Source organism: Solanum lycopersicum, chromosome 5, assembly GCF_036512215.1.
Source record: "Solanum lycopersicum chromosome 5, SLM_r2.1".
Classification (NCBI taxonomy): domain Eukaryota; kingdom Viridiplantae; phylum Streptophyta; class Magnoliopsida; order Solanales; family Solanaceae; genus Solanum; species Solanum lycopersicum.
In genome coordinates, this window is record NC_090804.1 from 3287811 (window position 1) to 3406047 (window position 118237).

General features: G+C 31.2%; 14 protein-coding genes and 1 pseudogene across 33 annotated transcripts; 7 read left to right on the forward strand and 8 right to left on the reverse strand.

The window, feature by feature from the left end:
* Window positions 1–5839: 5839 nt before the first annotated feature.
* On the forward strand, window positions 5840–16270 carry LOC101267524 (ceramide kinase). 3 transcript variants are annotated; one of them, XR_741344.4, is made up of 14 exons: window positions 5840–6402; window positions 7922–8062; window positions 8139–8306; window positions 8453–8545; window positions 9867–9959; window positions 10711–10915; window positions 11010–11036; window positions 11531–11618; window positions 12751–12900; window positions 13951–14052; window positions 14846–15223; window positions 15562–15628; window positions 15717–16001; window positions 16085–16270. XR_741344.4 is itself a non-coding variant. In XM_010322427.4 (13 exons), exons 1-13 carry the CDS (start codon window positions 6235–6237, stop codon window positions 15852–15854), a joined length of 1818 nt encoding a protein of 605 aa, XP_010320729.1. In that variant the 5' UTR covers window positions 5840–6234; the 3' UTR covers window positions 15855–16270. The 3 variants fall into 3 exon arrangements, 2 of the variants coding, with proteins under 2 accessions (XP_010320729.1, XP_010320730.1); XM_010322427.4 differs by having other exon boundaries at window positions 15717–16270; XM_010322428.4 differs by having other exon boundaries at window positions 5991–6402; window positions 10711–10873; window positions 15717–16270.
* A 2508-nt stretch (window positions 16271–18778) lies between these two features.
* LOC101267988 (lipid phosphate phosphatase 2) lies at window positions 18779–24051 on the reverse strand. Of its 2 annotated transcripts, none has more exons than XR_011221072.1 (8): window positions 23882–24031; window positions 22283–22506; window positions 22078–22165; window positions 21863–21972; window positions 21682–21775; window positions 20759–20947; window positions 19923–20655; window positions 18779–19192 (listed from the first exon to the last, which is right to left on the reverse strand). XR_011221072.1 is itself a non-coding variant. In XM_004238840.5 (8 exons), the coding sequence occupies exons 2-8, from the start codon at window positions 22496–22498 to the stop codon at window positions 18978–18980; spliced, it is 972 nt and encodes a 323-aa protein (XP_004238888.1). In that variant the 5' UTR covers window positions 22499–22506; window positions 23882–24051; the 3' UTR covers window positions 18779–18977. The 2 variants fall into 2 exon arrangements, 1 of the variants encoding a protein (XP_004238888.1); XM_004238840.5 differs by having other exon boundaries at window positions 20596–20655; window positions 23882–24051.
* Window positions 24052–25867: 1816 nt separating this feature from the next.
* Window positions 25868–30919, reverse strand: LOC101268277 (lipid phosphate phosphatase 2-like). 10 transcript variants are annotated; one of them, XM_069297772.1, is made up of 10 exons: window positions 30854–30919; window positions 30608–30660; window positions 29164–29237; window positions 27993–28217; window positions 27675–27762; window positions 27398–27507; window positions 27078–27168; window positions 26797–26985; window positions 26653–26712; window positions 25868–26258 (listed from the first exon to the last, which is right to left on the reverse strand). In XM_069297772.1, exons 3-10 carry the CDS (start codon window positions 29197–29199, stop codon window positions 26089–26091), a joined length of 969 nt encoding a protein of 322 aa, XP_069153873.1. In that variant the 5' UTR covers window positions 29200–29237; window positions 30608–30660; window positions 30854–30919; the 3' UTR covers window positions 25868–26088. The 10 variants fall into 10 exon arrangements, with proteins under 10 accessions (XP_069153873.1, XP_069153872.1, XP_010320736.1 ...); XM_069297771.1 differs by having other exon boundaries at window positions 30799–30919; XM_010322434.4 differs by lacking the exons at window positions 30608–30660; window positions 30854–30919 and adding an exon at window positions 30502–30584.
* A 3894-nt stretch (window positions 30920–34813) lies between these two features.
* Window positions 34814–38135, forward strand: LOC101268570 (putative lipid phosphate phosphatase 3, chloroplastic). 3 transcript variants are annotated; one of them, XM_010322435.4, is made up of 9 exons: window positions 34814–34948; window positions 35137–35214; window positions 36049–36276; window positions 36404–36491; window positions 36580–36689; window positions 36804–36894; window positions 36978–37166; window positions 37257–37316; window positions 37817–38135. In XM_010322435.4, the coding sequence occupies exons 2-9, from the start codon at window positions 35179–35181 to the stop codon at window positions 37984–37986; spliced, it is 972 nt and encodes a 323-aa protein (XP_010320737.1). In that variant the 5' UTR covers window positions 34814–34948; window positions 35137–35178; the 3' UTR covers window positions 37987–38135. The 3 variants fall into 3 exon arrangements, with proteins under 3 accessions (XP_010320737.1, XP_004238890.1, XP_069153877.1); XM_004238842.5 differs by having other exon boundaries at window positions 36052–36276; XM_069297776.1 differs by lacking the exon at window positions 34814–34948 and having other exon boundaries at window positions 34965–35214.
* A 1578-nt stretch (window positions 38136–39713) lies between these two features.
* LOC101268863 (protein PAL OF QUIRKY) lies at window positions 39714–43067 on the forward strand. The gene is made up of 2 exons (XM_004238843.3): window positions 39714–41256; window positions 41958–43067. The coding sequence occupies exons 1-2, from the start codon at window positions 40154–40156 to the stop codon at window positions 42784–42786; spliced, it is 1932 nt and encodes a 643-aa protein (XP_004238891.1). The 5' UTR covers window positions 39714–40153; the 3' UTR covers window positions 42787–43067.
* Window positions 43068–50696: 7629 nt separating this feature from the next.
* LOC101243888 (uncharacterized) lies at window positions 50697–53958 on the reverse strand. Its single transcript, XM_004238844.5, has 5 exons — window positions 53467–53958; window positions 51949–52050; window positions 51763–51861; window positions 51518–51673; window positions 50697–50936 (listed from the first exon to the last, which is right to left on the reverse strand). Exons 1-4 carry the CDS (start codon window positions 53839–53841, stop codon window positions 51587–51589), a joined length of 663 nt encoding a protein of 220 aa, XP_004238892.1. The 5' UTR covers window positions 53842–53958; the 3' UTR covers window positions 50697–50936; window positions 51518–51586.
* Window positions 53959–60995: 7037 nt separating this feature from the next.
* IAA32 (auxin-responsive protein IAA32) lies at window positions 60996–62833 on the forward strand. Its single transcript, NM_001247771.2, has 4 exons — window positions 60996–61149; window positions 61732–61968; window positions 62195–62303; window positions 62767–62833. The coding sequence occupies exons 1-4, from the start codon at window positions 60996–60998 to the stop codon at window positions 62831–62833; spliced, it is 567 nt and encodes a 188-aa protein (NP_001234700.2).
* Window positions 62834–68022: 5189 nt separating this feature from the next.
* LOC101244183 (receptor protein kinase-like protein ZAR1) lies at window positions 68023–70953 on the reverse strand. The gene is made up of 2 exons (XM_004238845.5): window positions 69150–70953; window positions 68023–69031 (listed from the first exon to the last, which is right to left on the reverse strand). Exons 1-2 carry the CDS (start codon window positions 70624–70626, stop codon window positions 68361–68363), a joined length of 2148 nt encoding a protein of 715 aa, XP_004238893.1. The 5' UTR covers window positions 70627–70953; the 3' UTR covers window positions 68023–68360.
* Window positions 70954–74614: 3661 nt separating this feature from the next.
* Window positions 74615–83162, forward strand: LOC101244484 (uncharacterized). 4 transcript variants are annotated; one of them, XM_069297762.1, is made up of 12 exons: window positions 74615–74940; window positions 75024–75122; window positions 75214–75298; window positions 76239–76308; window positions 77140–77214; window positions 77327–77380; window positions 78209–78365; window positions 78443–78533; window positions 78664–78773; window positions 82059–82165; window positions 82578–82688; window positions 82782–83162. In XM_069297762.1, exons 5-12 carry the CDS (start codon window positions 77146–77148, stop codon window positions 82899–82901), a joined length of 819 nt encoding a protein of 272 aa, XP_069153863.1. In that variant the 5' UTR covers window positions 74615–74940; window positions 75024–75122; window positions 75214–75298; window positions 76239–76308; window positions 77140–77145; the 3' UTR covers window positions 82902–83162. The 4 variants fall into 4 exon arrangements, with proteins under 4 accessions (XP_069153863.1, XP_004238894.1, XP_010320738.1 ...); XM_004238846.5 differs by having other exon boundaries at window positions 77154–77214; XM_010322436.4 differs by having other exon boundaries at window positions 74710–74940; window positions 75019–75122; window positions 77154–77214.
* On the forward strand, window positions 79169–81115 carry LOC104647280 (uncharacterized; annotated as a pseudogene).
* On the reverse strand, window positions 83150–83783 carry LOC104647281 (uncharacterized). The gene has a single exon (XM_010322437.4). It carries the CDS (start codon window positions 83666–83668, stop codon window positions 83447–83449), a length of 222 nt encoding a protein of 73 aa, XP_010320739.1. The 5' UTR covers window positions 83669–83783; the 3' UTR covers window positions 83150–83446.
* Window positions 83784–85368: 1585 nt separating this feature from the next.
* Window positions 85369–87400, reverse strand: LOC101244770 (reticulon-like protein B14). Its single transcript, XM_004238847.5, has 5 exons — window positions 87202–87400; window positions 86739–86919; window positions 86377–86506; window positions 86194–86263; window positions 85369–85744 (listed from the first exon to the last, which is right to left on the reverse strand). Exons 1-5 carry the CDS (start codon window positions 87314–87316, stop codon window positions 85575–85577), a joined length of 666 nt encoding a protein of 221 aa, XP_004238895.2. The 5' UTR covers window positions 87317–87400; the 3' UTR covers window positions 85369–85574.
* A 6103-nt stretch (window positions 87401–93503) lies between these two features.
* On the reverse strand, window positions 93504–98368 carry LOC101245056 (uncharacterized). The gene is made up of 3 exons (XM_004238848.5): window positions 97927–98368; window positions 96590–96795; window positions 93504–94158 (listed from the first exon to the last, which is right to left on the reverse strand). The coding sequence occupies exons 1-3, from the start codon at window positions 98017–98019 to the stop codon at window positions 93873–93875; spliced, it is 585 nt and encodes a 194-aa protein (XP_004238896.1). The 5' UTR covers window positions 98020–98368; the 3' UTR covers window positions 93504–93872.
* Window positions 98369–102702: 4334 nt separating this feature from the next.
* On the forward strand, window positions 102703–106256 carry LOC101245357 (putative glutamine amidotransferase GAT1_2.1). 2 transcript variants are annotated; one of them, XM_010322440.4, is made up of 4 exons: window positions 102703–102955; window positions 103318–104441; window positions 105228–105437; window positions 105844–106256. In XM_010322440.4, the coding sequence occupies exons 1-4, from the start codon at window positions 102868–102870 to the stop codon at window positions 106078–106080; spliced, it is 1659 nt and encodes a 552-aa protein (XP_010320742.1). In that variant the 5' UTR covers window positions 102703–102867; the 3' UTR covers window positions 106081–106256. The 2 variants fall into 2 exon arrangements, with proteins under 2 accessions (XP_010320742.1, XP_010320743.1); XM_010322441.4 differs by lacking the exon at window positions 105228–105437.
* A 595-nt stretch (window positions 106257–106851) lies between these two features.
* On the reverse strand, window positions 106852–113854 carry LOC101245647 (uncharacterized). Of its 2 annotated transcripts, none has more exons than XM_010322439.3 (6): window positions 113003–113854; window positions 112102–112313; window positions 109210–109507; window positions 108960–109045; window positions 108782–108873; window positions 106852–107671 (listed from the first exon to the last, which is right to left on the reverse strand). In XM_010322439.3, the coding sequence occupies exons 1-6, from the start codon at window positions 113309–113311 to the stop codon at window positions 107439–107441; spliced, it is 1230 nt and encodes a 409-aa protein (XP_010320741.1). In that variant the 5' UTR covers window positions 113312–113854; the 3' UTR covers window positions 106852–107438. The 2 variants fall into 2 exon arrangements, with proteins under 2 accessions (XP_010320741.1, XP_004238898.1); XM_004238850.4 differs by having other exon boundaries at window positions 109210–109504; window positions 113003–113842.
* Between the last annotated feature and the right edge of the window lie 4383 nt (window positions 113855–118237).

Here is a 118237-nt window from a genome sequence, read left to right on the forward strand (position 1 = left end):
GTATCAATATTATTATTATTATTATTATTATTATTATTATTATTATTATTATTATTATTATTATTATTATTATTATTATTATTATTACTGGAAAACATTACCGATCCACAATATTTTCTTTCTATATGCATAGAGTAAAAAAAGGAGGTGAAAAATTCCAAAACAATCATCTACATTTATTATATAAAAAAATATAACTTATATTTTATCTCCCCCTCACTTATACTTAATATTACGTATTTTTAATGTTGGGCCCCTTCTTGCCATTCTAGTAGTAATATATAATATAATGAGAAATTTCCATATATAGCCATTTAAAAATAATTAATTATTCTTTATAGCTATAGTTTGATAATTATATTTTGTAGTTACGTGTTATATGGAGGAAAGAGACGAGAGAGTGGGAGAAAAGTGAATTGTATATGTATATTGACTAGATAATTGTATTATTATATATATGTATTTGTATATATGGCAAGAGAGAATAGGAGAGGGAGGAGAGAGCCGAGCGATACTGGGAGAGGAAGGAAGAGGCGAACGAGACAGTGGGAGAGAGGTGAATGTTATATAATTGTATGTTATACATACATTTGTATATAGGGCAAGCGAGATTGGAAGAGAAAGGAGAGAGACGAGCGAGAGAGGGGAGAGAGTGAGACAGAGGTATATTGCATATGTATATATATAGGTTACATAAGTGTATATTATACATATGTATTTGTAAATTCTGGCGAATTATACATATACAAACATGACTAATTATATAAATCCGAAGCCATCCCACATAATTAACGTATAATGTTAGTATTGAGTGATAACTATAGCAAACTATAGCTATAATAAGTAATTAAATAGAATAAATTTGCTTTGTTAGGTAATTTTTCTCATAATATACTAGGTTGTACTGATGGATACATGTTGTGTGAATGAATACAAGTTGTGACAACGAATTCAATTTACTGTATATAAAGATACAAAAAAAAAATTGAAAACAAGAACTATACTCATTCGTTTTAATATCTCTTATATTTATTCTATATGCTATCAAATATCAATTGTGTTCATGCGCACATTTAACTTGTATCAATGAATACAATTTGAGTGTATATAAAGATATATAATGTACAAGAATTTAGAATATCTCGATAAATATAACTTACGCATTAATCACATATTAATACAATTTTTAAATATTTATGAACTACTCCCTTCGTTTTATTTTATATGGCACCATTTTCTTTTTGGTCAGTTTCAAAAAGAATGTCACGTTTCTTTATATGATAAGTATTTAAAGGTACAATTTCTTTTTTACCCTTGTTGGTCCCACTTAATTTTAAAAATAATACTTAAATGCATTTATGAGGAGAGAGAAAGTGAGTCTATTTTTGAAGGACAATTTGATAAACATTTCAAAATATTCATTTATTTGTGTCCGATCAAATATTGCTATATATATTTATATGTATGGGAATTTTTTTAGAACAACTTACATAAATGAAGGTATTTATAGGGTGATTGAAGTTCAATAGATATAAAGTATGTTATTTATTAAAAACTAGTGAAACTATTCGCGCTTCGCGCGATTATATGAAATATTTATAAGATAATAATATGAAATATATAATATTTACGTTAGTATCGAATATATAGATAATATTTATATTTCTTCTCGTCTGTGATATCATAAACTTTTGTAAAACATATAATATATATTTGTTTGTTTTGTATATGTATATATTAGAACAAAATATTTACCGTGATGAAGTAAATGAAATAAGGGATAATATGTTGAAATAACAATATATTGTATTAGGTTGAAAATATTTTAGATGTTTTAATTTTCTCTATCTTTTCTAGGAGTAGTGATGTTCTATCCAAACTCTGATTTCGTCAAAACAATATTGTTTTCTTTTATTTTATTATTACATTTGCTTATTATAATTTTTTAAACATTAATTAAATACTTATAAGATTTACGAAAAATAAAGCATACAAAGTCATGATTCATATTTAGTATTAAACTTTACAAGTAAGATGAAGAGACATGAGTTATAAATAATTTAAATGTATAATTTTATTAGCCAGTAAATGTACTACTAATTATGTATTGATTTTTTATTTGAAAAATAAAAAAATAAAAAAAAAGGTGTGAAAATACAAAAAATGAACAGAGAAAATATAATAATTGGTGATTACATAAAAATTATAAATGCATTTCAAAGCAAAAAGAACGACGACAGATTGTTACATACGCAAAAAATGACATCTTGAAAATAATAATATATTTTTCAATTACTTTTTATAATTTATAATAAAAGTGAAACTAATCATCAATAAATTTTGTTGTTGTTAAAATTGAATAATTATATTTATTTTTTTCATAACAAAGAGAAAATAGAATAGTAAAGGATCAAATGATTAGCATTGACAATATAATACATTTAGCTAAATTATTTACATAAATTAAAATTTCAAAAACTCTAGCGAAAGTAACTGAGTTGCTAATAAATTTCAAAGTGAAAAAATAATCTCTAATTATGCTTTTTTTTTTTCCTTGTACCATCTTCCTTTGCAAAGAGATCCGTCATCCTGTTTTTATTCATATGTCAAACTCTTCATATATGCAACCAACTGAATAAAAAAAAACATATACGAATTAAAAATAATTATGTCAAAAGAAAGAACGAAATATAAACCATATTTAATATATTTATATATTATCTTTTCAATAGTAATAACAATAGTAAATAATAATTATTTCTTGAAATCTAACAAATATTATAATCAAACTATATTATATATGGAAAACTAACTATTAGAAAGAGTAATTGCATACGGACAAAACATTGTTAAGAATTAAAGAGATTTTTTCAATTATACTTATTTGATAAATTATAATACAAACATAAAAATATATATTAAGAAAGCATGTCTAAGTACATAAAAATAAAAAGAAAACCTTCATATACTTTTTTTTTGTTACATGTTAGCTAATTCACAAACAAGTACTATGAAGAAGAGAAATTTTAACTTTGTATGTGAATCTTCATGAAAATAAATATGAATCTATATAGACAAAATAAAGGAAATGAAAAAATAAGGACTTAAGAATAATATATTTATTAACTTCATGTATTATTTTTTTTGTTACATGTTAATTTCCTTCACAAATCAAATACAAATTTATATAGACAAAAATAGAGAAGATAAAAAATAAAAATTTCAATGAAGTATTTCTTATCTTTATGTACTTTTTTTTGGTTACAAATCAAACTTATATGATGAAAAAAGAAAGAATAATTGTGATGTGAATCTTCATGAAACTAATATAAATTTACAGGCAAAATAAGGAATTCCATAAGACATATAAACTTATAAATTTAAATTGGAGGTTATGAATATAAATTATGAGATTCATGAATATTATTAAAAGTAAAAATTAAAGAGGGACAAGTCATGGGTAGTAACTCCTAGTGAATAAATTCAAAAATAAAAATAAAAATACTTAAAATGTAAAAAAAAATTAAAAAAATTATGATTTCATGATTAGAAGTGAGATAAACAAATAGAAAAGAAATATAGAGAGTTTTCTTTTATATTATAAATGTTCATACATTAATAAAGTATTTATTTGTATATTTGTATAAATGAAGTAATATATTTTTATAATAAAATAATCAATTTAAATTAGAAAAGTTAAAAATAAATAAATTATGTTTCTCTTTTAATTCTAAATGAGATAAATAAATAAAAAAATAGGAAGAATTTTTGTTATAAATGACCCACCATTAATAAAATATTTATTTGTAATAAATTTAAATAACTTTTTATGATATACAATAATTATTATTTTTTTTAAAAAAAGATGGAAAAAGCTAAATGCAAATGAAGGCCATATAGAGGTGCCACATCACCTCCTCAATGGTCCTCATTTATATATATATATTGATTACTACATTTTATATGAATATATCTAACTGTATTTGTGTATTCTTTTGATTTTTTTTTTAATTTTATAGTGATACAATTAGAATTATAGGGCATTAAATAAGGTAATTTATGATACTATAGTTAAATCCCTTTAATTATGTCCATAAATTCTCAAACTCCTCAGTACTACATTAAAACAACTAATGATTACATATTCAATGAATATACTAATGAATTTCAATTAGCTTTTAAAAAATTAGATACATCGTACATAAATTTATATAAATTATCATTATCGCTATTGTTTTTGTTCAAGCGTAAAGATATTTTACATAAATTTTTTTAGTTATGATTTATTGTAATTATAAATGAATCTTGTTTGTTTCGATTTCAAATACGCAAACTCCATGACAATTAGTATCCTCCTAAAAAAAAATCTATCTCCTATTTGAATAACAGGTCGTGTCGGCCCCATGGACTAAATTATTTTGACAACTCTATATCATCTCAAAAGTAAAATCTACAACCGATAGTACATATAGAGCTAACCCTACTTTAATATGGTAGAGACGTGATTTATAACAGACTAGCAACTCAAATTAAATGTAATATTTGAAGAAGGATTACATGAATAATACGACAACAAATTGAAAATCTATATAGTAAACGAAATAACAAGAAGTAATGCACAACAAAGAAATAAGAGATGATGTAATTACTGAATAGCACCTACCTTTACCTCTCCCACATAAAGTGTGACCATCCTCAACTACCTACTAGTCCTATCTCTATTAGGTTTTAGACCAATTGAGTTGATAACTTTGATGGTCACTCAACTATCAATTGTTTTCACAGAAAGTCACTCAACTTTCATTTTCAACTCGAAAGTCACTTAGTTATAACTTCTTTGCACAGAAAGTCACTCAACTTTCATTTTCAACTCAAAAGCCACTCAACTATGACTTCTTTGCACACAAATTCACTCAACCTATTTAATTATTATTTTATTAAAACTTAGTGACACTGAATTTTAATTATTAACCAAAATTTTAAGAATTGAATATCCATTTAATGATTCGCTCCATTTAACCCGACCCGCTAAAAATATAATATTAAATATTTTATTTTACCAGTAGTCCCCTAAATCATTCTCCATTAAACATTGAACATATTATTTACCATTAATTCGCTAAAAGAATGTGGGAGACAAGGGAGATTAAATGGGCGGGTCATTAAATTTTTTAGGGAACTAATGATAAAATAAAATGTGTAATATTATATTTTTAGCGGGTTGGATTAAATGAGCGGGTCATTAAATGGATATATTTGATTCTTAAAATTTTGGTTAATACCTAAAATTTCATGTCACTAAATTTTAATGAAAAAACAATTAAATAGGTTGAATGACTTTCTGTGCAACGGAATCATAGTTGAGTGACTTTTGAATTGAAAATGAAAGTTGGGTGACTTTTGTGCAAAGAAGTCATAGTTGAGTGACTTTTGAGTTGAAAATGAAAGTTGAGTGACTTTCTGTAAAAACAAATAGTTGAGTGACCATCAAAGTTATTAACTCTAGACTAATTGGGTCAACCTTCTAACTATAATGGAGTTTTTAAATATTTTTTTAATTATTGAATAACTTTCGCACTTTAATAATATAGACCTTCAACAATTTTGTAGCAAAACAAATACATGTAACCAAGTAAAATAAAATTATATTGTATCGATCTAACATTCTTTCTCAAAACACAACTCTAAGCATGCCAACAAATCATAAAAATTATAACAACTTATATGAAATTCATACAGAAAAATCATAAATTATGAACTTTCACCTGAATAAATTTTACAAGTTGAACCATAACCTATTTATTATAATATATTACTCATCCAATTTAACCATCTGATCTACCCAAAAGAATTCATTAGCCCACCACAAATGTAAATTTCTTTGAAAGACTTTTATAAGATAATAATAATAATAATAATAATAATAATAATAATAATAATAATAATAATAATAATAATAATAATAATTTAAAAAAAACTCTGAATTTTCAGTTGTACAAAAAACCCAAAAAGAAAGAGGAAAAAAAAACAGAATTCCGAAAATAAAAAAAAAGAAAAAAAATTGTTCAGCTTCTGGAAAGTTTTGATGATCAGATTGAAATACTTTTTGAATGTTTTGATGAAATGGGTATTTTTATTAGAGGTTGCATTTTTTTGGATTAACCAATAGGGGTTCTTCATTGAAGATTTTTTTTTTCTAAATCAAGAAAATTTTGGGTGATTTTTTTTTTTGGAATGATGGAGAGAAGAACCCAAAATGAAAATAATCCTCCAGAAAATATACCCTTTAATGTTGAAGATTCAATTTTTAGCTCAAATTTGTTCTTGGATGGTGATGGAGAAGTTATTTTTACTCAAACTTCTGATAGATTGTCTTGGAAATCTGTTGAATCTGTACTTAATGTAAGTTTTTGCTGTAAAATTCCCATTATTTTGATTGTGAGCTTGTTTAGCTTAATGGTGTTTTACCCATTTCCTCATATTTTGTGTGTTTTGCCTCTCTGTTCTAACTTGTGCTTTTCTATGATTAGCTTTTGAGATTTTTGTTGGATTTGTTAGTTATTGGGTGAATTGGGTTGTTAGTATAATGGACTTTTAGGTATTTATGTCATTTTATAGTTTGGTTGACATGAAAGAGTTTGGAGGTTGAAGCTTTGGGAGCTCAAAGTTGCCTTTTTTACAAAAAAAACACATAAAGTAATCGTACAAGTGAGGTATGGAGAGGGTAGGATGTGCCCAACAGACCTTACCCCTACCTTTGTGAGGCAGAGAGACTTTTTTTGACAGACCCTCGGCACAAAGTTTCCTTTTTTACGAAAACGAAAGCCTAAAGTAATTGCACAAGTGAGGTCTGGGGAGAGTAGGATGTACGTGACAGAACCTTACTCCTACCTTTGTGAGGCAGAGAGGCTGTTCTCGATAGATCCTCGGTACTAATTTTCTTTTTTTACAGCATCATACCTAATGTAATTCCACTGTGGAGTCTTGAGAGGGTAGGATGTATGCAAACCTTACCCTACCTTTGTGAGGTAGAAAGACAGTTCTCGATAGCCTCTCAGCTCAAAGATTTCCTTTTTATTGTTTAATTTCCCTTTTATTCCTTTATTTTCTTTTGATGTGCATTAAGCAATTAGCTAACTCACTTGAAGTGAGGCTTGATATATTTGTGACTGATTAAATTGAACTATGTTGTAGTTTAAAAGTACTCTGCATCTTGTTTTGGCCAGCGTTTTGCAAAGATCACCTAAAATACGTGTTTGAGATAATCGACACGGGAGAGTCCTATCTTATCATTTAACATTGAAATATAGTGCTATTAAAGAGGAAGTAGTGTGAGCTGGCATAAAAACTTCAACACTGCTTCAAGAAAAATGGTGGTATTAGATTAAGGTGCTAAAATTAGTGCATGGAAAGCTAACAGACTCAAAGAAAAGATAATTATCTATCATGTATGATATTTTAAAAAAGGATGCTTTGTGACGTTTTCCGCTTTAGTTTCCTTTAGTGTATAGAACGCTAACAGACTCAAATTCTCTTTTTTTTTCGCTTTCTTTAATCTTTACGTTTTGATTATTGCTACTACTTGTTGTTTCCTGTGTTTTGTTTATCACATTATTCTGCTCTATATGGTCTGTTACACTCTCTCTATTATTTTCCATGCCTTGTTCTACCTCTATATTGTCTTTTTCAAACTGCCTTGTTTTGTGTTACTTGAGCCGAGGGTCTTTCCGAAACAACCTTTCTATCTCCACGAGGTAGGAGGTAAGGATTGTGTAAACTATACCGTCCCCAGAACGCAACTGTGGGAATATAGTTTATGTTGTTTTGTTCCTTAAATCTTTACTTTCTTTTATATCTTGATGCTATAAATGTTTTGCCGACCTTGAGGAAATGGGTGCTGACCGTTCAATATGTATGGCAGGGGCAGGATCCGTCATCCTGTTTCGGCATAGAACTTGTTTCTAAAAGTGAAACCACATTGCGTTTTAGTGATATATACTCTGCAGAGTTCATTGATTGGGGGTTGGTACATCAAGCTGCCTTTTTGGGCCAGTCATTTGAGGTTATAATTATTTTACAATAGGATCTAAAGATGTCTACTTTGATCAAGAGGTAACAATATGTATATGTGGATACAGATGTACCGATTTACAATACGCGGAGTCCAGAAATCAAAGACACAACCTTCTGTTTTGGTTCCATCTTTTTATACTTTTGGACATAAGGATTCACAAACATGTCAGATGTGGGTTAATCAGATTAATGATCTTCTAAACAGGGACGCTGAGCGGCCAAAGAACCTTCTGGTAAGTTTAGTATGTTATCAATTACCAGTTAACATGTATGTTAGTTGCTAAATCTCTGGTAGTGCCTGTACTCTCTAAATGGTGACAGAAATTGACTTCAGATTGAAGTTTAAGTTTCTTCAGACTCTTTCCTTTGTGATTAGTAGGTTTTTGTTAACCCAAAGAGTGGGAAAGGACTCGGATGTAAAGTTTGGGAAACAGTGGCTCCGACATTTTCTCAAGCGAAAGTGAAAATGAAGGTAAAGTTTTCTGGTAGCTTGTGTTTCATTATTGAAGGATGTTCTGAGTTTGCATTTCATTCTAGATTGTCTATGAGAATGATGATATGTTGTTGTTAGCTTTTGGTCCGATATCTCTTACTATCCTATGTTTCTTGTACTTTGATTATCGTATTTTGGCTGTAGTTACTATTTAGTTGCTTTGTGATGGTTTCACTTCTGTTTATTCTCTGTGTGGACTGTTTTAGACTATTGAGGTTCTATCGGAAACGATCTCTCTACCTCTGAGGTAGGGGTAAGGTCTGCGTACACTACCCTCCCTAGACCCCACTTTGTGAGTATATATGTTGTTGTCTGATTTCCCTTTTCAACCCTCGACCAATTTAAGTGCAACAGAGGAATAAAAAACAAGATTGATTTTAGGATCTATCTTCATTTAAATTCTGTGTAAAATTTACTCGAGATAAGAGTTTCTGAAGATGCTATAAATAGAAAGACAATTATTTTTTAGCATTTCTTTCAAGTAAGAAATGCTAAATAAAATTGACCAAAATGGTAGCCTCTGTTGTTAAATTGCATTATCTATCTTCAAAAGGCTACTTAGTATATCAGCTTTATATACTCTTACATCTTAAAATATGTCTACTAATTCAAAACCCACAGCCTTTTATTCTTCTGACTAAACATCACCAAGAAAGTGCAGGGTATTTACAGTGGGTAAAAGCTCAGTTGCCCCTTATTTTTTTGATTAGCACTCAATTGCCCCTTATAAATTTCGGGAACTGAGGAGTTCTGGTGATGCATCCATGTCATATAAATCTTGTCTGTAATAGTACAAAGACAAAAAGTTCAAACATTTGTATTTGAAACTATATACATGTACTGTGCCATCAAACATCTTTTTCTCTCTGGGCAAATTTCTATCTGGCTATTGCACCAAAAGGTGATTGACATCTTCCACAGTAGCAGCACATAGAACATCTACTACTTAAAATGATGCATCATTTATGTAGGCTTATGTATCTCAGACACACTTCGCTTGCTGCAACATAGCAAAATCCCTTACCTTAAGAGAATCATAATATCTCTAGGTACTGAAAACCTGAAACTCATTCAAGTTTTCTTCTGTTATCTGCAAAATAGTCAATCGGGTCAATTGAAATTTGTTGTTTCATTGCGTCCGGGCTTAGTTCGAGTGCCAAAGGTTGAGGGATTTGTGATTTTTAGGTCACAGGTTCAATATCTGCAGACTAAACTTGGATAATTCAGCTTTGAAAGTGGATAATTATTGTTTATGTTCCAGTTTGTACTCTTTTTAAGTTCGCTGTATTCTTTTCATCAGGTTACTGTGACAGAAAGGGCAGGACAAGCTATTGACATGATGTCTTCCATTACAAGTAGAGAGCTCAGTTCATACGATGGCGTGGTAGCAGTTGTAAGTACTAAGTAGTGAACAGATATCTATGCGTTTTTTTTTGGGTGCGTGGGTGGGTAATTTTCGACCATGAGGTTTTCCTATTTGGTGCCAAAGTTGAGCACTCTTTTGAAGTGTATAAATATCACTAATTACTCGAGGATTGCAACTTTGGTCTCTAACTTGCTATATGAGATGCGCAGAGGAAATGTAAATCAGCCCATTGATTAAAAAAAAAACTTGTCTAATTCTTCAAATCTTTTTTCATAGACATTTGATGAGTTTAAGAGAGAATTAAATGTGTCAGGTTTTCTCCCTGTCAATGTTGATAAAACTTTGTTTTGATGCATTTGTACCAATATGGTGGAGTTGCAAGGGATTTCAGGGCTTTTGATTAGTTCTTGCTTTTATTTATGCGGAAATTGGAAATCTTGCATTGTTCCCTTCAAACAATAAAGCGGTGAAGGGGGAGAGGGGGGGGGGGGGGGCAAATATGCTGAGGGTATACTTATACACGGTAGTGATACTTCACTTCTCGCATGTCAGTAATGCATATCTATTGAAGAAGAATATGTACATCTTTAGAAAATAAGAGTGTCTTAAAAGATCCATATGATCCTTTTGTTTCCATCAAAACATGGGTAGACATGTATGCATCAACACAAGATGCATAAGATAGCCATTTTGGCAGCTTATATTGTAATTTTTCTAACAATTTTACCACCAAATTGCTTGAGCTTCTTAGGTCTTTTACTATCTGACATCTGTTCAGGGCGGTGATGGATTTTTCAACGAAATACTGAACGGTCTTCTCTTGTCGAGGCACAAATGTTCATATCCACCAAGTCCTACTGAACTTAACCATCCCGTTGAGAATAATGGTGATGGGCCTGTTCTTGATACCAATGTGGATATCAGGGACCCATCTGATAGTGGTGAGGATGAATCTCCTCTTTTAAAGCAGTCAACAGATCTCAGTATGTGAACACATAAATTCTCTCCTTAAATTGTTTTCTTCGCATAATCAATATTTGTGAAGTGTGCTTATGAACAGTGTATCCGGAATTACAGGAACCGGAGATGATTCTTGCCAAACAGGTTAGTTAATTTTATAATCATGATTAATAATCTTAAGAATTTGTATTTTGTGTGTTGCAAGCCTAAAATAGATCTGTAATGATGCCCATCCTCTAAGATGACGGTTCACACATTCAATATGATACTGTATTAGCTTTTGTAGAGGTTCTAGGTTCCAGACTCGTTACCACACACTTCAAAATATTTCCATGTGCTTGACCCAAGAAAATGAATCGGGCCTGAAAGTGAGGGGAGTGTTGTGATATATAAATAAAAGCGTCGCATTTCTGATCGTTTGAGCATTTTCCTGACTATATTTGGGTGTACATAACCACAATGATAGTAAGGAAAGGGGACAAATATGATTGATAACATTGTATTTGAAAACATTATCATTTCTTTCCTTTCCTTTTCCTCCCCTTTGACGCCAACCCAAGTGCATTAGTTTTTTCCTCTCACGAGTAACTTCTTTTAAATGTTAATAACATCTTTGATTTACCCTTTTGCCATCTCAGAAGAAGAAGATGATGAATTTTCTTTCCCAAATGAAAAGTTCAGATTTGGACTTATTCCAGCAGGATCAACAGATGCCATTGTAATTTGGTAAGGTCCTATATTGATGAGTTAGTGTAGTTGAATGGTAACTTTGTCTGTCCAATGTAGAGATGGTAAGGAAGAGATGATCTCCTTGCATTCATGTTTATATGAATGTGTCTTTCATATCTAGTATATTAAGGTATGGAGGTCGAGAATTATGGTAGAAGGTGTAGTCGCCCGTTAGGTGAGAGAGGCAGAAGGTTAGCCTCATATCCTCGTCTTTATTTAGTAGTAGTTTCTTTTCCTCCTATCTTTTTGCTATCTGTTGTTCCTTTATCTCTCTAGTTTAATATTTGCTCTCATTTCTTTTTCTTCCTTCAACCCTTTTCCGAGATACTTCACTTTTTGAGCCAAGGATCTATCGGAACAGCCTCTCCACCCCACAATGGTAGGGGCAAGGTCTGCATACATCTTATCCTCCCCAGACCCAACTTTTGGGATTACACTGGGCATGTTGTTGTATTTCATATCTACTCTCTTGGGTGTTGGACGTTCAGGATTATTAAGGTACAAACTGAATGACGAGTGATTGTCCTTGTGCATAATTGCTAATCACACTCCACACGATTAACTTAAGTATCTTTCACCTTCCAGATACACAGACTGCAAAACGTAAGATACTTTTTGCTACTAGAAACAATTTGTATGGTAAGAAAACCACTATAAAATGTTTTAAATTTAATCATCAAAATATCATCTGCGAAGATTCTAGTATGAACTGAAGCAGGATTGACTTAAGTTTCTTGATTGGTATATTTTACCAGCTATGAATGTTGTAGACCTCGTTGATGTTTTCTACTCCCGATACACTTCCCTTTTTTGTCTGTTCCAAAAAGAATGACACATTTTCTTATTTGACAAATGTTAAATGACACTATCAATATTTTGCCGATGTTGGGTCCACTTATTTGGCAAAAAAGTCCACTAAGGTGTACTCTTCTATTTATTAAACAAATTTGTTTTAAGTGTAGTTTTGGAACATTGCAACTCCGTAGCCAGTCAAACTACATCACATAAATTAGGATAGAGTGTGGATTTCGTTTTTAAAATCCTATGTTATGCTTAGCATTTAACAACTTTTTATACGTTGCTAGCTGCATTATCTTTTTGAAAAGCTAGTTGGCTTTCATTCTTGCAGTACTACAGGGGCTAGGGATGCCATGACTTCTGCATTGCAGATCATTCTTGGTAAAGCAGTGTGCCTTGATATAGCTCAAGTTGTAAGATGGAAAAAGACTAATACATCTAAGGATGAACCCTGTGTACGTTATGCAGCTTCTTTCGCTGGGTAATTTTCATCTATTATTGGTTTAACTCATATGCTGTTTCAAACTAGCAGCTCTCTAAATGTTGTTTTAGTGGATAGTCATTGTTAGTGTGTGGTGCACTTTTCTGCCTTTCTTTTTGCTTTATTTCAAATACACTATATCCAGTGGTTGTAGTATTACTCAGGAATTCTTGTTATTTTGTTATTGTTTAATGTTTCTTGCACTTTGATTATCATATTAATTTGTTGTATTGACTGTTCCTTATTAGTATGCTGTCATGCGTTCTTTAGCTTTTTGTCTTGGCTTATTCACTCCCGTTGTTTCGTTTTTCGAACTGCTTTGTATTGCTTTTACTTGAGACTCGTATCAGAAACAACCTCTCTACCTGGGGGGGGGGGGGCAATAATTCACTGAATTTCGAACCTTTCACTACTGGCCCTCAGGGATTTCACAGTTATAAATAAATAAATAAAATCTATGGCATTGCTTTATTTACTAGCTAATGTTTTCATTATGTGGGAGATTTGCTCTTTTACTTGTGAACTTGATATTTAAGTGGTTACAAGTGCACTGAACCATTTCCTCGGAGTAAATTATGGTCCCCTACTGAATGTGTGTTACAGTGTGCTCATGAGAGCTTGTTAAACTTTTGCATTGGTAAATGGCTTTCTTCTTATACTATGTTCAGGAGATTGTATTATTTCCGGCGCCTGGTTATTGTGTTAGCCGTCTGCCTATTTATGAGCAATCCATACAGGGATAATGCATGCTCTTTTTTTTATTTTGTTTGATAACTGTGGTGTCCGGGCCAGCTTCCGCGCACCTCGAGTAATTCCACGGAATACTTGTCACCTACCACCAGCAACAGGTACCAGGTTTTCTGTCCGCCAAGTTTAGGACGGATGGGACACCTAGTATTTTTTGTCTCTGCTGAGATTTCCACGTGAAACTTCATGGTTCTCACCCACTGCATTGACCACTAGGTCACACCCTTGGGTGCAATGCATGCTTCTTTGTGAACTTAAGATTAAATTCTACTCCTCCTTCGTAATCATTCGCTTACTTATCAGGTATGGGTTTTATGGAGATGTAATCACTGAGAGCGAAAAGTACAGGTGGATGGGCCCTAAGCGTTATGATTATGCAGGAACAAAGGTGTTTCTTCGTCACAGGTATGGCTTGTGGATCAAATTTGTTAGTGCGAAAATTCTCTCACAGTTGGTTCTATTTGCCATTTTGCCCACTGGTCATTGCCTTAATAAGCATTCCTACTGCTTTTTTTACGGATGTTGCTGTCACTAATGAGATTTTCAATTAGAAATGTTCAGAGACTAGAGTAGATGCGTGACTGTACCTGTGTGAAAACACGTGCTCGACCTTATATGGTTGAGCTGGTTGGATGGTGATCGTAGAGCCTTGATCGGCTGATGCCAAAATAGTCACTGCTCGTGATACTCTATTTTTTCCTCCGGCAGTGGTAAGGTCTATCAGTAACAACTTCTCTATATCGGTGCACTCTACCCTTCCATAGATCCCACTTGCGGTTACACTAGGTATGTTGTTGTTGCCCCTCCCAGGGCATGTCCAACCTACCCGATGGAGGATGGAACTCGACTTTATTGTAATCATTGGCGGATCCACTGTTGAAGTTACGGGTTCAGCAGAAACCTGTAGTTTTGGTCCAGACTCTAGACCTTGTATCTGTGTTAAAAGTTTCACTTAAAATGTATGAATACTAGCAAGAACAAGAACCCAGTAAGCAGAACTATAAAACGTAAAATTACGGATCCACCTCTCTAAGACCAACTTGTACTTGGATCCATGTCTTGTACTATGTCTTGGGCGTGGCAATGATCTCGCATTCTACTATACTTCCTCTAAGCTTAATTCCGTAGATCACTCAATTTCATATACTTTTTACTGATGTAGTTAGTAGTATATTTTACAACTTCATGTTTTTTGTAGATCTTATGAAGCAGAGGTTGCATACTTGGAAGTTGAATCAGAAAAGAAAAACATAGGTCCTGAGAAAGAGTCGACAGGCAGCTGGACAAAGGGATTGTGGTCCCTTCTCAAAAAGTCTGAAAGAGTAGCTTGTCGTGCAAACTGCAATATTTGCAAAACGAAAGCAGGCCACACATCGGCAAAATGTCCCAGCTTGCAGCCCTATTCAAAAGATTCAAGATGGTTAAAGTCCAGAGGGCGTTTTCTTAGTGTTGGAGCTGCTGTAATCTCTTGCAGAAATGAAAAAGCGCCCGATGGTCTGGTGGCTGATGCACACCTTTCAGATGGTTTTCTACATCTTATACTAATTAAGGAATGCCCGCACGCATGTTATTTGTGGTAATCTTCTCTCTCTCTCTCTCTCTCCTCACTGTTTTGAGTTTTAACCTAGAGGCTGAATTCATGACCGGAGCTAGCGTATAGGTGCAGGCTTGGACTAGTAACTTCTAGTTATACCCTGTATTTATATTATAAAATCCATTGCGAAGCTAGAAACTGAAATGAGCTATGAATTCAGTCGCAAGTTCAGAATCCATAAACTTCAAATATGTATGCTAAGTCGTTGGATAGCAATGACTTGAAAACGTAGAAATAAAGCAATGTGTCCGTATTCTTAGCACAGTATCACCTATCTTAGCCCTGCTGACGTCCACACGATGTTTGCCTATTTTATGCAGTCACCTTCTCCAGCTAGCAAAAAAGGATGGCAACCCACTAGATTTTGAATTCGTCGAGCACCACAAGGTAAGAATCCCCCCTATAACACTTCTCCTCCTGCTAATCTTTCTATGAAGCTATTCTTTCATAACATCTTCTGCATTCTGCTAATCAGACTCCAGCATTCACATTCACTTCTTTTGGCAAGGAGAGCATATGGAACGTCGATGGAGAGCTCTTTCAAGCTCATCAACTCTCAGCTCAAGTATTCCGCGGGCTGATTAACTTATTTGCTAGTGGTCCTGAAGCCTAAAGTAGCTGAATCTCTTCATATAGGTTATGTTGCTTTGACTCCCCGAAAATGGGGCCACACTCATGTTGGATCCTCCAAAAAGCTCTACTTTTGGACGATCCAGTACACACATGTCGATATTTTTGAAGAGTCCGAGCAACATAACATGTACGTGTTGTTTATTCTTGGAAAGCTATTGAATATCCCATCAATTGATTTATGACTAGTCATAAAAACTTTGTATTTGACAGCAGGGGGGAGGCCAGTGACTGTTCAGAGAACTGCTAAATTTTCTCATAAATTAGAGAGGAAATGTTGTATAGGTGAAAATAAGCGTGCCTTATAGCTATAATAAAAATATATTCTATGGTATTTCATGAGGTCTATTTAAGTGCGTGATCGTCTCATAAATTTATATTAGAGAGCATATTTATCTATTTGATTATGTTTTTTTGCATGTATCTTCATTGGCCACTCAGCTTCTTTCTCACGGGTCAAATAAATTATTTTTCTTTCTTGATAATGGGTAGCGGTGATGTGAAATTTAAAATCAAAGTCGTTGCATATTCTGCTATTATGTTGAAGTATGTGACTCTCATGTAAAAAAAACTCTTTGATTATTCTGCTATTATGTTGAAGTATGTGACTCTCATGTAAAAAAACTCTTTGATTATCTTATTCATTTAGTTTTGATTCTTTCTTTTCTATTACAAATTTCTTACTCATATTTTGAAAATGTTACAATATGTGTCGAAACTATCATAATATAAATTAGTGATTGCATGAAATATGTTTCGTGTTAATTAACGAGAAATGTTTTATGCATCAAACTGTCTTTCATAGTTTTTGACTATTAAACTCATCGGTTAAGAATGAAACAAAACTCATAATAATGAAATAGGTTTTGGATTGAATCAAAACAAAAATAAACTTGCAAGAAAGGAGTTTGAGATTTAATATACCAATTTTTTAAAGTCAAAATCTAAACAATTGAAAGATAACAAACCAAGTAGTGTACTAATTCTCTGAAAAATGACAGCTCGATACGGAAAGCATTCTGTATTTACACAGAATTCGAGGGACGATAGTTCAATACAGAAAGTATTCTGCATTTACATAGAATACACAGAATTTCGAAGAATAATAGCTCGATATACAAAGCATCGTGCATTTACACGGGATTCGAGGAACGATTGAATCCTAAGGGGTGTGTTAGTTCCCTAGAAGATATTATTATATTTTTATAAATTTCCAAAACCATCCTATAATCAACCACATCATTGGTTGAAGAATCCACAATTGGAATTGATTTTCCAATTGCAACTTTTTTAGCTTCACAAATAGTACCATTTTTCTTGTAACCTTCTAAACTTATCATTTTATTAACATAAACATTGTGAAACTTTTTCATTAGCTTCAATGGTGAAAATAGCTTCAAATGGAGCTTAATTCGAACTTGTTTAATCTTCGAAAAAATCATCTTTCTCTTGTTCCCAAGTCTAAGAACTCGTATCTTCCTCTTGTTGTTATCCCTTTTTACATCTCCTAATCTATTGTACTTTTGCGTCCCCACAAATTTCTTTAGGTGATCGAAATATGAAAAACCAAGATTTCTCATCGATGGGGTTTTGTTAAAAAAAAAAAAAGAATCAAACAAGAACTTGATGAACGAAATAATTTAAAAAGAAACTTCTTTGATGAGCTAATTAAGTAGAGTGTAAAGAATTTGTGTGGATTTTCTAGGTGTGAGAAGGGACACTTTATATAGAGCAAGAATGACATGTTAAAGTTAGAGTTAATTGGATAAAGACAATGATAAAGTTCATTTGATTATGTTTTTAGGTACAAACATTAACAAAATGACATAAAATTAAAAATGTACTTTATAGTTTAAAGTTTAAACACTAATATTTAACTTCACTACTTTAATAGATTAGACAAAGTTAAACTTGACTATTACTGTGGATCCTATTTGAAAGGATCAAATTAGATGATTGCTTATTCATATTTGACTATTTCAAACAAACTAACGAAATTTTGGTTGTATATCAAAGAAACAATTATGAATTTCTTTTTTGAAAAATCACAATGATTAATAGTTGTTTGGTGCTAGATATAATGTGTAATTATTCAAGATAAAATGCAAGATCATTTTACCCTGTATTTGGTTGAAGGTATTAGACAATCCTAAGATTATTTATCCACCATTTATGCCTTAATGATGAGATAAGTTATCCTCTATACATGATAGAATAACTTATCGTAAAATAACTAATCACGAAATAACTTGTTCCTAAGTACACGATTTCTGATTAAAAGGCTGTAGGTTCTTTAGCCAATTGAAAGGTCCAGTTATAATCACTATGACTTGCTGCCAAAGATTGCCGTCTCTTACACTATGTGTGCAAAAAGTGAGTATTACATTACAATTAAAACAAAACAAAAAATGATTGCAGGATTCAAGAAAGGGTCGCACCTTAAAGGAGTGTGTTGTAGATGGCTTATCGTGATACAAGCATCAATAGTTGATTCCATATGTTAAACATGTAACCTATAAATCACATCAAAACAACTTTATCGTTGCTTCAAAACTCCCCATTTGAATTAGAGGTCGGAGAATGGGGAGGGGATTACAAGTAGTCAACAGACTGAACTACTAAAATTCCTCATGCCAGCAAGTTCCAATCATAACTCGACATGAATTTTTCAAAGAAACTATAGACAAATGCACACACATTTGCATACATTGAAAAATTCCACACTTTCAGTAAACGGAAAACACATGAACTACTAACAAAAGGAACTCAGCGTTTATCCTTTAAACCAGTGCTCATAAAAACAGGCCATCATAACACTATTCACCCAAGTTCATCGCAATGTCATGTCTACGCATCACACTTTATCTCGTCTATTAATGAACAAAATCACGGAAATTACTTGAGGACTTTGTAGTAACCAGTTAGCACGTCGAGTTCTTGAAGTCAAATCTAACAAACAAATGTGAACTTACAAAGGTAGAAATTCACAGAAGTGGAAAAACAAGCAACCCCTGAAAAAATCTACCTGTTTGATGAGAGGACTAACAGAGTGCAGAATACCTATTCTGATCTATACAATTAATGTCCGAATGACAAAACAATGTAATCAATGCCTCCATCTGCCATTTTCAAGGTCGTCATCAAAGATTGGTCGGGTCTCATGGGCACTGTGTTCTGATACGGCAATGCTATGTTCAGATTGAACATACATACTGTCAGCTACAGGTTGTCTAATAGTAAGACGGCCCGGATTATTCGACGTAGATTGTGAACCAGTTCGCTGTTCTGCCAGCCTTTGTAAATGCACATGGGGCATCCTACCTGGATATGGAATAGACAGTGTATCAAAATTTCTGTAACAAATTCGATTAACTAAAAATACATGTCATGTCAACTTCTTCTTTTGAATCTTCAGATCAATAAACTAAGAACTTTCTAGTAACAGTGAAAATGTGAATCTTTTCACTCAGAAAAATAAACAGCAACAAGAGAAATTGCTAATATAAGCATGGAACTTGGAAGGACTATAAAGCTTGTAAACCTTCAACAAAATACACGGTGAAATCCCACAAGTGAAGTCAAGGTACATATACGCAAACCTTACCTCTACCTCGTGAAGGTAGAGAGGTTACAATTGTGAAGCAAAGTGCAACAAAGCAAAGTAGTTATGAAAAGGAAGAGGTAGAGAGGTTACGATTGTGAACCAAAGTGCAACAAAGCAAAGTAGTTACAAAAAGGAAAAACGATTGTGAAGAAAACATAGCAATTAATAAAGAAAGCAGTGCAGAGTACTCATAAAAGGAACAGTAACAACAACGAAATAGCCTTGTAAACCTTCGTGTTCTGCATAAATAAACCATGAAATATCAACAATAGATTAAGTTATATTGGGCCCTTAAACTTTTTCATTAACATATGTATTTCCTTCAGCTGTGTAAATGCTGCATCAAACAACATTTGGAAAGCCAAAAATAATTTATCACTCAGTGGGCCAGTTTACCTCTATTAGATGCTGGTGTGTAAGATAAAAGAACAGAAGAGAAAACAAGACCTTTATCAAAGGTGCTCCGCCATGTGTTCGCCATTGCACATTTCCAGATGTTCCCATCCCCCCAAACAATAGACGCAACAACAGAAAATGTGCAATGACTAAGCAATATTCGCCCATTAATATTTTCCTTTGTTTCTTTCTCCTTCTTCAGCTAGGCAAGGACTCGAAACTTGCGGCATTTGGAAACCATAAAGAGAACTTAGTATTCAAAGCAACAGAGAGGAAAAAACAAACAACCAAAGGTAGTGCTCCCTCACGTGTCATGCCATTGCCTGATTCCGGCCTACACACTCTGGAATAGCTGGCGAAAAGGGAAGCACCCATGCACCCCCATCCTTGAACATGGAGAGGCACTCTAATAGGAGAAAGTATGCTTAGAAATTCTGAAGTTATTTGATATCCTCCCAAAAGCTTCAATTACGTATGATGCACTTTTGCAAGAAAGTGAAATTTTAACTAAGGAACTCATTTACATAGCTTTCATATTATCTTTCAGCCATCAGTTACAAACTCACTACACATCTCGCAGTCGAATTGATTTACTATTTACTTCACAAGAATTACAATGCCCTACAGTTAAGGATTTTAACTAGGGAACAGGCTAATTCTTTGATTCTGGTGATTCGAAGTTGGATTACTGTGAAAAGAGATACTGAAGAAAGTGAGCAAGTACCATCTATATCATATGGTGGGGGAAAGAATTGTAAGTAACAAATTGAAGCCACAGTCAGTCCTGCATAAATGGCACAAAGAAAATGAACAATAAGTTCTCTGTACAAGGCAACAAAAAACAAGAAAACTACAAAAAAGTACATGGTCCTCCATAATATACAAACCTAGGAGACCTCCAGCAAATACATCTTGCCAATGGTGCCAGTAATCATCAACCCGGGAAACTGCGACTAACGCCGCCATCAGTAAGGGCAGGAAAACAAGGCAGAGCTTAGCAACATGGCCTCTTTGATCAAACACCTTGATTTTCCCTGACAGGTACCAAGCGAGGAAGCCAAGACCAGCAAAAGACCCTATTCACATGATACCAACAAATGCCGACAAGCTTCAGTTTTATGTAAGAACTCAATTTACTCAAAGCAAGCCAAGATCTTTAGATAAAACAGCCAAACACCCATGCAGACACAAAGAATCATGATATTTGATATTGTCATATCTGGGTGAAAATTGAAGCATAAGCCACAGTCACCTATGACTTACAGGATTCCAAGTTATGAGCCAGATGTCTACTTATGTAGATTATCCAAACATAAGTCAAACTCACCTATGAAACAGCAAACTAATATGGCTGAACTATTTGAGGTGAAAACTTTATTATTAAAAATTCATAGGTTAAACATATGGGAAAAGGAGTGATAGGGTAGTGATGAATACAAAAAACTCTTATTTGGCATTTTAACAAATCGTTGCACAAAATTGGCAGGTACTTGACTGAATTATACCGGAAAACACAGCATAGATGTTACATTTTTTCAGTATGTTATATATAATTATTAAAGATCAGTTGTACTTATTACAAGGAAAAGCAATCTAAAATCTTGCAGTGAAATCCTATGTTGAATGGGAGAAGAATAAGATATCAATACAGAGGAAAAGGAAACAGTTCACATCACTAAGAAAGATTCCTTGGAAGAAGGAATGGAAGTGAAGGGTAGCTCACTTTGTTTAAAGGGTCGAGTACCAAAAAGGAAATAATCACAAATTTCTGATGCCAACAATGCAACAGACATGGAATAGTGATACTCACAAGAACTATGTCCGCTTGGGAAACTCTTATGTCCTTCTTTGATAACACTTTTCAAGCCAGTACATTTGACATTGCTTGTGATCGGATCAAACACCTAAACACAAAATTATTATTGGAAGTCGCAAATGATGTCATATCAGTTTCTGATACAGAAAGGATATTCCAAGACGAATTAACATACCCCTTTTCCATCAGGGAAACACCGCCAAAAGAAGTCTGGACGGGGTCGACCAACGGCATCTTTTATTGCATCAGTAAGAACAGAGCTGATGAGTACAGAGTACAACAATCCTGAACAAAGCACACGAAGTTATCAATCTGATCCAGTTATCTATACCAGCCAATATAACTTGCTGCCAGGCAAAAGCTGATAGTCACATAAGGGGCAAAGAATACCTAATATAGCTTGATGCACATCGTAAACATCCTTCCTGATGAAGTAAAACACAAGTATGACTAGCAAAGGTAAGACTATAGCAATAATCTGTTTACAAGGAAAAGACATGGATTATAAAATGCCTACTTAGATGTACAAAAAACACGCATACTTCTTCGTAACTATGTAATATCTCAAACCCAATTTGTCCTAAAGTGCACTTACCGGAACAGCCCAAAAGGGAATGGTATTGTCTTTCAAAGGGTAACTTAAATCTGTCATCATGTCAGATCCAACAAAGCGGTGAAATGGTTCTATCACATTTAAAATTATATCTATCACCACAAGTACGAAGAGAATAAACCAGTCATGCATGTGAAATCTTGCTACTTCCACTCCCTGATTTCTGAACGTATGGGCACCCAACTGAATCTCTGGCATTTTACCAACTAATAGAACAAAAATAGGTGTTAGTAAAACTTGCATGACATTGATAATAAGTAACAAAAACAGAGACAGCCTTTTGTACCACATATACAGAAAAGCAAGATAAGATTCATAATGTTCACTTTATATCAATGAGACTCGATATATTCTATGTTGCACTTAAGACAGAGAACAAAGGGGCACTTATGAGAAAAGAAAATAATGATAACATGGCTACAAAGAAATTACTAGAAGACGAGATAATGTCTGCAGCGTTTTAAGATTTGAGGCAAGCACATACAAATACAAAAAAAAACAAAAAAAACTAAGCCTCGTGTGATTGAGCATGATGAAAGAACTCACCTTCAGTTGTTAACTTATTAGTTCCCCTACCTCGTTGTTTTTGGTTTTACTAAATAATTTAGTTTTCAACCAAGTGCGGCAAAAAACCTTTTTGTAGCATGAGTGCCAGAAGGTAATTATTAGATCAATTCTAAAAAATATACACATAGAATATCTAGTTTTGCAGAAACACCACAAGTTCACATACACCATAAACGCTAAATTCTCCCCAGCCAACAACATGCTTCAATTTAAACTCTATCTACTATACAAAAAAATCTACAAATAAATCCAGCTAATACAACGTCTTCTCAAATTACTCTATAATTTCATCACTTAGCACTTCATATCCTCATTTTCCTTACAATAATTTTTTTCATTTTTTTTTAAATTGTCCTCATCACCTTAATGCCTTCACTTGAGTTACAAGCTTACGTTACCAGGCTCAGCATTTTCCAAACAATACCACTTCCATAAACTCAAATTTTCACAAAATTCGACAATTCCTCATACTATTCTAACTAAACCGGTACAACAGCAAATTCAAAAGTTACTTTTTCCTCACACATACACCAGCAGCAACCGGTTAGCATCTCATCCACTAATATACCAACAACATGCTTCAATTCAAACTATATGCTCTATAAACCAGTACGAAATAACTATACAGAAAATAATAAATAGAATTAGGTTATGAAACTGTTTTTTATCCATAAATAGCTGCTACTACAATGTCTTCACAAATTACTCACTAATTTCATCAAACTTCAATTCCTCATTTTCCTAACACTTACATATACTTAAATTTCCACATAACTCGCACTATTCTAAACAAACCAAAACACATACACCAGCAAAATCACAGTTTACTCCTCCGCCGCCGCCGCCGCCGCTACGCCGCCTCAGTAACCAAACCGAACTGCTTAAGGAACTGTTATACTAATATTAAACAACACTAATCAACGGAAAAAGTAACAAAAACTTCGCCGTTGCGGAAACTGAAAAAAACTACAAAAAGTACATTGATAAAAATACCGAAAACTCAAAAAAAAATACCTGAAAACGATCTGGAGAAGAGAATGCGGAGGAGAAAATGCTTTCGTTTTGCTTCTGTAAATTCAAATAATTGGAGAGATAAAGGTGAAGAGGAAAAGCAAAAGCAAACGAAGCGTCAAAAATGCAGAGAGTGATAAAAAAAAGTGAAATGGAATTTGAATTGAGATTTTTGGTAATATAGGAAAGAGTTAAGTAAGATAGAGTCAAAAAGGGACAAATATTAAATCAATTTCACATTTATTATTATTCCCTATCCCAAGTTCATATTTAAACTTCGATAAAATTTGAATCGCACATTATTATGTCCATTTTAATTAAAAGATTATTATATGAGCATAATAATCGTGTACACAATGTACTTTTAATTTGCAAAGATAAAAGTTATTTTTATTGACAAGTTTTTGTCTCTAGTAAATTATATCTTTAGAGTAAAGAAATACGAGTTTGACTATGATTCATTATTTAGCTTAATAAAGTTCAAGTGATATTTGATCATTAACTCGATTATTTATTGGAGACTCAAATTCATTATCACACGTCTAAAATCAGCACCTATTTGAGATTCTTAGTATCTGGTTTACAAACACGACAACAATCCCCAAAAAAACGTAATATCATAAGTGGGTTTGTATGCACACGTTTATGGAATAAAAAGATTATATTGGCCTTCGACAATCCTCCTTCTTTATTCAGACTTAGAATTAGTAATATGAACAAACGCACAGAGACAAAATTAAACATGTTGATAAGAAAATAACAATCTCAACTAATCGAGTAATAATCTATCGTTACCTAACAAAATTAAATATGTTGATAAAAAAATAACAATCTCAATCAATCGAATAATAATTTATCGTTATTTAATTAAGTATTGTTGTTCGATCAAATATTTTCATATAATAAGAATTTAATGCGCAACAAATCATGTTCATGTTATTGTCAAGGACCACTTCTCGATTCTTTGCTTATTCTTGGTGTGTTTAGCCTTAACACTTTTCTTTAGCTACATACGCTTGTCCTTCTTTTTTTTTTTTATAAGAATCGTGATAAAATTAAAATTTAAAATTTATGAATTTAAAATATACGTAGTTTTTTTTTGAGTTATTTTGATTTTAAATTAATATTTTATGTATATTAAATAGATTTCTTAAAATAAATATAAAATTAAAATATACTTCATATATTCTAGTTCTGCCCTAGTTTGTCGAAAGAAAAAATTATCGTTCTATATAAGTATCGAGAATTTATCCATCAAAAATAAGGCAGATGAAAAAAATTAACATACTACTATATTTTCGCATTTTGCTTCTGTTGGTATTCTAAGTTAAATTTCATAATTGTCTTCAAGTTTTATTGATCACTAGGCTACACAGCCAGATGTATAAACACACGTCATATGTGTCGATTGTCGGATTTTTTATTTTATTTTTGTATTTTGAACCTAACTAGAATTTACATGTTATAACTTGTGTTGCTACGTCAATGAATGTGTGTCAAATTCTACAAACGTAATATATTTTGGGAGAATTTGATATGGATACGACATCAATAAAGAAGATTGACGTAAAAAAAAACTAATTATATTCAGTTGATTCCATCACTTGACTTTGTTCACGTTCAATAGCAACTTGTTGGTATCCTTTCAGGTCATATTCTACCATTGAGGCAGTCAGTAGCAACTTGTTTGTGTCCTTTCAAATCAGATTCTAACATAGAGGCCAACGATAGACCCACCCCCACCCCCAAACCAAACACAACTTATAACTTTCATCGTACTATACACTTTTATTTCGACTATTCCTCAGAGGAAGATGACTGATCAATTTCCAATCATGGTCCTTGCGAATCGGATTATCCATATAATATACAAAAAGAAACTCCAGATATTTGAGATTTTCTCGCAACTTGGGTTATAGCACCTTCATTTTTCCTTTTTAAGTACTAAAATCAATTCCATACTAACAAAATGATCTTTAGCTCAAGGAATGAAAGAAATAATGACAAAATTATCAACCAATAAACTAATTATGCAACAAATTACACACACACAAAAAAAAGAACTTGCCACTGATTAAAACAATTTCAGTAATCAAATAGTTCCCTATAGCTAAAATACTTAACAAAAACAAACATAAATATTCACAAGAAAATAACAAACTGTGCCAATTAAAATACTTTGAACAAAAATATAAGCAGTTTCCTATGTCTCACATTCTGCCATACTCCACATCCTCAAATGGATTGGGAGTTGTACCCGTTCGCTGATTCAGTTGTACCTCAGGATGTTCCGTCTCTAATCCTCCATTAGTAGGGTGGACGTGTGGTCTGCTACTACGAACCTCCTCCACAGCCCGGAAATATGCATATGGTCCCCATCCTGAGAACAGCGAGAAAAATGAACATATCGGGTTAATTTCAGAGTTATGTCCACTGTAACAGTAAAGTTGCGGAGAGGAGATTTGGTGCAATGCCTTCTCCTAGATCATTAGCAAATCCATAGGAAATTAGAAGAAAATGCGATTGGAATATATGATCAGATCAGGCTTAGATGATTGGATCTTCTTTGTTTCAAGAAATGAGTTGAGAAAGGGCAGATGTATAGATCCTTTCAACGAAAGGGTGTAATTAACTTGGTATTAGTCTGGATACGGAATATTTTGAAGTACTAAGGATATAACAAAATCGAAAAGATTGGAGAAAGGTTTGTTTAAGCGCGAGGAATTACTACACAAAATGTAATTAAAGCGGGAGGAGATTAGTGAAGAACGTACCTTCAGTATGGTATGGAGCAGGGAAGAACTGCAGGTAACAGAATGTAGCAACGAAAAGGCCTGAAATGTGAAACACATGGAGTTAGTATTCATCAAATGATACGCAGCCCTCGTTTAATGTTAATGTAGAATTTCAAGACGAACCTATCATTCCTCCAGTGAACACGTCTTGCCAATGATGCCAGTAGTCATCCACACGTGAGACCCCAACAAGAGATGCCATTAGGAGAGGAAGAAGAACTATGCATAGTTTTGCCACATGCCCTCGGCGATCAAATGCTTTAATCTTCCCTGCTAAATACAACGATAGAAACCCGAGACCAGCAAATGACCCTGCAAAAGAAGAACTCAAATTTTCTTGATATCTCGGAAATCCTGATTTAATGTACATGGATAGTGGAAACGGAGAAAGTTGAGCTACATACATGAGGTATGCCCGCTTGGGAAGCTCTTATGTCCTTCCTTAATATCACTTGCTTTACCATGGCATTTTACGTCTCCCCACTGATCATACTCCTGAAAAAAGAACCGCAAAATAAATCAATCGTCTTACAATGGAGTTGAGCACCACTCTAAGCAATACACTTTTAAGTGTATTACAGTTATGATCATCGTTCATCACGAAAAGCGCTTTCACTATCAGATAAACACAAGTCAAACAGAAATGCACTAAGAAGCTAACCCTTAATAGGGGAAAAAGGTAAAACTTCTCGAATCAGGCAGATTGGGAGAGTAAGATACATACATCTTTACCATCAGGAAAGCAACGCCAGAAAAAATCTGGTCGGGGACGGCCTACTCCATTCTTGATGGCATCCGTGATTACTGCCGTAATTAGAACGGCAAATAAGAGGCCTGCAATTTTTGAACAAGTTTAATGCAGTTAGTAAAGTTACTTGGCAAACCAAACAGGAAAACATTCCTTGTACAACAGCAATGAAAACAAAGTCAGAGACAAAATTCACTTCTACTCGATATTTCAATCTGTACTACGGGGAAAATAACGCTGAAACGGAAATTACCTAGAATGCTGTGGTGCAGATCATAGATGTCCCTCCTCCGAAGATAAACGAAAATAAAGATGATAATAGGTAATACAACTGCATATAGCTGTTCATAAAAGAAATCTGTTAATAACACTAGAAACCCCGGGACTTGATTACAAAAATTTGAACTTTTTGAAATTTGCAAGCACGGTGTAATCAGCACTCCTCCTGCACCTCTATTCTATCGTAGAATAGAAGCTTCAATGTACTATTAGAGCAATTAATTTTCCGTACATTACATACATTACATTGATACTCGACTGTATATGTTGAAAAAACAAAAGGAATACTCACGGGAACAGACCACACTGGGACCGTATTATCTTTCATGGGATATTTCAGATCAGTCATCATATCCTTTCCAACATACCGGTGAAATGGACCAATGACATAAAGGACTACCTCTATTACTACAAGCAGTAGTAATATAAGCCAGTCATGCATGTGAATTCTTGCAACTGATGATCCATGAGACTTAATAGTATGTCCACATCCAAGCTCAATCTCATTTGTATTACCCTGCTCCATTTGAAACAGTAATATCAATACGTACGGTTGCAAAAACAAATTAGTATACAAATTGATAGTTCATTGATAACACATTCTAACAAGCAAAAGTAATTTGAAGTTAGCAAATCCAGATGAATAAACACTTCGTTTTGAACCACACAACATAATCTTCAGAAATGGGAATACAGCAACAACAAACATCTATGCCTCAAAAACAAGCAAGTTGGGTTGGCTACAAATCCTCACTGTTCATATCAGTCCATTTACGCTAATCTTGGTCCAGTTTTGCGTAGGAGAAGAATTAAGAGTAAACATAACGTTTTTTTAATATATTTTCAACTGGCAAATCAACAGAAATGGGAATCAGTAACAAAAATTTGTTGATTAAATGTAATGTTCAAATGTTTTCAGGAGAAAACAAGACCTCTTTAACCACAACATGCTGAAATATCCCGCAGAAAGAAATAGTTGTAGATATACCAATAAAATAAACAGTATCATCACTAAAAGATCTTTCAATATCACTACAGATTTCGTTCATTATCTTACTGGAGCACTAAATTGCACTGATTGAATCTACATCAAGAACCCCACAGTTCAACCCCCCTAATTCTTCTCATCCCATACAAAATTTGGATTTTTCATCATTAACATTATTGCTGCTAAATAAGACAGTCAAAACAATTAAGTACCATACGCCAACGAGTAAAGGACAATTGCAACAACACATGCAGTGTAATCCCACGAGTGGGGTATGGGGAAGGAAGAGTCAACATGGACCTTACCCCTACCTTGGGAGGTAAACCGATCGTTTCCGCCAGACCCTCGACTAAACGATTAATTGCAAGAGAATGAAAATAGGAACAGCATTGATAAGCAGAACCAGAAATCAAACTAAAAAAATATGGATATCATGAAAACATGGGAAAAGAACACAGCAAAAATGCCAACAAACCTGAAACACAGTTCTAATCTTGTCTTTCCAACCCATTTAAGCACTGTTGATACTTCAGTCCAATCTCTTGGGATCTAAAATCCAAAAAACCACCAAAATTAACAAAAAAAGACAAGATTTTTAAATGAGTTCTCACAAGTTTATGCCTTAAAGCTTCAATCTTTCAGTCACAGAAGAAAATTTAGGGAAAAAAATACAGTGTGAAGTACTAAGCCTTTAAAAGAGAAGAAACCCAAAAAAAACTAACCGAGATTAAGAAAGGAAACATGATTTATCAGCAAAGAATCCTTCTACATTATATCAAGACTGACTACTACTATCATTAAGAACCATTTTTGACTTTTTGAAAGAAATTAATGGTAGTAAATTAAACATTAAGCACTGAAAGGTACCCTTTTGGCAGATATTTGCTAAGAAAACAAAAGAATAATTCAAATGGGTCCCCACAAGATAAAACTTCAAACTTTAACAATGGAAGAACACAAGGCAAGAAAAGAAGAAAATTGAGAGATAATACAGTATGAAATAAAAGACTTTAAGATAAAAATAACAACATACCCCGTGAAATCCTACAGGTGGGGTTGGGGGAAAGTAGAATATACACCAACCTTATTCCTATCTCGTGGAAGTAGAGAGGTTGTTTTCCGAAAGACTGTCGGCTCAGGTAACACATATCAAAGTAAAAACCCAAGACCCCACCATTTCTACAAGGGAAAAAAATCCTTCTAGATATATGACACCAAAACTGACTATCAGCCTCATCATAAGAACAATAATGAAATTTTTAAAAGAAATTAATGGTGTTAAATCAAACATTGAACAGTACCCTCTTTAGCAAATATTTTCTAAAGAAGCAAAATAATAATCAATTGGGTCCCCCCACAAGTTAAAGTTTCAATCTTTTAGCAATGGCAGTACATAAGGCAAGAAAGAATCACCGCACAATGTGGTGCAGTAGATAAGACTGCTCTTTTCGGCCCGATATATGGAAAGAACCCAAAAATGAGCCCTAAGCAATGCGAATTTGAATTAGTTAAACTCAAACCTAGGTACCGAACATCGAATGGAAAATTTTTAACAAAGAGGCAAGAAAGAATAAAATGGAGAATCCAAACTCACAGACCTTATCAGCAAAGAATCCTTCTAGAAATGACAAATACTATCATCATAACTCATAAGAACAATTTAGACTAATTATAAAGATTCAATTTTTTCATCAAGTTTCTGATTAAAGACTCAATTTTTCAACAAGAAAATAGAGAAAAAAGTACATCACACATCAAAAGAAACAGAAACAACAAAAACCCACCAAAACTAAGACAGAATACAAACCCTTACAGATATGATTTTCAAGACTGACAAATATACATCACAATAAGAATAAATTTGACTTTTTAAAAGGAAATTAATGGTGTCAAATCAAAGATTAAGCACTGAAAGGTACCTTTTTATAGCAGATATTTACTGGGGAAACAAAAGAATAGTTCAAATGGGTCCCTAAAAGAAGATAAAAGCTTCAATCTTTAGCAATGGCAGACCATAACTACACAAGACAAAGATGAAAAAAAAATAAAGTATGAAAAGAATTTTGAATAATTGATTTTTCTTCTTTAGGAGACAGTTTTTAAGACTTACAAAAAATAAAAATAAAAAAATTTCAACAAATATATGAAATATGGTGCCGAGTTACATGGAAAGTTCACAATCTTTTATTTTTGAAAATTGAATTTGTAAAAATATGGATAGAAGATTCCAAAGATCAAAGACTTTCTTTTTTTTTGATTTTTCGTTAAGAGTTTGATATTGATAATAAAATTTAATTAAATATAAATAAAATATTAATTAATTATTCTATCACAATTTATATCGATTATAAATGAAAGCAGTTGATTTTGTCAAATATGTTAAATTATTTGGTCAGATAATGAAGACTTGGTTGGTTATTTATGAGTTTCGAGGCTATAACTGTCGACGTGTAGGACCTACCCAAGTTGAATTGATATTTTTTGTTAAAAAAATAATTTAATTTGATATAAAAAAATTTTAAAATAAAAATAATTTAATGTGATAATCCTAAATTAACTTGTGCCTAAAGTATTAAAATAATTTTTTATTTTTGTAATCTTAAATATAGTAAAAAAAAATGAAAACTTGTTGTCAAAAAAATAAAAATAATCATTCTTATGACAAAAATAAAAATAATCATTCTTTTAGAAACAGGAGGGATATTATCTTTTATGAATTTATTGAGTAAATATTGTTTCATCTTATCTTAAATTATGTCGTGTTTTTCTTTTGCACTCTTCGAAAAATTAATGAAGAGAAGTTTAAGAGTCTTTTACCTTTATCTGTATTGTAAAATGTATTTTTTTATTAAATTCTACCTTTAATTATGTGACATATCGTTTCATTATTAGAATTCAATATTTTTTAATTAAAAAAATTCAGACAATCAATCGATTAAATTAGTATTGAAACAATGGGACTTTCCTTTAAATATAAATTTTGTGTCTAACATGTCATTGATTTTAACTTTTATAAAATCCAAAATAAATCATGTATATAATTGAATTTAAATAAGTCCAATTGCTTTAGTCAACAAAAATCTTATGGCCTTTTCTGTTTAATTTCTTTGACTAATCTACAAAAAAAAAAAAAAGATTAGGTAGAGAAATTTGAAACTTATTGGTTTTGTTGCTCGAGGTCATCACGTAGTTGATATTTAATTTTATATTTCAGTAAAAAATAATTATTTCCTTAATATATTTAATTACTTGTCTTTAAGTTACTGAAAATAATACTCATATATTATACAAAGTTTGTATTTAAATATCTACCAAAAGAATGCCAAAAAGTTGAAAGATTTTGTGTCAAATATTTGGACTTTCAAATAATATTTACAAATATTTTTCTCTATAATAGAACAAACTTATATATATATATATATCACATTATGGGTTATATGAATTGCAATTGTTTTCAATAAAAATAAATTTCAAAATATTTTATTATCGTATAGCATTATTATCATTTCGAGGGGTGGGGGCTCAACTCTATTAATTAAGCCATTGGATTAGGTCAAACAGAACACATGCTAAAAGTTTGGCACAATGTTGGTGGGATATTATTAATTAATTAATTTTTGCAGTAATTTTCTAAAAAGATATATATATTTAATATATTAATGCCAACAAAATTAAAATCGCGTTACGTTTATAAAATTTTATTGGAGAATCAAATACAGGTAGGTTATTTTATTTTATTGAATATAAAATATATAGACACTTTTAAATAGTTGAGCCATGTTTGCTGGAAATTAAAAAAAAAAACAAAAAAACTCTTTGTTATATATGAATGAAGTTTATATCTTTAGTATCATGACGTGTTTATAAAATGATATCAGAATTTTATCTTAATTTTATTTTTTAATTAAATTTCATTTGAATTTCACTCGTTTAAATTTTTTATTTTGCTACGAATTATGACATGACCGTAGTTGAAAATTTTAAGCATTTTGAATCAAATTTTTTTAATTTAATATTGAAAATGATTATGGGAAATAAATGAATAAATAAACAAAAAGCTTTGAAAGAAGCTTAATTCTTTAATTTTCTTCCTTGTTGTAATTTTTCAACTTCAATATTTGACAAGAAAAATATATGGAAGAATATAAATTAATGAAATTGGTTGACCAATAATAATCTAGCTTTCTCAGTAGTTTCACATAATATTTTACAAATAAAATAAAATTAAAAAAAATTGTATCTCTATTATATGTTTGTTTTTCTAAAAAGTTTCACTTATTAATTTATTTTTCTTGTGATAGTCATTTGGAATTAATATTTTACTGAATCGATTAATTTAAATTCGTATTGTAAAAAGGTAATTAAAGACAAAAATACTTTTGATTAAATTTTTTTTATTTCTAATGCTCGAACCTAATACATTTGATTAAACGTAAGGATCAGTTATAATTTACGAGTCCACCAAATATAAAAAAATTCAATAACTACATATAGACATTTAACTATAATCATATTTATTATTACAATATTAACCTAAAACTGTTATAAAAATTTATAAACTTTAAAATCTAAATCCGTGTTTAGAAAAATCTTATATACATCCCACCGTCATGATTAGTAACATAATCATAAACAATTTATTTTAGAATTTAATTTTTTTCTCCTTATTGTGACATTATTTATTTATTTTTAATTACAAATGACAAAAAGATGGAACATTAATATTGATAGAGCGGAGCTAAAAGTTTTGATACGCGCTTAATCAAATCAAATAACTTAACTTTTGCTCAAATGGTATATTTATCTTACATTCATTAAACATGTATAATTATTAAATTTAGAATCAATTTTTTACCGCATAAAATTATTATTAAAAATTTAAAATTTATAAAATTGAAATTACCCTATCCATCTCTTATTATTAAATTTATAATAAATTATCTATCTGTCTCCAATAAGTAAAACAGCTCAGATGCCACCAACTTTCTTATCCAATAATTTCTCAACTTTAAATACAATTTTCTCATGTTAATTGATAGATTTTCAAGTGGTTAATTATATAAATATCAAATAATATTTATTTATAGCTATACTAAATATAAGAATAAATTGAATAATTTTTAAGAAGTCAAATAGTTTCTTAATTTGTGATTGTGATTTTTATTTTTGATATTTAAAACTGATTAACAAGTATTTGCAATCACTATCTAATCGAATTCTATGAGGGGCCAAGGAGGAGTCAGTATATTGTTAGGGGTTCATACGATTTCATTTTGAGCGAAAATATTATTATTTTTACATGTTTAAATTCATTTTTTTTTATGTATATATAATGGCATTGAACTTCTTTCGATTAATTCATTTATTTACTTTTTCAAATTTTAATTCACTAATTGAAAATCCTGCTTCCATCACTATTTAAACTCAGAGGCAGAGCCAAGTGTCGTCTAGAAGGTTCATTCGAATTCCCTCGATAAAAAATTATATTATATATATAAGATATATTTTTTGAATTTATGTAGATATATATATTTTGAACCCCTCGATAACAAGTGAAAGAGATAGCCTAACAGTACAATTCAAGAGCCCGTAACTAAAATTGTATATTACTACTTTCTTAAAAAAAAAATTCTTGACTTATATATATACTTTTTTTATCCTTCAAACTCCCTGAACAAAAATTTTAGGTTTACTACTGTTCGAATCCCTCACTAAAATATTACTCCATTTATTTCATATTAATTGAATTTTTGGAATAATATACACTTATTAAGAAAAACATTCAAAAACATAATTTAGATCATATTTTCCCCTATTGTTATTTTGTGAAATTATAAATGTAACTTGGAAAAACAACTATAAAAAAAACAATTTGAACATCGTACTTGAATGTTATAACATTTGATTATTTTGAACAATGAAATTTTTTTCAAAAATTCAATTAATATAAAATAGAGAGAGTACAATACCTATATACATATATCAATATGGGTTGTGGTGAGACTGCTTCACCCTTAATCAAAGGTTTCATAATTGAGTCTTAGGTATGGAAAAATTTTTATTGAAAGCGCCATCCAAAATTGACATATTGCGCGATCTAAATTTATTCGAGATTTTAATATGGGGTCCGAACGTCTTACTGAAAATCGAAAAATAATAAAGTAATGTATATTATTTGGACAAGTGGTTCATGGAATTTAAAATTCCACTCAACATTTGACTACTGTTCTGCCATTGCTAAAGTTTGAAACTTCAAAAGGGTACTTAATTTTCATTGCTTAATGTTTAATTTAACACAATTAATTAATTAACTAATTTCTTGAGAAGTCAAATTTGTTCTTCTTATGATTCTATATTAGTCCTTCTTGAGATCATATCATATCATATATTTGCTAAATAAATATTGTTTCTTTTACTATTTTTGGTGTTTTTTTTTTTTGGATTTTAGGTTCTCAAGATTCTCTGTAATTGAAATATTAGCTCTGCTTAAATGAGCTGGAAAAATAAGATTAGAGCTGTATTTCAGGTTTGTTAGCCTTTTTTTGCTTTGTTTGATTTTTAGTTTTTGATTTCTTGTTTTGTTTATGAAATTGTTGTTTCTCTTGCACAACAACATACTCCGCGGGATTTGGGGAGGGTGGTGTGTATGCAACGTGTTACTCGTAATACTGTATTAGGTAGAGATGCTGTTTTTGATAGACACCTATCGAAATAGTAAGAAAAGGAAATACAGTAGTGAAGAAGTCATGTAGAAAATAATAGAGAAACGAACAATAGGAACAACAAATAATACGTTCATCTAATAATCCGCGGATTTTAGGATGAAAAAATCCTTTTCTTTGTAGGAAGAATTTGGGGCATTGAACTATGGTGTTAATGATCTTGATTCAATCGGTATAATTTAGTGCTCGAGGAAGATAATTCGAAAATATATGGATGAACTTTGTAGAAGGGAGAGGAGACTTAACGTAACTGGTAAAGTTGTTGTTATGTAACCAAGAGGTTACTCGTTCGAGCTGTGGAAATAGCCTCTTGCAGAAATGCAGGGTAAGACTTCCTACAGTAGACTCTAACCGGACTAAGATAAGCTTAAATCGACTGATATTGACAGTGAAAATTCATATAGCCGACCCTAACTTGCTTGTTTTTGAGGCATAGATGTTTGTTGCTGCTGTATTCCCAATATGCCTGATGATTAACACTTCGTGTAGTTCAACACGAAGTGCTTGTTCGTTCTGGTTTTGCAAACTTTGCTAAGAGTACTTTTGGTTGTTAGAATGTTTTCGTCGAATGAAGTATCAATTCGAATACTGATTTTGTTTTGCAACAACACGTATTTATATGTCTGTCTCGAATGAAGCAGGGTAATACACATGAGATTGAGCGCGGATGTGGACATACTATTAAGTCTCATGGTTTATCCGTTGCAAGAATTCACATCCACGACTGGCTTATATTGCTACTGCTTGTTGTTATAGCTATAGTTCTTAATGTCATCGGTCCATTTCATCGGTTTGTTGGGAAGGATATGATGACTGATCTGAAATATCCGATGAAAGATAATACAGTTCCAGCGTGGTCTATTCCTGTGAGTATTGTAACGTAAACATTGAAGTAGGCAGAGTGCTGATTACACTTGCAAATTTCAATTTTTTGTAATCAAATCGCGGAGTTTGTAGTGTTTTTCTTTTGTAACTGATTTCTCTAATGAACAGCTATATGCAGTGTTATTGCCTATTATAATCTTCGTTTTCATCTATCTTCGGAGGAAGGACGTTTATGATCTGCACCACAGCATTTTAGGTAATTTTCATTCTAGAGTTTGTAAGGGTTGAAACATCGAGTAGATGTGACTTTACTAATTACGCCTAGGCTTGTCCGAAAATTGCAGGTATTTTATTTGCCATACTAATTACAGCTGTAGTTACTGAAGCCATCAAGAATGGAGTAGGACGTCCTCGACCAGACTTTTTCTGGCGTTGCTTTCCTGATGGTAAAGATGTATGTATCCGTTACGTTTATCTGATATGATAGTGAAAGCCATGAAGAATGCATATTGCTTAACTTGGTGCTCGATTATGTAGTAATTTTCGATTGATTTATTTCGTTGTTTAGGAGTATGATCGGTGGGGAAACGTGAAATGTCATGGTAAAGAAAGTGATATTAAGGAAGGACATAAGAGTTTCCCAAGCGGACATACAAGTGGTCTGAATTCTCGTATAATCTTTCTTTCTTTAGTGGGACGACAAAAGAGTCTGATATAACGAAATATGGCTTCTTATTTGCAGCATCATTTGCTGGTCTCGGGTTTCTATCATTGTATTTGGCTGGGAAGATTAAAGCATTTGATCGACGAGGGCATATAGCTAAACTATGCATAGTTTTTCTTCCTCTTCTAATGGCATCTCTTGTCGGGGTCTCACGTGTGGATGACTACTGGCATCATTGGCAAGACGTATTTGCTGGAGGACTGATAGGTTCGTCTTGATCAAATTCAACATTTTGAAGTACACGATGGCTACGTTTCATTTCATAAATACTAAACTCCATGTCGTTTCACATTTCAGGTCTTTTCGTTGCAGCGTTCTGTTATCTGCAGTTCTTCCCAGCTCCATACCATACTGAAGGTACTTCGAATTATTTTGTCGTATCCAGACTAATACCATGTTAAGTTAAAGTCGTCAACCAACAAAACCACTCGTTACAAATAAGATCTTGTTAGTATTGACTAGTATCTAGCTTATGTTTGACATATATTCCATTTTGATAGCGTTGAAAAAAGCACTATCTCGTTGAAAGGTTCTATAGTACTGCATCTCCTCTTTCTCAACGCATTTCCCTTAAACAATGAAAAGCTCCGATCATCTTAACATGATCCTTTTGTCGACTGATGCTCTTATTACACTCGTAGTCAATTAGTATACCTTATGCTTATCATATTACTAAGCTTTTGTCTTGAACTACACATATAGTATCACTAGCATTCCCAAAGCACAATCGCGTTTCTCTTCTAATTTCCAACTATTTCCCCCCTTTTCATTGCTAATCTCCTTTACGTGATTTTACTGTTACAGTGGACAAAATTCTGAAATCAACGCGATATGTTCATTTTTTTCATTGTTCTCAGGATGGGGACCATATGCATATTTCCGGGCAGTGGAGGAGGTTCGTGTTAGCAGACAACACGCCACCCCTACCAACGGAGGAGTAGAGGTAGAACATTCCGAGGTACAACTGAATCAGCAATCTGGTACAACTACCATTGCTTTTGAGGATGTGGAGAATGGCAGAATATGAGACATGTATAAACACTGTATACTTATGCTTATATCTATAGCAAAGTTCTATTAGGTATTTGGAAATATGTAAAATGAACAAGCAAAGAAATTAAAATTTAGTAAGAATCGATCGAATCGAGTTATGATCTGCTTTTTAGCTCAAATAAACTTTTATGATTGACCGTCTCGTTTATTTACTTGACGTGTTTTTTATTAGATCAAATTCAATTTAACCCGTCCATTACGCCAAAAACATGTTAGTTGAGATCAAAATTAGGTAATGTTGGTTATTAGTATCCTTAGTGGGCCTGATCTATATGGGCCTCATACCAACCTCCAACATGAAATGTCTATATTAAATAAAAAAATGTGTATTGACAACTTTTTCAAAATAAAAAAATAAAAAATTATCGATCAATTTACGCTTAAAATGTATGAATTTCTTAATATTATCGACTCATTTAAATTAATTTTTTTATAGGTCTCGCTTAATGCTTTGTTTGGATCATTGTTACACATTGTTTTATAATGTACTGTATTGTATTGTACTCTATTATATTGTACTGTATGGTAGGTACAATTTTTTATTAGATTGTATTGTTTGTTCCTGTTTAATAACATTTTTATTGTTTGGTTTGATTGTAATTTATAGATATACTACAATATCCTTAGTTATTCTAGGGTAGGAGGTTTGACTATAATTAAATAATACAGGTTAAAGGGTAAAAAAGTATTATGAAATATAATGCGAGGATATAATTAGAATTTTTTCTGGTAACAATGGAAACGTACCAAATCGATTGTTTCATAAAATAGAAATTTTCATTATTACGTAACGATGTAACAATACAACACCATAATAATCAAAACAATTATTATAAATATGATAACGATACAATACAATAATTACCAGAGAACCAAACAGAGTGTAAGGAGTTGTTGGATATTTAGTTAAACAAATTTTTGGAGACACTAAAAATACAAGAAATTATAATTTTAATAGGAAGTTTATTCTTTTACTTTCTCTTCAGATTATAATACATTTTTTTAAATTTTAATTCTAAAATTGATTAGGATTCATATAGTTGATTTCACTTAGGTCAATATTAATCTAATATTGACTAACATAATTTTTAAATTGATTAGTCAAAGATGCTTTTTTTTTTAATTTTAAAAGAGAAAGTATTTATAACAAAAAACACTTTTCAAAATAATTATAAAAAATAATATAATTCAGATTCTTGTAATTTAAAACTTTCAACACTCTTCAAAGAGTTGTTTCATTGTCAAAGTTAACTTTAAATTTTTAAATTAAAAGTGAAGAAATTTTATTTATTTCTTTACGATTCTATAAGTAAATTAATTTTTTACACCATTAAATATTTTTATAACTTATTTAAACTTTTTATATTGGTATACTCCCTAGTCTAAACAAGCAAGTTGCAAGTTGTGTTTGTGCTAATTTAGAGACTAGAAAGTAGGACCCACATGGTAAGGGCCAAAGAGAAAAATATATATATATATGTGGGTCCCTCCAAAAACATACATTCATGTTTTTACTAGATTTTAGCATAATTTCGATTAATAGTTAATCGCTTGAAATATATCAATTTTCTTTAATTATATATATTAATCTCAAATATCTTATAAAATTTAAAATTAGTCCAACTTAGGCGAAAGCATATGACTAATGGAGATGACTTGTTTATTGTGGTTAAATTAGCTAACTAGCATATATTTGAGATTAGCTTTAAAATATTTCTAAAATTTGAACCGAAAGAATTTAATAAAAGAATTCGGTAACAGTTTAAAAGATTGTCCTATTCGGAAATTTTCAAATCTATGCTTATTTTTAAGTAATCGAAACATTTCATCGATTACTACGCCCTTCCTCGCTTCATAGTGCTTAGATATCATCGTAAGTCTTTTTCTCGTTTGAATTTTACCAGGGTTCAGATACTTAATTGATATAAACAATAATTCAAGTATCTTAATAAAACTAATTTCAAATTTAATTGGATTATTATTAGTTATATATGTATTCAGTCTCCTAAAATAATACAAAATATTTTTTTTGAAAAAATTGTTTAGCAAAACAGCTGTGAGGACTATAAAGCAAAAAACAGCTCTGGCAAAACTATCTTCTTTTTTTCTCTCTCTCCCTTTTATTCAAGTCTCTTTCCTATATGGACCCTCCACCGTTTTCCGGCGGACCAATCACGGCGGCGACGGCAGCTGTGCCACCGTCGGGAACCATCAATTATGCAGACTCGGCAGATTCTTCACCGGGATCCCGCCACACTGATTCCTGGGACGAGCAGCAGCAGCCGTCAAACACCGCCGCCACTACCACCGGCGGGAAACTGCGGTTAATGTGCAGCTATGGAGGACACATATTCCCTCGTCCTCACGACAAAACTCTTTGCTACGTCGGCGGTGACACCCGCATTTTCGTCGCCGATCGTAACAGCTCTTTGGCTGAGTTGTCTGCTCGGCTCTCTAAAACCCTTCTCGGAGGGAAACCCTTTTGCTTGAAGTATCAGCTTCAGAACGAGGACCTTGATTCACTTATCTCCGTTACCTCCGATGAGGATCTGGAAAACATGATCGATGAATACGATCGCATGAGTTCGTCTTCTAAAATTACTCGGCTTCGTTTGTTTCTGTTTCCGAGTAAAATTGATTCATGGAATCCTTCAATTGGTATGATTAGAGATAGTTCAGTGAGATCTGAAGATTGGTTTGTGAATATTTTAAATGGGGCAAATTCTACTGCTTCAACAAAGGTATTTTCTGAATCTTCTTCAGTGAATTGCCTTCTGGGTTTAGACGATGATTTAGGAAATGCGAATATTAAGGAAGTAGAAGCTCAATTAGAGGTAAAAAATGGTGGGAATAGTGTGAAAGGTACTATACATGATGTTCAATCGGTGCCGGATTCACCGATGGTTGAGACGACGTCGTCTTTTGGGTCGGGATCGTCTATGCCGTCGCTGGCGAATTTGCCGCCGATTAGGGTTCATGTTGAAGAGAGTCAAAAGGGAGGTGGAATTGAGGAGCAGTTTGCACAGATGACTGTTGGGGTTAAGCAGAAGAATGAGGAAGGGGGATTTTTGGGTTTAGCTTCACCGCCGGCGCCGGCTGTTGTAGTGACGGCGACTGTTGTTTCTGGTGTGCCGGTGGTTGAACAGATGATGCAACAACAGCAGCAACAGGTACAGCAGCCTCAGCAGTTGATGTCAAAGCCTGTTATTCCATCTGATTTGCCTTCCCCTGATTCAGTTTCAAGGTAAAATTCTCTAAAAAAATCTGATCTTTTTGCAAGAATCAAATTGTATCTGTTTGTTGAAACATATTAATTGTCTGAGACTGAGAAATGGTGCATTTACAAGATAACCAGTGTAGTCCTACAAAGCGAGGTCGGGAATGGTAGAGAGTATATGCAAACCTTAGGAGCCTTAGTGGTAGATAGTAGTAGTATTGTTCCTGCAGTTTCTTGTCTTCAGAGCTTAGAGTTGAAGGTTAGTATGAAGCAGGGCGTTGTCTTGTTGTCTGCTCATATTAGTAGTAGCAGTATGACTCTTCTAGTGTCTTTTCCTCGGAGCTTAGAGTAGATGAATAGTGGGAAGCAGGGCGTTGTCTATTTATATTGGTAGTAGTAGTCGTAGTTGCGCGGACTCTTCACTTTTGATGCCCACCTGTCTCGGATTCTTCAAAAATACACTACTTTTGGTGAATCCTTCACGTACCGTTGACATTTTGAAGAGTCCGAGCAACATAGGTAGTAGTATTGTACCTGTAGTTTCTTATCCTCTGATTTTTGTTACTATCTGTTGTCCCTTGTCCCTCGATTATCCGTGTTCTGTTGTAGTTTGTGTTTAGTTGCTATTAGATATTTTTGTTATTATTTGTTTTTGCCTGTACTTCTGTTATGTCTTTTTCCCTGACTGGTGTGGACTGTTTTTAAGATCTTGATTTAATTTGGTGCAGTGAGGGTAGTGGTAGGCAAAGACATTACTTTTATCAAGATCCAGGGGTTCATTTCCAGTCGGGGAGCGGTAGGATTACAGGTAATTCAGCTGATCTGAATATGAGTGATTCGATGGGAAGGGTTCAGGTGAAACAGCAAGTCCAGGATGGTGGTGGTGGATATGCATTGCCAGTACAATATGAGCAGCATCCACAAATGCTCCAACCCCAACAATATGTTCATGCTGGGCAGTATATTCAACATACACCTTCGGGGCATGTCCCTATGACGTCCTACTATCCTATGTACCCTTCACAGCACCAAACACATATGCAACACCCGAATCTTGAGCACCAGTATCCCGTTTATTTTATTCCTGCTAGACCAGGCCAAGGTTACAGTTTGCCATTGCAACAAACAAATTATACCGAGCCTGCTCAAACAGTCCCTCCTACTCGTCCCCAAACACCTCCTACTATGGCCAATCCGGCATCAGCTTATAATCCGGCTAGAAATCCTCCGTCATCTAATCCTGAAATGGTTGCTGGTACATACAGAACTTCAGCTTCAGCGGCTCCACAATTAGTTCAGATCACTCCAGGCCAGCATCAGCCACAATACGTGAACTACTCTCAGATTCATCATCCTTCTCAGTCAATTCCTCCTACTTCAGCCACCACCGCCAATTATGCTTATGATTTCGCTGATCCACATGCTAAGATGTACTATAGTCAGCCTCTTGCTCCCCAATTGTCTGCGCAATATCAAACCATGACATCCGCCCCTGCAGTAAGTTTCGCAGAAACTTCCTCTCAGCTCTCCGCGGAGAACTCAAAGCAGCAAAATTAGAACTTTGCAGGCATGAAACTGTGAGTTGATCGTAAAGAAGCAATTTTGAAACATTGGTTCAGTTTGTCTTGAATATTCTGTTGAAATGTTTGAATTCTTATTGTTATTGGTTTGTCGAATGTGTAAGTTATAGGTAATAAGAAAGTCGGGGTCTTTCTTTTCTTTTCTTCTGTAAGTAATGCTGTTTATTACCCATGAAAGCATAATGGTACAAGATCTTGCTGTATAATTCCAAACTGATATGTTACATCCTCAGTTCTATGTATGGTTTTCGGAACAAATATGAAGTCGTGATTTGAGGGATTTCCAGAGTATCACTGTGTTGCCCTGCATATATTTGTTAATTTCACTCCTCTGGATCTTGTTGTTTCTTTGTTCAATAGAGAGGACGATACAACTCGTTCTACAATATACAGTCAAGTTTCTCTATAATGATATTGTTTGTCTGGGTAATGTTTAGCTACTATAGTGAAATGTTCTTATATTGAGAACATTTATATTGAGAACATATATTTTAACGGCTCCAAAAAGAACTTGGCCGTTACAGTGAAATGTTGTTATAGATATATCTGGCTGTATTATTTCGAGATTTGTGATTTCTGCAGCTTCATTCCCAGTCTATTGTTGTTTACAAAGTTGGTATTTGAATCCAGGGGCTGTTAAAAGTTTGTATAACTGTATTCATTATTATGGCTTTGTTAATATTTTGTACAACCAAATTAGCATAATTACAGGTTCTAAGGTGTAATAACCGCGGTGTCATGGCCAAGTCAGTTTGCGTGCATCTTGACTAACCTTTTGTGGTACTTTGCTATCTCTGAGAGCATAGGTACCAAAGATCGCTATTCCCCAACCTAACGCTTAGTCAGATGAGAAGAAAAGACTTAGTATTTTCTTTGCCTCTATTGAGATTTTGTATTCGAGATTTTCTGGTTCTTAATTCACTTCATTGATCACAAAATCACATGTGTTTAATATTTCTAGTTGTAATATCAACAAATAATGTTGCACATCACATATCCGAGCTTTAGAAGGACGAGTTTATCATTCATCGAGTTTCAAACTAAATAATGTTGCATATCACATATCCGAGCTTTAAAAGGACGAGTTTATCATTCATCGAGTTTCAAACTAAATAATGTTGCACATCACATATCCGAGCTTTAGAAGGACGATCTTATCATTCATCGAGTTTCGAATTGTGCACCATAACTATTATAGTTCCTCATATGCTACCAAACAACCTACTCCAAATGAATCACATAAAAGTAATATTTGTTCACTGATTATCATGTCATTTTTCATTAGTTTTTTTTTAATCTTTCATTAACTTTTGTTAATGAAGATTATATTTATATACTTTAAAAGGTACGAGGTTTATGACAAAATTGTCTGTTTAATACCAATCAGTTTATGCAATATTTGGATTGTCATTCCCAATGTTTATGTCAAAAGCTGTCAAATTTTTATTTTATTTTAATTTCATTTGCTGACTCCTTGCCATGTCATAGCCAGCACATGTTTATGTCTCATTTTGAAACTGCAATTATAACAATTTTTGACCTTCTTGGGAATCTTTATTTATAGTCTTTTTAACCTTCGATGTTTATAACAAATCAATATATATTTATTACGTGTAAATATACACGTCTTTTTCATCATTTATGTAGTGTATTATATGATATGCAATCGAAGAGAGCGATTATTCTTTTTGAAAATTGCGATTTAAAATAAATTAGAGTATATTTTTATATGATCATAAATTATTTTATCAAAGATCAAATGAATAATTTTGAAATTAAATTATTATAAAATATAAAAATATATCGTTATTTTTTAGATTAACTAAAAGAAAATGAGTTACATAAACTTGAAGAGAGAGGGTATATGTTAACATCTCACTAAATTAGTTACCTATAGTAAGTTAGTGGTTTTGGTGTAAAAACATGTGATGTGGATATGTGTTTATTTTAAACTTAGAGTCGAAATTAAAATTTGTTTTTAAATTTACGTAATGATCTTAACAGAAGCGGAGCTAAGGTTAGAAGTTTAAGGGTTTTAAAACAATTTTGTTTGAAAGTTCACATGTTATTATATATGTTTATTTAAGTTTTTAATACAAATATAAAATCTACAAAAAAAAATTATAGTGTTCGTTCGATTGAACCTACGAATCCTCACCTATCTCCGCCCTCTAAATCTTTTAAGTTAACGATACAATAACAACTTAGTTTATAGTCAACTCTTTTATACATGTATGCACTTCCAGCACATCCACCTCTCAATCATAATTATAAATTATTTTTTTCGTTTCATTTTATGCGATTCTATTTACTTTATATTTGAAAATTTGTTAATACGCATTAATATACGTTTTATTTTATTAAAAAAAAATTACTTTTCAAGTCAAATAAGTTTTACAAATGGGAAGTACATGAAAATAACAAACTAAGGCATAATGAATTAGGATTATGACGTGATAGAATATCAGAAACTTATTCTCATATTCAAACTTTGAGTATTAGAAAAATTCTTGTACGAAGCGATATTTTATTTAATAGACCTATCTAATAATACGAATTTAAATCAATCGAAATTAAAAAATAATAATTTGAGCATGAGATAGTTAGGTGAAGTTCCAATTTTTGAGTTTGTTGAGCAGTCAGCTTGATCTTTTAGCTTCAACCAAAGGACATATTGCTAATTAATTAAGAACATTTAATCCTCAACCCATTGTTATTAATCAAAGGAATTAAAGTTACTAATATATGTCACAACTTTATTAATCCATGCTTCAAAGTTTTTTCTTTCCTTTTAAAAAATGTGTTTTATAATTAACTTAATTAATTGTGTTTTCATCTTAATCTATATGTCATTCTTTAAGATTTTTAAAGTAGTCCTGACATCATCATCATATAAATATATAATATATACTTTTAAGGTCCATTTTTTTTAAGAAATGTTTTTTGATTGCGATACTTTAATTTTTCATCTGATATATTTACGGTTACAAAATTAAATATTATTATTACATGTCATATTTTTAGTTTATAATTATTATTTAAAAAATAATTTTATTGTCTTAAAATTTCGTGTTAAATTAAAATTTTAAAAACAAATTAAAATAAAAAAATATTAATTTCACATTTTGAATTCGATTCGAAAATAAAAATAAAAGAAAGGGGATCTTAGATGGTGATAAAGGACAAGTAGGGTCCAAAAGAAAGTTCAATGTTCAAAGAATTGCTGCAAAGTGAGAATTGAGAATAGTATTATAAAATTTAAATATCATTAATCAAAAATTTTAAATTTGAATTTATAAAAATATCAAAATATTAATAGAAAATGCTTTCCTTATACATTTTTTTAATCTACTTTCCTTGTACTTAGGCTAGTTAATTTCGAGATATTAGGAGTAGTAAAAAAATTTTCAATATGAATCTGAATAGGGGGTGTGAATTGGTTGGTTTGGTTCGATTTTATATGTTATTGGTTTAATTTATCGGTTTTTGATTTGTAAATATGTTAAATCGATAACCAAATCAATAACATATTTCTTATCAGTTTTTGGTTAGTTGCTTTATGATACTTAATGGTTCAATTTTCGATTTAACCAATAAGAAAATACTCATATATATTAATATACACGATAAATTTTTTTCATATAAACCGTATATTTTTCAACATTTGACGTGAAAGTAATAATCATAAAAGTAACAATCATTTTTCTTGCAAGTATAGATACTAGACACATTCAAAGAAAAAAGTGTAAAGAATATGTTGTACTTATCGGGTTACCGATTTAACCATTAACAAAAATCATAAAATCAGAAATTGAACTGATAACCTAATATCAATGAATCAATAGTGTTTCTTTGGTTCGATTTATTAATTACATTAATTTTTGCATATCTTTAAATCTAAATTAATCAAGCCAATAAATTTAAAGATCGTATTAAAAAAAATATTCAAATATATACAAATTCCTAACAGGACAAAATGGACAAAACTTCGGTGTTCTTTTCATATATTTATAATCAAAGTTTTGCTGCCAATTTGAAATTCTCTTCTCTTTCTCTTAATTTATCGTTATCATAATTCATTAAGGGTTATTTGATTTGAAAAAAATAATTAATTTAAATATAATATTTTATATAAAATAATATAATATTTGATCGTAGAGGAAAGAAATAATTGATGTATCACTAACGCAATGATCGGACGTTAGAGGTATTTTACAAAAATTGTAAATTATATTTCGCGACCTAATCAACGATATTAAACTGGATTTTCTTAATTTCTTCGCATGTTATTTCTTTATATTATGAATTTATTTTATTAAAATCTTTGTAAACCAACGGCGACAACCCCCTCCCCCACCCTTCTAAAAAAATAAAAATAATTTTTTCACGCAACGATCTTTATTTGAGATGAGGGGCTAAAAAAACCCTTTTTGGAGAAAACAAATATTTTTATGTGATATTTTATAAATGGTCCAACAAGTCATGTCTATGTATTAAATGTTCATAACTGTGGCCACTGCAAATCAGCATATGGTAAATCTGACTAAGTAGCCCATAGAGTTCTCGTTTTATTTAATTAATATTTGTATTAAAATTTGATTGTATGGATAACGTATTATCGTAAATTTTATTTTTAAGGAGATGTTTTTTGTAGAATTTTTTCATTCTATAAGAATCTCAAATTTGAAATATTTTATTAGAATAAAAAGATTACAATCATTACATCGTAATGCATGATATCGCTCCATATATATGTACATTTAAAAAAAAAAGAATTTCATTCGATATTTATAATACAGTTGATTAAATTTGAATTTGTGCATTGCAACATTTTTGACAGCTCGACTAAGTTTGAATTTGTGTGTTGCAATATTTCTGAAGTCGATGACGCTCCCAACATATTTTTCTACAATTTTATGAGGTTCGAATTGATATCTCTGGTTGACCGTGAAAATCTAGATCACAATCATCTTACTATATATAGCTCATGTTGTCATCAACACATAGTGTTTCTATTTGTTTTTTTAATCGGGTGTTTGCATTGGAGTTCAACAGTATCAAAATTCATGCATTGTAAAACCCATTTCTAGAGAAAATGACGCTCATCACATGATTTTTTTATTTTTCGAGACTCAAACCCGAATTCTCTGTTAAGAATGAAAATCAAGATCACAATCAGCCCACTATAATTAATATATCATCCCAAAGAGTTCACTATAAAAAGAACTGTTAATTACATGGGATTTTCCTAGGAATTAGTATGAAAATGCGCAAGAATCTTATTTTTTTGCAAATTTTAATACTATTTCCTAGAAAAATCCTCATTGTAATTAATAATTTTCTTGTAGTGGCTATTTGTGTATTTCTCATTCAATATTTGCGTTAGAGTTTGATTAAATCCAAATTCATGCGTCACAAACTCACAATGTCAGTTTCTAGAGATAGTAACACTTCCAACATGATTTTTAAAAAAATATATTTTCAAATACTCAAAGTTAAAACCTCTTATTAAAAAGGAAAGAATCTCAATCAATCCATCACAAATTGTGTCGATATCAACCCATTGAGACTATAACAAAAACAATTTTTAGCAGCATTAATATTAACATTAATAAAGATACACATATTGAGTCAACATCAATTGTCCATTATAACATTTCTACATTTTTTTAAAATTCCCGAAAAAATAAAAAAAAGATTAACAAATAATCTACGATAAAATTTTTTAAAATATGAGATTGTAATTTTAAAAGTAAGATCTACTATCTTCTATAACACGTAAGTTTAACTTTATAATGATACAAAAAATATTTACACTGACAATATATATTATTTGAACGATCTTACCTAAAATCTTTCAAATTCATTTCTAAAAGTAAAACATAAAATATCAATTAAAAGATTCTCGAAACATTTGATATATTAATTCAATTGCACACCAACTTTAATTAATCTCTATTATAAAGATTTTCTTTTTTACCATAAAGTAAGTACAAGGTTTTTCTAACTTTTGTGCTTGGTATAAGTAGTATTCGATTGAGATAAAATTCAGAATTTGAAATCTATAATTTTTTATATTAATTTTAAGCTAATGTATAGTAATAGTTACATAATTCATGATTAAATTATCATAAAAATAAAATGTGATTTAAAATTTTAACTTTGATTCCATAATTTTAAAATTCTGAATTCGAATCTGATTTAATGTTTATGCTAACCCTAATCAACAAGTGTCCTTGTTGCTGACTCCTTGCCATTGCACAGCCAGCACCATTTTTTTGGTATTTTGCATCAACAATTTATTTTGAATTGCAATTATGATAAATATGACTTTCTTGGTATCTTCATTGCTTTAAAAAAATGTCACTCGATATTATTTTAAAGTTTAATTAATTTAAATTTATATTGAAAAAATTCACTTTAAAAGATTAAATATTCTTTATTAAAGAATTGATACATACTTATAATCACTTTAGGTATAGTTCATCTAAACATTCATCTATAACAAGAACAATAGATGCAGACATTCTGGAATCAGAAACTGGAAAAAAATACTTATAATCACTTTATTAAGATCTTTGATAATTTTTGTATATGTATTTAGAAATATCGTAATTATATGATAATATATATTCATTCTTAACTTGAAAATGAGTTCAGATTCTAAACATAATTATCTTTAGTAACTTAAAACTTTCTCGACTCGAATCTTAATCCAATATTTTATAGATATCAAATATCAAATAAAAAACCAAAAAAAAAAGGTATTGTACAACCATGTGATTTGGACTTCCAACCTACACCCTCCCTGACCCCACCATAAAAAAATATTTATATTATTATATTATTTTTATTTGTTATTTCGATAATTTAGTTATTTGATTATTAAATTTTTATTTTATTCGTAATGGTTCTATTTTTTATCTTATAATTTTCCTTCTCAATTTCTCCTTTTCCTACTCTATTTTATTTAACTTTAAAAAAATCGTGTTATATATATCGAATAAGTATGTTACTTTCAAAAATTATAAAATTTATATTTTAAAAAGACTTACTTAGAAATATCTTAGAATAATTTGATGGTGCATGTAAAAAATAATTTACCTTAGAATTTGGTTCGGGAAAAAAACTTATCGCACGTAATGTATGAATTAGACTTATATTTAAGCAGAGACGGATATATAAAGGGCGAGTTTGTTATTCACGAGGCTAAATTTTTAGAGAACGTTACAACATTTGACCACTTATCAAAAAAGAATTACTACCCCTAGACGATACAACAATTTAGAAATTTTAATACGTTTTTGTTTTTCCGAAATGGAGCATTACTCGCCTCACTTGTGGGATTATAACGGGTATGTTGTTGATGGGCCGTTACTCTTTACATTCAGTAGAAATTACCATTCTTATTTTTAAAAGCCCAAATAGGCCCAAAACTGAAAGGTGTAAGTAAGCCCAATTGTTTAGTGGACCATTAGCTTTTGATTGGATGATTTACATATATAACCACTTTTAGGACTACTATTTAGAATATTAACCAATTCTTGAAAAAAAAACGCCCTCTATAACGGTATTATGTGGTGCGAATATAAATTAATCAGGACTAATAAATGAGTATCGTACACCAGGTGAAAACAAATGTTACGTTGAGTGACGAGATTATGAAGTAGCGCTTATAACATATATATATATATATATAAGGTAGGTGTTTGGCTAAGAATTTTTTTTAGCTTATCTACGCGTTTGATAAATAATAAATAGAATTTACTATTTTATCCCTAATTTGAAATATTTTGAAATACTATCCCAAGGGGAATTTCGATAACAAACTAATCAATATAAAAATTTCCAAAACCAACATATATAATTGAAGTAGAAAACCAAAAATAGGAAAAATTAAAACCAAAATTTAATTTCTGCCTCTGAAATTAAATATTCTTGACTATATAATATAAAAATATAGAGAAAAGTGAAAGAAATTTTTGTCAATAATTAATTTTCATGGATTGCTGCAATTTTGCAAATAGGACATGAATTTTTATGCATAAGCCATTTCTTTATGCACTCAATGTGATGGTAGTGTCCACATTCTAGTTTTCCAATTTCATCATCAACTTTGTATCCTTCCTGCAAAAGATAATATTGTAAAATGAAAATGTTAGTATTAGTAATATTTTGTTATTGTGTGCTAAAAAATTTCAACGAAAGATAAAAGGCGATTCGGTGTACTAAAGTTCTTGCTTTTTGTGTGGGATCAGAGAAGGTTAGACTTTATTGGATCTGTTGTATATAATCTTATCTTGTATTTCTGGAAGATAGTTGCATTTTTAGAAAAAAAGCAGAATCGTACACTAAGCTCTAATTATACGCAGAGTCTAGAAAAGAAGGACTAACTAGGTCAACTATACTATTTCCATGGCTTTTACTAATGACCTTCAAGTCACACGACGAAAATAATTATCATTACGTAAAAGAAAAAAAAAAGGTACTCTAATATATTAAGCTCCTGCTATGTACGAGATTCCAAGAAAGGCCAGACTATATATGTCAGGACTAATTTATGCAACCTTACTTTGTATACGTGCAAGAGACTATTTCCTCAACTCGAACACACACATACCTTGACCTCCTAGTCACGTGACGTCAACTCTTTATCTCTCCAATAAAACATGAAAAATAAATAAATAGAAGTGTAGTAGTGAACTCACTTGGCAAATGGTACATTTCCAACTTTTTTCAGTAGATATTAGCATTGAATATGAGTCAATTGTTGAGAGCTAAAACTTTCTTATATATTCAACTATCTTCTCTTCTTCTAAACCTGTTCCCACATACCCAATCTTATCACTTAGTTCAACCAATTGCTGCAAAAAAAGATATTGTAAAGAGAAATCAACTTATATATCGTCAACGTAAATAATTTTTACACTATCAGTATATTTAAAAGACGAACCTCATATGACATATCATCTACATCTAGTCTCCAAGATCCATATTGATCATCCCCTTCTACATCTCTAGCATATTGCAAATTGTGTCTGAGGATCATAATCTACAACAATAACGAAAAATGCTCAAGATAGTAAATAACGACAGGACTGGAGCAAACATCAGGTGCGGATAAGTTTTTTTAACTTACATGAGGACGATGATGAGAACGAGGGCAATGATGTCTTGTATTAGACGTATGAGACCTAGAAATTGCTTCGCCATTCGTTGCTCTCCTCGCGATACGAGGGTGCTATTCGATTGCATTAATCCAAAACAATACACAATTTAGTAAGATTCTATTAGTGAATTGTGACATTGTAACATGGTCTTACTAGATGTAACGTTGTTCGGAGTCTTCAAAAATGTCATCAGATTATCTAAAAGTAATGTATTTTTAAAGGATCTGGATATAATGTATATGTTACAAGTTCATGATCATACCTTATATACGCGTTAAAAAATTCACCAAATAAATACAAATAGTCGATTTCGAATCCAATAAATCAAATGGGATCCGGTAGAATTTCGAATTCGAATTGATAAAGTTCAAATTTTGAACCATACTCTGGTTGTGACTTATGATATTTCTTTGACCAGAAATATCAGGGGAGACAAATGACAACAATCTCACTCTTTTTAATAGGGTTCTATTTGTCTAAACAAATCACAATTTACAATATGTAAAACAAATGAAGTTAAGTTCTATGTACTGACGATGTGAATAAAAATTCTTACACAATCAAGCCGTTTAAAAGGTAACTAGAAATAACTCTATTACTATTAAATAAGTGAACATTTTCCCACTATTGATCTCTCTCGCTCGATTTTAGCCTTAGACGGAATTCACTGCCTGATTGGGCTACATTCTCAAATTACTCGACTCATAGGCAACCGATAAGGTCTGGGCTTAACGGGGTCTCTCCCCTTTTTCAACGAATTTGAACCCCATCTCCTTCTGCCTCAAAATAAGTGTAAAGCAAAAAAAAAAAATTGTCCCAAAATAAGTGTTCTTTAATATTCGAGACAAAAATAATAATCGTTTTCTACTATACCCTTGTATTAAAAAACTTCCTAACACTGTTCAATTCTCAAGAAACATCTAATAAATAGTTGTAACTCACCCAACTATACCTTCTATTTGTTGTTTTTCTTAATGGTCTTGAAACGAACAAAAACGATACTTATTTTAAAACGAAAAAAGTACATTACACTAATAGTATATATAATTTAAATCCATCATAAAAGGCCATTACCTCTCTATTATTTGATCTTGTTTGTGGCTTAGGAGCAACAACAAAAGCAGAACAATTCTCAAAAAACCATCAAAAAACTAATACCTAATATTTATTGTTTTTCTAACTTAATAGTCCTGAAACGAACTAAAGCGACACTTATTTTGAAATGAAGAACATACGTTACACTAATTAGTATCTATAACTTAAATCCATCGCAAAAGACCATTACCTCTCTATTATTTGATCTTGATTTTTGCCTAGGAGCAACATCAAAAGCAAAACAATTCTCAAAAAACACCTACTAATAAATAGTTGTAACTTACTAAACTATACCTCATATTCATTGTTAGCGACACTTATTTTGAAACGAAAAAAGTAAAATCACACTGATCAGTATACATAACTTAAATCCAATATAAATTGCCATTTACCTCTCTATTATTTGATCTTGTTTTTGGCCTAGGAGCAACATCATAAGCAGAACCAATACCAGGAGGAGCACAACAAACAACATTAGTTGAATTCCTAGTACTTGTTGACAATGTTGTCATCTTTTTTCTTCTATTTTTCCTCATTTGCTTACTACTACTCTCCCATTGTGCTGCTGATCTAATAACTTCCGGTGTCGACGCGTCCGGTGAGTTTAATTTTCCCTTACATCCTAGCCCTCTAAAGCTCATAGACATAAATTTTTTCTTGTTTTTTGATACATTTGTGTTGGAAAATTGATGATTAGGGGTAGAATGAGTGTTGTTTTTTGGATTTTTGAATCTTGAATATTGATGTTCAATTGTTGATATTGGCATTGTGTTAAAAGAAATAATGAAATTTAGAGAGATCACAAAGTAGTAGTAGAAGAAGAAGAGAACAAATGAATTATTGTATCAAAGGATTTTTTGTTCATTTGTATATGGTTTTGAAATATTTGAAATTTGGTCCCTCCCTTTGTCCTATTAGGAAATTTTTGGTTGGTCAGCTGTTTAGTAAATGATCGTCGTTTTATTTTTTATTTTTTTTTGTAAGTTATGATGGTCTATATTAGATCGCAGTTTTATTACACGTTAGATGACAGTTTAATATTCTGTTCATTAAAATTTAAAAATATGGATAAAATCTAAATCGTAACCTAAATATCATTTGCATAAATGATCCGGGTGGTCGAAATCCTGATACTACGGATATAGTTGAGTAAAAACTAAGGGGTATTTTGAGGACAACATCAATCTGTGACTGAGATACCGACATTGATGAATCGTCCGATTAATGTGAAGACATTCATAGACGTTAGATGACAATCTATATGAAGATTACTATAAGTTAACATTTCGCTTTAACAACTAAAAACGTCATACTCAAATAAAAGAGGTTTATCTTTATAAATAATAAACATCGTCATATAAATTGAGACGGAGGAATAAGCATGCATGTAATTGTTGATTTTTATTGAAAGTTTTTTTTTTTCATATTTTGGATCTGTTGGAGGGTGGCAAAATTATTGATTTTTTCAAAATACAGTTGTTTTCTGTCTTTTTCTTTGTGATGTTTTTAAGTTGCAAACAAAATACTTGGTGTCTTATTATTAGTACTTTACTTTGTAAATATTCCTTTTGTACTTTTTACCTTCCCTTTTTACCTTTTCTAATAATTATAATTTTTTTGAGAAACATTTTGTCTAAGCCTTTAGGTAAATTTGAATTCTGGGGGAAATAAAAAGTGATTTACCTCTATACAATATTAATAACAATAAGAATAATAAATTAATAGTTTTCACTACTAAAAGATTACTCTTTTGGCTCTCGAAAATGTTTAATGACTATTTTCATAGATTTTTTGATTGAATCGGTGAGAATGAAAAAATAGTTATGTTTTCATAAAAAATAAGAGAAGATTTTCTTCATTATTTTCACTGTATTCTATGTATTTTTTTCAATGAGTTGATTAGGTAGAAAAGTCATGTTTCATAGTTTTAATTTCTTGCGTGGCGGATTCAGAATTTCCATTAAGGAATTTGGAGAAAAAAAAGTAATACTTACGATTTGAACTTATGACTTTTAGGTGTATTTCGAACTCCTCAATCATTAAGGCAACCTCTAATCTTACATTTGAAAAGTTCAAAATCAATACATAAACATAAAAATTCTTTAAAATACCTATAAATATATAATGTAATTTTTTACCGAGAAAGTTCAGATGAACCTCTTCAACTACCTCTAGATCCGTCCCTGAATGGTAGCTGATAATAAATATTTTATAAAATTTGTTGAGGTACGCAAAAATTAACTCGACCATCATCATTATAAAAGAAATGAACCTATTGTTATATTTTCTTTATCCTTTTGGCTTTGCTGTCAACAACTTTAATCAATTTAGTCAGTGTTCAGTACTATTTTGGAGTTGAATTCATAATTATAATAACTTTTAGGTCATTTCACTCCTTTCTATGAGCTAACATCATTTGAGCATGGTTAAAAATCCACTAATCATATAATCTGTTAAAAAAAATAAAAAATACACACATTTATATCGTGGCGGATCTAGAATTTTTGTTTAGAAATTTAAAAAATAAAAATAACATATCAATAAGTCTTTAGTAATGGAAATTTTAAATTTTTTGGGTTCAAATCTACTTTTAACACGTTTTTTAAAATAAAAAAGACTAAAAAATTAAAAAAGGAGGTGAAATTAAAAAAAAAACTTTAAAAAACTGAAAAAGAAAAAAATAAGATGATTTCAGTGCAAAACTCAATTTCAGGAGGACTTGTCACTGAACGTTCAGCTTATTCTTGTTATTGGAGGGGTTCAATAGATAGATAGATAGATAGATAGAGAGAAATACAAAAAGAATTACTATATATATACCCTGTAAATTTTTTCCGAGGGGGTTTGCGCGAACCCCCTGGAGATCACGTGGGTTCGCCCCTGCCTTTATATATTCAGTTAGTGAGGTTCGAAAAGAGTGATATATACGCGATTATATTTTTAAGAAAAAATAATAGTGAGAAGCTAATGAACTCCCTTCATTTTAGTTTGTTTGTCTTGTCTTCATTTCAATACACTTAAAAAATAACTTGTCTTTCCTTTCCTAATTATATTTTCATTTCAAATTTTCACATTACATGTTTAAGACCATAAATTTAAAGCACATTTTAATACAATTTGCATATATATTTTTAGTTTAAGACCACAAAATTTAAAAATATATATTTTATTTTCTAAAAACTTGCGTCAAGTTTAAATTAGACGACAAATAAAATGGAGGGAGTAAATCCTTTTTATTATATTATTGTGTTTACGATTTCAAAAAATGATAGTAAGAATTTCACAACTTTCTCCTCATTTCGCGCCTAGGGTATTCTTCGGGGTTGGGGGTGTTTTAAATTGGATATTCGTGGTTGTAAACATAATAAAATAAGAAAAAAGTTACTAACCTAGAACCACAAATGTCTACTTTGAAACCAACGAAAAAGAAAACTCTGAAACCCTAGCCGCGAAATGAGGGATAAGGGGTGAAATCGTTTCTGGAAAATAATAAAATGAGGAGAAAAAGAGTTAGAATAACTAACATTATAGAACTTTCAATAATTGATTACTCTTACTAAAGCTTCAAAATTCATTAATTTGGCCTAAAAGAAAGAGAAAGTGATACTTTCAATCTCATAAAGAATTCGTCATAGACACACTCATATACATAAAACCAATAAGATAAATATTCTCACCTTGGACATGTTTTTTCATAAATTATAAATAAATTTTGATTAAAATACATATAAGATCTTTAAAATTGTTTATAAAAATAATATTATGTATGTATATTAATAAAATATATGTATATAAATTGTTGGTTCGGTTGGTTATTTATTCAATTTTTTCCGAACAAAACCATAATCAATCCATATACTATCGATTTTTAAAAATCTAAAACCAAACCACACCTAACCCAAATAAAAATTGGTTAAGTTAGTTGTTTTGGTTCAGTTTTTCGGTTTGGATCAATTTTTATCCAAATCGTGAATACCCCTATTAGTAGATATTTCAAGTGTTGGTACCTTCTTTAAATTTTGAAAGATTTACGTTTAGGATCTTTATTAAACGTAATCAAAATTTACATATTTTTGTAAATTTAAATTATATTGATTTTGTCAATGTCAAACTCCAAATAATTTTGATGTATCTAAGTGATGATTCTACGCTATTTCTTTGAACAAATAACTCAACAATAAACTAATTGAATTAATAGATAATATTAGATCAATTCTTAAAAATTATGAATTCATATGCATCATGATTTTGAGAATAAATATACTCACCTGCATTTTAAAAAAATAATATACTTTATAAAATAAACAGATTTTTGAACATTTGACTAACCGGAGTGATGATATCTAGTTTTATGTTGGGCTTTGCATATAATTAAGGGGAATATTCACATATAGCAAATATAAAATTTATATTTGTATGTTATAGTAAAGTTTGCATAATTGCATTTCATAGCAAACATATAAATGTATAATTCGTTATATATATACAATTGAAACGAACTGTATAAAACTAAGTGTATAAAATGAATAAAAGAAAGAGACTTGAGCAGAGAATTGAATAAAACGAAAAGAGAAAGAGACTTGAGCAGAAAATTGTATAAAATGAAGTGTATAAAACAAATTGTATAATTATAAGTGTATAGAACGATTATATACAATTTGAATTTTTATAAAATGAGAAAGAGAGAAAGGCAAAAGAGACTTGGGCAGGGAATATACAATTGAATCGAATTGTATAAAACGAGAAAGAGAGAAATTATATACAATTTGAATTTGTATAAAACGAGAAATAGAGAAAAACACAAGAAACTGGGCAGGAGAGTATTTTTGTTGTATAATTATAAGTGTATAGGACGAAAATATATGTATTTTCTTGTGTATATACAATTTTCTCTCACTTTATATAAACAGAAACACAATTTATACACTTCGTTTCTGTTTGTTTAAGCAAGAGAAGTGAGAGTGGCAAGCGAGATCAGAGAGAGTGGCGAGCGTGATCAGAGAGAGGGGAACAAAAATATATGTATTTATACAATTTTCTTTCGCTTTATACAAATAGATTCAGATATACACTTGTGTTTGTATAAAAGTGAGAGAAAGCGAGTGATAGATAGAGCGAGAGAGGAGAGTGGCGAGCGAGAGTTTGAGGGAGAAGGGTGACTCGCAAACAGTTTGTTACGAAATACAATTAAATCAAAAAGTGATTAATTTTTCATTATATACGATTTTCTATATAATTAAAGTGGTGGACCTAGAATTAGGATTTACTAAATTTTATGGGCTTTGCATTGTGGAAACGACTTCAAGTGATAATAATTGATATTATAAAGTTAAGTTATACATATTATAATATATTTATATATATTTAATTAAAAGTTATTGAGTTCAACTCAATTTTATTTCAAACATGGTGCTTTGGTCTTGTACGTACATTCATGACGTGTCACTAAATAATTGGTCATACAATATGGGTTGAGATTCACAAGATAACAAGAAATAACAAGAATTAAAAAAGAAGAGTTTTTTAATTTTTTTTAATATATATATATGTATACCAAAATAAATAGTGAATGTGAAAAATATCCAAAGTCAGAAGATTTCTGGAATTAATTATTTTATTTATCCTTTTCTGAAAAATTGCATAATATCTGAGTCAATTCTGATGATGTTTGTAGGCCATGTTGATTTAGTTGTGTCAAATATGTCTTAAAAAATGGTAATTCAAATTTTCAATAATATTAGTGGCAAGTTATGATTTTTGCTAAGAGAATTCAGACTATAAAAAGTAAATATACGAGGAAGTTAAAGAATATTATTTAACAAATAATATAGAAAAAATTATATATAATAGCAAATTAATAACTTAAAATAAGTGGAGTAGTGCTTGATTTAATTGTGCCCCATAGCAAACATTTGTCAAAGTTTGCCAGTCGCCTCTCTCCCAAAACTTTCGCTCGCCACTCTCCCTCTGCTCGCCTCTCTCGCTTTATACAACAGAAGTGTATAAATTGTGTTTCTGTTTTGTATAAAGCGAGAGAAAATTGTATATGCACATGCAAAAACATATATCTTCGTGTTATACACTTTATAATACAATTTACAAACATTTTACTTCGATTCAATTGTATTCAAGTGTAAATTTTAAACAAATATTGCAGCGAAAAAGGTCACCGAATTATACAATTGTGAATTATACAATTACAGTGAAATACAATTTTCTCTCGCTTTGTACAACGGAAGTGTATAAATTGTGTTTTCATTTTTGTATAAAGCGAGAGAAAAACATATATTTTCTTCCTATACACTTATAATTATACAATATACAAACATTTTACTTCGATTCAATTGTATGCAAAACAAATTTTATACACATATTGCAGCGAATTATACAATTGCGCATTATACAATTGCAGTGAAATAGGCCAGCGAATTATACAGTTGTACATGTATAGCAAATTATACGGTTATATATTTGCTATGGAGCGCAATTATGAAAACTTTGCTATAACATACAAATATGAATTTTTTGTTTGCTATATGTGAAAGTTGCCCAATAATATATATACATTAAAAAAAATTGACCCATATGTATAAGTATAATTTTTCGATGAAAAATAAAAAAAATATTAGTTCCACCTGATAAGTAGATTCAACGTGCAACTTAAATAACTCAAATATAATTTAAATTTTAAATCCGGCTCGATAGAGCAAAATTTTTTAGTGTGAAATACAAGATTTAAAGGTATGAAGAAGAACATATTGCAAAGATCCTTGTAATGTTGGAAGTATACAACATATGAACCCTACTTTTGTTGGATTTTTTGTGCCCATATCTTGTTTTTTTTTCTGTTATCCATTGAGATTTTCCATGTTATAAATGTCAGTAAATTAAAAAATAATAATACAAAATTAACTAACACTACAATGATTGATTATGGGAAATAAATTCCTTTTATTTCTATGTCCACCATCCATGTTTGCATTTTTCTTAACCTAGATAGATTTATTTCTTTTCTTACAACAAGTGTGTTTTGTTTTGCATGGACATGAAAAATATTAGAATATACGTTCTGTGAGTTCAATTCAATCTATTTTTTTCTCTCACTTAAATTTTATACGTAAAAAAAGGATAGTTTAAAATACAAAACACGAGTCCGGGGAAGGGCCTCCCCTCAAGGAATATGAAATCGTGCACAATATACTTTGACGCTAGCAATAATTCTATTGTTGCTTTAAATATTTCTTTTTCGAACTATATATATATATATATATATATATATATATGAAAAGAATGGATATATATAAAAGGTATAAACTTATTTTGAATTTGATATATTTAAATTTTGAATTTATCACTGAATAGTACTATATTATATATTATACAGAACTTAATTATATGTCTCTTTTTTTCAAGCATATAGCTAGATTTCTTTCTATTCTTGCAAGAAGTGTGTTTTGTTTTGCATGGACATGAAAAGTACAAGGGAGAATGTGATGTGTTACGTGACTTCAACTGAATTCATTGCTTTAATTATTGTTTTTTTCCTTCATTTTGTACACAAATAAAAAGGGATATTTTGGTGCACGAAATATAATGTGTTCACATAGGGTTATCGAAAAGGCTAGTTGCATCACTCCAATAAAGTGTGATGTAGACCGTCTATGTATTCAGACTCAAACATCAATAATCGATTTACCGTTCAAACTCATAATTTATAGGTGATAAATTTATTACCATTTTTTCAAGACTCCCCTCACTTTTTTTCTTCAAACGTTTAAATTCTGAATTTGCCACTAAACAACTAGTACTACTATATAGAGCTTATATGTCTCTTTAATTTATTTCAATCATATACATATCTTGCTTCTATTTATCTCTACATTGACACAGCAAAAATATTTATTTTGTGAAAGAGTCAAATATGGATTCAAATTCTTCTGAATATCTTCTAAACCATGCAACAACTCTTCCTTCTGTTTATTATCAAACCAATAATAAAGAGAATGGTAATTTTATTGATTTGGGACTAAGTCTTAGAGCTTTGCAGCCTGAGGCCTATTATCCATCTACTCATGGTATGTTTATGTTCCCATCTTTTACTTCTCAAGACTATTCTTCAATCAACTCTTTGGTCCATTCGATATTTGGTATCTGTATTATGATTCGATTAATTCAGATTTGCATTATATAAGACCTATTTAAGAATTCTACCAGACTTCTTCATACCTCGAGTCTCTGGTTAAGGGTGAAATATCCCAAGTCTTTTTCTTAATCATTGTATACTGATGTTATAAGATTGATGAGCATATTTTTAATTTGGAAACAATTTAATATTTGATGTTATTTTTATGAATCATTCTTATTCTTATGTATGTATATATATATATAGTTATAGAAGTGACATGAAAAGTTTAAAGAGTGTTTTGACCAAGCTATTGGGAAGTTGAAAATGTTTTGTTAAAATTCATTGATATTAGTGAAACTAATATATAATGGATTTAATCTATATTGTTCGGACTATTTAAAAAAGTCATTGTGGATGTGCATCGAACCCTTCATAAAAAGCACATTATTTGATGATATGATATAGCTTCGATAACATTTTTAGAGAGTCCGAACAACTTAATTAGGACTTAATTGTTAAGTACTTTATGCAGGTGGCTATGATGAGTTGATAGATTGGCAACATTTGCATCCACAATTAAGCAAAAATTCAAGAAGTGAATATCCTACAAATTTTAATAATTATGATGATGAAAGTGAAGGGATTCAAAGCAAAGAGAGATGGGAATATGTGAAGGTTAATATGGATGGAGTTATTGTTGGAAGAAAAATTTGTCTTCTTGAACATTCAAGCTATTCTAGCATTGCAACACAACTTGAAGACATGTTTGGTATGTTCCAACCTATCAAAATTATCATTTATCATTACACTATCATTAGGTCATTTTTAATGTAGTTATAGGTAGGTCGCGATGTCAAATAAGCGAATTGCACTGAATTTGAACTGAACATGTCAAAACTGAATTAATAAATGAGCAGGTGAATTCTTCGTTTTTTTAATGATATATTTAATTACCTCATAATTTGTTTTTTTTTTCTTTTATAAATGGTGTAAAGGTAAACAAAATATGGATGGGCTAAGGCTATTCCAAGATGGTTCAGAGTTCTCATTATTTTACAAAGATAGGAATGACCAATGGAGGATTGTTGGTGATGTTCCATGGAAGTGAGTATTTTTTTTAATATCAAAAAGTATTTTTTGATATTATTAGGTAGGGACAATTAAATTAATCTATAAAAATATGATTTGTCGTAGTCGACGTTCAATCAAATTAATAATTGAACGATAAAATTAACTTATACAAATATATTTGTCTGAATAGTTTAAGTTCAATCGAACTAATGATTCATTCATTTGTCTATATTGACATGAGTCAGATTTTATTCAAACTAGGTCTAGATGACTAATCCAAAATGATCCGTGAGAAATATGGGGTAAAGGGATTAAATTAAACCCCTTAACTTGAGTTTACATGATTTGACTTGTGATAACATGTTTGTTATCATTTTATAAAATTTAAATTAATGTTATCACCGTATAGATTTATCATACTTTATAAATAACATTATCATTTAAATATTTTTAATATCGTTAATACATAAAACTTAAATTCTTATTATTCATACAGCGAATTTGCAGATCGAGTGAAGAGGCTAAGAATTATGAGGAAAGATGAAGCATTCTTCCCCAATTGATCATCTTTTACTAAGTTACGTTTTGATAAATTTCTGACATGTTTTAGTTGTATTAATATTTCTATTAATTGAGTGACCATATTAATTAGGTCCATGGTAATATATAGCTTATGTGGTATTGTATTAAAAGTTAATTGTTTCTACATCTTAATAGATCAATGCTTTTTTTTTTTTTTGGCTTCAAAATATTTGTCCATTAAACTTGATTATAAATATTAAGATTATTAGATAATAAATTTTTTTTAACTAATTTTATCGTAAATTAAAATGTCTATTAGATAATTATCTATGATTGAAAGATCGAACTTAATAGCGGGCTTGTAGCCCAAGGTGATTGGATCGATATTGGGCCAGCCCATAAGGTTGGGCTTCCCTAGCCTACCCTATCCAATAACAAACCTAGATCACAATATTTTTTTTTTATTAAAGTCGAGTTATTTGATACCTTTTATGATGAAATGTAACATATGAATGGTGAAATCGATTGGAATCCGATTTTATTTTCATTATACTTATTTCCATTTTATTTAGTCAGTAAAATCTTCTAACTTCTTGTACAGATCGTGTATTAATCTACTATAACTATAGGATACTTCCCTTTCGCGAATTACTGCGTTTATCCTAGTGATCCACAAACGACGAAAATCTCTCTTTTTCCTATCCCTATCTCGATGAGCCGAAACTAAAGCTCTTATTTTCTGTTGAGTAATAGTTCTAGTAAGCCTTGAATGAGCCCCTCAAAAGCTTGATGCAAATAAATAAATTTTTGTTCTACGTCTCCGAGCTATATATCCCCGTTTAATTGCGTGGAAAATGAGAAAAAAAATCTTAACAAACATGAACAAGTTTTAGTTAATAATTTCTTTTTTAAGTTTAAAATTAAAATTTTGACTTACAGATTCGATAGAATTTGATGACAGAGAATAAAACTCCTAAATTTACATTTGAAAATTCATCTAAACATGTATGACTAAATTATCAGAAGACCAATAAATTGTATTTTTTCTAAAATTTTAATATTTATAAACTTAAAATCCTAATTTTACTTTTTAATGCAATATTTTATAGGATCCTTTAATTAATGAAAAAGACCTTTCACCTTTATATTATTGCCTGTCCGTGGTCCAACCACAAATAAACTAAATGAATTTTAGACATTTAAAAGGAAAGAAAAGAGAAAAAAAAGAAGCCATGGGCTAAGATTTATTTATTAGTTTTAGATTCAATATTCAATATTTGTATTGAACTCCGACTAAATTCAGATTTACGCTTTGTAATGCTCATTTCTACGGGGCAGAAGTTTCAGATTTATCTCAAACTCGAAATCTTTAGTTAAAGATAAAAGTGATCTCAACCACTCGATTACAATTCACTCGTATTTTGAGGCCGACTAAATTCATATTCGCGCAGTGTAATGCTTATTTCTGGAGTCAGTGATCCCAATCAAAATCTTTTCATTTTTCAGAAGTTTAAGCTCAAGACCTTTAGTTAAAGATGAAGTCGTTATCATTTCTGTTGATATATTATTATCACTAGGATGCAAATTAAATAGCTATTTGTATCAAAAAGAAAAATGTACATTTACAATCATTAAGTCAACAATGATCAATGAATTGTGTATATAATTTTGCAAACTATGAAAGGTAGCTAGCTAGCTAATATTGTGTATTAAAGGTGTAACAAAAAAGGACAATGCCCATGAGAAGCAAGCTGTAATATATCCAATTCTTTGATTGAATCTTTATTTAAACCTTTAATTAATTGCCCTAATTTTCTAATTCAAGAAAAAAAAATAGCAATTGAAGTCATTTGAGGGTACATTTTCCCAATTTGAATATGGCCCATTATTTGTGGACTTTCCACTAGTAAGTATGTCTATATAAAGGAATCATTACCGCAAGACATAAAGATCGTAATTATTTATATAGTGAAATTAATTTTTAACAGAATGAAAAAGACATGGAATCATAACCATGTTTTGCTTCGTGCAAAGATAGTTAAACAAGGAAAAATATATTCAAAACATACGATTTTAAAATTGATAAATTTTTCTTTTACTATAAGTTTATTTATTGTCGATATTGGTATGTAGAACAGGTTATTATCAGACTATGGAATAGGTCGTAACTAACAAAAAAAATTAGAATTCTTTGATAATCCATTATTAAATAGAATACTAATATTTTCTATTTGGCGTCGAGAGTATCGATGATTATAATGTCCAATCTTTACGGAGGTTTTTCGATTTGAGTTATGAGTATGAAGATATCTAGATAAAATATTCATCTTTCATTTGGTGAATCGTATCTATCTTTACTAGGAATATTAAAATTCTAAAATTATTGAGAGAAAAAAAGTTGTTGATTGATCTAATTAATTATACTGAGATCAATTTTTTAATGCTTCATTTTATTGGTTAAAACTATATGTAAGAAAAATATTAATCGGTAAATTTCACTTTTATTCTTTTTGATATATGACTTAGTATATCTAACCTTCAATCAATTAAAATATATGATTTTGGTTCCTTCACGAATAAAATATGTTTTATTTGACTATTTATAAAATTATATTATAGTACGAACTTAACAGAGTAATCGATGAATAATTATGATAGACGAAAAATTTATTTTCAAGAAAGACAAAGTTAACGTTTTGACAATTTTCATTTTTTTCAATGATTTTAATGATTATTAGTTTTTATTTATTATTAATTAATAGGTACATAAATATTATTTATGTTATTTGAATTAATGTTTCAAGTAGGTATTACTAAAATTCTCCCATTATAGTTGGCATGAATGGCGCAATTATTATTACATTCCGACAATAAAGTTTTTATTTTTTTTTAAAAAAAAGTCAAATATTATGCAATTAAAGTAAAAAGAAATAAAGACCAAGAATATGTCAAGCTTTATACCCACAAAAAAATATATATTAATTTAATGGTGTACAGCCATAAAGTTTTAACTAATTAAAAAGACCAAACCATATCCAAATAAAAACCCTTTAGATTTTTTTTTTTTTTTTTGCATTTTCATACGTAGTTATTAAGGGTGTGTTTGGTAGTTGGAAAATATATTTCTAAAAAAAAATGTTTTTTTTTACTTATTTTTTAGTATTTGATAAGAATAAAAGATAGTCTCAGAATATTTCTACATTTATAATCTAGGCAAATATTATGAATTTTACAGTTGAGATCGAGTTAACGGGTATGAGTGAGAGGTTTATGTAATAGCGAAGCTAAATATTTTGCTAAAACTGTTCAAGATTTTAATGTATATATCAATAGGAAATATATTTGACCTATATACATAATATTAGTACTTTGTATATATATATATATAGAGAGAGAAAGATATAACTTTCCGACGAAGAATATTTTGACGATCCTTCGATCTGGGGGTTGAGAAGAGACGATAAATATAAAATGTTGTTTATTTATTGTATGGAATTTGTTTTTTCTACCTCTAACAAAAAGTCATTTTCTTATTTCTAAAATTATCATCTTATCCTAAAAAAAAAATATTTTCCTCCGTATCGGACAGGCAAACACACACTAAAAATACTATTACTTCTAAAAGTGCCATACTTTTATGTCTCTATGCATAGCTACCTACTAAAATGTCAATAAGTTTCAATGTACCTGTAACACATTATTGTCTTTTGGCCAAAGTTCATGTGCTCTATAGACTTTATAGTCATCAACAAGAAGTTGATCATTGTTTGGAATATGAAAAAGTTATATTTGAAAAATAATAAGAGGTCCTTTAAGAAATTGGTAGTATTGACAAAATCAAGAATCAATAACTTGTTTGATGTAACTAGAAAGGAATAATTAAAGATCAATTATTAGAAAAGATTTATTTTTATAAATAAATAAATGTACTAAAAGTTATATGAAAAAAGGTCCACAAGTTTTTATTTGCAATAGTTCATCACTTTTTTAAAAATATATATATATATTGTGCATTTTATTCTCATGATTAAATTTTTTTCTTCAATAATCATTTTTAGATGGCATCCTAGGTGCATGCATCAAAATAATAATTCCATTCAATTCATGTCTTTTTCTAGGTTATTGATTTAAAATTTTTATGGACAATTTTTTATAGTTATCTTTTAAGAGATTTGATAATACAAATATTTTTATAACGTTAATATGATGGATGCATTAAAGTGATAAGCTCAATCATGTGCTCTTTTTAAGTTACTTATCTCGTTTTAATGTTGTTATCTTTTAGGTAATTTGATAGCGTAAGTATTTGCATACTATCATCATAATAGAAATTAAAAATGGGAGTTACGTTGCGACGTTATATTTAAAGTTGACACAATGTGATTAGGATTTCATTTTTTCAAGTCGAGAAATAACCTCTTACAGAAATGTAAAATAAAATTGTGTACCTAAAATCAAATGTGGTTAAATCCTTCCTTACATTCCATGCATAACAAAGAGCTTACTTGTCCTCAACTTGCATCTAGATACCCTCCAATTTTAAATGTATGCAAATTTGTATGAAATTAAACAAGTGACGTTAAATATCCTCCGCTTTTGAACGCACACAAATTTATACTTTCTCTTTCTCATTTTATGTGACACTTTTCGTTTTTTAAGAGTCAAACAGTTTAACTTTGACCGTACATTTGCGTATGAAATTTTCAAAATTTTTAAAATGAAATTTATATATTCGTAAACTACGTAAAGAGTACTATAAATCACGATAATTAATAATTCAAAATGTAAAAAAGATCTATAAAAAAATTACGATCAAAGACACTTATTTGAATCTCGAAATGCGTAAAGTGTCACATAAAATGAGACGCAGGGATTAAAAAGTAAAAAAAATAACCTATGCATCATACATGACGTCCTACACAACAATTCACGTCTTGTGACGTAGCATCTTACGTATATTATATCATGTCTTATGTAGCATCTTACGTGTATTATGCCGGATAGTGTACACCATCTACTTGCAGTGTTCAAAGTTACCATAAGCAAAACAACCAATAACTGTAAAACTGAGATAAGGGTAGATGACAAAATCATGCAGCTGTCACAAAATGCATTTATTATTAGTAGTACAACAAGACATTAATATCTGTTTGTTAGAAGAATTTCATATACTGTCAAAGAACATTAACAAAAATAGTACCAAGACTTGCAGACAGACTCACAACAGACATACAGTTATTGCTTACACCATCTTATTTAATATTTTTGACAAATCATTTTTATTTACATATACTCATTTGTGACAAACAAAAGATGAATAGTAATGTAGTAATAAGGAGAGAAACAAATAATTTATGTTCTTAATCAAATAGACACAAGAAAAAGCTTGCTATCAGAGAGCAAAAAGGCCAATATTCAAACAGATATTCCTTCACAAACAAGTGGAGATTACTACTGTTAGTCAATATGTATCGCGCACCAAGCAGTGATCGTGCTTCATGGTTATCGGTTAGATGCTGTAATCCTTGCAGCAATGTGAAGCCAGCCTGAAGGTTCTGTTTCAATTGTTCATTCAGAGGAAGCTTGCAGTCTGTCTAATGCATCAGATATGTGTCTCATTGAAGGTCTTCTCTCCGGGCTGCTGTGAACACACGCCATTGCAATCTTCAAAACCGCGATCATTTCCTCTTCTTTATCAGCATCTTGTGCTAAACACGAGTCCAATACATCCGAAAGTGGCTTCTTCTCTTCAATGCACCAGTGAATCCAGTTTACGAGATCCATTTCAGTAGAACCTACTTGGATAATCGGGGTTCTTCCCGTGATCATTTCAAGCAAGATCACTCCGTACGAGTAAATGTCCCATTTTTGTGATGGTTTCACCACTTTTAACGCCTCGGGAGCTTGGTAGCAAGAACCAGATGTTGTAGTTGATGTAACTGTCCCGGACTCTGATGGCGCACTGCCTTGCTTACTTTGTTGTGGTTTCTCAGAGGTCATGTGGTTGGATTGCAACGTAGGGGATGTTCCAGCTATATTAGCAAGACGTCCAAGTCCAAAGTCCGAGATTTTGGGCTCCATGTCGTGCCCAAGTAATATATTAGAAGGCTTTAGATCGCCGTGAACATATTTCTTGGGACTGTACTCATGTAAATAAACCAAACCTTTTGCAGTTCCCTTCATTATTTTCAGTCGAATGGACCATGAAAGCGGTGTAAACGACACCATACCAGGTTTTCCTAAGAATTGATTACACAAGCGAATAGACACGTTAATAATCACGAAAGCATAAAACAGTTGTGGGAATCAAAGAAAAAACAATAAACGAGAAGGCAACAGCCTGAGATTGAAGCATACCGTGAATTGCAGTGGTAAGGTTTCCATTTGGAATGAAGTCATATATCAGTAGCTTCTCATCGACAGACCAATAATAGGCACGAAGAGTCACAATATTTTGATGTCTCAGTTTTCCAATTGCTTCGACCTCCGTCTGGAATTCCTTAAATCTTTGTGAACCACCCTCGCCTAATCTCCTTACAGCCAAGTTAAGCCCGTCTTCGAGCACAACTTTGTACACAATGCCGATACCACTTTTACCAAGGACAAATGCAGATGCCTTGAGAAGTTCATCAAGATCAAATGCCACTTGATTATCTAGTGCCACTAGATCATATTGTTCAACATTTTCCGATAACGTCTCTGACTCATCCTTCCTAAAACATAAACACTCTTTCCTTCCTTTCCCTCCCCCCTTCTGAAAACCAAATCCGGGTTCATCTTTTTTCCTCCCACAACCACAGATTCTCGAATAACAATACGAGAACAACAACCCAATAACACAAATCCCAACCACATCCCCCACAATTATCGCGATTACAGCACCTCTACTCAAACCTCTACCATTCACATCCCCTCCAGCACCATCTAATGGAGGTATGTTATTAGGCAAGAAAGGTTCCGAGGACGGTGAACTCGCGTCACTTTGCGCAGAACACGGGTTTTTCAATGGAGGTCCACAGAGCCCAAGATTTCCAATAAAAGCAGTAGGTCCTCTGTTAATCAAAGCACCATTTTGTGGAATTGGACCACTCAAATTGTTATAAGTCAAATCAATATACACCTTCTCAGGAAGATTACCAAGACTAGCCGGAATTGAACCACTAAACATATTATGAGACAAATCAACAGTTCCTTTCAAATTAGACAAATTTCCCAAATCAGTTGGAATTTTACCACCAAATTTGTTGAATCCAAGATTAAGTTCTTCCAATGCAGACAAATTACCCCCAAACCCTTCTGGTACAACACCAGTAAAGTTATTATGACTTAAATCAAGAACCTTCAATCTCTTACACTGAAGCAATGTTATAGGCACAGACCCATTCAAGAAATTTTGTGATAAATCCAAAGTTTGAAGATAATTTAGCTTCCCAACCTCAAAAGGTATAACCCCAGAAAAGGAATTCCCATAAAGAACCAAACTTTGCAAACCTTGAACCTCAAAAAGCTCAACAGGCAAACTACCAGAAAACAAATTACTTCTTAAATTAACATGTCTAAGCTCAGTAAGAGATCCAAGACTAGAAGAAAGAAACCCAGTGAGTTTCTTTCTAGGTATACTAACAGATACAACTTTTAGGTCTTTGCATGTAACACCATTCCAAGAACAAGGGGTTTCATCAGAAAAGTTCCAATTTTTAAGTGACCCTTCAGGGTCTTGTCCAATACCCTTTTTAAATGACCAAAGAGCTATCCCTTCATCATTCAAAGAAGTAACAAAAACACAACAACTACACAGAATCAAGAAAATGCTAAAACACAAAAAAGATTGCATTTTTTTTTTATCTACAAATATGATGAAATCAAGAACAGTGACACAGCTGAAAAAAATGAGAAATGAGCAAAAGGGTGTCTCAAAGACCTTACCTTTTGTACAACAGATAATCAAGAATGGAGCTTATGAGAGAAAAAAGAGTGTGAAAGGTGAGACTTTTGAGAGTGAGAAAAGGTAAAGGTGATTTCAGCTAAGCAAATAAAGAGACGTTGGGAAAATTGATTAATGTTTTTCTCAACTTTGGGGAAAAACAAACAGAAGAAAGAACTAAAAAGAAGCTTTAATGTAGTATATCAATGTTAGTGGGGTTGTAAGGATATATGGGACAATTTTAGGACCCATTAAGCCAATACTATTAAATGTAGAAAAAAAAAAACAGAGATTTTTGGAACAGTCGAAATAATAACGATTACAACATATTTAATGAAATTTAAAAAATGAGGTCTATAGAAGATGAAACGTGTAAATTTTATGACTATCTCATAAAGGTTGTTTACTTTTAAGGATTCTCAGCTCAAATATAACAAATCAAAATAGTAATTATTACAGAATTTGTGTTTAAAACAGTATTTATAAATTCCAATAAATTTTGCAGAAATACGAAGTTATTAAAGTTTGGTTCCAACAAACTAATGAACAAGTGAAAGAACAAAAAAAGACACAAATTAATTTACAAAATTAAAATCTGTAAAAACGTATCAGAATCTGGAAAAACAAAATGAAAAGAAGATCATACCCACTAAATCTAGAAAAACACAGAATGGGAAGAACATTAAGCGCAGTGAATGTAGAGTGTCCCCTTGAACCACTCAATGTTTCGATTAGTTAACGAACTAAATAATTGTTGAATGCACAATATCCCCTTGAGTCACTCAATGTTTCAGTTAAGTAACTAACTAAATAACTATTGAATGCACAGTGTTTCCTTGAGTCACTCCATGTTTTGTTTAATGCACAGTTTCCCCTTGAGCCACTCAATGTTTCAGTTAATTAACTAACTAAATAACTGTTGAATGCACAGTGTCCCGTTGAATGCACAATGTTCCCTTGAGCAACTCAATGTTTTAGTTAATTAACTAGCTAAATAATTGTCGTCCTCAACAATGGCACAGGGATCTCTCTTTCCAATCCTTTTAATATTTAATAAAAGTATTTTTCTTTCCATCGCTAACAAGGGAAAAATTTCTTTTCTTAAAGTATAATAAAATATTTTTTAATTTTTCTTTTCTATCTTTCCATTAACTCTTGCTATATCGAATACTTACAAAAAAAAAAAAAATAGTTAAAGGAAACATGTTAACTAAGTATTCATAAAAGGAATAGTATAACAATAAGAAATTAGTTTAAAAAGCAAAATATAAGAGACAACAAATTGTATTAGTCTATTAGATATCAAATATATATTAACAGTATATATACTCTAATCAAGACCTCCATACTCTTGGAAAATTAGTATGCCAATATTATTTTCATTTTTGCATAAACTTTCCATCACAATTGAATATTAATTCATGCTTAGATGGATATCTCCCAATTAAAATCTATATTATAAGAATTTTATCATGAATTAATAAAATTTGTGTTGATCTTTAGTTATCATGATTATTCTCTTTTATCGAATTTTGTTACATCTATAGTTAATTTTTTACGATGGTAATCAATCTATAATTTCACGACATTACCTAATCCGTTAAGCAAGAATTCTTTTATATTTAAGGGATCGTTAGTAGCTTCACTCTTAATCAGAGGTCTCGAATTTGAGCTCTGGATATGGAGAAAATTCTGTTGAGAGCACCACCTCCGAATGGACCCTGCAGTGTGCGATCCAGATTTAGTCGGAGCTCTAATGTGAAAGTCGGACATCAGATGAAAAATCAAAAATAAAAAAAGGATCGTTAATGACTTAAGTCAAAAATAAATTATTGTTTTTCTTTCTAGAAATTGGAAATATGTACCAAGTGATGGACCATACCTTATGAAAAGAGATGACAACTCAGAAAAAGTTAGGTTTGGGTTAACTCTATTATCTTATAAAGAAAAATGGTAAAAAGTACAAATTAGCTAATTTTGTAACAATAAAAAAATTAATTGAGGACCACATTTTTTTATTTTTGTTTTTTTTGAGGGGTTAGAATTACAAGAAGAGATGTAGGGCCAATATGATAGTAAAAAAAAGTGTCCACATATGACAGTGAGGATTGTCTTTATATTGTTGGACAATTGAGTTAAAAAATAATGTATTGTTAATTAGCAAAATTAAATAATAATTAGTAACAGATTTCTATAAAAGCATGCACTTTGACTGACTAATTAATCACTCTACATGCTTTAATTTGACCTAAAAATATGAAGTCTTCTCTAAATGTATTGAGATGATTTCGAAATTAAAATTGAAGATTTATTAATTTTATTCTTTATAAAGATAAAGTTTACGTATAATATGACTCCTTTAGATTGTGAAAATATTAGCTTGATATGTTATTACTACATGAAAGATTGTATTCTCAATATTAAACCTCTAAAAATAATTTTTATTTCTTATTTTTTTATGGTTAATTGATAAAAAAAAAAGTATAATATAGAGTACATGTGGATACAATAATTTTGTCTAAGAAATTCTTTTTATTTTTGTTTTGTTTTTCATTGATTTACTTTTAAAATTGACTCTATTTATATACAAGTTGGTCCCAATATTAGACAATAATAATTATAGCACAAATGAAATAGACACCACGTTCACTTTATATTATATAATATATTTATAATAAAAAAGAATCTCTAAGTAAATTTGGATAAAATCAATCAATCAACTATTATTTATTCTCAAAACAATGCCAAATTAGCTAATGCACATAGGAATTGATACGTGATGAGATAATATTTTTGAAATAGCAAAAGTTTAATATATCAAATAATTTATTAGAAGTTTTATATAATATGGCAGTATCGAAAATTTAGTATATCAAACAGTTCGTTAGAAGTTCTATAAAATAGAGGAGAGATTTGACACAATAACAAGATAATGTTGTTATTGTATAGTAGAAGATAGTAATAAATTCAAGATTTTCACTATAAAGGTTTAAAATATAATAAATTAAATACACGAAAAAATTAAAGAGAACTTCAAAACTAACGTATATGTAAGTATATAATATTATATAAATAATGTAATTTTTTATCGAAGAGAGTTAAGATGAACCACGTCCTCATTGTCTCTACCTAGCTCAGTGAGTTAAGATGAACCACATCTTGATCAATTCTACTTAGCTCAGCCACTAATAAGAGGTCAGTTAGTTAAAGCCAAAGAAAAAAAAAAGTTACAAGAAAATTAAGATTAACTTTATTAAATTTTACGTTATTTAATTCTTTCTTAAATTTTATGTCAAATAAATTCTACCATACACGCAAATAATAAAAAATTGTCTATTCAAATTTCATAATTTAGCGTGATTAAAGGAGCAGTCACGGAAAATAATCAAATAGACCTAAATTCTAAGTCATTTAATTAAAATATTTCTTTACTTACTGCTAAAATTTCAAGTCATTGGGATTGTTTTCAATTAATTGATTGATATTTCGTATACTGAACAAAATATCGTATAAAAATATCATTATAATTAATACAAATGTTATTAATGCACTATATTTTATATCATTCTTATACATTCTGTCAAAACGATATAATATGTTTGATGTGTTATATTATCAATCAAAACGACATTTAAAATATTAACATTATCACGTTAGATCACTCGCTCCATTTATTTATCATAATTTCTAAAATAATTATCTGAAATTGTTTGTCATTTTAAATCTAAGATGAAAGCATGGTTGATAAATCAATCATTAAAACTGTGCTTTAATCAAATGAACACATACGATACACACTTCAATTATAGTTGATAATATATAAATACAATAAATATTTAATGAAAAAAATTATAACTTTAAAATATAAATAAGAATAAGATATCAAAACACCTCTCTTAATTTGATTTTCTAGCAATTTATATTCTTGTATTTTTTATTTTTTATTTTGAAAAAATTAAAGACATAATTTAGTTTTGTGATGCAATTAATTAAGGAGCTTTGCTAATTACATTATGGTAATTTTCTAAATTTCTGGTAGTGCAATAAACGACGCCGTTTCGAACAATCAATTTGACAAAAAAAATCTAGCTAACTGATCGTATTCGTCCATCAACGGCGACGGCGACGGCGACGATGACCGATAGTTGCCGCCGAGCTCTAGTGGAAGCTATACATTCGTCTCCTACTCAAGCTGTTATTTATCTTTCCGGCGGAGCCTCTCAGGTCTCTAGATTTTTTTTTGATAAGTTTGTTGTTTTAGCTGAATCTAACTGTTAACATCACTTTATGTTATGAAATTAGTACAGGCGCTGGGGTGGTTGATGTCAGTTCCGGGAGCATCGAACACTGTGCTTGAATCTGTAGTTACATATTCCAGAATGTCTATGATTCAATTACTTGGCAAGGTAGTTTGATTTTCAAGTGTAATCTTTGATTTTGCAATTACAGCGATTTCACTGCTAAGAAATTGTGTTTCTCGTTTTTTTCCTGGAACAGGTTCCTGCTCAAGCTGCTAGTTCGCAAACGGCGGAGGAAATGGCATTGTTGGCTTACAATAGAGCATTAAAGCTTTCTAAACCAGGTAGTAATTTTGAATTTATTGGAATTTTGTGTTTGATTGTGGATTTTATGGTGTTATCTTGTACTTTATCTCTTAGCTAAATGAATTTGGCCATACATTTCTAGAAATTTTCTAGTTCAGTTGAGAGATTTGAGAAAACTGTGTCTGTGTGAGCTCAAAGAATAATCAGTTCCAAGAAAAAAGGAGGTAGGTAAATAGTTTAAATATGCTAGGGATGTGATCATACTAATAATAAGACAAAAGATCTCATCAGAACTAGGAAGTTAAGCATGCATAGGCGAGTGTAATACTAAGGTGAAACATCAGGGGAAGTCCTCATGTGCATCTTTTTCTGAACCTTACTAGTTTAGGGCCTATTTTACTTGATTGATAGTTAATCATGTAGAGAACGATTAGAAAGAAAAAACTTTCGTGTAAAATTGATGTGGTTGGAAGACAATGAGCAGACGGTTCATATCCTAGATGACTGCTTGATTAATCAGGAGTGATTTATTTGATATATGTGTATGTAATAATTTGTATGCCATGCATAAATCATGAAGGTTTTCGGTTTCCTATTATGACAAGCTGTAATGACATTCTAGTGTGTGAAATTTGTGCTTGTTAATGAAGATGTATAAAGGCAATAGGTACAACCGAGAAGCCAAGCCATCCTTTCAGTAACTAGGTGTATCAGCATAAGTTTATTATTAGTCAAATCTAATAAATATTCTCTCTCACAAAATGGAGGCACCCTAATTTTATTCTTCCTCATTTTCATATTGGATTATGTGCATGGTCGTAAAACAGTGAGGTCACTTTGATTCAAAGTCATCTGGCTATTTTACACCTAGATGTGTATTACAAAGTTTCACCATTTATTATTTAGTAGTAACATTTTGTTCCTGGATATGTGTTGTTTTATTTAAATGACATGATTTCATTTTGTTTGATTGTACAGGTTCACCAGTTCTAGGTGTGGGTTTTACTGGTGCCTTGGCTAGTGCACAACCAAAACGTGGAGATCATAGGTATTCTTGTAGCATCAGTCAGTCTTTACCGATATATCTTTTCAGATTCTTATTCCCTTAGGAGCAACTTGCATTCAGGAATCATCAGTTTTGTTTCCTAGATTCACTAGGAGTATAAACTGGTTTTCTTTTAATGATTCACGTGAGGTTTCTATTTGATAAGAAGAGGTGACCATCCTGATTACCATTTGCCTTTACGATAACATGAAATGGATCAGATGAAGGCAAACCATAATAAATGCTAAGATGTATTTGTTTATTCCTCTTTGAAAAATGGAGCTGGTTGACTAAAGGGTAGTCATCCAAGCACAAGTTAATATTAATGATGGCGGTTTCCTGCTTGATCTTGATGTCTAGAATGTCGTAAAAATAACTAATTTTCTCGGTTGTTGAAGACATGCCAAAAGATTCTGCAGTCAGGAATAGTATATGTGTCCGTGTTGACGAAACTTATGCTAATATTTTATGTACATCCTACGTTTTAAGTTGGTATCAACAAAGCACAAATTTTGTTGACATCTTATATGTATGGACATTAAGAACAAGGATTCTTCTTTCTGAAAATGTGGTTGAGTTGTGTTCATATTAGAATCATTTCATCTATCTGTTGTATCCCCTAAAGGGAAGAATAAAAGCACCGAACTTTGCCTTTTTAATTAAGTTTGAAAGATCTGTATCCCTTCAAAGACACATGTGGACCATGTTTGGATCGCTACAAAGATGCCTTTTGCCCCAATTAATTGGTATTCCAAGCATTGGTATTTCCATTTGAGAACTTATTCCTCATTGAGTTGTACTTCAAAATTTGGATCTCTTTCTGAGCATGAGTAGTGCTTTATGAGTAGGTTTCACGTGTCAACCAGAACATCTGACCGGTTTTGGACCTCGACAGTTACTTTGACTAAGGTATCATTCATGCATGTTTCTCTTTTAGTCATCTTTATCTTCTTTAAATTAGTATCTTCGGATTTCAATGACCGAAGTTCTGCTTTTGCTTAAACTGAATGGATGGATACAGGGTCTGCGAACTCGTGAGCAGGAAGATGGAGTTTCGAGTCAATACTTAATCAAGGTGTGTATAAAATTTTGATAGAATTTCTAAAAGAGGAAATAGAACATTTCATACACCCTTTTGGGTAATGAAACAAGTTCAACATACAACTGCACTGGTTAAATCAATTAAATATACATAACCTGAACGAAATGTATAGTGCATGGCCAATTTGGAAATTCACAGGTTCCAATTCTTTTTAGGTATTTATCTATTTTCATAGCCAATGCTAGATGCTACTTATTATAGTGTTCTGATGGGATTTGGTGCGTTATGCTGCTTATTATAGTGTTAGATGAATGTGTATATTGTATAACTGTGCTCCTTAACGTAAATAATCAAAACTTAAACATTTCCAGTTTTTCAGTCCAAGTTTTTAATTCTGCCTTTTAGGTATTTCCCCAATAGAATTCGCTAGTAGAAGCCAGACTTTATTGCATTATCTTGATATTAGGAGGGTTAAAGTTAAATGTGTTATGGAAGGTTACATTGAATGGGCTTGTTTCCTCTATCATTTATCCATGCTTGTTTGTCCGCTGAGATTATAATATTTTCTCTTGGTTTTGCAGCTATATATTTGTGTATTCTACAACTGAACAAGTCTATTAAGTGGATACACTTTTTGCTTGTTTGAGCACCATCGGGACTTTAAGACAATCACCGATAACCAGTAGAGTTTTAGTTCGAAGTGTGGGTTTGTAGATACCTAAAATGTAGCTGTCTGCAGTTGAAATTTTCTGTAGATCCTCTTTAACTCATTATTGAGTAGTACTTGCTAATCCATCTATGCTGGAACTTCCATCAAATCCACCCCGTAGATTCTTATATTAGCTCTGTCTTCTGTTTCAGGCAATTGCGAATGCTAGCAAGGTTCCAGGAACTTTTGTTCCAGACTTGACTGAATCAGAAGTTCCAGATGAATATGAAAAGAATTTTGATGAAGAGGAAGAGCTAAAGCAACTTCTCAGTGGGATTATATGCTTCAAAGTGTATCCTTTCTCAAGTGGTATGTGTTAATGCAATCAACATAGTCACATTCAGAGCCAACAATCCACTGCAGATGTTGATACAGGAATTTTGCAGACTCGTCTAATGTAGAGAGGAAAATAATCCTGTCTGGTTCCTTTAATCCATTGCATGATGGTCACCTTAAGCTCGTGGAAATTGCGACCAGGTACACCTCTCTAACATCAAACATGGTTTTCTACTATTGAAAAGATTGATTTTTTCTAAGCATCACGAAAGATCTGTTTATCCCTAAATGAATTACATCTTATAGCAGAATGCCAAATTTTTTCGTGCAGTATATGCGGTGGTGGATATCCATGTTTTGAGTTGTCAGCTGTCAATGCAGACAAACCTCCATTGGAAATACCTCAAATCAATGATCGTGTTAAACAATTTGAAAAAGTTGGTAAGATTCTAAAATATGATATTTTACACACACAGATACAGATAGTAAGAGTTGAAAAATGGCTACATGACCTGTTTTTTTTATTTCTTTTGTCAAGCTTCTCAAAGGCTTAGAATGCAAAACTGTACTTTGAGGTTGTTTCCTTCCAGAAACTATTCTAAAAATCGTCACTCAGTCTTTGATGCAAAACAAATAGGAAAACAAGAAAAGGAAGAGAAGTATATATATTCACTACCGTTTATCCATAGTGGTTTCATATCTAAGTATTATTACTAATAGAATAGGAATAGGTATACACAATCCTACTTAGAATAAGAATAGGAATGTAAATAGTATATAGTATCTAACTTGGAAAAGGATTATAATGTTGTGTCCTAGTAGGAAAAGGAGTCTAATTTAATGTCTATAAATAGGGTTTTAATGTAATAATACTCCTCTTATATATTTCTCAGAGCTTGTTCAGTTAAGTATAAACATATTGTGAGTTTTGACATATTGCGGATTATCACATATCTGCTGCAGATCCCAATATGGATCTCTTACAATCCTACCCCGACGATGAAATCACTGAATGGCTGCCACTAAACCTTAATTCTCAATTTTCTGACCAAAATCCTTCACCTGATTCTTCCCCAATTAGAATGCTCTCCTTCTAAATCCGCTGCCTCTAAAGTTGACGACACCATGCTAACCCTACAAGTCACTGGCAAAGCTGCCAGAGCTCAATCCAAACCCCATGACCCGACCCAACACCTCGTTGGATTCAACTCGATGTATGAACAACTATGGGCACCAATTTACGGCCCAGCTCACCCGTACGCGAAGGACGGGTTAGCTCAAGGAATCAGAAATCACAAGCTAGGGTTCGTTGAGGTCGCGTCCATTGAATCCTTAGTATTTGACGAGCAGAATAATACTTTTCAGAAGTATGGGTATGCTGTTGAACCCTCCCAAAATAGCTACAGTGGTGATTTGGAAAAAATGAAGGGATGTGATGCTATTTCTCTGTACATAACCACAGCATGAACAGAAGAAGAGGAAGTTAGAGAAAAAGAAGGAGAAAATGGAGGAGGGTGTTGAGCAGGACGTGGATATGACGGAAGTTGAAAATCCGTCCACAGACATGTGGCAGGAAGAGTCCATGGGCTGGAAAGAAAGAAGGGTTGCAAGTTGAATTATCTGGGGAGCAGAAAAAGTATGCTAAGAAGAAGGTTGAAGAAAGAGGTGGTGATGAAAATAAGGTGGAGCCTATGGTTGAAAAGAGCACATTTCATGGTAAAGAGAAAAGGATTATCAGGGTAGGTCTTGGATCGCTCCACCAAAGGATGGAAAGGCTGCTAATGATCATTGTTATATACCAAAGAGATTAGTTCATAATTGGAGTGGACACACGAAAGGGGTTTCAGCTATTAGGTTTTTCCCTAAGCATGGTCATTTGATTTTGTCAGCTGGGATGGATACAAAGGTGAAGATTTGGGATGTTTACAATTCCGGTAAATGTATGAGGACTTACATGGGGCATACAAAGGCAGTGAAGGATATTTGGTTTAGCAATGACGGGTCGAAGTTTTTGGCAGCTGGCTATGATAAGCACATTAAGTATTGGGATACAGAAACAGGACAAGTAATTCAAACATTCTCGACAAGTAATATACCCTATGTAGTGAGGCTTAATCCTGATGAGGATAAGCAGAATGAACTTTTGGCTGGAATGAGTGATAAGAAGATTGTGCAGTGGGATATAAACAGTGGACAGATTACACAAGAGTACGATCAACATCTGGGGGCAGTTAATACAATTACCTTTGTGGATAATAATAGGAGGATTGTGACTTATAGTGATGATAAATCACTACGTGTTTGGGAATATGGTATTCTGGTTGTTATTAAGTATATAAGTGAACCCCATATGCATTCCATGCCATCTATTTTGCCCCATCCAAATGGAAATTGGATTGCAGCACGAAGTCTGGATAACCAGATTCTTATTTGTAGTACGCGAGAGATTTCAGCTGAATAAAAAGAAAAGATTTGCTGGACACATTGTTGCTGGTTATGCCTGCCAGTTCAATTTCTCACCAGATGGATGGTTTGTCTTGTCAGGAGATGGTGAAGGCAGATGCTGGTTTTGGGATTGGAAATCGTGTAGGGTCTTCAGAACTCCCAAGTGTCATGAAGGGGTCTGTATTGGTGCAGAGTGGCATCCTCCGGAACAAAGTAAAGTTGCTACATGTGGTTGGGATGGTTTTATCAAGTAGTGGGACTAGTTTTGGGCAGCCATTTCTGTCTCTGCATTTATTGCGATGGCAACTTGTTCAATATCAGTTGGTTAGCAAGACTGTTCTATGCAATGGTTGGTCAACTCGTCTGGGACTGACAGTGGCGGAGCCAGAAATTTTATGAAGAGGGTCCAAAAATTAAACAACAAAAGCTCTTTTTAAAAAGGGGAAAAATTGTTGCAAGTGAGATCTGAATACATGAGCACTGACTCATTAAAGATGTTTAAACCCACGTTCAAGACGTCTTAACCCACTAGGCTATAACAACCTATTAAGTCAAGGGTATCCAAAATATGTTATTTAATCACTTCGTCTATCATTTTACTTGTATATGCTGTATTTTTTTCGGACGAAGGGTGTCCAGTTGGACACCCTGGCATACATTTGCCTACGCCACTTCTGGGACACGTCTAGCGGGACCAAGCTATGAATGAATTTGTTGGTCAATACTAGTCTTTACCTCTGTAAAACAGGTTTTCTTCTCAGATGCTTTTCTTTGTTGAGGTTGTACCAGTAGTTAATAACAGAGGACACACGCAACTTTCAGTCAAATTATGATATTCCATAAGACAAGTTAGTTGGAAAATCAGTTCCATTTTCCTCTGTCAATGTCATGCACGAATGAAGTTTATGTTGTATATTGTTTTTGTTATTTTCAATTTTCTTTTTTCGGCCTTCCAACATAGGATTGTGTATACCTATTCCTATTCTAATAATTACATTCTTACCCTGTTTTCATATTCAAAAATATGCTGATGTTTGAATGGTTTCTGTTGGTGATTTTATGAATGGGACAGCAAATAGAATTGAATGGATTGAAATGGCTTGCAATAATTTTACTGAGCATTGAGGACTTTAAATAGTCAACATAAAATACATAATCTGCATAGTTTGAAATTTAAAACAACCTAAAATATCTCAACAACTTAACTAAAATTCGAAATTCAACTTAACTACTGCAGTGACTTAAAGCATATTTCAACAGTTTCGGCCTTTGAAAATGCAGGAAAGACGGTCATAGTATCTAACCAGCCATATTTTTACAAGAAAGCAGAACTTTTTCCTGGAAGTGCTTTTGTCATTGGTGCAGACACAGTTGCAAGACTTGTGCATGTAAGGTTCTTTCACTTGCTTCTACAAAATTGAGATTACATGAGATCAAGAATTTAGTAAATTCAATAAGAAGTTTGGGAATACAATTATTGGGAGGAAGAGATTTTTTGTCAAATTTTGTGATAGAACATCCAGCTATACCGCTGGTTTCTAAGAGTATCTCGTAACTAGCACCTGATGCAAGTTATGTTCATGTATAGAAACACTAGCGCTTAAATACAAGATTATGAATATACGAAGGATATGAAACAAAAGTATGTACTCGGAAATACCAAAAGTGTTCCTTATTTGTGATTCAAGTTCTCAATTTTGCATAATCAATTTTGCTGATAAATGGGGTGATAACCCGCTATATAAATAGGAAGGTTCCCAAAAAGTGTATGTACTGATCTTTGCAATTTGCTCTTTCCAGCCAAAGTACTATGGTAATGACTATGGGAAGATGTTGGAGATACTTCTGGGATGTAAAAACACGGGATGTACTTTCCTAGTGGGTGGTCGGAATGTTAATGGAATTTTCAAGGTACAGTAACAAACTCTCTGCAACCGTCATGTATCATAACATTCACATCTTTTCGGAACTCTTATGAATTCTATATCATGTCTATTTCTCTAGGTTCTTGAGGATTTCGACATCCCAGCAGAGCTAAAAGACATGTTTGTGCCTATACCAGTCGAGAAATTCCGTATGGATATATCATCCACTGAAATTCGAAAGACTCAAGGACTCTTGTAAGCCCATTTGCATTATTTTCACTCAGGTATCTGCATTGGTTCCGTTTAAACAATTAGTTCTATCTATGTAACATGAAAATAAGCGCCAAAAAGGAAAAAAACCGAAAGCTTATCCATTTTCATCGTTTGCTCTTTCCAGTCTCAACAGAACTGAGAATGTGTGGAATTGTTGTTCTCTGATTTGAGTTTCCTTACTAACATATGTATATTAAACAGTTCTTGGTTTTAAACATAATCAGATTCTGTCAATTTTATGCCCAAATCGTTGACAACCTTTTTTTTCTTCATTATGACTTTTGCTGGGGTATTGCTTACAGTCTACTCAGAAAAAATAGCTGACTAAGAATTGTACAATTGAACATTGCCATCAAAGTATTACAATGACATGTAATCGAGCTATCGCTCGCCCCTCCCCCCCATTACAAGTAGAGCATATGCAGAAGGAAAGAAACTTCTAAGCAAGACTTATAGTCTAGTGGTATCAGTGGGAGTCATCTTCCACGCAATAGGCGTGGATTTGATTCTTACTATTTCCTTTTTCACTAGTCAGGCGCCACAGGCAGCGCCACAACCTGCACCACATCCGGCACCATAGTTATCTGTATGAGTTGTTGCTTCTTTCTCTTTAGAAACACCATCTGCACAAGAGAAAATGATTGTTGAAATGATACACAAGCAAACCAAAACCATCAACCAGAGACTCCAAATGCCAACATTTGTTATATCTTCAACACCCCTTATTCCTGTTGCTCTCAATTCCCTAACCATATTTTGTCTATTTTATCTAAGTGGTTTATATGGTGTGTTATGATAAGAGCAGTTTGACAAGACTTTTCTTATCACAAAAAAATGAGTTTCTCTTATCAAGTGATGGCTTTTTAAAGATGGTTGGAGACTTGATAATGAGTGGTTAAAATAAACTACCTTGTGTTTTAGGTAAAGTGTTCTGATTTTTTTTTTTTTGGGTAGTGCTTATCCAAATGGTAGATTACTTGGGCACATGGCTAAATGTAGTTGTGAACAGATTCTTGTTTGTGATTCACACAATGGCAAAAAGTTGTTGAGCTTGATAAGAAAGTTTGAGAGATTAGGGGGCGTTTGGCCATGAAAATTCCACCTTCAACTTCAACGTCAAATATTATTATTTTTCTTAAATCTCAACCACATCATGTCCAAACGCCCCTTAGGCATCACAATTGCCTATTTTATTGAGCTTGATAGGAAGTTTGAGAGATTAGGGGGCGTTTGACCATGAAAATTCCACCTTCAACTTCAATTATTATTTTTCTCAAATCTCAACCAAATCATGTCCAAACGCTCCCTAAGCATCGCGATTGCCTATTTTATAGTAATTGGTTAATGAGCATTCACATTTATGGGATTATCCACTGTTTAATTGACCCTTCATGAGACTTAGGGGTTCAACAACTTGATTTCTATATACTCTTGGGAATTATCTGTTAATAACTTTAGTTAGGTCATTTGCCTCGAAAAAGTTCATAGCATGTCATCTTTCTTTGAAAAAAAGCTACTCATGCACTACCATCACATAATAATAATAATAATAATATGTCTTGAATTTATTTATTTATTCACATTTGACTAAGTTATTTTATTGTCAACTTGTTTCCAAATAGGTAGCAACTTGGAGTGAGTTGTTGTACAATTTGATGTGAATTCTAATCATATAGTATAATTTATTTGTAGAAATCCACTTCCTTCATTTCTAAATACATATCATGTGGTTGAGCTTGTCGCATAGGGCTTCCCCAGTGCGGGCTACCTCTCTCGTGTAATTTATGAGCTATTAGATCGAAACGAGTATTTTATCTTGTGCGCACCCAAAGAATAGTGATTGTAGATTTTCCTTTTTATTAAAAAAATACATACCATTCTTACTAAAAATAGATGGACTTTAAGAGATCGTTTGGTATACGAAATAAGGTGAGATGAGTTTGTTCTGAAATTATAATCTCATGATAATTTAGTCCATGCACCAAACGAATGCACCAAACGACCCCTAATAGTCTAATTATTTGAGGGTTGGGAACAAAAATAACATATTCAATGTAGTTTCATAAACGGGGTATCAAGAGATATTCTTGCCTCTATTTTATGAAGATAAAGAAATTGTTTCCGAGACACGTTCAAAGAAAAAAAAAAGGTGGAAAGTATATACCCCTTCCATATGAGGGTTTTTGGTTTGAAAATTGAAACATTAATAAAGACCAGTGACATGTGGACACTTGGTTTAAATTATAACCACTAGCATACAAAAGTTCATCGAAACTTCTAGATTTTCACATTATTGTATGACACCTCCACACTAAAATTGCTCTTGCTCGAGCTCTCGAATTTGAGTCTTTAGAATAAAATTGTCTTCGATAGACAATATTATACTGGCAAAATGAACTTTTGATATGGATTTGAAGTAATCAAATTTTAAAGTAAACATTGAATCATGCAGATGTAATAATGACAATTTCCTATTACTTTCATATAATAATATACTGAAAATATAGGTAGTTACATCAACAAATACACAATTCTTTCACCATTAAACAATTTACATAAATTACAATTACATTTTTTCATAATTTAAATTTTAATTCATACATAATCCACAGCCAATTTTCTTGAACTTTTTTTTTTCTTTCCAATTTTGAGAAATGATTCAAAACTTTTTCTTTTGCTTGACAGGTCCTCTTGGAATCTTATTGAGCACTTCATTATCAAATTTATTATATAGTTTCTTCATATCTTGGTTACCTTGGCTTACTATATAATCCACCTCATTATGATACCTTTCATATAAAGCTGGTAATGTTGCTAGGCAAACAAATCCTAAAAACCAATTCAAAATAAATCGTGAAATTCAGATCTCTTAACCACTTACATAATTAATAATAATTTTAAAAAAAATCAAAATTCGAATCAGAATGTCACGAGTTTGTGGTAGAGGGTTGTTAAATTTGTGACTTTAAATATATCATGACGTTTCTGAGATTTTTAAATGTCGAAATCATGAGAAATTTTAGAAATATAAGAATGTGTCATTCTTTTTTTGAGATTATTTCCTTTCTTCTCAATTTCTCTTGAAAAGAGTGTTATTTTGTAATTTTAAAAAAAATTCTAACTTTACTCATTTTACCCGTTGATGATATGATTTTATCATCACGCAATTATCATGACATATTTAAAATCATGTCTGATCGAATATCTACGTATAAAATTAAAATGGAGGGAGTATATTATAAAAGAAAAATAAAAATGTCAAAATTCCAAAACCTTACCTAGGTATAATAAATTCAGAGAGCTGAAGTAACTTCCAATAACTGATAATACCCATAGGAAAGTGATTGCCTAAGTCCAAATAAACCAAAACAATAAATAAATTGGAGTTCAAACAAAAAAAAAATCATTAGAAAATAAAAATAAAAAATAATTAAATGAAATTGCATATGATAAAAATGTACCAAGAAAAAATTTCTGAAATCTTTTCCAGATGAAATTTCATAGAATTTCACCAACACAGAGTTGAACTTCCTACATAACCATCTAAATGTTGAATCAGATATCATAAACGCTCGTAAATCGGGAGGGCTCCTGAAAAATTACGATTTTTTCACACTATCAGATCCTTAAATAACCCTTCGTAAAAGTAGATGAATCACTATAGTCAAATGACATTTCCTACGTAATATCAATAATTCTGATAGAATGAATAAGACAAGTTATCTGTTACAACAGATAAAAATCAACCTGATAATGTAATAAATTTGTATATTATTAACGTATATAAGTTAAATTCGAAAATATATCGCTGAAAAATAGTTACCAATCAACAAATCCAGCTCCCATAGACCAAATGAAGAGAATTAACATGATGCTCATGGAAATATGACACAAAAGAGTCACAATATTATACTCCATAACTTCAAAAAGGGACCAAATTAGTGTGAATCCAATTAAAATTGATCCTGTTATTGTCTTGTCTCTCCATAACAATATATCAGCAACTGTAAAAGAAAAAAAAAAGGAAAAAAAATGACAAGTTATTATTAAAAAGGAACAAAAAAAATAAATAACATGTCATATAGGTTTACTGGTCTGCGAATAAAGTCTCATAATTCTAAAATAGAAAAAAAGAAGAAGCTATATGTTAAGTATAAGGATATATTTAAAAGACATATTTGTTTACATAGTTCAGATCGAAAATAATGAATTCAGTTGAACTTACCGAAACGCCGTAAATTTGTCTCTCTTTTTAGACTTTTGAAGAAAAATTAAATGAATATTACCTTTTCCACCTCCAAGAATTGCATGCATTGGCCTATTATTATGAGCCAAAAATCTTCTAGTGGGTGCTGAATGTGAAGGGTGTGGATCATCAGAATCAGAAGAATAAATTGGCATATTGTTTTTATAAATTTTATGAACAATATTGAATTATTATGAGTAATAATATTGTTGAAACTTGTTGGAATTTGAATATAATAGAAAAGTAGTATGGTTTTAATTTTATTTATAGTTTGTTGCAATTCTAAATTTTGGATCAACAAGCAAAGAAAGGAATAGCTTTAGCATGGCATTGAAGTTTTGCTTCACATAAGAAACCTAAACTAGCTAGCTTCTTTGTTTTTATAGCATTATATTACTAATTCATCTTTATTTGGAATGTGTGTGAGTTTTAACATATCGGTTACCATCGAAGGTCGTGATGGGATGGATAGAATATCTTGTTATCGTTACTTAGAGGTCTCAGATTACTTACTAATTCATCTTCTTTGGCATGTGTGGGTGTTTTAACGTACCAAGGTTATTATGAGATGGATACGATATCTCTTCGTCGTTACTCAGAGGTTTTAGATTCAAATTTTCACAATGAAAAAAATCCTGATAAGAAGTAGTGGAGGAGCCATTTTATGTATAAATTACATTGTTTAGCCAGGTTCAGTTTTACGTGTGTCTCTATCGTTCTATATTTGGACACCTCTCAGTAAAAAAAAATGTCATTCCACCATTTTATGTATAAGTTACATTGTTTGTCTTTTTAATCTGTCATATACAACGTGAGTCTGAATTATTCTACACCTCCAAATTGATAAGGAACACCAAATGAAGTTTTTACATTAGTATCCTACTGACTGTAATTGCACGATTTATTTTTTAAATAGATTACTCTTTAGTTTTTGTTCTCTAAATGGGCCGATCTTCAACTTTTACCCCTAGAAATCGAACTTACGCTTAGGGAAACATAAGTTCTTTAAAGACGTGAAGCATAGGAATATTATGATGCCGAAATTTATACCTTTGCTTCGCAAAAAAATTATTTACCTTAAAGGATAAAAATTAAAGATCAACACGAAATAGGACAAAACCGCAAATGACCCAAATTATGAGTAGGCCCAATTTCCTCTGTAGGCCCATTTAGAATCAAATGGGTTCTACCAGGTAGAAATTGCATTAGGTAGCCACATTTTAAAATTCAATCTTCTATATAGAATTGGACATTTGGACTGCACTAATGTTAAATACATTATAAATTTTGGTTATTTTTTAAATGGAGGTCCTAAAAGCGTTATTAATTTCTCTCGTAGCTAATAGAATTATGTTGCTAATTCGTCACTAATTATAGTTAGCGATGAATTGTGTTGTTTAATTATGAAATTTATTGATCGCGAAATTTTGTTTTGTTCTGCTAGCTTTATTTTTTTTATAATTTGTTGGTAAAATTTAATTTAAAATAATTGTGTCAAAGACATATCAATGTCATGTCATTTTCCAATTTATTTATGCAATCTGAACATTAGACTTATATGTAAACTTTTTGTAATAAAAGTTTCCATATTTATTGGCTTTTTTTATATATTTATATAATATATAAATATAATCAAAGATTTAGATAAGATCTTTGACCACTAAATTGTCTTAACAAAAACACATTTTTACTTTACCTTGACGTGGTGATCTTATTAATTATCAAAAGTTATAGGGTATCAAAATTCTACTATGAAGTAATCATTAATGACTTATTTTTTATGGTACATTTTAGGTCCTGTGAAATACTATTTGTATAGACTAATCATTGCCAAAAATAATTAAAAGCATTTGTTTATTCATTGAATTTCAACTCAAGTTTTGGGGTGGGGGGTGGGGTGGGGTTGAAGTTATGCTTTGTTTGATAAAAGATTTGCTAATTCAGATTTAAATCGTGCAGATCTCATAAAGGAATTAACATTATATTATTTATCGGGAGTTTCTTCATTTCAGTACTCGAGCTCAAACTCAAGATCTCATCATGCCCCTTGATAGTCATAAATTTTTTACCAACTTGTGACTATGGCAGGGCGGTACGCTCTGCTCTCTCATGACCACTGCTATAATCAAAAGACTAAACAGGTCATCAAACTGCGATCGAGATTTTATCCTTTTGAAGCGTCAGTCGCGTAGGGCGACCAGTCCAGGTCTAATCTGAAAGGTTTTGATGACTCAACGTTCATATTAGGGAAACAAGAGTGAGAGGAAGAGGGGCCAGCCCTCGGCCCGATCATTCAATTCTCTCCAACAGACATGCATAGTTCTATAGTCAAAACAACTCCATCACTTTGAGGAAGCCACATGCGAGTCTTGCTTTCAATTAGCGAAGATTGATTAAGGTTCATCAAAGGGGATTGTCAAAACTACGATAAAGGTCACCGATTTGTTTCAAAATAGACTATACATCCAACATTACGTTCACCTCTTAGGATGTGATCTTTTCTCATCCTACATACACAAGATACTTAATACACTACAATGTCATATATATATATATATATATACTATTATTATAAAGTCGATCTTTTAACATTCGATAATAACACAAGATACTTTGTGAATTTAAATAGTATATACTATATAGTATATATTTTTAATGTTGAAGAATTTTTGTACTTGATGCATGCCAAAATTGGGCCCTTTATATAATGATGAAATTATATTTGATGTTGACTTAAAAATAAAATAGGACAGCAATAAAGTGTTACACTATATAGTAGACGCATGCCATGCCCAAAAGTTAAAGGATTGGATCACATCACCGAAAAAAATGACAAACTATTGTTACGGCAAATATTTATTTGCGATGTTAATATTACCTGAATATATATATGTATATATGTATATAATTATTTTGGACTAGTGAGTTTTTTTATATCGATAGAGTTTTCTCGTCTTTCAAACATTGAATCGTCGAAATATAACTCATCTGTTAGAGCTTTTGAGCGTAATAAATCAAAATTGAAAATAGATGAAGAATAGTTTTCTCACCAAGAATATCTTCTTTCTAGAGGTCTCAGAGGAGGGGAAGATATAAAATTACTAACGAATAATTTTGACTATGATCAGAAAGTAAAATAATACTCAGAAAAACATATATATCTCGTTGATCAGACTTTTTAATCACGTTAGAAAATAAAAAGGTAAATTTCATTAAGTATTGACGCATATAAATGTTTTATACAATTTATTTTATATATCTTTCTTTCCTTTTTAATTTCTTTTAATAAAATTAAGGCATTTTAAAAAGAGCAAATAATTGTCACATGCTCTACAACGTATATATATTTTTTATTGGGTTAAAACTTTATTATTTGTATTTATTTTTTATGATTTACAAATATATAGAGAGTAAATCCAACGTTATTAAGATCGAATGAACTCATAAGTTATTAATTAATTTTTTTGGCTATCTGAAAAAAGATTAAAATATAAACATCATGTGTTAATAATTCTTTATCGCGCAAGACTTGTTCTACACAAAGATGGGGTTTGATATAACTTAATATTTTTAATTCAAAGTATTATATTTGTATTAAATATAATAATTTTAAAAGAATTAAAATTTAAAATTCATAAATTTTAAATCTTAATTTCGTCGCAGGACCGCGATAAAAAGGGTGAAAAGAAAAAAGCTTTTATTGATTCATAATATTTGCTCATAACTCATGATTGTTATGATAGCTTCAACTAATGGTAAGCATGCCGATATTATTACTAATAATGTGTAATAACTTTAAACTCTCTATCGACGCCTTCTTATTCGAGTTTGTCATGTTGAATTTATTTAAAACAATTTATAATTTTTTGTGCGATTCACAAATTATTACATGTAAGTAATGAATTTAGGTAACGCACATTGAAAGAATAGCAACCGCTATTTTTTTATTCATAATTTCCAAAAAAATAACTTGAAAGCCCTTCATTTTCTAAAATATCAAATTACTTATATACTTGGCTAAATCTAGTCCACTTTCTACTTATAGATATATATATATATATTCAAAAAAAATTAACTATGAAATTTATCGTTTATCGCTGGCTAATTAATTAGCGGCTATTATGGTGTAAATCCACAAAATCAAAAAATAAAATGATTTCAAGAAAAGTATATTCTATTGTTTTTTTTATATAATATACTCTTTGTTAGCATAAAAAGTGGAAAGATTACAATCTTCCAAATCAAATGATTTGTGAAAAATAAATCCTTAGTTTACTTTAATTAACACAGCACATGATTAAGGGGAAAAAAAAGTGGAGGGGAGAAAAAGAAAATCTTCTTTTTATTTTTTGCTTTTTGGGTATATATTTAACTTATATGATTTAAACTTAATATTTTTGACACAAAACATAGATATATAAACACGAAAAAATCATTAAGTTTGGATTGATATAAAATTTTGAACCTATAAATTTAAAAAATATGATATTCCATCTGTACTAAAATCCTTAAAAGTTGAACTCGTCAAATATAAAAATTTCACTACTAAAAACTAAGGGTTTTTTCATCACAAATCAATGAAAAAGTTTGTACTATAAAACATGATTTTTTCACTCGTTTCTCAAACCAGTTCACTGGTTAAACACATGGTGGAAAACAGATTCTCACTTAAATGTCGAAAAACTTCCTCACTACTATTTTTTTTCTCTTTTCTCACTGATTCAATTAAAATATTTGTGAAAATAACGACTCAACATTTTTGAGTGGACAATTTCAAATGCAAAAATAGTGAATTTTTTGATATTGTTTGGATGCCTATGACCTTCCCCTTCTATAAATAGAGCTTACATGTCAAATGCATTCATCACAACACACAACAACAACAACTTAGTACTCTCATCACTTACCACACACACACATTAGATCATCCAAAATGACAATGAGGTTTGTGTCTATTTTTGCAATTGTACTTTTCTTGGTTTTTGTTCAAGAAACTAAGGTAACAAAAGCAAATGTGAGTTGCAATCCATTGCAACTAAGTGCATGTGCAAATGCCATAACATCATCAACAACTCCAAGTTCAATTTGTTGCTCAAAGTTGAAAGAACAAAGGCCATGTCTTTGCAAATACATGAAGGATCCAAGACTTCAAAAGATGATTTCTTCTCCTAATGCAAAGAAAGTTGCCACTACTTGTGGTTCCCCTTTCCCAAATTGCTAAGAAAAATTTATGTCCCATTTCTATATTATTAGCCTTTTAATATTGGCCTACGACGCGTTTATATGGAGTAACATGGTAAGACCAGTACTGAAAAGAGTCATATAGTCGACCCCTACTTGTTTGTAGTAGTTGTTTGTTGTCTTCTATAATTAGCCTTTCATGTCGAGCTAAGATGATTTTATATGGAGTAACATGGTCAGTGAGGAGTCATATAGTCAATCCGACTTGTTTGGGACTGAGACGCATGTAGTTGTTACATTTGTTGTTGTATTCTATAATTAGCTTTTATGTTTAAGATATTATGACTAAGATGTCTATTTTCTTGTTGTTGAAGAGTGTAATATATATCCTTAATGTTGTTCTTCAATTAGTAATATATTAATGTTGGAGTTAATTATCTTTGAAAAATGTTAATTAATGTTGGTTGTTGTAATTCTAGTTTTCTTCAAGAAAAATGTGTTTGATCAAATAGTAAATGTGTTTTTTAATGATGTCTTCTATATGAATTATTTCATTATCTAACCAACTAATTAAAGTTACTTAACCCATGATTAATAGTACAAATTGCAATAATAGTTCAACATCAAGAAGGGCTAATTTCACATAACCCTCCACTTAGCTCGACTAATCTGAATTCGCATTATGTAGGCCTTATTAATGGGAAAGTGTTGCCTATCGGGAGTTCTCCATCCTCCAAATTTAAATTCAAAATCTCTGATTAAGAGTAAAGATATCTTATCCCTCGAAAAATTAATACCCCTTCATGGTTAGATGAAATTGATTTTAGATAGACAATTACCATTTCCAAACCAAGCTAGGAATATAATTTGAGAAGACTTTAGCAAGAAATTGTATTTTGCTTTCGAATACTTATAAAAGTATTTTCCATCTAAAATTTGCCATTTTATACAACAAACACAAACATTACGAGGATTCATCATGAACTGACAAGTTTTATGCTAGTTATCCGTCTACCGCAACCTAAAGACCAGCAATGTGAGCAAGCTCATATAAACGGAGTTAAATTGAGTCGTTACATCTGAAACAAATATTTTAGCACTCAAAATCTACACAAAATAATGCAACATTTTATCAAAACAAAATTGAAAAAATAACTAATCTTTTCACACTCAATAAAGAAAGTGACACCATTCTTTTCATTTCATAGTTTGTTCACTTACATAGAATTACAAAATAAACTGCAGAAAATTGTACCCTTTTTCAAGTTCACTACCAAGAAAATCATAGAGATCATAATCTACAATAACCTCCTCACAAAAGCTATTACAGACACGATGTGGACGCGAATTGGTGCTTAATACGAATTTACTTAAATTCCTACGAGCTACGTTCATATATAATATATTATGTATGTAACTATGGATGGTAGAAAACCAAACCAAGAACTAGAACTCTTCATGTTTGAGTTCCTCATCGAAACATCTTGTTCGAATTGTAAATGCAACGGACCTTTTAGAAGAAACACGGATTCAGCCTTTTCTTTCAGTAGATTCGGTATAGTTAGATGCTGCCATTCCAAGTCCTTCGTTTTGGTGTTTTTGCCATCCACCGGTATCAGCCTTCGAGTGTATCCAGTAGTAGAAAATGGATCCAATCATTGATAATAACGTCAGGGCAGCGCCAGCAGCAAATACACCTTTTCGGAGGGTGGAACATGACAAGTTTTCAACTTGGAAAACCGCGCGATACTTTGTATGGTATGCATTCTTTGCTGATCCTGCCAATAAGCATGCTTCTGCTCCTAAAAAACTAACCCTGTTTGTCATTCAAAAGAGGAAGTAAGCAATAGATATATGTTGTTCTACTACCATCAGTTTCCATGGCTGCTTCAGACAGGGAGGTTAAGAACTGAAAAAGTAATTATCGTGACAACGACCTTAGACTATGGAGCCAAAAGGTAAAAAGAATGTGATAGAGAAGAGATGTGTATAAAGTAATGGAAGTATCTCTGAGAATTTTGCAAGTATTTTCACTCCCCTATCCCTTGCGCTAGCACTTGGCCGTAGATTCCCGGAGTAGTTTCTGTATAATCTTCAAATATCTGTTTGACCATCAAATTTGATCAGATATTCAAATATTTCAAGATTGCAAAACTAGCTCGACTAGTTTCGGGTTTTTAGGACTTCCACAACTTCAAATTCCAAAAATTACAACACCAAAAACATAAATTTTCAAGTTTCGACTACAAAAACTATGGCCAAACGAGCGCGAAACATTTTCTTGGGAACAAAGTTGAATGTGTTCTTATTTCTTCATATGTTTATTTCACATGTCTTTGCCTATTGTTTGCATCTTAACTTACATCTTCATTATTTCAAGTAATGGATCATTAATCTCAATTTTGACATCTAAATATCACTTTATGTTCTTTTACATACGAGTGTTCATTAAATCTTTAGTTGCTTTTATCCACTACCGAGAACACCATGTTAACATCGAAACCAATGAGGATAGCTTCACGCACTAGCCAATTATCTAAACTAGATATCACCTATCATCACCACATTCAATAATCGCCATCAGAACCGTCCGTGTTTCTGCTAGGGCAGTGTCTATGCTAGTTGTCTAAAACAACTGTTTTACTTGTCTCTAAGTCTATTAAACAACAATATTACTACACCTTACTCCCAAAGGAAGTAGGGGCCGATGGTATGAATCAGTTCTGCTCTAATCAGGCCTAACTTATTTGTGCCAACTCCATCAAACTAGTGGTAGAATTTACTTGAGCCAAGGTTCTTTCGGAAACAGTTTCTATGTCTTCACAGGGTAGGGGTAAGGTGTGCGTACACGCCACTCTCCCACGCCACACTTGTGGTATTACATTGGGTATGTTGATGTTTTCATCTCTCTCCTAATTTAGAAACACTAACCGACAAAGGTGAAGCAATGTTTTAAAGCTTATGGGTTCGGAATTCTAAATTCTTTCAAGTTAATGGGTTCTAAGCTAAATAATTTGTACATATTTAACACATTTCTTCAGGAAAAAAATACAAAATTTGGACTAAAGCTATTGGATTTGGCCGAACCCACACGCTCCACACTAGCTCTACCCCTGCAAACTGATCACAAATGTATAGCAAACACTAAGCAGAAGTGGCTGAAAGTTACACATGTATACTTCCGAAAGGCAAAAAACTATCATCACAGATTGTTGAAGTTCCTTCTTTCAAATTCAGTTACAATATATATGGAAATCACTTTTCATGTTACTTCTTAATTAACTTGTGTATACATACATCATGAGATAACCAGACTAACTGTTTTACAAAAAACAAAACTCACCTCAGCAGAACTCCAATCTATTTTCATTATCTTTATCTATTCAACCACTTATTTAGTGCCGGTAAGATTGGGCAAGTGGCAATTTAAAGATCCATTAAGGGTTTACACCTTGTTACACGTGTCACAGCTACTCACAAACAACTTAATGAATCAATTTACTCGGTGATGAAGACCTTTATAGCGTCATACTAAATTGTGATCGTACTTGTGCAATAGGTAAAGAAATGCTCAAAACCAATATAACTTTTTTTTTTATCTCAAAAAAGAAAAGATATTGGTTTTGAGCATTTCTTTACTTATTGCAGAAGTACGATCAAACCTTAATGCATGCTATACAGATCAGAATTTATCTAGTGGCACCATTTTGGCTCAAACAAATTGAATCTAAACCGTGAAAGGAAGGAAGGGGTACAGAACTTCATCAAATGGTGCAAACAGACAGTAAGAGTAAGGTGACCAATGGAACTCAGGAATACTTAGCACCCAACTACGGAGAAAAAGTTTAAACGGATTTTGTGCCTTTCAGACAACACAAAGTATACAAAAAGTTTAAACGGATTTTGTTAGTTCTCTTTTTCCATCTGTAAATTACAGTTGAACCTTTTTCATTCTTCTTTGTCACAAAATCATCCTCGGGCTTCTTCACCGATGAGTCTCCAATAAATCCAACATACGGTTACTCTATGGCAAGATTAAGTTTCAACAAGGAATGACGCCTTCTTTAGTTTATAAGTGCAGAAGTATCAATCTTAAACTAACAAATAACAATAAGCCAATCAACAAAAACAATCTCATTGCTTAAATAATGTGAGTATTTCGTAAACTCTAGGGGGTAAACGCACTACAACCAGACAAAGAATGTAAATAAACTTAAAGTAAGAGAGAACAGTAACTATGTTCTTACCAGGAGAAGACAAAAAAGAAAATGGCACAAGTAGTAGAACTGCCACCCATCATTCCTCTTCCAAAACACAAGCACTTGGTAATGCCGTTAACCAACGTTTGGCTAATCAGAAGTAAACCAAATGCCGCCAATCCATAGGCTGTAGAAGCATCCGTTCCATATACACAGTACGCCCGTTCATCATACTCATCCGGTACAACTTTCGCCTTCACAAACACAAAACAACATTCAAAACTCCATCTTTGACTACCAAAAAGAACCCCATAAAAAGGAAACTAACTACAGAGAAACAACAATTACTACTAGTACTACGCCTCAATCCCAACTCAAACAACAACAACAATTAATTTGCCTCAAATTCCAAGCAAGTTGGGGTTGGCTATGTGATCCTTACCAATCATCCAACTATATTCAAAAACCCAAAAGAAGTTCAAATCTTAACTATACCCCTGAAAACAGAACACCAAAAACATTTGATCCTCAACTAGACTCATTAGCAACAACAACAACATACCTCTGCAATCCAAGTATGGGGAGAGTAGAGCTATGTTTGCTTAAACTCTTCATAAATGCCAATGGTGCGTGTCAGATCCTTCCAAAGTAGTGCATTTTTGGAGGATACAACATGGTGCGGCAACATTTATGTAGAGTACGAGCAACATAGGAGTAGAATATACGCAGACTTTACTCCCCTACCTTAGAAGGTAGAGAGGTGGTCTCCAACAGACCCTTGGCTCAAGGAAGACTCATTAGCAAATAAAACCAAAAACTCAATCTTTACAACACCAAAAAGTTCAATTTTACTATTCAACACCATCCAGGAATACCAAACACCCCAAAGAAACAAATCAATCCTTAGCTACACAAGAAACCAAAAACATCCAACACAGTCCAAGCTTTAAACTACAAACAGAGACAAAATAACACATTTAACACAAAAAGTCAGTCTTTTACCTATATCCAAAAACTAAGAACCAAAAAAACTATCTTTAACTATACCCAGAAACACCAAACACCCAAAAAAAAAAAATCAATCTTTAGCAACACAGGAAACCAAAAACATCCATGAAGATCCAATCTTTAACTATACCCAGAAACAAAAAACACCCAAAAATCCAATCTTTAACAACAGAAGAAACCACAAACATCCAACACAATCCCAATCTTTAACCAAACACTGCAACAAAAACACACCAACACACACACAAAAAAAACAATCTTTACCTATCTCCAAGAAACAAACAACCAAAAAATCCAATCTTTAACCATACCCAGAATCAAAAAAAGCAAAAAAAAAAAAATAACATAGAAAATATAAGATAAGCTCAAAAGGGTACCGTGCTACGACGTCGTTCAGCACCGACAGCAAGAACAAAAGCAATGAGATGAAGTGCAATAACAATCACAAGAACAGGAATAGAAACCGCCATTACTGACCACACTGCAAAAACCAACTTCTCAAATTCACTATACTTATTTTTTTGTAAGTGGGAAGCTTTTACTTTACTTTTATTCGAATATATTTAGCACTTAGCAGCTGCTTTTTTCAAGCTTTGTGATACTATAACAAGTGTATATCACTTTTGTTACTTTATGAGAAAAAAATGATACAGTACACAAGTGAAAATGATTCATCAAATATAGTGTTTTTGGAAAGGTAGGGTCCTCCTCCTACTTTGTCTGTAGTATCATTGTGCAAATTTTCCGAATTAAATTATTTCGAGATTATAATTCACGATGGAAAGGTTGAATACTATCTAACGGAAAAAAACTAAATATATCGTCAATACTTTAGTTCAGAAATGCATTTAACTATGCAAAAGGAATAAAAAATATTATCCGTTTATAGCTTGTTCCAAAAATGGCCTTGAGAGGTCATATTTTGGTACAAAAATGTCCTTATTGTTATTTAATAGGTCAGATATATTCATTTTCTAAATGAATGTATTATTTATTTTCTTTAACACGTTCTTTTTCTACTTTTTAAATTAGCAAATATATATCTTACTTCAATTCATGAAAATATTTCTTCTTTTAATATCATTATTTTTTATCGTTATATAACTATAAAATATGATAGATATATTATGATCTTATAAATATATATTACGTATATTACTAGTTGAAAGGGTACATGACATTATTTTATTTTCATTGATAATGATCTTTAATAGTATTTTAATTAGAATTTGAAGGTGTGTTTAAAAATAAAAAATAATATATTTATTCAAAAAAAGATATTTTTGATCTATTTTATAACTATAGGAACATATATGTACCAAAATATTACCTATAATAATTTTTTTTTAACCAAAATATTGACAGTGTAAATATTTTTGACCCTATTCCTTTGAATAAATGGTGTATTTAGTATTAAATTTAGATAAAATATATACTTTCATTAGTTAGAAATTTGAAACATAAATTTATTTTAAATTTAATTTTGTATATTTCATAATTTTATTTTATTTTTAAGCAAAGAAAGTGAAAGAGAACAAATGTAAAGCTGGAGTTTGGGTGGCTGTCGGTTTTACGGTTGTTCTTCACCGCCTTTTCTGCATTATTTTTTTTTTTTTTCTGCATTATTTTTGTGATTCCATATTTAAAATATTATCAAAAAATAAATTTTTTAAAAAATATTTTTATTTATCGAGCATGAAAATTAGAAAATATTTTTATTCGTACCAACGCTTTCTATGTTAGTAATATTAGTATATTCCCCTTATTGCAATTTATGCGATGCACTTCTTATGATAATTTGACTTTAAAATATTTTTATATTTAGGAATAATTTAAATTTTAAATTTATTATTGCTCATATATATATTTATGGATAAATTTTAGGAATCAGATAGTTTTAATATGAAATTACAATATATCTTTCTTTAGTTTTGTAATTACATTAATACCTTAAAAAGTAACACAAATGGGATACATTAATATGTAGCTCGAATACATCAAAGAGTATCGCATATACATTATAATATAAATTGGATGCATAATATTTAGCTCGGATACATTAAAAACTAGCTCGGATATATTATAAAATAAATCATATACATAATATGTAGCTTGGATACATTGATATCGGCTTAGATATATTAATACGTAACTCGAATATATAAAAGAAATAAGATATTTTAGAGTTTTTAGAAATAGAAGGGGATATAGCAAATATGTATGTGTGTGTGTGTGTGTGTATATATATATATATATATATATATATATATATATATATATATATATGAGACTGCATTTCAATAATTTTTTTCAACCTATATTTATTAGGGAAATTTTCACATATAGCCACTTAGAAATAATTATTTACTCTCTATAGTTATAGTTTGATCGTCACTATTTATAGCTACATGTTATTTGGAGGAGAGAGGGGAGCGAGACTGTGAGAGAGAGAGAGGAGAGAGGGGGGAGGGGAAGAGTGGGAGAAAGGTGAATTGTATATGTATATTGGTTTTAATTGTATATTATACATATGGATTTGTATATATGGCAAGAGAGATTGGGAAAGGAGGAGAGAGACGATCGAGACTAGAATAGAGAGGAGAGAGTAGAGTGAGATCGATAGAGGCGAGTGAGAGAGGGCAGAGAGTGGGAGAGAGGTGAATTATATAACTGTATATAACTGTATATTATACATATACATTTGTATAAATGACAAGCGAGATTGGGAGAGAGAGGAGGTAGGAGAGCAAGAGAGGGAATAGAGTGGGAGAGAGGTGATTGTATATGTATATAGGTTAAAAAATTGTATATTATACATATTTATTTGTATATTCTGGCGAATTATACATATACAAACATTACTAATCATACAAACTCGAAGTCAGCCCACATAATTAATGTATAATATTAGTCACGAATGATAATTATAACAAACTATAGCTATAATGAGTAATTAGATAATATAAGTTTGCTTATCTGCGTAATTTTCCCTATTTACTATATGGTGGATCGAAGAAAGCCCAATCTTCTTATTGGGTTGTTTAGTTGATGGCCCAATAGCTTAGCCGTTAGCCAACCTCTGTCTATATAAATGGCCCATAAACTACATACAAATTGATCTTTTGAAGTTCACCACAAGCTGAAACTTACGTGAATATACTATAATAAAATAATATTTATTATTTATAGCAGTAATATTTTATTTTCACTTGATCATTTTTAATTCATTTATCATACAAATTTAATACATATTACAAAAAACAATTTATTATATTCACATATAATACAAGTTTTAATAATGGATAATACATTTATCACACATTTTAATATAATGTGACAATATTTTACCAAACAAACATGATATGTTTCAAAAACAATTATAATTCAAATATATTGAATACATAATTCACTTTTAAAGCATATTGCAGATTTATTACAATATTGCTATACTAGTAATAAACAAAAAGTATCGCTAAAAAACAATAATTATTTTTAAAATGTATTAATTTATGTAATTTTTCTATTAAATTATCATGTCAATATGATCCACCAATCTTGGGAGGGGGTGGGGTGGGGTAAATTATCTATATTGTTTTATGTTTATTTTATTTTCACTATTTGGTTCTTGAAAAAAAAAAAAAGGTGTTTGATAGAAGCCTGTGATTTAGGATGATTACAAATCCATTATTAAAAAAAAAAAAAAAGGAAATAACTTGATCACTTCTTAATTAGGATCAAGATAATTATTACTTAGTTTATAACTCTATATCATGATCTAATCCATATTAAATTTTATAACAGGAAGAAGCTTATCTTGATTGACCTTTTGCTATATTATTAGTTATAAAATAAATATAATTTTATGACCAAACAAGAAAATAGAGAAAATTTAAAGTTATCTTTAATGTTCAAAATGTGATTATGCCAAATTAGAACATGGTTACATTCAAAGCACCAATTGGTTAACAGAAGATTTTATATATAGCCAACTATTAAGAAATTAATATACTACTAGTTGTGTCTATTAATATAAAATAGGTGGTTGTGAAATTTTTAATTTTTGATTGTACCTTATGTAAACTTGAAAATTTATTCATATTAAAAGGAAACATACAACTATATTATGATCGGTATTAGAACATCAATAATCTCTAAATTTATGATCAAATTTTGTTTAAACGTTCGATTATAATTTGATTCAGTTGAAGTACATCTGAACATAGATAATGAAAATAGTTGGAAATCCACAATCTCTACTTCCGTTTTTGGATGAACTGAACACTTTGTGATAATCTACTCATTGTGCAATAACTGATCACAACCATACATGAAATATAAATCGCGTCAAACAAGCCTCACACGATCAACTCATAGCTAAGTAATAACGAGGCTGAATTCGATCAACCAATATTTTGAAATACAAGAAAAAGAAAGATAAAATTTATCTGCGTCCAATGAATACTTGACATATATTTTATATATAGATATTTATCATTAATTCATGATTAATCAATTTTCTCGTTTTTATTTGTAACTTCACCGAGATAAATTTATTTGACATTGATGCAAATAAGTTTTAACCCGAAAGTTATATAAAATATCTATTTCTAATCTCGAATAATCTTCATCTCATTTTATTGACCGTTAGGTCACACCTAAAATAAAAAAAAGTCGAAATTTAAAATTATAAATATTATCCAAAACAAAGCACCTCTAAAATCCAGGTGGCATATTCGTCAAGATGCGTTTTAAGTTTTAATACACTCATTAGCACGTCAGCAATATTATTAAGCCTTTTGACTTCTAATTTAATTTTTAGATAATACTATTAAAAAATATTGAAATATAAATTAATAATAATATTCTTTAATCCGGAGAAAAAACTAGAATATCGAGTTTCTAGATTTACATAAATTACTATGAATCTCATGACACACAGTTGCAGTATTATTCGAAATTCTATATTTTCGATACAAATTATAATTTATGTATAAATAATAGTCACGAACTCATGAATTTAAAAAATAGCTAAAAATTTCAAAAATCGAACCCCCAAACTCTAAATTTTGACTTTTCTTATGACTGAACTCGTAAGTTGAATTGTAGCTCCGCCCCACCAACCAATCAAACCCACTATATTTGTTTTATGCGGCAACTCGACTACGTCTATCTCTTAATTAATTTTTTTATTATTTATTTGCATGATTTTATCCCCATATATATATATATATTTATTAAGATATACATTATTTTTAATTTTTTTTATCTCTATAAATTAAAATTATATTTTGGATTTTGAAATATAGAGAAATTAAAAAATGGCTCCAGATCTATCAATGATTCTTCCTAGGGTTCTAATTGTTTCTAGAAGAACTGTTCGTAAGAACAAATTTGTTGATTTCGTTGGTAAGTAGTCGATCGATTTCTCTCTTTGTTTTAATTTTTGTATGTGAAATTAAATTTCGTAGTTAATTTCATATTATTTTTTTTTAATCTAAAGTTGTTTCATGAATTAAAATAATTAAAAAGTGTAGCATAACTGAATCTAATCGAGGTTCGTGTTAGTGGAGGAATTGAATTGGGGATAAAAAAGGGATTTTTATTGTAAGATGTTTTGTGAAATTAAAAAAAAAGTTTATTAATTATGTCTATCTTTGAAAAATTGTTACATTGATTCTTGTGATGGTTTTTACTTTTCTTTTTTAAATTTTCGTGTGATCGACTTATCTGAATTGTTTTAATTTACTTGATTATATGTTCAACGTCAGGTGAATATCACTTAGATCTTATCGTGAGTTATGGCGCCGTGCCTGTTATAGCTCCGCGGGTAAGTGGTGTACACATGTTACTAGAAAGTTTTCAACCAATTCATGGAGTTCTTTTATGTGAAGGTGAAGACATTGATCCATCACTTTATGATAGTGATGAATTGTCACAAGAAGAAGTTGAAGAAATAAAAAAATTACATTCAAGTGATACAACAATTGATAGAGAAAAAGATTCAATTGAATTAGCACTTGCAAAACTATGTCTTGAGAGAAATATACCTTATTTGGGAATTTGTAGAGGTTCACAAGTCCTTAATGTTGCTTGTGGTGGCACCCTTTATCAAGATTTGGAGAAAGAATTGTCTAAGCGTTATCAAATGTTATCTCGTTCAGACACTCCAGAGATGTCGTCGTTGATGTTGCACCCTTGTCTTATTGGAGAATCAGACATGAACCCGTCGGGGTTATTGGAGTGTTTAAACACCATAGAGAAAGAATTGTCTAAAGATTCAAACTCTTCAGAAATGTCAACAATATTGAAGTCATGTCCGAGTGATACAGAGAAAGAATCGTCTGAAAATTACAAAGACCTATTCTGTTCAGACTCTTCAGAAATGTCAGACATGCAACCATCGACAATATTGAAGTCATGTCCGAGTGACATAGAGAGAGAATTGCCCAACAACTGCTCTTTAGAAATGTTGTCACGTTCGTCATCGTTGAAGAGTGAAAGTCAGAGTCAGAGTCGGAGCGATATAGGCAAAAAGTATGAAAAAGTTGTACATATGAACTATGAAAACTATGATGGACATAGACATGTGGTGAAAATAGTTGAAAATACACCATTACACAAATGGTTTAAAGAGTCATTAGAAGATAATAATGATGATGAAAAAATGGAGATTTGGGTTAATAGTTATCATCATCAAGGAGTAAAGAGATTAGCACAAAGATTTGTGCCAATGGCATTTGCTAATGATGGATTAATCGAAGGTTTTTATGATCCAGATGCATATAATCCTGAAGAAGGTAAATTTATTATGGGATTACAATTTCATCCTGAACGTATGCGTGGACAAGATAATGGTGATTTTGATTATCCAGGTTGTGCTATGGCTTACCAGGTACTTAATTTAATTTTATCGAGTTCAGATGTCTTAAGTTCGAGTCATAGGTGTACTAATAACAAATCACAATCCAAGCTCATGCTATGCGTGTTTTCGGGCTCAATGATTGTGTAGTTTATACGTGTCATGCATGAGCTTGGGTGGTGATATATCTGTTTGGTTTGTTGAGTCAAAGCAAATATTACATGTTATGAATTTAGATCATGATGAATATATTGTGAATACACGTCGAAGGAATAAATTTGTGAGGTTTAATGGATCAAAGCGTGTATTAATACGTGTTACGAGCTTGCATCGTGACAGTTTCCATCCTTAATAGGGGTTACGAGAGTTGAATATGAATTAGTCAGGCCAATAGATATTGAATACCACATAATGATACAATAAAGAGAAGTATAAAAAGAGGCTTTTTAAAAGTTTGATATTATTATTGGCCACTTGTTTATGGAATCATGTGATTGATCACCTATAAAGTGTAAGAAAAATTAATTAAAAGAAAGTAAGCTATGAAAGTAAGAAAAAAAATTTTAAAAAAAATTCAAAACCTAACATTTCGACTAATTCAAATTCGTGTCATAAAAAATAATATAGGGGACTTTAGTGCGAGGATTCCAGTTCCACGACTCGAAGTTGTGACTCTTGATTAAACGTAGAAGAACATTTACCACTCCACCACACCCTTTAGTCAGTACTCTTAAATTACTTGATATTATTTTTTTGTATTTTACACTGACAGTACATAAAACTCGACGATATTGTAAATGTATTTGATTGATTTTGTAGGAATTTGTTAAAGCAGTAATTGCATATGCAAAGAAGCTTAATGGACCTAGAAATATACCAAGTAGAGGTATAAAATTCAACCATGAATTAGAGAGCAAAAGAAGAAGCATTGTTAAAAGTTTTTCAATTGCAAAAAATATGTATAGCTCTGGACTTGGCAGAATTTCAGAAAAAGAATCTGAACTTGCACCTGGAGCTGAGTTTCTTGAGGTACAATTTATATATATATATATATTTCGAAGTTTCTACGCGAACAACAGTAAAATTGTCTCTGCATAACATATAGGGTTTGGGGTGTAACCCTTTCCCAAACCGTACTAATGTGCGGTTATATATAAACATGTTTTTCATGGTTGACCTTACCACGTTATGGAAGTCCGTGTACATCATCTTACCCTCTCTAGACCTAGCCACTTGCTAGATTAGATAGGTTTGTTTTACCTGAACTTTCAACTTTGTTGGTGAGAGTTTGATTTTTTGGCCACGTTGTAACCTTTTCCATCATTTCCCTTTCCCGTACCCATGAAAATGAATATGTATAGTAAGATGGTGTTCATTTGGAAGAATTTGAACGTACTGACTCTAGATTCTAAACGATTTTGCGTATGACATGTAGGCAAACACAGCATTGAGTGTACAACAAGAGAATAGGTTGAAGCAAATGGGAGCAACAGTGAGGAATGCATCAACATACATGAACAGATTGAAGATGAATGAAGAAAGAGAAAAAATGGCTAGAGCTATTCTTGCAAAAATGTCAATTGAACAGCTATCAGATATGGTTAGTTTTTATCATAAAATGGGACAACTTTGTTCTGAGGCTTTAGATAAAAAGTTCAATGACATGAAATAGCTCGGTACACTAAGCTCACGTTAAACGTGAGGTTGAGGGAAAGATCGAACCAGAAGGGTCTATCGAACTATAAATATCTTTTTTCATTGTAAAATTGTGTTTTTTGTTCTATAAAATCTCTCCAAGTGTTAATGATATCGAATCAAGTTTTTTGTTTCTTTTTTTTTGGTTGATAATCAAGTGTTTATGAATTAATTGATCGTTACTTGCACATGGATTTTTCATCTAACAAGTACAACTACGCCTCGATCTCAAGAAAATTAGGATAGAGAGATATTCAAAGTCTCGAACGTGTAAATTGAAAAAAAAATACATAACAAATTGACAAATTTTGCCACAAAAACCTCACGCCTATGTTGCTCAGACTATTCAAAAATTGCCATCAAATGCATGTCAATCCGTAGCAAATGTAGTACATTTTTGGAGGATCTAACACGAGAACGACAACATTAAGCCTCACAACAATAAGAAGGCTGTCACTATATTTCAATCTGGACAACTAATCCTCTAAATATAACAACGTATACGGTGCAATCTCATGAGGATAGATTGTACGCAGACCTTTACCCCTACGTTAGTAGGGTAGAGAGATTGTTTCCGATAGATTGATATAGGAGAAAAGGCGCGACGAATTGTCAGCCAGCACCAAGAAGACACACCAATAAGTCAATAACTCAGTTTTAGCACCAAAAACAGATCAGAAAGAAAAAAAAATAGAAAATACTGAACTGCCCAGAAAAACAACAAAAGAAAAGGCATGAGACAAAAACATACCTAAATAAGTCTATTATTACTAAATAAAGTCAAATAAAAAAGTAATGTACATGACATGGGGAAGCTACATTTCACCACCATATATAGTAGCTCTATCAAAATATTGCTAGTATAAATTAACACACCAACAAATTCAAGGCAGTAAAAACAGCCAGCTCTCTCTACTATGAAAGCAGAAAATGAGGAGCATTATGGTGCTATCTTAATACTATACTTTTAGTTTTTTCTTTCAGTCGTTCGATCACCTGCATAAGCATTGTTACTCATCAGCTCATCTGTTTTACAGATCTTTTATTTGTAACTTCCCTCGAACTTCTGTTACTTCGTTACTAACTTCCACTCCTTTCCCATCAATATTCAGCCCTTGCCTGAGGGCTAGTTTTCCATTTACGGTTTCTGTTTTTTTTTTTTTTCGTTTTTTTTTTTTTTTTGAATTTTGTTTTGTCTCTTAGTATAGATAACAGCATTGTAACTAAAGGTTAGAGCGAATCTTCAAGTCTTAACCCATTTTTCCTTGGAAAATCAACAGCTGTATCAACCAGAGAGTGGTTTTCTCGCCACAAACAGAGGAGAGTATATCGTTTTCACCTCTGGCAGAAGAAACTGAAATCAGGATGATTGACCTGAAGAAGTGTTAGCCAGTTATCAGCAGCTTGTAAGAGCGAGCTCATTAACTGTCTTCCAGATCCGCCATTTGGAGTCCAAAGTGACGCTTTAAACTTGTATGAAGCAAGGCCAAAAGCAGGTAGTGGAATCTTAGGGGCAGCATCCGTATCAGTTGGACATGCAACAACAGCGGTATGACCACTTTGATTTCCTGCAGAAAGTCCATGAAAAATTTCAACGAGGCATTTGCAATAGAACAATTTAGTTAAATGCTACTAGCAACCCACATTAGGCTATTGTAATAATACACACTCTTAACGCATACTTCACCAGATTTGTTCACCGGGACATACATGAATAACAAAACCACAACTCAAGGAGATATTGGCTTCCAAGTTCCAACATGCTAGCAAAGGTGATGAACTTTGGGTGGACATCTTTTTCGGGACAAACTCTTTTTTACCAGATTAATGCACCAGTTATAGCCAGGAGAACATGCTAAACTCGACAGAAGACAACATTGTAATTTTGGAGGATATCAGATTTAAGGCTTTCATAAGTCATTCAAACCAAACAACACTGCATGACACAAACTAACTCTTGTGCCAACTTCGCTACTGATGATACCGAACTCCAAAAACTCTGCCGTTCTATTCCATTCAGATTATATCTTTCAAGAAAAATAACAAAGTGAAAAGAATAAGTTAGCTTCTTATTACTATTAAGAAGGACTGAGACAAGCCTTGGGACTCGGTTCAAGTGGCAAAGGTTGAGGGTCTTGTGTTAGGCCAGAAGTTCAAACCCTGCATCATGCAAACTATGCCTGGTATTTAAGTGGAGAAGGGTAGAGGAGAAGGCATATTATCCCGAGTTTCAAAGGCTGTGATTGGTCCTAACAGTTAGCCAGACGGATTCTGTCAAAAGAAAAAAAGAAGATAAAAACCTCGCTACACAACTTCCACATAGGTTATATTTATGTTTCTCTTATAGAACTATTTTGGAGGCTTCTTATAAATCCTTATTCCCATGTGAGATGAGTTGAAATTATTGATTGCAATGAATCCATGAAATTGATGCAGTCAAAAATTCTTAGTTTGACAGCAATTAGTTCTCCTCTTCTTCTTTTTATCAAATAGATTAAGGAAACATATGAATACCAACATACTAGTACAGATGAACATACGTATGCAAATACCAAAAAACACCACAACACATTATAAAAAGAATAAATATGGAAAATTGCGAAAGGGAACAGAAGAAGCCACAGTTGTAATATTCACCGAAAAAACAAAAGCAATTTAGGGTGGAAAATGTCAAATACCTGGCATGGGTGTATGAAGAGAATGAAATGTCAGAAAACAAGCATCCAGAGCTTTTAAAGTAGGTCCCGTAGGTATCCGGTAAATTGGATACCTGCAAGAGAGACATCAGAACATTAAAATTCAGGGGAAAAACAAGTATACATCCTGATATGAAATGGGCAAGAAAAACAAAAATACCAGGCTACAGATATCCAACTGGAAGGAAGGAGATCACAACTTCTCATTGTTTTTAATTCCGGGAAACGTTGAGCAAGATCAGATATCTACAGAACACAAAACATAATGAGAATATGAGATAAAACACAAAGACAAGAAAAGTAATTTATCCATTACTCCCTATCAATGAAATAAACAAAAGATAACTATACTTTGAGGGAGAGGGAGGAAAAGACCAACAATCTTACTTATCAAACAAAAAAAAACCAACCTTGTCTGCCAAAGGTTCACGACCATAGGGCTGATCATGCGCAAAATACTCAAACAGCAAGGCACCTTCAGGAGACCCAGATTCACCCTCATCGCTTGAAAATCCTTCTTGGAAGGTAGCATTACTGTCTCTTAATGATAACCCATCGATACTAAGAGAGCTTTCACTTGCTTGGCTATGATACATCCGTTGCTCCCTTGAATAATTCAAGCAACGTCTCTCGTGTTCAGAGTCACTACTTCCATCACTACTGGAATCCCGAAAATAGTCACTATCACTCTCCTCACCTGGTCGCCTACTATGCAAGAGAAAATGTCAATTCAATATCATATGTTTCTTAAAGCTACTCAATCAAAATCTAAACAACACCAATTCAAGGTTTTTGACCCTTTCAGAATACAGTAGGTGCATAGTAGTGTAGGACAATCTTTGAGACAGAATCATGTGCATTTACAACATAAACACACACATGAAACATGAGATCTAGCTATATGCCACATGACCATCCATATACTAGCTAACGAAGTGTATTGAGATCAACAATATTTCAGGAAAGCGCAGGATATAAATGATACATCAGAAAGAAAGATGGATGTAGAAGAGAGGATGGAAAATAGTAATTCCATAGCATTTGACCAAATATTCTGCTCCTATTTTCGAAAGCAGAAAACGCACATCGAGAATAGGGAAAGGCAGACTCAAGAAGAGGGAGAGGGAGAGAAAAGCAAAGCGTAAATAAGAAGCCTGGTTCAGTGCTTACCATAAAAAATAAATGGAAAGAATATATAGCATGTTTTGATTGGTTAAAAAAACTAGCATTTATCATTCTAAGGGGTAGATTGGTACAAGGGATAATAATCCCAGGATAAAATGCATAATGATTTTATCTTGCATTTGGTTAGGGCCTTAGGGGTATTAATTAGTCCCGGGATTATTTATCCCACCATGTATACTACAATGATGGTGTTATCCATATATATGGTGGAATAACTTTATCCCATGGAATATCCCAATCATGGAATAACATTGTTTATCCCATCCTACATACCAAACAACCCCTTCATACACGGTTCTTTGGGTCTTCCTAGTAAGATGGAAGTGTTAAGCTCACTACAGCACCAAATCGAACAACAAGTATAAGCTAAACATCAAGATAACCAGAATAGCATGCAATTCAATCATTATAAATAATCTGTATGTACATATTTCTAAAATCCTATATATATATATATATATATATATATATATATATATATATAGATATAGATATATACTGAATGTATGTATAAAAAATGGATATTTTAACAAATGTAGCACTAGAGGACAGAGGTTCTCTTATCAGCTAGCGGGGAGGAGGTGACAGAAAAGCAGAACATTTACTCCCTAAATAAGGAAATTAGTTGAACATATACTAATATGTTTGAGAGCTCATCAAAGAAGATCCTCAAAACAGTTAACAACCTCAAGTTTTGATTCATGTATTTTAGTGGCTAGTACCGGCATGTCAAGCTAATTTAGATAACATAGTGTAGCAAATTGTACTAGTATCACGTAAAAAAGGATGACTGTAAAAAATTGAATTCAAAGACATTGGAGGCAACAGTGTTTATAGAGACGACCTCCAAATTTACTCTAGAACTCTCCACCCTTTCCACAATTACCCTATGAAGAAATCCAAACCTACAATCAAATTATCCAACTTGGGGGGCATCATATTCCCAAAGGTAAATTAAAGAAACTTATTGACTGACTGAAAATAAAGTGATGAACTATTTATCTATTTAACTTAATGGGAAAAATTATTTCTCTTCATAAAGTAAGCATGAGATGGCATTTCCCTGAATAAGAAAAAGAAAAACAACCAGTTTCTGTATCCGCATCAGGCCCACACTTTCAGTGCCCACACTTTCAGTTCTATCTATATAAACTACGGTGACAACTGGACGTATTTTTGGACTCCTCAGATAGTGAGGATAGGTTTTGCATCTATCCACAAAGACTAAGTGAGAAAGTAACCATTAGGTTTAAGAGATGCCCAAGCAAAGGCTATGAAAGCTCTTACAGAAGCAGCAACCTATTGGTCGACAAAGAAATGCACAATCATGGTAAGATGCCATCTAAAAAGACGACTGAGGTATTTGGTTAAAGAGCCACGTCTCGGAAGCGGATACCGATTTGGATACTTTGCAACCCACACATTTACCCAAAAGCTCATTCCAGAAACAGTAAGTTAATGACATTATAAAAGCGGAATGAAGCAGGTAGACAATTTCTAGCCTCTGTCTGTATGTCTTGAGAACTCTTTGCTTTCCACTTCTTTATTGAAAAGATGCTGACAGAACTATCTTCTCTTATCATGATCAATATCATGTAGAATTTTCCACCAAAAAACCTATGTTGCTGGAACTCTCCAAAAATGAGGCCCCACCCGAGTTGGATACTTCAAAAATGCACTACTTTCTGACATACACACCGTCAACATATATGAAGACTCCGAACAACATCGGCAAAAACATTATGCAGTAACGACAAAGAGGAATTGGAAAATGCAAACAAAGAAAATATCATGCAAAAACTCTCCTTGCTGAGTCTCTGATAATGTACACCAAGATTATTATACACAATTTTTAATCAAAGCCGCAACTATCCTGTATCCGCACTTAATGTCAAAGAAGATGATCATTACTTATAAAACCTAAATATACCCAATAATAATAGTGGAACTGAAATAAGCATCAAGGAGTATACATAAAACCATAGATAAAACAAAAACAAGCACCTTCAGTGTGTGGTATTGAGACAATCAATTCACAAGACCAGAAAATTTGGCTGTGCCATGAGGAACAAAAAACTAATTTTAAACATGGAAGGAAAAAACAAGCAAATATATACCTTGTTTTGACTGAAGCCTTTGAAGAGTCGCCATACAACTGAATACCTGACAAATAGGGCACATAGTACTGAACTGCACTATCACCTTCATCCAAAACCAATGGAACTCCAGCTCCATAAGCACTCCATTCTTTAAAAGACTCCCATAAGTCGCCAAGTACATAGTAAGGCAGAAACTCCACATCACACGTCCTCCAACCCCTAATAGTTGTCTGTTACAAACACAACCATTTTTCACTCAAAACTTGTAATATTAACAACAAACAAGTGATAATTTTTCTTTAACACTTAAATTTCAAACCACAGCCAATATACTACAGTAAAACTATCAATCAATACCCAGTAAAAGATTAAATCTTTATATCAATAAAACCATTCGCCAATCAAAACATATAATCTTAACAATGAATGGCAGTTAAACTTTCATTCCGACCAAACTCCAGCAAGCTTTAAACCAATACAACCATTTTCAATCAAAACCTATAATCTTAACAACAAACTACAACAACAATATACCAAGTGTAATCCAACAAGTGCAGGCCTGAGGTGGGTTGAGTGTTCCCAGACCTTACCTCTACTTCGTAGAGATAGAGAGGTGATTTCCAGTAGACCCTCAGACTAAATAAACCATGCCAGACAGTTTGAAAAAGGAGATATAGATATGACAGGAATAACAACAATGAAATAATACGAAATAGAGAGCATTACACAACGAAACAGAGAAAGAACAGTAACAACAACGAAATAAAAGTATTACACTTTTTCTACTAATCCAATCAATAGAACTCTTGAATAACTCATCACTAAATACAAGCTCAAGTATTTTCAATCAAAACCCATAAAAAGAGTTTAAAAATCTAATTAAACGGCTAAATAACAAAAAGCCATGATTTTTTTAAACCTTTGATAGATATTGAGCAGGAACTGAAGGAGTAACAGATTTCAAAAACCGCTGTAGATTACAAAGCGGCAAAACTTCCGATGCCGGCACGGCAGCAGCAACCGGTAACTCCTTCGTTGATTCATCGACGGCAGCCACCTTCATTTTAGTCTTCGTCGGAAAATTACTAACAGCAACATCACTCTTAGCTCTCCTTAAATTATCCTCACCATTAAAACTCCGATTAACATTCCGGCGAGCCTTCGCAGCACTATAAAACCGATCTTCACCGTTAAAACTCCGATTAAACTGTAATCCACTACCCATCATCTCTTTATATTAAAAACCCCTAAAATCTCTATCTATATCCAAAAAAAAATCCCTTTTTTCCCAAATATATATCGATAAATTGCACTTTATATATCGATTTTCTCAGAAATTCTTCAAGAAAACGAAAAGGGGCTGATTAGGCTAATTGATTCTCGCAGAAATGAATCAAACGAGTAAAAATTAGCCACACAAAAAGAAATGGTAAAAATTCGATAAATTGAAGTTTATGGAGAATTTATATAAACCCTAGCAAATATTGACTCAGATCAAAATATTACTAACAAATATATTAATCAAAGAGCATGTGGATTTGTATAAAAAGAGAATTTTTTTTGGATTCAAATTGAAAATTTGCAGTTGAAAATGGAGAGAGAGAGAGAGAGAAAAGCAGAGTGACAGAATAAAATTGTATGGGCAATGGAAATTGGAAAGTGGAGAAGAAGAAAACAATGTTATTTGAAAAAAAAAATAGTTTTATCTTTTCATTTTGTTAAAATCTCGTTCCGAGCACTATCTTCGAATAGGCCCTGTAATACGTGATTTAATATAGTCGGAGTTTAATACATGCTTCGAAAATAAGGTGAGAAATCAAAAAAAAAATATACATCATTTTGTTGTACGGTTTTTTATTTCGTATTTGTTATCCATATTTTTCATTGAGTATTTTAATATATGTGTTTTGATTCGTATAAATTTGAATTTACGTCAAAACGATATATATACAATGGGAATAAAATATTTTTCATGTTATGAATAATATATATGTAAATTCACGTTAAAAAATTATGTACTGAGGATAAAATATATTTTTATTATTTGGTAAGATATATATATTTACGAATAGTATGAATTTGAATACATGTTAAGAGTAACATCGTCGAGATGAGATGCTCTCTAACAAAAATGAGTATTGTCTAGTTAGGATTTGAACTCGATATTTTACTCAACCACAATACATGTTGATATTTTTTATTAATTTTGTTTATATTTGTTTCATATATTACTATAGCATAAATTTGAATTCATGACAAAAGTTTTTATTATTTCATATGCGATGCTTATATAGATTGCATTAACTTAAATTCACGTTAAAAAGTAATACATTGAAAATAAAATATTTTCTAACAAGAAATATTACTTAATTTAAAATTTGAACTCGAAATTTGACTTAACCAACATACTTGATATTTTTTATTTTATTTGTTTGTTATTTTTTAAAAGTTTATTTGAAGTAAAGCTATGATTTGAAAAGAAAATGAACTTATTAAATTGTGGTCCATATAGTATTTTTCTTTTTTGAAATTGGAATATACTTGTGATGGAGAGATATTCTAATATGTCCATCTCATTAATGTTTAATTATTTATCATAAATATTTTAATAAATTATACTAGAAATTAGAATTAAATTTCTCCATCATCATGAACTATAATAATATCAATATTATTTTCATGTAAAAATTGATATATAGTTTCATATATAAGAGTTAATGTTTTACAACTATTTCTTCACTCTCATTTTCATTTATTAGTTTTTTTGGTAAATTCTTAAAATTATGTTAATAATTTTCCAAATACTACTTACCAACAAAATCATAGACCAAATTGGAAAGAATAGAAGTCTACCAAATTTAGTGAAAATAAAATGGAATGTGAGTTAATAATTCAATAAACTTTTAAAGTCATTGTGCACTTAATAATAATAATATAATTGCATTTAGTGTTCATATCCTACCAAATAACAACATTATATGGAAATTATTATCGTGATTCATAACAGAATAAATGATACTCCTTCGATGTTATTTAAAAGTCTTGTATCAGATAAATAACTATGATACGAAATATTTTATAATTAATTTAAATTACTTAAATACTTATATAAATATTGAATACGAAATGAAAAATTAAATTAACCAATATAGAAATTATTATGTGAAAAAAATGAAGGGTTTTTATAGGAATATAATTTGTACAAGTGGAATATGAAACATTATCTATTGGGGTTAGCCAGAGCAACAAAAATGGCTAAACCATAAACTGATTGGCTAAAAAGGAAAACAATTGGATTTGTCAATGAAAATTAAAGAGACACGTGGCAAATGAGATGTCAAACGTTGTCGTTTTGTCACCTAAGTTATCATCCCAACTCCCAAGATTATGAGGTGGCGATATTGTTATCGTGAATAATATAATATGAGAAATCGATTCCATAAAAACGATTATTATAACGATATCGTTATAAAAGATAGCTATCATAGAAAGATAATACAAATCTCAAGTACTTGATCGTAAAGTAAGTATTACTATTAAAATTTAATATTTGAATCAGTATGAATTATGGTAGAAACAGATAGAAATTTTAATTCTTAAAGAGAGATTCAACTTTATGCTTTGGTAGAATGTTAGCGTCTTTGGTTTTTCTTTAATTGATCTCACGACATACTAATTTAAATTGGTCAATACATCGATATAAGTATCACTTGAAGTGAGAAATAAAAAATAAAATTAATTATGGAATATATTATATATATTTATTTTTTGAGCATGTGCAAATTATTTTATTACTAATAAATAATATATGAAAAATTGTTCAAGAAGGAAAGGTGTATCTAATATATTTAATATACTACCATATGAAACTTGTGGTGTTATTTTCATAATCATATCTTTAATGAGATAATTAATTGATTTTCGAAAAGATAAAATATTTTAGATCACTATATATGTCACATACAATTATTTGATATTTATAATGAAATGTAATAATATAAGTTTTGTAAAATTTATTAAAAGTTAAAAGACACTAAAATTTCATTTTATTTAAAGGTTCAAATTTAATTAAAGAATGAGTGATCAGATAAATCAATTACAAAGTAATCCTTACTAATGGATATCATACACTCATTTTCAACATGACTTATGATGATAATCGTATAAAATGTCTAATTAATTTGTGTGTACGTTTTAAAAAATTTATTATAATTTAAATTTTAAATTTATGTTACGTTTATTCCATCACTATTTATTCCATCGCTATTATATAATGATAAAGTAATTTTATACTCATTTAAAGAGTTTCTTACAAGTTGTTATTATAAAATATTACTATAATTTTCAGTATATTGGATCTTGCAAAATATGTTTGGACAACTGATTAATTTTATAACAAAAAGATTAATACTTTATTAGTTTATTTAATCACTAAAAGATAGTGCTGATTCTGCATGTGCATCATATAGGAACCCCACTTTGATATAAAAATGAAATAGAACATTTTTAGGGATTCTAATCACAATTATTCAAAATAATTTATTAGTTACTTTTTTTTTTTAATAAAAAGTTATTTCTAGTTTCTTTTTAGTCAAACACAAGATTTTTATATGTGAAAAATATTTTTAGGTTAACCTTTTTGCTTCGATTATATATTTTTTTTAATCGAGGTTGATTAAAAATAAAATAAATTTTTTTAAAGATATGAAAGATATAGCACATTTCGTTTGCAGATAAATACAATATGATTAATACATGTTATAAACATATAAATTATCGTTAAACGTCGTAATTAAATGTGAAATTATGGATATAAACACAATTTTATCCTCAAAACAAGCAAAGGGACAAGATTAATTAAAAAAAATTAAAGAAAATATTTGACACTAAATAAAAATGTCACTATAATTAGGTAACACTCCTAGTCTTTTTTCTTCATATAATACATGAAAATGATATATGTCTTTATTAATGAAAACGTCCAACTTACCCACAATATATTTGGCATCCACAATTCTCACCTAATTGTTAGGATTTGTAGGTCCATTATACTCCCTCTATCGACTTTTAATTGTCATATTATATTTTTCGAAAGTTAATTTAATTAATTTTTAAAATTAAAATTACATTACATTTATCTGATATTTTTTCAAAAAAAATTAGATATTCAAAAATTGTATGAAAATACTTTCAAACTTTATTGCATATCAATATAATGAAAAAATATATCGTAAAATATTTGTCAAAATTCTTATAATTTGATGTTAAAAGAAAATAACAATTAAAAATGGACGTAGGAAGTATTTATAATTCCTCCTTTAATTTGCAAAATGGATGGCTACCTAAAATTTAGTTCATTTTATGTAGTAGGTGGACAATCAATAGCTAAAGAAAAAAGTAATTATATTTTTAATTAGAATTTTCAAATTCAAACTTTCGTAATAAAAGAAAATTATATGTAGACAATACTTTAATTTCATCTTCAAATGAAATCTCATGCAATAGAAATTTGAGTTATTGGGGATTTAAATGGATAACAAGATGGCACATGAGATTTTTACATTAAAAATTTTGTTATCTTTTTCTAAAAAAAGTTTTAAAATTTGTTTTAAGAGATAATTTTATCATAGGATCTCTTTGCCCTTATCTAAGGCGCCTAAATTGAATTTTGATGATAAAAATATTTTTGATGCTTTTTACAAATTAAAAATAATTATGTGTATAAATTCTAACATAGACAAAACTAGAGGGTTTATTTAAATTTTTTTCGTTCGAAAAAATAAATTATACATACAAGTGAAGATAGTTTTGTGCTATACTTATCTTATAGATAATAAATTTCCTTGTTAATATTATGTATTTAAAGCCTTATCATGATAAAATACATTGTTTATATGATATCTTTTATTTATTATATATATATATATAAAGTAGGTATCATAAATGGACAACAGTAAAAAGAAAATCAATCTTTGCCACTTACTTTGACTACAAGATGATGAAATAAATAAAAAACTTAGAAAATATTCAATTCAATGTTCTTTTCTAAGTTAACAAAGTTGGAGTCCTTTCAAAATTTTGAAACAAATAATGATATTAAAATCAAGCAATATTCATGACCAAACATTTAATTTAAAGAAAAAAAAAACAAGAA

Coding starts and splice junctions, on each gene's coding strand:
- LOC101245056 (XM_004238848.5), bottom strand. CDS start 98,019: ATGGCGGTTTCTATTCCTGTTCTTGTGATTGTTATTGCACTTCATCTC. Junction 96,796..97,926: donor CTGAACGACGTCGTAGCACG/GTACCCTTTTGA, acceptor GTGTTTGTGAAG/GCGAAAGTTGTACCGGATGA. Junction 94,159..96,589: donor TTCTTTTTTGTCTTCTCCTG/GTAAGAACATAG, acceptor AATGACAAACAG/GGTTAGTTTTTTAGGAGCAG.
- LOC101267524 (XM_010322427.4), top strand. CDS start 6,235: ATGATGGAGAGAAGAACCCAAAATGAAAATAATCCTCCAGAAAATATA. Junction 6,403..7,921: donor CTGTTGAATCTGTACTTAAT/GTAAGTTTTTGC, acceptor TATGTATGGCAG/GGGCAGGATCCGTCATCCTG. Junction 9,960..10,710: donor ACGATGGCGTGGTAGCAGTT/GTAAGTACTAAG, acceptor ACATCTGTTCAG/GGCGGTGATGGATTTTTCAA.
- LOC101245357 (XM_010322440.4), top strand. CDS start 102,868: ATGGCTCCAGATCTATCAATGATTCTTCCTAGGGTTCTAATTGTTTCT. Junction 102,956..103,317: donor CAAATTTGTTGATTTCGTTG/GTAAGTAGTCGA, acceptor GTTCAACGTCAG/GTGAATATCACTTAGATCTT. Junction 105,438..105,843: donor CTGGAGCTGAGTTTCTTGAG/GTACAATTTATA, acceptor TATGACATGTAG/GCAAACACAGCATTGAGTGT.
- LOC104647281 (XM_010322437.4), bottom strand. CDS start 83,668: ATGGTTAGGGAATTGAGAGCAACAGGAATAAGGGGTGTTGAAGATATA.
- LOC101268277 (XM_069297772.1), bottom strand. CDS start 29,199: ATGGGTTGGAAAGACAAGATTAGAACTGTGTTTCAG. Junction 26,713..26,796: donor GTTCACTGGAGGAATGATAG/GTTCGTCTTGAA, acceptor TTCACATTTCAG/GCCTTTTCGTTGCTACATTC. Junction 26,259..26,652: donor TGCTCCATACCATACTGAAG/GTACGTTCTTCA, acceptor CGCTGTTCTCAG/GATGGGGACCATATGCATAT.
- LOC101244484 (XM_004238846.5), top strand. CDS start 74,851: ATGACCGATAGTTGCCGCCGAGCTCTAGTGGAAGCTATACATTCGTCT. Junction 74,941..75,023: donor TTTCCGGCGGAGCCTCTCAG/GTCTCTAGATTT, acceptor AAATTAGTACAG/GCGCTGGGGTGGTTGATGTC. Junction 78,774..82,058: donor TAAACAATTTGAAAAAGTTG/GTAAGATTCTAA, acceptor TTGAAAATGCAG/GAAAGACGGTCATAGTATCT.
- IAA32 (NM_001247771.2), top strand. CDS start 60,996: ATGGATTCAAATTCTTCTGAATATCTTCTAAACCATGCAACAACTCTT. Junction 61,150..61,731: donor CTATTATCCATCTACTCATG/GTATGTTTATGT, acceptor TACTTTATGCAG/GTGGCTATGATGAGTTGATA. Junction 61,969..62,194: donor ACAACTTGAAGACATGTTTG/GTATGTTCCAAC, acceptor AATGGTGTAAAG/GTAAACAAAATATGGATGGG.
- LOC101268863 (XM_004238843.3), top strand. CDS start 40,154: ATGGACCCTCCACCGTTTTCCGGCGGACCAATCACGGCGGCGACGGCA. Junction 41,257..41,957: donor TCCCCTGATTCAGTTTCAAG/GTAAAATTCTCT, acceptor AATTTGGTGCAG/TGAGGGTAGTGGTAGGCAAA.
- LOC101245647 (XM_010322439.3), bottom strand. CDS start 113,311: ATGATGGGTAGTGGATTACAGTTTAATCGGAGTTTTAACGGTGAAGAT. Junction 109,046..109,209: donor GTGAACCTTTGGCAGACAAG/GTTGGTTTTTTT, acceptor TGTGTTCTGTAG/ATATCTGATCTTGCTCAACG. Junction 107,672..108,781: donor TCTTCATACACCCATGCCAG/GTATTTGACATT, acceptor GACTTTCTGCAG/GAAATCAAAGTGGTCATACC.
- LOC101244183 (XM_004238845.5), bottom strand. CDS start 70,626: ATGCAATCTTTTTTGTGTTTTAGCATTTTCTTGATTCTGTGTAGTTGT. Junction 69,032..69,149: donor CCTTACCACTGCAATTCACG/GTATGCTTCAAT, acceptor ATCAATTCTTAG/GAAAACCTGGTATGGTGTCG.
- LOC101267988 (XM_004238840.5), bottom strand. CDS start 22,498: ATGCCAGAGATTCAGTTGGGTGCCCATACGTTCAGAAATCAGGGAGTG. Junction 21,973..22,077: donor TGTGCATCAAGCTATATTAG/GTATTCTTTGCC, acceptor TGCTTTGTTCAG/GATTGTTGTACTCTGTACTC. Junction 21,776..21,862: donor GTTTCCCTGATGGAAAAGGG/GTATGTTAATTC, acceptor TTTTGTGTTTAG/GTGTTTGATCCGATCACAAG.
- LOC101268570 (XM_010322435.4), top strand. CDS start 35,179: ATGAGCTGGAAAAATAAGATTAGAGCTGTATTTCAG. Junction 36,492..36,579: donor TCTGCACCACAGCATTTTAG/GTAATTTTCATT, acceptor CGAAAATTGCAG/GTATTTTATTTGCCATACTA. Junction 36,690..36,803: donor GCTTTCCTGATGGTAAAGAT/GTATGTATCCGT, acceptor TTCGTTGTTTAG/GAGTATGATCGGTGGGGAAA.
- LOC101244770 (XM_004238847.5), bottom strand. CDS start 87,316: ATGCCAATTTATTCTTCTGATTCTGATGATCCACACCCTTCACATTCA. Junction 86,507..86,738: donor GGAGCTGGATTTGTTGATTG/GTAACTATTTTT, acceptor GTAATTTTTCAG/GAGCCCTCCCGATTTACGAG. Junction 85,745..86,193: donor TCTGAATTTATTATACCTAG/GTAAGGTTTTGG, acceptor ATTGGTTTTTAG/GATTTGTTTGCCTAGCAACA.
- LOC101243888 (XM_004238844.5), bottom strand. CDS start 53,841: ATGCCAATATCAACAATTGAACATCAATATTCAAGATTCAAAAATCCA. Junction 52,051..53,466: donor CAAGATCAAATAATAGAGAG/GTAAATGGCAAT, acceptor GCAATCGAATAG/CACCCTCGTATCGCGAGGAG. Junction 51,862..51,948: donor GTTCTCATCATCGTCCTCAT/GTAAGTTAAAAA, acceptor TTATTGTTGTAG/ATTATGATCCTCAGACACAA.